The 115,070-nt window shown below is 40.8% G+C and overlaps 1 protein-coding gene across 1 annotated transcript; it reads left to right on the forward strand.

Moving 5' to 3' along the window:
* Positions 1-7,081: 7,081 nt before the first annotated feature.
* Positions 7,082-107,712, forward strand: dennd1b (DENN/MADD domain containing 1B). Its single transcript, XM_083887520.1, has 23 exons — positions 7,082-7,189; positions 8,065-8,129; positions 29,437-29,480; positions 50,163-50,212; positions 51,060-51,179; positions 56,378-56,447; positions 58,183-58,263; positions 59,637-59,696; positions 62,524-62,577; positions 63,111-63,221; positions 71,106-71,206; positions 73,110-73,155; positions 74,582-74,683; positions 83,910-84,035; positions 86,994-87,095; positions 92,708-92,798; positions 94,337-94,377; positions 95,900-95,935; positions 96,419-96,475; positions 97,635-97,724; positions 105,534-105,619; positions 105,975-106,197; positions 106,839-107,712. The coding sequence occupies exons 1-23, from the start codon at positions 7,173-7,175 to the stop codon at positions 107,694-107,696; spliced, it is 2,631 nt and encodes an 876-aa protein (XP_083743646.1). The 5' UTR covers positions 7,082-7,172; the 3' UTR covers positions 107,697-107,712.
* Positions 107,713-115,070: the final 7,358 nt, after the last annotated feature.

Raw genomic sequence — 115,070 nt, forward strand, 5'->3', positions numbered from 1 at the left:
TCTTAATAAAAAGGCGCTGATGAGTGACGTGTGCAGCGTGTTTACTGTCCTCCTCTGTGTGACCCGCTCATGGTTTACTTCCGTATCTGCCTCGTCATGGCTGGTGACACGTGACACTCGTCATCTGCTGACACAGCGCCTCTGCTGGTCTAAAGCAGCTACTGAGAGCCGCTGATAACATAATCTACTGTACCAACATTTTTTTTTTTTTTTAATTAAAAGCATTTTTATAACAGGTTAATTAGCGCTGCTTCACTGCATGTCATTTAGTTACTAAAATTATATAGAATTAATTAAACTGTGACCTGCTGAATAGTAACTTAAAGTCATTAATTAATGATCTCTTAATATTTAGAATAGTTTGATACCTCAGTGTATTAAAGGAGCAGTTCACCCAAATTTTGAAAAGAAACGCTGGCACCTATCTACAAGAACCAAATGTTGGTTTTGTTTGTCCAGTTTTAAAAAGTATGTGTTGGAGACAAGTTAATTCAGTTTTTACCATTTTATTGAAGAATTGTGACAATTGTCTTTACATTTGTCCATTCACGTTCAATATCTGATTCACTTAATTATAGTTTTTATGCGATTTGTATGTGTGATCTCACATGGGTCTCTGCAGGTTTCAACAAGTCAAATTTAAGACTTTTTAAGACTTTTTTAAGACCATAATGAACCCATTTCACATCCATATTTCCAAAAAAGTACAAAAGACATGAAGGTAAATTGGAGAATTGATTGCAAATCGGTGAACTTGCACTTAGCCATCTTATGCAAGCAATTCCTCTTAGCTGTGGGCTTTCGTTAAGTTTTCTCCGCTGCTATGCTAAGCGGTAACACACCGCGGCGCGCACACAGCACACTAGCTAGTGGTGCGACTTTAGTTCTGTGCGAGACTGAAGTTTATGCACGTTTTAAATAAAATTCTCGTTAATAGATTTTTAAGACCTTTCAAATTGTATTTAAGACATTTTAGGAGATTTTAGGAGAATTTTAGACATTTTAAGGCCTTAAATTAAAATAATTGGATTTAAGACTTTTAAAGACCCCACAAATACCCTGGAAAGAGCTGTTTTAAATTCCGTTGTATTGTTCTCAATGCAATAACAAAGACATTCTACTTCTATAAACTGTGATATTCATTTATTTCATTGTTGACTTAATACTCTTTTATAATTAATCTTTAATCTTTAATTATCTTCTTTTTTCATGATTTGGCACTATTCGTAAGCTTGTTATTATTATCAGCAGCAGCAGCAGCAGCAGCACAAAGTAGTAGCATTAGTAACAATAATATAAATATTTGGGCCCATAGCAATATTAAAAAAAAAATCCTCATCAAAAAGATCAATAACATATTTCTCTGAGTAATGAATAATTTGTAAGTCAATCTATAAACATAATGAAATTCATAGTACTTTCCTCAATGTGTATCATATTATTCTACAGGCGGTAAAGCAGGCATGCAGGTAAAGCACATCTATTTCACGCCTTTGCTTCACTGCAACGTTGAGTGCAAACAACGCCATCGTCTTATTGTACTTAAGTAACATGGAGACTTGGAAAGGTTGATTAGCGGACATTAACGAGTCCGTTCAAGGTCATCCGCCGCTGTAAGCCCCCTCTGATGATGTGTTGACACCAGAATTCTGGGTAATGAAACCTGACAAGTGTCTTTTGACTGACATTGTGGACGAAATTTAGCCTGAGACAAATTACACATCGCTGGTAAAAAAACATATGAATGCACGGCAGACATGAAAAACATAGCAGTGTATATTTTGGTGTCATTTATTGGCCTAGTTATGATAATAACATGTGTTTTCCTTATTTGATCAACAAAGTTGATGTTTTATGAAACTTATGTTACTCAAACTTTGTATGGGTGATATTTCTGCACTCCAACTACTTCTGCAAAACCTCCTGATAAATGGATAAACCATGACATGAACATTTTTACATGTTTTGTATTTCCACATAAATTCAACAAAAATAAAGCAGCTGGTCAAATGTCTGATAGGCACAGTGAGATACCCTGTTGTCCCTGTTCCTTCACATGTAAAACCCTAAAAAGTGGTTTGCAGGAGCCAGCACTCATAAGAGAGTTGTTTGCATGGGTATGTACTTTACGTGTCATGTCGTCCTTTTTTTTATGTTAAAGCAGCAGCCCTGCCATTATCATTTCATATGGAATCCTGAAACAGCATGCCCCGAGTCGGCTGCCACTTAATTACCTTCCAGTCAGCCTGGAGAAATCTGGCTGTGATCCAGACAGACTCTCTAGAGAGGAGAGTGAAGTACATCTGAGCTATTGGTTTCAATTTACCATGAGACAAATATTGCTTAAACATGAGACGGAATGCAAACAGTGAAAGGAAAGTCCACCCTAAAAGCAGAATTCACATTGCAGCAAATGGCGACGATTGTGGAAAGAAAAATCAACATTTACAAGAGACAAATATCTCCCTCAAGACGGAAATCAGAGCCCCTTAATATTAATTGATTATGTCATCAGGTGTCACTGCAGGGAGTTGGTCCGCTGACGAATTAGCAACTGACTCTGTGAGCTCACAATTGTGAATTGCACGGGACATTAAATGCAAATTGGATTATACTGAATGCTTCTACAGCGCACAACAGTGAATCACAACGTGCATCCACGAAGCAAGGACCTGTCCTGTTCAAATTGAAATATTGGGCAATTTCAAATCACACAATATAATAAAAGTATGAAAAGCACATTTATTTTTGAGTGAAATCCCCCCTTTAAAGGGCTAGCAACTCACTTGATTCATGAACAGTGTGTGTGTGTAGTATCCTGAAGCAGATTCTCACAGTCACATGCGTGTATGACTTTATACATCATAAACACCAAAGACAGTAAGGCCTTTATTTTAAAGCTTTCAAACATTTCAGTATAAAATAATTCAGACCTCTGTCAAAATGAGTTCACACAACAATGATTAAGCTGATCAGCTCCACATGACTCTCGCCATGTTTAGTCTGTATAATAGTGCTTTTGTTATAGTTGATGCATTTCACATCATGACTGATGGAGGGAAGGTGGGAGCAGGTGAGGTAAGTATTGGGGTTGCGTTACTAGCAGTCGTTTATATGCATGTTAAAAGTCCAATTTTAGTCAGACCAAGACAATAATTCAGTTTTCTTAAAGGTAGGGTAGGAGATCCTGGAAAAACATTTTGAAATCAAAAGTCCAAGCCCCTTTCTTCAGACTACCTTCCGAAGCTATGCTTCCAAACGGACATGGATTCATGAGCACTGCGCAGTGGATACTTGTTCAAATGACAACGTGATGCCAAAAAAACAACACATACTCTTAAAAGATCAAAAATACATAAAGTTAACCTACCTGTCCAGTAGAAACAGCGCCACCTTGGCATCTCTTTGAAGTTCCTTTTGGGGCTCACCCTGGTCTTGGATCGCTCCGCATCAGCATTTTTCTTGGACGTAGCTTTCTCAAAAACGTGCGACCAACACCTGTTGTTTTCTGCCACAAGGTTGCATAACGTAATTGTGTCTTGTGTCTTGTTGAATGCTTAGCAAGCTAGCATAGGCTCTGGCGTTGTCTCCTGAGCATGTGCAATCAATACACAAAGAGGGACAATGCATTAAATGGTTACAATCGGGGTGCAAAGAAAATTTTAAGCAATTCAGTAGAAATGTTCTAGAAAATGATCTCCCATCCTACCTTTAAAACATGTTAGTCCGACTAGAATCATGCTAGTCTTAGTCGGACTAACATACCTGGATAATACCATTCATTGTCTGATTACTCTGCATGTATACGCTTGGTCGACTGGAGTCAGACTTGGTGTTCTTGAAGTAGAAGGAGACTGCGTATAAACTGCAGTAGTTGCCGGAAAACAACAAACAACATGATCATGTCTGCGAGAGCGAAAGCTACAGAGAAGACCCACTTTTGGACTAATGAAGAGACAAGATGTATGCTCTAGAACCACAGCACGATCCAGCTCACTGTTTGTTTTTCTGTGACCTAAAGGTCAACAGGAAACAATAGGCACTAGCTTATAGAGAGATACAGCGCCACCTACAGAGACGGAATCAGACACACACCGCCCAATAAATCGATTTTCTCCACGCATGTATTCTTGGACTCTGCACGTTGTCTGATTGCCTGACTTAGTCGGACTAAGCTCGATTAAACTGTGCATGTAATCACACAGAGTGTTTTGGTGATAGATGTTACACACTGGAGCTTTAAATGTATAACTGAATTATGCATTGACTACTTTTTTCATGCTTAGAATACTGCATTCTAACGGGACCGTATCTATGTTCCCCGGGTCCTATGTTCCCCGCTTTGTATGTGACCGGGGAACATAGGACCCTTTCTCTAACCCTAATCCTAACCCTACCCTTTTTCAAAAAAAGGGTCCTATGTTCCCCTGTCACATACAAAGTGGACCTTTTTTGGGAAAAACGGGGAACATAGGACCCGGGGAACATAGGTACGACCCCCATTCTAACATGGTTCAGGTTAGCATATTTTCATAGCACACTGTAATTATATGGGGGAAGGTCAAGTAATAATGCCAACCTTCATACGCCACAGTTTAGAGTTTGATTTGTTGGCCACTGAGCAGTTTCTCTGTCAAGGGTTAAATGCCTTGCTAAAGAGCACTTCGCAAGTGGTAATGAGGGAGAGGCCATCCCCCCACTGAGATCATGCTGACAACAGACTACCGTCACAAATTCCTCTCAAAACTTTAATGCCACCACTAAACAGTCAGAGAAATTGTCCATAGGTCACTCCAGGTGATGCACTTGGCTCCACAAAATGTGAGAGCATTAATGAGTATTTAAAATCCCAACACATGATATGATATGAACCAAAGTTTTTACGTGACTCACACTTGATAAACTGTGTGAATAGCCAAAATAGAAAAAAAGAAAAAAACATTTGCTGAACCCCAGAGGCCGCCTACTGCCCCTGTGAACTGCATGAACCTTGTCATATTTGTTTTACTAAAGGCCAGCAACCACAGCAATAGCATTAATGGTTATAGTTCACCATTGTCCAGTGACATTACTCCTTCACTTCCCAGGGTCTCATTCAGTTTAGGACACATTTTATTTGTGGGTAGTGCGTAATGGCTTTTAAACTAATCTTGTTTGTTTTTGCAGCTTTAGGAAAAGCCTTTCATATGTACTTCAGGCAAGGGTTTAACCATCATTATTCTACAGAAGTCTGAATGGATGTGTGTTTTGTGTTGTTTTAAGTCTTGGTGATACATCAAGAAGCCTGTCTTGTCACCGTTCCCTTCCAAATGCACCATTTGGCATCAAAACTCAGAAGTTGTTTAGTTTTTATCTTTTGGTGGCTATTGTAAAAACATGGTGGTCCACAATGGCAGCATCTGTAGAGCTGATCTTCTCCTGATTCTAGGGAAATCCAAAAATAAGAATCCACATAATCAGGTAAAGTGTACTGTACAGTTAATGTCACCTAATTTTAACACACTGGAACCTTTAATGTGTTACATTCAGTGAGGCAGCAACTTCAGTCATCTCAGCAGCTCCCAGGTTTTGTTTGCTTCGTACAGCGTATGTGAACAACCCCTAAAACAACATTTAGTTGGTTAGATATCTACAATGTATATGACGAGCAGAGGCGCAGCTTGTGAACAGGCGAGGCAGGCAACTGCTTGGGGCCCCGAGCTAATAGGGGGCCCCCGACACTTGGAGCCTGAGGGCTGTTTTTACTGAAATGTGCAGTGACCAGCCACCTCCCCGTCCCCCTTAAACCACAATGGGCGATTTGCAATGACATCTCAACTCTGCAAGTTGGAAAATGAAGAGGATTATTTGCAGTGTAATGTATATCTTTTTTACTCAGTTTATATATATATATATTTTTTCAGTTATTTACAGTATTTTATTGTTCTATATATTTATGTTGTTTTATAATCTGGGCTCTTTACAGTGTAATGTATTTTTTACTAAGTTTATATACTTTTTAAAAAGCTATTTACAGTATTTTATTGTTCTTTACATTTATATTTTCACATACTTTTTAATTACAAGGTTTTTCCATGTTATTTCATTCATTTAGATTTTTTTTGATTATTTCAAACTCATACATTGTTGTTGGTGTCAGATTATTTGTAACATAATGGTGATGAACACTGGTTGGAAGGGCCCCCTGGGAATTTTTGCTTAGGGCCCCTACAGACTCTAGAATCGCCTCTGATGACGAGCCTATTTAACATTTAATTGCCAAGTCTGACTATCTGGAATTACCATTACAGTCATTTAGACTAGTCGTAATTTCATTGTGACTAGTATGAATTCTATCTGTGACGTCATTCTTACTAGTCAAAACTACAGTTTCATATATCTGGAATTCAGTTTTTACTCAGAAATACGTCACTTTTGCCATTTATGTGTATGGGGTTGGTCAGTATACAACATCAGTCACAGTCACAGCAACTGAATTGTAGATATCTATCATGACAAAACTGATACACATGAATGGTAAAAGTGACGTCAATTTGACGAGCAAAAGCTGAATTACGTATATGTGACGTCATTTCGACTAGCAACAACTGAAGTATGGATAATGCGACGCCATTTTGACAAGTAAACACTGAATTGCAGATATCTGTCACTGCAGTTTTGCCTAGTGATGTCTCATTTATCAGATTAAATGATTAAACCCGCTTACCCGCTGTGTCTGTGTTGAGTTCATTTCTTATACTTCAGACGTTGGAGGTGCAGACGCTCGCGCCGGTGCTCATATGACGCGCTGACGTCACAACATCTTTGACAGTACTTCCTGGAGTGATGTTTGTTGTGGGAAATAAGTGCTGTAGTGGTGGACCTGAGAGAGAGACGCGGGGCGGGCGTAAACACTGAGGCCACGGTCACACGGAGAAGGACGACCGGACACTCTCCACTAACACTGTCCCACCTGCAGGCATGCGGCCGCGGCAGCTCGTGACCGGTCTCAGATAAGGAGAAGTGACGAGTGAGACGGAGACAGGAGGAGACACGCACTCACACACACACACACACACACACACACACACGGTGGAGGATATCCACGGACACGCCGCAGAGCCGAGCCGAGCCGAGCCGAGCACAGCCGCCGACTGCCCGGTTGGAGCTGCCGCGATGTTGTAGCTAAAACCATGGAGAGCAGAATAAAGTAAGAACGTATGTTGTCTGTCTCATGCTGCTGGTGTCTCACTGTCGAGCTAACGGCTATAACGTGCAGCGAAGACACGTCAACTATGCGCCGAACTACGGCGGAATGTTAGTCGTAAATCATGACAGTGACGGGGATTTAACGGCCGAGGGAAGGCCAGCTGGCCCCGGCAGCATTTGGGTCAACCAGTATTCAGACTATAGCTGTATACATCAATTAGCAGCTGCGCTAGCCAACCAGACAGTATTTATAACACTGTGGACAAGACACACTAGCGACCAGGTCTAAACGCACACACACACTCACACATGTACTGTACTGTACTGTACTGTAGTTTGACATAACAGGAGAACCTGTCATCACACACAAACACACACATTATTTATGCAGCATCAGCTTTAGCTAACCTGCTCTTTATTGACACAGCTTAATATGACAGTGAAGTAGGTCCACTGAGCACAGGTCCTCGTGACTGACCACTATACTGCACATGTACACGTTCATCTCATTCTTTTTAACGTCTATATATTTTTTATATATATTTTTTTTTTCTTTTTATACATATGTTTCAGTTTATATTTAGACTGTACATATAATTGCATGCCTCTTATGTTTCTATCTTGTAACATATTCTGGAGCTGCTGAACTGTGAATTTCTCTGTGAGATGAATAAAGTATCTATCTATCTATCTATCTATCTATCTATCTATCTATCTATCTATCTATCTATCTATCTATCTATCTATCTATCTATCTATCTATCTTAAGGGACATTTCTCATATACACTTCCTGACATTTACATTTATTTCTGTGCGACTACAACGATCTCTCATTCCCCACAGTAACCACGTTTTGTTGTTTGTTTTCCTCACAGGGAGAATCCAGAGAGAACGTTTGATCTGGTTTTACAGGTGACATGTCCAGCATCTGAAAATGAGGGTAAGTCATGCCATTACCTCCTATTAATATATATTAAAAAAAGATGCATTCAATTTTTATTTCACTGGGAAGTCCTTTAAGATGAACATCTCTTTTTAGAGGTGAGAACTACACAACACATACACCGCACAGATTATTAAACAGTGAAACAAGATATTCGATTAGAAACAAAATTACCACCTTGCTTATGTGAAATCACTTCCCTCCAACTTCCTCATCGGTTTACCCCTGCCCTATTTGTCAATTCATTAGGAAAAATATAAATATACATAAACAGCATTGTATAGAGTTGACATGATGACTGCTAATAATGTGTTGTATGTGTTGCCTTCTCACTCGTATCCAAATGTAATTAAATCCACACATAAATATCACAAATCAGCAGCTTTTTAAAGACTTCTAATGTGTCACCATTAGCATTATTTTCAGATGCAGTTAGTAGCTTGAACAGTACATTGTGAAATGAAAATGATCCATTAATTGATTTAGTATGAGTGGATATCCATATAAAAGTTCATGAATTCAAAATGGCATGTGCAGTTAAGAGAGTTAGAGTTGAGTGGAGTGGTCACTTTTATCAATATTTTATCAACAAAACATTTACTTGAAGCAGTTTGATAAATGATTGATAATTTAAGTATTTTTTAATCTAAATATTGCCCAATAATTTGCCACGTTAGGCTTCCTGTACACTGTATTTCTCTGTATTTAATTTAATAAATAAGAAAGTAATTGTTAGATGATGTGATTGCAAAAAAAACAAGCACTTGATAAACATAATATCATGCGAGTTGCTGCTTTTAAATTCAAATGTCTTGTTGGTTCGGCAAAAATACGACACAGGACACTGTCACCTTGAGCTTTGTAAAACAAAACAAAAAAAAAGTTTATAGACATTTTTCACATGCAACTAACATTTTGAAAACAAACAGCTTGAGCGTTTTTAGATAAATACTTCTGTGTGTGCTGGCCACTTTTGTCTTACGGTTTGTAAAAATAGACTTGTTTGTAGTGTAATTACAGTAATTGTAAGCTGCAGCCAAGATGTCATGTAACGTCAGCAGCTGTGTTTACTAAAATGCACTTGCACAGTATTTTAGGGCAGACAGTGAGCATCTCAACACCACGCTGCACAACTGAGTGTACCCTTGGACAATGAGAGCAACCATTATGTCTGTGGTGTTTTTTGTGTGTGCCCCACAGTTTCCTCTGTCAAAAAGCCATTCTGTTATTAAGCCCTGACATACGTTCACCATTGTAGGCTTTTCTCTTGTAATTGTGTGACCCCACAGAGGTTGTTTCAGACAGATTGCACTTGGGTCAGCAAGCTGCATTAACTGTTTTCAGTGGTCAAGCATTCCTGGTGGTCAGACTAGCTGTGGAATTGACCGTGGCCACTGAAGGAAAAACAACATATTCTGTCTTAATGAATATGGGGAAATAAATGACCTATAATTCACATTGGTATCTCATGTCACTCATAAGTCAAATATCATGTAAAAACAAATTTTCACTGTATTTTACGACAGCTGTATTATTTTTTCCCACTGAGTTTTGACCTTAAAGAGGTGTTATGTGGACGGTTCACTTGTGCAGCTGTTGAGCTGACCAGAGAAGGCTGAACGTTGTCCTTGGATGTAGTTCTGATATTGGATTTTAAACCAAACTCATAAACCACCAGCCTGTGCTGTAATAACTGACTTCCCCCATGTATGATCCAGGGTCAGGCTCATATCCGGACTTCAGCTCCCTGGAGCACAGCTAGAGAGCAATGTTTGCACGCCCCTCCAGTCAAATGGAACATGAGCATTCTGCTCAGTCATTTGACTGAAGCTCTCTCTCTGCTCCGTGCTGAGTCCTGATTGGATAGAAGAACATCCAAGTTGAGGAAGTTTGTTATGTTCTAGATGTATATCTGCCAGCAGGGGCTTAAGGTTGTGGCAGATTTATTTTTTTGAAGCGGTTTCAGATAACCATTTGAGAAATGAATCACTTCTCTCTGAATCTCATCAATTTCCCCTTTCTTTGACTTGGCTTTAGCTTGAGCCTGTGTGAAGTGAAATTAAATGCTTTTTGAATGGTGAAACTGTGCTTCATGGACATTCAGGTTTCAGGTTCCTGAGTAGCTTGATCGTGTGCACATAATTTTTATGTATACATTAACCCTAAAATATGACCTTTCCCTTAGCTGTGTTTGCTTTTGCCTTAGTGCTGTGGTCTGTACTTTTATTAGCAGATGAAAGGGTTAATGCTGTGAGTCATAACAGGCAGGATTTGGCTAAGCTATGAAACCTCCATAGTCACTCACCACAAACTAGTGCTTTTTCCTTCTACAGCCAAACATTAGCACTTCACGTTCACACATTATCTTCCCACTACCTCACAAAGGCAAACAAATAATATTGCAGTCATGACAGACTATTGTCATAGCAACATGGTGTAGAACGTTTGAGCATTTGGAGAAGTGGTGGGAAGCTTTCGGCTTGCTCATATTTCTCATATCTCCATGCAGTTTAGGGTATACAGGTTTAAATTTAGATAGATTTTGGCTGCATTTCAGTTTTTGTGTAGTCACTCTCTGCCAGCATTTGGGTTTACTGTGCAGCATGCTCCAATAACTCAAAGGGTTCCCTCTTTGTTTGACTAGAAAGCTCAGTGTGTGCAGGGTTTTGCTGATGCTGCCACAGTGTTTTGCCACCCTAACCACATCCTGGTCTTGCAGGTCTGAAACTAGATCCATGTGCAGCAGCATGTTACGTTCTCACTTTAGTGTAACGGGTAGTTCCCTTTGTAAATAGTTGTCTAGATCACACTGGAAAGTTAAGAAAGAACAAAACACTGTACCATTGTCAAACAAGTATGTATTAGCCTTTTCATAAGTGGTCAATACATGGTACCCAAGTTTCCTGTGTTAAGTGGGTTTCACACCTTCAGTAGTCTGCAGTGTGTGTGTGCAGATGACACCCACATGTTTGCAGACAGGGCCGCAATAAGCTTGTTTTTATGAACTTGTTTCACAGTGACCTTTTCAAACCACTGGTCTAAAAAAAGACTGCTCACTCATTATAAAGTTAACACTTTGGCATAGAAACTTTCAAAGACTTTTAGCCCACAAGGTAATATTTCTGTTTGTGATGGCCTGGCTATTCGAAATAAAGTTATTGACACTAAAAAAATAATAATTAATCCATTAATAATACATGCAAAGTTTAGACCAAGAATACACCTACTGTCAAAGAGGCAAAGTCACATTTGCCCACATTGCTGTGTGAGTGAGACGGGGCAACAACAAAGTGGTAGTGAGCGTTTTAATTGTCAAATGTGCTCTATTTAGTATTTTAAATCCTCAAATGATTCTGATTCTTAATTATTGATCAGCATTGTTGTAGAGAATTGTTAACATTTTCAAATAATAATCAGTACAGGCAGCAAGTAGTAATTCAGTTACGATGGGTTCATCGCTCCATCCATCACATCAAATTTTATTTTTATAAAGCCAAATAACAACTTTATAATAATAATAATATTATAATAATAAGCCTAAGCATAATCTCAAGGCACTTTACATTGCATATCTTTTGACAGACTCATTTACACAGCTACGGTCAGTAATGAGTCTCTTGTTAATCTGCATGTCTGCGGATTGTGGGAACATGCAAACTTCACACAGAACGACCCTGGTTGTTTTGGAATTTAAACCGAGAACCTTCTTGCTGTAAGGCCCAAGTGCTAAACACCATTTTTCCACAGTGGACCCATCTAGGATTTGTTCCCCTAAAATAAACACAGTCTGTAGTCTTTGTAGTGAATAGTTTACACTGTCCAGAAGCACACTGGTTGTAGAGGGGTCTCACAAGATTCTTGTCAATTTGGGATGCAGCCATGCAGTCTCTCTGAATAACCTGGGTTTTGGTGCTGCCTGACTGAGGAGCATACACATTAAGATTGTGTCTTAATATGTGTAATGGAGCTTGTGATTTACAACCGTGGAACTAATAGCCTATAACATTGCCAATGGTCCAATTACAATCCTGTTGGACAAAGTACTAATCACCAGTGCCAAGGGTTTGATTTTTCCTGTGACCATCGTTGATAACATTACATTTGTACAGGAGGCAAGAACACTTATGGACACACAATGATACAATTATAAGCTGTCGTGAAGAGGTTTTCTTGGCAGTTGGAGTTGCCGTCTCCTCACTTCCCTGAGACTTGTCAGCGAGTGAGATTGTTACGATAGCATCAACATTCCATAACCGGAGCATTGCTGGGGAGAGAAATGGAGAAAAAAAAAACAAAACAAGAAAATAAAGCTCACAGTTACAATTGTGGCATTGTCAATATCTGGACGTGGCCCACCACTTCTAACCACGGATGTGTGCATAGATGACAGACATTGGCCCTTTTCCTCATGCAGTCCACGGGGACCTGGCCTCCCTGTTCAGCCTGAGCTCAGTTCCGCTTAGCTCTGTTGGCTCAGTGCTCTGTGGATGCTCAGTCTGTGAGCGAGCGTTGCCTGAGAGCGTGACTGGCATGCTAGCTACTAGCGGCCCTGGCTACATAAAGCCATATTGATGTGCTTCCAAGATGCTGCCACAGCTAGCAGATGACACTAATGCTGCCAAGGCAGTAGGAGGGGACAGATGCTACCTGTCCTCGCTCGCTCCCTCTAGCCAGATTGTTCCCAGTAACAAAGCAATAAACTTAATAGATCACCATATCAATTTTACAGCAACATTCATGCTGCAATTAGGGAACGATTTATTGTAAAAAAGAAAAAAAAAAAAATCAACCTTCAATGAGGGCAGCTGTGCTAGTCCTAATACCTCTCAGGACTGTAGGGGCTGGGGTTTGAAATAAAGCCCTGGCTCTTCTCTTTGTGGTTTACTTCGCATGCTGTTTTTTTTCTGAATTCCTCCCACAGTTCACACATGCAGGTCGGATGAATTGGGAGTTCTACTTTGTCCTTGAGTGAATGTGAATGTTTTACTGTGTCTTGCGATAGACTTGACATTCTGCCCAGGGGTGTGTCCATGTTTTTTAGATGCTTCAGCCCTTTCGTAACACTCGTCAGAAATCTAATCAATTTTCATTTATACGGCCCAAATCACAAATTCACCTTAAATGGCTTTTCAGATTCTATATACTTAATGCAGTGTGTGAATGCTGTGTCACTGAGCTGCTGCATCTCACACAGGGGTTGGCCTTTGGAAATGGTCATGAATAATATCCTTTTAAATATGCCTCCATACTCAACTCAAATGCCAGGACTCTATGCATCGGTTCATTGTCTATTGCCTAATTTAGAGTGTCAAATTAACCTGTGCATGTTTTGGACTGTGGGAGGAAACCCACAAGCACACAGAGAGATATTAGTCATATTTCACAATAAAGCTTTACTGAAAAAATTGATTCGAGGAACTGAGACACTACTTCTACTTTGTAGATATAAATCTTGAAACTATGGTGAAAGATCATTTTCAGGTTCTTTTTTGCTATGAAACATGTGCAGCTGGTGGTAAAAATTAGGGATGGGCTATTTGAATATTAAGCAGGATTATTTGTTGAATGTTGTGAAAGTAGTGCAGGGTTCACAGTGTTGCGCTAAGAGGAGTAGCTAATGAGATGCATTCAAAGACCCTGGTATAATGTATCACTTCTGTGCGATCTACATCATGTTGAGCTTGGAGGAGCTGCTTCGAGATGCATTCAAGAAACTTCTTAAATGTTATCACTTCTGCAAACGCACAAGGTATAACGAACAAATACTTGCTGTGGCTGCCACCATGTGATAATGGATGCACCACAAATTAGGTTGTCAGTGGAGTAGAAGTCACTGAATCACTGAAAATTAAATATTTTTTAGTTTTGTATCTTTTTTTAATATAATTATGAATATTCACATTAACTTATCAGCTATTTATAATCGCACTAACAATGGAATAGTGATTCTCATCCCTCGTAAAAACAGGTGAGGGGTCTTCTCTCTAAAAGAGCGACTCACTTGTGGGAGATGTGTCTGAGACACAGGTGTCATGTGGACCCTGATAACTGAGAACTGCTGTAATCAGAAAGAATGCACGCCTAAAACAAAAGCAAGTCATTTTGCGATGCAGACGCACTGCGCACTCATCCAGCGTGAACCCATTTTGTTGTCACCTTGCTCCCATATAGTATTTGTGCTTGGCATTCATACTGTATACTATTAAGCATGTGACTTTTTTCAGAGGAAAAGTGACAGGTTTATTGTCTACTTTGACATTCTTGTTAACTATGGAAATATAAATACCGTATGCACTTGCACACATTTTCAGATTGGAGAAAAGGAAAACGCAGAAAGCAGTAGTCGCATTTTATCGGCCTTTGATCGGCCTTTGATCGGCCTTATAGCTTCACTTTGTCCAATTACGAAAAGTTACTTGTGTTCTGAATTCTAAGAACATTTCCTCTGAGACCCTGAGGTTTCACAGTGTCACCTGCTGTTCGCTAGTTATTATCAAACTGCCTCCTTTCCTGCTGTAGTGCTCTCTAGTAGCACTGTGATGTTTCCTTTTTTCCCCCCTTTGGCTTTCAGCTCTTCCCATATCCACCCTTTGTATTTCGTAGAGCAAGACTCCTTTGTAAAACTTTTAGAAAAGGTTGAACGTTGACATTCTGCAAAATGTCAGAATTGCTCCTTGACCCGGGCGTTGTCGGTGCTGCGATCTGATTGGATTCTGGCTGTGTGTTGAGTTCATTGCTCACACTTAGATGGGAGGCCATTGGAGTACTAACAGATGCCATGGCAACAAGGAGGGTGTTGATTGGTCATTAGAGAGGCCACACTCCTCTACTCACACTCCTGAGAGGACCCCAGGGTCTCACACTTTGTTTATCTTGCAACCCTTCTGCTTTTCTTTTGTCTCACTCGTATGACTTTGCTAAATTGGCTTTTTTTTTTTTTTTTTTTTTACAAAGAATCAGATATCACCCAAGTCCCTGTTGTCTTTTATCTGTTTCTTCTGAAAAGAATTGAAGAAGTCTCTTCACTTTCCTTATAACAGTAGTGAACTCTAAGAAAAGGTTGTTCTGTGTCATCTGAGTAGCTATAGCATCACATTGGACCCACAGAGCAAGTGGTCTGACCCTAATTTGTGTCTGCATGTCAGGTCTTGGTTAGTTGGATATTTGTGGTTGTTTGTACAATGACTTCATGTACAATTACTAATTAATAACATTATACCGTAGACATTTGATGGACACATGTTTCTGCAAAACATGCGATTATGAAAGATGTTAATTTCCTGGAAACATGAGAGGAACACTGATAATCACTTAAAAATAATTATTCTACTGATCGTGGTTGAAATGTCAGAATATTTAGATGGTAGAGATTTTGTGACGTGAGCCTAACATACACTGGTTGGTGACATGTGTGGAGAACCTTCTTGAGACATTAATCATCTTGTTGTATAAATATTTACATGTTCAGAAAATCAGTTGTAGACTAATCAGTGTAAGTTCAGTCTCTAAGGTAGAATCACCTGTTAGCGCTGAGTTTATTTTTGTCACGCTTTCATCCCAGGTTTTCAAGTGTATTACACAAGTGTATTCTTTGTATTTTTTTTATTTTGGTCAACCAGACCGCAGAGTTGGCTGAGTCAGTGTGAATGTGTCTCTCATTGCTCTCCAGCCTTGCTCTTTTGTCCTTGTCTGGAGTTATTTGTAACTCCCTACTTGGAGGCACTCATCCATTCAGTATCCGTGTAGTGGCCTGCTGCTTACCGGGTTTGGTTCCAGCTCCTTTCTCATTCAAAAGAAATGGGAGACGAGTGCAGCCCTCACATTTCAGCCAAGTCCAGCTTTATTCCAATTAATATTTACTTGTGTTTTTATATTTTAAAACAAGTTGGCGCATTACCACGAGACTTTGCACTTTAACTGACTCCCTTGCAATTGCAATATTTGTGTGAAATGGAGAAATTGTTCACCCCAATATGAAAATGATTATATTAAGCATGCGTAACATAACCCATTATATTTAATTTTTTGTTAGTGTAGACATATGAGGTGTAAACTATTATTCAAGTTTTTATCTTTGTATTTTTATATAAGATACATTTTACAGACTTTGCCGTGCAGAGGATTTCATCATTGTCTGCCAGAGCTAATGTAGCTCATTTCTTATATTCAGTTTTTGCTGAAAGAAACTCATTCTGTCCAGGAGCAGCTGCCTTTTTCACACATACGCGTTTTTCACCCACGTGGCACATCTCCTGACACACTACCTGTGCTTCCTTTTGCATATCAACGGTTTCGTGGTTATCACTCAGTTTCACAGTCGCAATCAAGGTGCAAACCTTCTCACCCTCTTTTCTGACTATCACTTGTGATGACAGAGACAGGCGAGCGCTACAGGGGGAAAAAGGAGGAAACGGGTCACTGGGACATTTCAGGTGGCACCACGTGACCTTGTTACACTCTTGTTTTGACACAGACACATGCACACCGCCACCAACGCGTAGACTGCTGCGAGTGAACTTTTCTGTCTTCAGAGTACAAAGCATTATTAACCAATCCTTGAGGAACTGGGGCAAAATGAGGTGGAGTAGGGCAGGTATGGGGATGGTAAATGGAGGAGAGAAACGGAATGTAGATATGATGGTGGCAGTATAAACTGAGAGGTGAGATGGTGTGCGGGTTGCAGGCTTACCTTTCCTTTTCACTGCAACGGTACTGAGACTCCTAGGGAAAACAGTGTTCTCTGTGAATTAAGAGGTATATTTTTGAGTGTATTGTGTGTATTGTGGCTGTGTGTTACATGGCTGCATGGATGTGTGTGGCTGGGCATAAGAAGGAGACTCAGAAGCCGTGGGAGCTGCAGAAGGCTCATCTGAATTCACTAATGCTTCCAGACGGAGAGAACATGGAAAGACTTCTAGGCACTGACACTCGCAGGCTATTTTTAGATTTACCCTTTCCTCGGTGAATAAGTAGGCAAAAGCAGGGACCTGATCAATAATTTAAAGTGAGAAGATTTGGATGAATGCAGAAGACTTTTATCACATCACCCACACCTCACAGCATTGTTCTTATGTTGCTTATGTTTGTGTGCAGCCGCCATACAAATTAGTGCATTTCCTTGTGACTGTTATGATCTAGAGAGCTGTAGGAATTTAAAAAAGTGGAACAAATAAATGAAGAAAAGGCTAAGTTCATGTCCGCCCTTCCATATCTGTCAGCTAAGCTCTTCTTCGCAGCAGACAATTGATTGCCAGCAGTTTTATGGTATATGTTCACCACAGCAGATGGCATAAGCCTATGCAACCAACCAAACATACACAGTTGCACGCACGCAACCAATCATTCTGAGTCAAAAAACAATGATTGGCCGGTTCTTCTTCTGCATATAACACCAATGTGGCCTAGTTTAGCCCACAAATGAAAAGGATTAGTGCATTGATGGTAATCTCTTCTCGTCTTTCAAATTGGATTCCCCCCCCCCCCCAAAAAAAAATAAAGCTCAAAAATATGTTGACATCCATGACTGTCATGTTGAGCAGATTTAATGATGGCAAGATTTTAACAGGATTTTCAGCTGACTCACTTGTCGTGACGGTCGTGTGCAGTCAGTGGCAATGCAATTTAGGGATTAGGATTTTTCCATTGTCATTTGGATTATTGCAGAAAATAACCTCTGAATTTGTGTTTGTGACACATTCTTGTTTCGGCAAGATAATGTTCACATATAAGCATCTCTCATGATGAAACCAAATACACTAAAACGATAATGTAGATTAAATTATAAATGTACTACACCACAGTCGACTTCAAGCTTGTAATGCGTGAACATTGACATTTTTGAGTAGATATTCTCGGCATATAACCTCAAAGCCAGTCAAAAAGGATTGAGGACGAGGGACAGGACAGTGCAAAAGTGTTACCTTATTCCTGGGTATTGTCGAACATGCTACATCTTGTAGCATGTTCGATAATACGTTCGCTGACATCCTGAGGAACAAATTACCTGTAATGGGTTAGTAGAAAAATGCAAGTATTTAGTAGATTACAACCACGGGTATTTATTTTCATCATGAGGGTAATGTGAACTGATCTGACAGAGATGGCTACAGAGGGTGTGCTCTCTTGGAGTGTGTGGACTGCTGCCACATAGACTGACGTAAAACAGTCTCAAAGCTGAATAATCTGAAAGACAGAAATGTATTTTCACTGGCAATTAAGGAAATCACCCTACTTATTGACATGATGTGAGTACCGGTATCTTGACATCTAGGCTGTTTACCTTTAGACCGTAATTCTGTTGCCGAGGCCAAACCCATGTCAAGCAGAAGTAGTGGTGCAAGGCTATACTGTCTGTGCTGTCATTTCAGCTTCTGTCCTCACTATTTACATGTCAACAGCCTTGCCCTAAGGCTACATGTCTCCACTCAAGGCTGCTCCTGTGTTGCCTTACACCACACAATTACTGGGAAGATGATGGCGTTTACGTGCGGGTTACCCTTACTGGCCCTTAATTTGGTTTCTGGCCTATTTTTCAAGACTGAAAATATAGGTCGCTCTTGATGGCTTTGCGAGTGTCTGAGACCATTTATCACTGCAAATCATATTATTCACCGTCCAGTCTTTGTTTACTGAAAACACACGTGCATGCATGCACGCACGCACACACACACAGCTATTCCTATAAAGACACTGCATTGAATAAATTGAATTAATTTGGGCAACCTAAAAAAAGTGTTTTCTTTTACCTTAACCATATTCAAACAGCAATTAAACCCTAACCATAACCTAACCACAATTAAAATTTTAGCCGTTAACTTATTTAGGTCCTCAGAAATTGGGTTTTGCCTCATTAGGACCTGGATTTTGGTCTCCACTAGGGGTACTGGTCATAACAAAGCCAGTGTTTATGCAAGAGAAAATATTTTTCAAATCTTCCTGCACACTTCTGTTGTTAAGTGAAGTTTTGTTAAGTGGTGGACAACTCCTTAATAACAACTCCATAATTTGAGACAAACTGCAAATAATAATGCAGATTAAACTTGTTTGTGGTCAGTCATAGATTAACATATTAACACGTTTATCCAACTTGGTCTCAGGCCCTGCTCTGCTGCTGCAGCTTTGCTTTGTCAGTAAAGGATGCAAATGTGTTTTTGTAATGGTTATTGATTTGATCCTCTTATCTAAGCATCACTTTGTACATCAAATTTTAAATATTTGAGCATGGTTGTGGGGACTTGTTCACTAATAAGTGTTTACTTATGAGTGTAAAATGTTAATCAGTGAATGAAATCAGTTTTATTTGGATAGTTAAATTTAAAAATCACAGTTAGGTTAAAAATAATATTTTTAACATGGAGGAAAATTGAACATGTGAAATAGATTTCACATGTACACATAAACACTTACACTGAGTTGAACATTGAGTGTTAAATCCATTTAAACAGACATACTTTTTATAGGTCTCTTGCCGAAACACCCTAAAATTATAATTTAAAGTGCTTCCATCGCAGCATAACAGTTCATTACCACAGCAGATCTTGATTTTGCAATAATGGTTTTGCGTCATACCTTGTGTTTTTTATTTTTTTTATTTAACAAAGTGACTAATTCATTAATTAATCTGTAATAACTATGTGAAAATAATTGTTAGCTGTTACTCTAATTAGGTCTTAAGTCATTTAATGGTTCAGCAGTTATCTTTGTGGAACTCAGTTTCTAACTGCAGCTATAAATCAGGGTCCTGTGTGAATGTGGATGACGGGGAGCTGAAGCTGTGAGATCTGCCTGAAAGTAATCGGTCCACAGTGGGTATGACTTGTGTTTATTAATCCACATCAACCACCCCGGTTTGTGTGGGAAGTGAAGTGAAGTTGTGTGTAGTTATAATGTCATGTATTGACAAATAACTGAACTGTTGGCTATGCCCTTTGGTTCTGACACCTTTTGGAGAAGAATCTTTTAAATAAAATGATAATGCAGCTTGTGCCTGATAATTGATGCAAACTTAAATCATATTTATTGATTGTTGGTAGTGGTATTAATTAAGATACATGTGACAAAAAAAAACAAATCTCTGGAAAAATAAACTTTACATGTATGTTTATTTTTTTATTTGAGACAAACACAATGTAATTTCTTTGGAAAAGAGCATTTTAATTAAAAATTAACGACTATGGGTTTACTTTTTTTATTTTTTTTTATTCCAAGAGCTGTTTCAGTGACGGTTAGGGTTTCAAAAAAATCCACTTTTTCTAATGTTGCTAGTTAGATTATATGGAAGTATTTGTCAGTGTGAGTTTCTGTGGTTGTTTACTTATACTATTATAATATATAATCATAAAAGTTTGCCCAATATTTTTATCCCCTCAGCATTTTCCCCATCAGTCCTGCAGAGCGTTGAGACCCCGGCAAACGTGTTTGTATATACTTTTAACAGATAACACACGTATTTTCATCCCCGTGGAAAGATTGGCTGACTCACTGACTGTCTGACTGCCTGACTGAGAGCTGTCTGTCTGTCAGCCTTTACATGTGAACTTCAAATCACAGCTCTGCAGCACCGAGCATGTAGCCGCCAAAGGCAAGGCTTTACACTGTCATCAGCACCACACGGCTGCCTCTGGGTGCTGTGCCATATGACATTAACTGAGATCGATCCTCTCAACACCTCAAGGAGCTGCTGTGCTACACAGTGTTTTCTCTGATGCTGCAACCACCACCTCAAAGACGAGAAAAGGAACCTCGCTCCCGAGCACATGTAACTGTCTGACAATGACCTGATCTCCAGCTTTCTGAAACTTTTAAAGTTGTGCATCCAAAAACTGAACATTTTGTCATGCTCATCAGGCCAAGGTGCCAGTTCTGTCAAAAGAGACTTCACGAAAAGCCTGTCATTCCCTTTTTTTGAGAGCAGAGTTTCAACAGTTTGCAACCATAACAAACAATGTTTCGCACACAGGAATAAATATGATGTAAAAAAAACAAACGTGTTCCATATTATTTTACACTAGGGTTGTCATGATACTGTAATTTCAAACTTGATACAGATTCTCTAATATCATTACATTTAAAAAGTATACTTTTTAAAGATTAAGATTCAAACAATAACAAAAGAAATAAAGGTTTATTTAATTGTCATTTTCTGTGCTTCCCTGTCTTCATGCACATTAGCACAGTAAAAGAGATATAAGTGTAGTATGCCTTCATTGATGTTTGTCTGAAGCAGATGGTTGAACCATATGGAAACATTTGCATGAAGTAGTGTTGCTTTTTAAAAAAAAAAAAATCAGCCAATGACCTGTGTCATAAACATTTCCGATAATATCTGCGGTTTCAGATTTTCGGACACATCACTGCCTTAATGTCAGAGCCCGGTTTGCGGTGGCAGCTGTAGTTGTTTCAGTAAAAAAAAGAAAGCAGGAGAGCGGAGTCTGTCTTTGGACACAGTGGTTTGTTTTTGCTTATCTTAAGAATCTAACACTCCCCCCCACAACAAACAGGCTGTCTGTGTACTGCGTTGAAGATGCAGTCATGCGTAGCTGGTGTTTGACATAATGTTGGACCAGTATGGAATCTGACTGGGAATATCAATGCTGATTTGTGGTGATACACAGAGGCTGTCACAAAGGTTGCATCCATATGCTGTGCCACTCATTCGTGAAGCTGTGAAATTGGGTTGCATCCCAACTAGCCTGGAGACAGTATCACTTTCACTTCTCTCTTTCTGTGTTTGTCTCTGCACCTCTTCTCCCCCTCCATCTCTCATGTTCTCACTCTCTCAACTCGTCCAAGAGAAGCATTTTTCTCATAGAGCTGGGAAGACAGAACAACTAATGTGGCATTAAGAGGGTCACATCATCACCATGCAGCGCTTTCTTTCTTTCTTCTCCTTCCAGTGAGGGTGAGGCTGTTGTTTATCTTCTTCAGATGTAGCTGTAGAAATGGCTTAGAAATCCCCCAGGCCATCATCTCTCACATGTGATGTCTGCCAGTTGATTTTTTTTTTTTTTGGCTGATAAAGAAGGCTCTACCTTAGAGATTGTTTTTTCTTTATTCAGATTTTCATGGAAGTGCTGGAAATTAAAGTGTTTCCACTCCTTTTCAAACCCAGAGCCCAGAAGATCTACCTTTTGTGTGTTTTTCATAAGCACATTTACAACCAGACCTTTTCTAATTCAATCCATGTAATCAATGATTAACGCTGATCTGTTTCTGCCAATCCCAAATCCTCACGTATAACAACATAGTGTGACAAATCAGTATCAGTAAACTTAAGGACCATATCATCGTTTAAGAAGTTTCTCTTTTCTCAAAACCTCTGCTCACTAAATCAGCATGAAATGTAATGCCATTTTCAGTGTGCAGTCTGAGACTTGATAGTCAAATGGAAAAAAAAGAGAAGGTTTTAAACGTCTGTGAGTGTGGTTTTCTTTCTGCTGGCCTTCCTTTGAAAGACGCCAGTTAATCTGCTTACTCCTTTAGTTGTGAGTGGAGGGGTTGGGCCTCCTCCCGGCCAGAATAAGGCTACTGATCCAGAAGTAAAACGATGACCACCGCAGTTATTCCTTCCCTGAGGTTGAACAGCCCCCTCTAGTCTTCTTTAGGCACACCTCACCTCCTCCCCCCGCCTCCACCGTACCCTCCCTCAGAGGGAAGAAAGCTCCTTGTTCTGACAATAGACATTTTTTGCCATATGTTGGCTTGACATCTTCATCAGGTTCACAGCAGGTTACCTTAGTTAACTTTCACTCCACTGCCTGATGGGATTTTCTCCCTGTGTTTCTCCAGTCGGCCCAGGCTCAAAGTCTAGACGGCCTCTGAGGCAGGGTCCTTCCAGCCCCGTGTCCACAATGGCCGTATTGTGGATGGTTAGTAGCGGTAGCTTCCTCCCATTACGGCAAACAGGCCAGTGCTAAAACAATGCTTTTGTCTGGGGGCATATGAGAGGGCCTAATCCACTACATACTGTGAAATAAGTCTCTCTCCGAGATGAGAGAGTGAGTCAGTGAAACGGAGTGAATGAAATCATTGCCAAGGAGGTTAGAGTGCAGCAGTTTAACCCCTGGCCAAGAAAGAGGTAGGAGAGGAGGCAAAGGGAGCGAGAGAAAGAAGGAACAAGGAGAGGCAGGCACTACATCCCTTCATCTCCGGAGCATGGATGGAGAAGAGGGGCTGCCGGTGGCTTTCACAGCCTCTCTTCTCACCAGAGGAGCTGCTGTTCACCATATGGAATTTGGCCTCTCTTAACAAACAGGCCCCCCATTCACACAACAACACACATTCAGTTATCCGTGGAATAAGGTGAAAAAAGTGAATTTTTTATGCTTTTAGAACACTGGATGGCCATGAGGGTTCTACGTCTGTGTTTGAATCACATAGTATAGAGAATTATAAACTAGAAGCTTTCATCTAAATGTGTATTCACACTGGATTTAGGGTTAGGTCTTTGTTGTGTTTTGCTGCAGTCTCTCTTAGTTTTAAAGCCTGAATCCGGCATTCAGGCCACAGCATCTAAGGTGCTGCTATAGAAACACTGTGCCCCCTGTTCTGTGGGTGTATATCATATTTATCATATACTTTTCTTTCTCCAACACTTTCACAGGCTATTTTTTTTCTCTGCAAAGCTTTACATCATTCAAAGTAAGTCAGTAAGTAAGTTTGGGCTTATTTTTCTAGGTTAGTGACAACATGACTTTAAGTTTAGCTTGCAGTGCAGTGCTGGGCAGTGTGTGGTTTGTGACACACGAGTGTTACAGTATGTGCCAACTTTTCCTTCAAGCCAGCAGCATTAGGGCAGCATTAGAAATGACACTCTCTGCCAACAGCCTTCTTTTTTAGCCTACTCGGAAATCCCAAGAAGCATAGGTTTTTTGCCAAGATGAAGATGCCAGTGTTTTTTTTTCGTTTTTAGCCTACTTGTTAGTGCCAGCGAATACATTTATGCAGAGGAATAAGAGATGAAGGTGTAGGCTTATATATTTTTTTGTTGTTTCTCTCATGTTTTGATGCACACATACCTTGCTAATTTATTCTGTTTAATCCCATCACATATAACGATCCACCTGAGTAGGTAGGAAGGAATAGTGTCACTTGAGAGAGGAGAGATCTACCTCCCACTCATCCATTTCTTACCTTCGCATCATCCTTCCTCCTCCTCCCACTCCCTTCCCTGCTGCCCTGCTCTCAGCTCCCAGCACCCTTCACCTATTAACCCTCCTTTCTCCTCGCTCATTCTCTTCTCCGACATTTAAAGACAGGTGTCTTAGGAATACCCCAAACATTGATTTTTGTCCATCTCAACCACCTCAGCCACCCCCCTCCCTCCCCAGTATCTGTGTCACGGCTCAGGGCCGCTTTCATGTTGCCCCATCGTTACTGTTGGAGGTCACCCACGCTTGAAGCCCTCTGGGATCAATGAACATGCTACTGTACAGAAAAAATATTCACTCCCGAGCTTGCTATCTATCTGTAAACACGCATGCATTTGTCCAGCACACATTTGCACACAGACACATTTGCCCTTTGCACACAAAGACCAATGGTCCCTGCTTGAGCTTGTCGTCACATTCTTCCGCCTCCATTTTCTGGGGTGTGAATGGAGGAATCTAACTCTGGATAGGTGATTTCAATTCAATTTTCACCCATAGGATCTGTTTACACTTGGCGGGGGTGAAATGTGCCATAGGTTGTTTTCCCTCGTCACTCTAGCTGCCACACTGGTGTCGCATGAAATGGACTGTTTTTACACAGTGTAAATAACTCTTTGTCGATTTTGTCAACTGTAGGAAATGCTATAAACACGTTCTGAGAGTTGAGAGAGAAGCTGAAGTCTAACAAATGAATGTTTAATGAAAAAAGGTACTGTGTCAGAGCTAAGAACAGTTAATAAACACTGTCTGAAAAACAGAAAGTGAATGCTTGATTTAAAGAAAAATATGCTGTGATTTTCAGATATTGTGCTTACATAGTGTCCCTTAGTAAAGCGCTGTACATTTTTATGTAGCATTTCAGTCTGTTTGAGTTTGTATATTTGTTTGTGCATATGTGCACTCGCCAGTCTCGATGCCCAATGTGTTGTCTCCATTCAATCTTTTTGACAACCTGCTCTTATTGTCTTTCAATAGTGATAAGTATTGACTTGGGGTGACAACCTGCAGGGTGGGCTTGGCTACTGACCTGAAAATGGTCAGGCCAAAATGGAAAGGAAGTGAAAGTGGTGTTATTTTGAGATTCTCAAAATCCTCGCCCCCCAAAGGCATGAAGCCTTGACCTTGGCGCATTATACCGTTTGAAAGAGAGTCATGTGTTTACATCATTTGCTATACTGTTGCATTTTCGAAGGATGTATAGTGGCATTGACATTCAGATGGCAGACGCACATGCACATAGCCAATTCATATTGGATTTATTTCCACATACTAATGAGGCTTGAAACTAATCCGAGGACATCTGAAGTCATGTGCTTTTTTTTTTTGCCTGCTTACACGTTCATGGGTCATATCTGATTTGTGCCACATGGGAGGAAAAGATCAGAATTGGGTCACTTGCACTATGCGGTGTAAATGCGGCTTTGTAATTGTCTGCTGTGACGGGAAAGCAACCATTGTCTGCAACATGTAGAAAATGTTTTATGACCTTACAAACCAGCCAAAAACATTTATATAGTTGACTTGTAAAAATAAAAATCCTCAGCCTGTGTTTTCAAAGTTGACATCTTCAGAGGCTGCAGAAAGAAATATATTGACCAGAATCCCTGTCTTACACTGCAAGCATTCAACTTGTGGCAACACATTTCATCTGAGCAATTCTTGAGCAACTTGTTTGCACCTGAGTTTCTTTTTGTGTGCTTGTGCTCCAGTGGTTGCAAGTCATTTTTGCATTTTTTACCATCTGACACAAGAAGTACTTGCAGAATTCATTAATAAATTGCATAATGCTTTTGGTCAGTATCGCAGAGCTCTTTGTGTGTGTGTGTAAAGGGGGGCTGGATTAACCAGTGCAGGATCTGTCATGGTGACATTTGTGTCCCCTGGCAGAGCAGCAGGGTTCCTCTTCACCTCTGTAACCTTCAACTTACAGCCCCCGACTCCCTTCAGGCTCCCTCTCGCGTACACCACACGCCCAGCATGTCTGAAGGGAGGGGCATACGGGGCATACGGACACAAGAGAGCGAGGGGAAAAAAAAATAAGAGGAGGGGACAGAGGCTGAGATGAAGGGGAAGAAAGGTTGTGGAGGATATAGGAAAAAAGGAAATAATTAAATATTACGATGTAATTTTCTTCTATATCGATATATAAGAAAGGATCGCATGAAGTATATTGACAGTGCAAACACTTTGAGACACTTTGTTGTCTGTTTGTAAAGAAGCAAAAGTGGACATTTTCATATTTATTATAATTATGGATACTGATAATTTTTTTGGCTGTATTACACAGCTCAACCAGCAAATGTAGGGTTTGTAGAGTGGAGACTAGGACAGGAAATAAGTGAGAAACAAGGAAAGAAAATCACAGTGTGTAAACCCCATACAGTAAATACTGTACCTTGTTTGAGTGACTGTCCTAAAATATAGGGCATTAAATGATTCATCACTCTAATGGAATTATATAATTAAATAATAAGTTATTACTGCTTTTGCTGAAACGTGAACAAAATATTAATATATAGTCTTATACATTATACATAGTTTTGTGAGCTGTGGATATGGACACTGTATTTGGATTTGTGGAAGATGGAGAAGATTATATTATTTGTACGCCATTTATACATCACTGTGGAAAAAAGGCAAAAGTTACTAACACTGGGGCACAACAAGCCACCCACCTTTCCTCCTCTTTTCTCTCGTTCTTGTCCTTTTTCCCCTCAGTCTTGTATCATTGTCCAGCAGCACTTCCCATCCTCTCACCCAGTAAATCAGCATAAAATAGCCCTAACTGTGGCAGATCATAGGAATTGGATAAGGCAGCAGTTGGGGCTGGGGTGTAGAGCTGTAAGCTCTGCGGCTTTTTTTTCTTTGCCACTCTTTCAAGATGAGGCCCATGAAATTATCCAACAGGATTATGTAAGTCATCATGGAGTCTGCTGCGTCCTGTCATCCGTTCATACATTGTACTCCCTCCCACCCCCCTCTGTCTGTCAGACAGCCTGTTACTTTGTAAACAGTTCCACACATTATGTGCATGTCCTGCTCTGCTGGCTTTATTAAACCAACGTCCACCTGTCTGGCCACATGCGTTGGATAGTATACATCAATCTCGTAATTTAAAGGTGATTTTGTGTACATCAATCTCGTAATTTAAAGGTGATTTTGTGTAAAATATCTACAAAAAAGATCGTTAGCATTTAAAATAGTTACTTCAGTCCCACTTGAAAACATTGCAGGTGCGTTGTTGCCAGATTTTCGGAATATTTACGGAATAAAATGCTGCAGTTGTACCTGGCGTTTAACTGTGATCATGCACAAACACATACACAAACATAACTGTCCCACTAGCTAACAGGCAAAGATTGTAAATTGAAGTGTGCCTGACTGAGAGCAGCTGCAGAGAATAATTGCATGATGGGAGAAAAACACAAGGTGTCAATGAGGAACCATAAAAACTTTATAATCATAAAATATCCACCAATAAATAATATGAGAGTGTCTTGAGAATGTTGGCTTCCTGTTTTGCTTCACCATCCTGGAGAAATTATTCCATGTATATTTTTACACATCTCCACTGTAGAGATGTTTTTGAGATGGGGACTGAGGCTTTTTAGGGTCGGTGTAGTTCAGTACTTGTGATGCTATGCAGCCAGCTGCTCTCTGCTTGGGTTACTGGCATCCAGTGTGTTGAACTGCTACCAGCTGCGTTAGTGGGTGAGTGTGAACGCTGACGCAACAGAAACAAAAGCACAGTTTGCAGCCAGCAAATAAAAATGTATTTCATGAATACACCAGCTGACTGCACCTTTGTTATCAGTGAAGCCAGTAATTCAGCTTAAGTTCAGTTTCCTCAATCTTTTTATGTCATTTCCAGATGAGTATTTCATGCCGTGTTACTTCCAGGTTCAGTTCCATTCAGCTATCGATGTTAAAGCAGAAGTCTGATATGATCATGAGCCCGTGGGCCTTTGGAATGTCTATGGCGATGAACCTGGCATGTGAATGCATGCCTCTTCAAACTCTTGCTGTTCCTGCTGAGGTCACAGGGTGACCTTGGAGCTGTGGAGACCATGTTTACCAGAGACCCCTGTGTTCAGGCTGAGGCTGGGTGGCTGCTTCCTTTCAACCGCAATATTTAAGCCAAAGAAAAACATGGCTTGTTTTTTTAGTCTGTAAGTTAGATGTAAACATTCTGCTACAGGGGCACTGATGCAATCTTAGACAGCTGAGCTTACAAGACAAATTATGTGAGATATTGTGGAGTTTAGTGTATTTGTTACTTAAATGTTGAAAAACTGAAATACTCATCTTCAAAAAGAGATGATTATTTATTATTTTTTGAGGTATGCCTCGTCTTTTAATGACATCAAACATTCCCAATCTTATTAAATTGTGAACCTTTACTAATTGTGAAACAAGAAGAATGATAATTCTGTGTTTTTAAGAACTCTTCTAGTTTCCGTTAATTAGTTATTTATTCTGACAAAAACAAACTGAAAATAGAAATATCCTCAACGATTTACCAAAGCAAAATTGTATCTTTAGATTTCTGCTTGATCAGCACTCTTATCCTAAATCAAGTGTCCCTCTTGTAATGTCAATGATAAAACCTTTGAAACCTCTAAATGTTTTGAATATACATTAAATTACTGCCATAATGTTAGTCGATATCATGATTGGTTTATGTACTGTGCATTGAAAATGTAGGTGGCTAAACTCTTCCTGACAAAACACAAATCTCCTCTGTGTAAAGTAATAATAAACCTGTTAAGTCGGGGCATTTGCCTTCATTTTTACTTAACTTTAAATATCCTGGCTTGCATCAGTGTATCATTATACAAATAAACTAGTGTATTTGTAGGTATGGCTTTCTTAAACGTGCATGATTTGGTGTATAATTTGAGCTATCATATCTACACTGAGAATATGGATTTGCATATTTCCAGCACATACAGCCTAGACACACTCTCACTCTTGTCTTTCAGCATGCGTTGCTGTGTGTGTGCGTGCGCGCTCACTCGCACATGTGTGTGTGCACAGACTCGAAGCAGCCACCCTTGCCCCCACCCATCTCATTAATATGTATGTGTTCTGAGGCAGCTAGCGAAGACGATGTGTTTCTCACCAGCTGATTAATGCTGTCTGTCAATTACCTCTAGATCCAACCGTGCTGTGGAGCTTCCCCCAGGACCACACAGACCAGGTTGGAACACACTCTGCTTTTTCATATACTTCTCTCACTCTACCCCCCCCCCCCCCCCCCCCCCCCGCTCTCTCTCTCTCTCTCTCTCCCTCTCTCGCTCACTGCCATAGACAACCTCTACATTTTCCTCTTCCTCTCCCTTCTCCATTCTTTTTCTCAGTGCCCTTACTCACCCTGCCATCCTGTGGTAACCTTCCCAACACCTAACACCACCACCACCACCACCACTCTCCTCCTCATTCCTTCCTGCTCATCCTCCCTCTCTCTCTCTATCTCTCTCGCTCTCATTGAACGTCTGTTGCTAGTAATGAAAAGCAGTGAGCAGGTCTTCAATAACTGACGAATCAGTAATTATCATGCAGCCGTGACAGGAATGCACACCTCTGTTTTCCCCTTTCTCTCTCTCTGTCTCTCTTTGTATTTCTCGCTTTCTCTCTCATTGTCTAGCTCTGCTTGCCTCCTTTTGTTTCACATTTATAATATCATTGGCTTCATTTTCAACCCGAAAGCATATGTTTTGCAGTACTTCCAAAACACTATGTCCCGAACTAAGTATTGCAGAGTTCTATATATACACACATACAATACACACACACTCATTGGCACATAAGTTGGTATTACTTCCAACTCTCTAAACAGCAACAGTTTATTTAAAACTTTAGTATTTTTATCATTTCTATTTATTACAGTAATGCTGTACTAGCAAAAGAATGAAGTTTGATAAAATAAAAATATGGGAACAGTTAAGGGGGTAATAAACCCAAGCATTTTTATGATCACGCGTTCAAAAAAATCAGTTTAACCACTAAGTCACATGATGTAAACCACTTTGTCTGGAGGTTAAACTATAACTAAGCCTTCCCAAAATGCCAGTGTGCATGCACAACCGTGAGCAAGTACAGTAAGTGGAAGTCAGTCTGCGTGTAACCTCTAATGAATGAGCAGTTATCATTTGGAACGATCCTATACGGCATTTTGCCTCCAGGCAATTAATTAAGCGGACTTTAATTGATAACGTTGCTTCTGCTGTTGGTGACATTTACTCGTCCCTGTTGGGCTGCCAATGCAGTCCAGACCTCATGTTACTATACATAATAATCAGTCCAGTCTTTCGTATTTGTTGGATTTAAAATTTGCCCTAACCCCTGCTATTAGACTGGGATTTAGATGTATCAGAAATATATATATATATATACATACATACATATATATATATCTCACCAGAGAGTCTGCTTGTTTATTTCTCTGTCTGACTTGTTGTTAGTTATCTAAGTGTATTTTCTTAACATATACCAGGTAATCATTACTGGTCGAATTTATGGCATTAAAACATTTCATTGACCTGAATTGTCCTCTAAGCCGGTCATAGGTTTTTAGCTTACTTGATTGGACAATACTTCGGAATCATTTTAAAATGTAATATGCCTTTTATTTAAAAGGCTTACTCTTTACTCTCAGAAGAATTTACTCTCGGCAGGATGCCTTTGTTTTTATCTCTGGCTTCACCTTCAAACAGTCTACATCAAACTTGATCAAAACAATAACAGTAAGTGTTTTCCATGTTGTGCTCGTCACTCAATGCTCTAAGTAGATGAGACTGAATCATCACCTGCCACTGTTACTTCCCAGGCAGTGAGTGTGTGTGATTTTTTTTATTTTTGCACTGACAGTTAAATTTGACTGGGGAAAAGCAAAACAAACAGAAAAAACCTGAGTCTGTGCCAAGTGCATCCACAGGACAAAACAGGACCTGGAGCAAATCACTGGACAGATGCAGCAGCCCACCAGTGAAAGAAACAAAGATATGGACAAGTAGAAGAAAAAAAACGAGCGAGAAAGACAACAAGTTGTGCGTAGGCTAACTATTTCTTTACACGGCAGCCATGCCAGTGAGTTTAAACAGCTCTCCTGCCTCTCTGATCCACTTTGTGGAATAAACGGGCTTGTAAAAATATGCTTCAGGCGATGTCTGCCTGCCCCACAAGAACCAGCGCATGCTATCAGAGTAAGTGGTGGAGGGAGTGAGGGAATGAGAGTGTGAGCAAGAAATTACAGACTTGCAGAGGTAGGCACAGGAAATGGTGGTGAAGGAAGAGGAGTGAAAAGAGCAACTGAGTCCAAGAGAGAAGGGAGAGAAATGGTGTAAACACAGGGTATGTGCTGACATGGGCTCGTCTCATCCTTCTCCTCCAGCATGTTTCCTCTTTTTAGCCCCCCCACAACCTTACTTATCTTTAATTCTGTTGTCAGCCAGATCGTTTGTGTGGATAAGATGGCCCTTAAGATGGCTAGTTAGCGTGCTGTGTACAGAGGGATTGGCCCTTTCCCCCGTATACATAAAGGCTGTATTCACAGGCCTCATTACCAGGATTAGGGCTCCTTTCCTCCTTTGTGGGGCTGTAGGCTGAATCCTCTAGCCACAGTCTCCGTCTCTTTCTGCGGCCCGAGCTGGCCAGCATATGGCAGCAGCAGCCAACAGTCTCCGTTGAGGGGCTCAGGGCTCAGAGCAAGGCCTCCTTTTGTTTAGGCTGTTATTGTTGCTCAGCGTAATGACATTTGTAGGCCGTAGGATCGGGGTGGAGGGGTTATCCTACCCCAGGGGAGAAGCGGAGAGAGTGAAGTAGACAGAAAGAGAGAGAAAGCGAGGAAGAGGGATGGAAGGGGGGGGTGCAAAGACATGAAGACAGACAGGAGTGTGGATTATGGAAATATGAATTGATTTTTTTTTCTGTTCCGTGGTAGAATAGAAAGCTCAAAGGAGAACAGACTGCAGGCTGGCTGGCACGCCGGGGTGGTGCTAGGGAAATATGAAGTGAGAGGCGCTTGCTCCCTCTTTCTCTCTCTCTCTCTTTCTCTCTATTCCCCTATTCCTCCCTCAGCCCCAGAGACTCTTGATGCCCTGGTCATCTGCAGATGCCACTTGGATAGAGAGAGACTGAAGGGATGAGGGGGAAGAGAGAGAGAGAGGTGGCTAAAGCATATATTTGAATTACAAGAAGGTTTTTTTTTTTTTTTTTTTTTGCAAATGGAGGAGACAGATGGAAATCTGTCCATTTCCTCTCAGATCTCATCCCAAAATTGTGGAAAAACACAGTAGACGGAACACACACAATCACACACACAAGGAGAAAGAGAGAGAGAGAGAGAGAGAGGGAAAAATTATTCTGCCAGTTATAATCCCAGCTAACCACAGTGTGGTGTATAAAAGGCCCGCGTCTCTGTAGAGAACAGAAGATAATATGATAAACACTCAGCAAGTTCCACAAACAGACCATTTAAAAACTTGGAGACTGCCGGGAACTTCACAACATTTAAAAAAAACTAAGTTACTTCGCACACCCTGAGAAGCTGTTGTACCACAGCTATATAAGCTATAACTATAGATTGATGTATATTATATTGCATCCTCCTCCTTTTTTGTTAATTTTTTAATTTTATATTGTTTTGGACTTTAGGGATGTTTGCCATGTCATTGTCAGTATGTTATGTCATCATCACACCTTTCATCCCGCTTTGGAATTAAAGGGCTGAACAAACAAGGCAATTTAGTTAAATCAACAAGGACCACACACTCTCACTAGATCTCCTTCAATTTCAACATAATATGATGGCACTGCCTGTCACAATCTTATTTTATCTGGTTTACCTGAATTTGATATACAGGTCAGCTACACCTGGAGGCCCAAGCTAGATAAGTTATGAAAGTTATATGAAATAGATACTCATAGATATTGAGGTATGATTTATGAAACGTGCAGTATGTTAAAGACCAAAATCGAATCTGTCACAGAAAAATCGCAATATCGGATCAGGTGTGACTGCTGGTCTGGGAAACCTGGTGTACTCGTGTCACTTCTTACCCGGAGAGACACTACACGCATACTTTTGGTCCATGTGCAGTTTGATTTTCTCGTATTTTTTTTCAGAGTAATGTTTAAATTTTATTCCTGCAACTGTCCAATCAGCCAATCATGTAACATCAGGATAAGAAAGTGTTTGATCTGGCATTATTGTTAGTAACAGATGGGCTGTTTCGTGTATTTCTGAAACGGCTGCTCTTCTAGAAAGATCATCCACAACAGTCTCAAGAGTTTTACCTCAGAATAGTGTGGGAATAAAAACATCCACTGACCGGAAGCTCTGTAGGGATAGATGCTTTTCACAACAGTGGAGAACTGAGAAGTATCTCAGAATGCACATTTTCAAACCTTGAGGCAACTTGGCTGTAACATCAGAGGACCACATCGGGTTCTGTTCTTGTCAGCTGAGAACAAGAGATGTGAGGAGGCTACTGTAGACACAGACTCACCCAAACTGGACAGCTGAAGACTGGAAAAACATAATCTGGCCTGAGCGGTCTGGATTTCTGCTAAGGCTGCAGATGGTTGGAGCAGGATTTGGGATCAGCAGCATGAATCCATAGACCCAACCTGCCTGATGTCAACAGTCCTGAGCGGAGGTAGCAGTGTAAAGGGCTGAGACACATTTTGGACCTCTTAATACAGATCATTTAAATATAACAATCCACCAGAGAGTATTGTTACTGAGTCTCACTGTGCACCCCTGTGTGTTCACAATATACCATTAGTAATTGCTACATTCAATATTATAATGCACTATTACACAATATCTTACAATGTACAAACAGCTTTCCTCCATCAGTGCATATGCTGTCACATGCATATTTAGAAAGATAAGGTTGCATTTGCTGTCTTGGCATTATCATAGCTATGCACTATTCTGGTCGAACCTTTTTTTTTTTTGCATGTAAGTTATTCCCAGTTTTTTAACTTTAATTTAAATTTGTCAATTTTTACATCATCCCTCCATCTCCCCTCTGACCCCCATCTCTAACTCCCTGCTGGCTTATTATTTTGCTTACAAACCACTGTTGCAAGAAAATGGCAAGTTACACACTGCGTCTTTTGCAGTTGCAGCATAATATCCTCAAACATAAAGGAAACTTTAAATTATTGATTGATTTAGTGCAAGGTCTTCTCTCAGCTGACTTCGGTTGATGTTGACTCTCTCTGCCTATTCCACACATTTTATTAAGGAACCGTTCATATTCCTGCTGCACTCTGCATCAAATTGATCATATAACATGCTCTTATCAGTTATGCCAAGGCTACTGTAGCTATGGTTCGATTTAAAAAAAAAAAAAAAAATCTATGCCCTCATGTGCATGCATTTTTATGCCTAATTGTGTATGCAATGAATTTGATGTTCCCCTCTATGCTGTTGATGCAATTATCTTGTGACAAAGTATACTTTGAGTACTACTGTTTTCATGGACAGCTGTTGCGCAGTCGTCACTGTCTTAACTGCATGCCATGCCATTGACATGGGAACAAGGCAAATATTGTATAATTCCCGAATTATTGTGCATGTTTTGAGCTGTTTTAAATAATTCCAAGTAGATTTGGATCAGCCTAAAACATTTCACTGTGTCATCAGTTGGAGAGAAAGTGAGATGGAGAGAGAAAAAGAAGGAAAATAAGGGAGGCAGACAGTCTCATGAGGCTTCAACCTCAGCTCTGACACCATGCTCCATCAGGACAGGCTCTCTGACACACTGTGATTGGTGGAGGGCTCTGTGGAGGAGAGGTCAGGTGGGTGGCTGAAGGAGCAGTGGTCTGAGGGATTGAGGTATAGGAGAAGAGTCGGGGGACATGATTGGTGGTTCCTGCCCTCAGGGAGCTGAGCGTTGACCTTGAGGAGAGGAGATAGTGGGTGAGAGCGGTGGTGGAGAAGTCAGGGTGGGTGTGAGGAGGTTCAGGAGCAGGGTTCCAGAGATACGAACTTGAAGACAATGATACAGTATGTGGCTACATCTATACATGGAGAAAAAGAAAACTCTGTCGAAATGTGTTCTTCGTGTGTGTTTCTCAAAAACAAAGAGGCTTAAGAAACTATTTTAAGTTTTATCTGCTTTGACAAAATTACAAATGTAGATCTTTGAATTGAACTTGAATTGTGAAGTCCCCAATGACACATTGATGCACCACATAAAAAAAAAAAAAGACAGAGGAAGGCAGGCTGGGCAGGAAAACACAGCAACGTTGTCAGACTAGAGGCATTTTACAAGGACAAAGCCATCCCCCAAAAAGATTGGAGACAGAAAAGCGGTGATACGTTGTACGTTGAGTATTTTGTCAGCTCTGTAGGTGCTGCTGCAGCCAGTTATATGAAGCTGTAACAGCAGGCTGCACGGTGTAGGGAACTGAGACATGAAATAGATGGAAATTCATGCCTTTTTTGTTTGTGTGGGGAGAGACATAGGCCTAAATGTAGTGTGTGTGTGTGTGTTGTGTGTGTGATGTCTTGGTGTGACACAGGTTCTCATCTTTCTCCTTCACTGCACCCTGACAGCAGTGTCAAACAAGGCCTCATATGATCTGTGTATGTCTTTGAGAATATGTGTGTCTATGTGTCTGGGTTGATAGTGTTTTTATTCTTCTTTCTAACCCCTTTCACCTCGGATCCCTGGGGTGTTCAAGGGGTCTTGCCTAATGGACAGTCTCGCCCCGATAAGCTGGCCTTTTGCTCGGGCACTGAGCTGGGCGCCTAACTAGGGCCCTTTGTTGCTCATGGGTCCTGATTGTGCTGACCTCTGGGCTCGCTTCCTGGGAGAAGAAGGGTGGTGGAGACGGGAGAGAAGAGCAGCGTTTTTACGCCCCGTTGCTCACATCTCTCCAGTATCACCCAGTGACTGGTGAAAAGGAAGCAGTGGTGTGTTTTGGCAGTGGAGTAAAGGGCTGTTGGCTGCCTGTCTTTCACAAGCTGCAGGTGGACTATAGAGGATTCAGGCTACAGTTGTAACCATCCTACAAGCTTCTCTTCATATAAGATAATTGCACTTTTGGCTCATCTGCAAATATTCAAAGCAGTGGTCTTAACAGTATATTTATGCTAGTTCCTCCCAGGTTAGTGTGTAATCAGTAATGTAGTAAAACTACTGTGTAATCCTTACTTACCGTAACTCCTAGACTGTTTATGATATCTAGAAAATTCAAAAACTATGGACTGGCGATCTGTCCAGAGTGTGTCCCTGTCTTTTGACCTATGTTAGCTGAGGTTGGCACAACAGCCCCTGTAACCTTCATGTGGAGGATAAAGCGGTAGAAGATGGATGGATGGATGGATGATACCAGAAAGCAGAGAAATAGAGCTTTGTGCCCATATACTTGTCATTACGGTACCCCTCAGGACCTCCGCTGAACGACCGTCCAATCACAGACGAGATTCACCAGTGCGTCACACGTTTCTGACGTCAGCTTCTGAGTACTGCAATTCCTAAACGGTTTAATTACTGCAAGATATTGAAAGTGAAAGTTATTTTTTGGTAAAAGGAGCAGAAGCACTCACTCATTTAACTTCTTCTTCTTTTTTTTTTTACAATTCTTCAGCCATAACATCAAAATAAATCCAAGCGGCCTGAATATCATGATGGTCATGAGAGAATTAACTGTTGGCCATTCAGCAGGTTAAAGCTTTCAAATTGAAACCCCAAAAGGACTGACTAATATAGATTTCTATTTGAATGATCTGATATCAGGTCATGAGGTTTGACTGACTGTAATGTATACCTTTCTCATTAGTTGTCAAGCTCTCTCTGCATAGTGAATCTTAAAACATGACAGAACCACAACAAGCTCCTTCACTGAACGCACAAATATAATGACATGTGTCCCTAACTGAATTTCACATTTAATTTGAAATGTAATCGAATCAAGACCTTGTGAATCAGAGTTGAAGGGAATTGTATGGAAATCAATAGACATACCAAGCCCCATACTTTATTGTTATTCAGGCTTTATTCAAAGCTGTTGTGTCATGATTGAAACATTTCTTTTGAATCTGGCCGCTTAAGGGAAATGAGATGTTGTAAGAGGGAACAGGGACATGTGGTGAAACATGGTTCTTCTTGGGAGGGTTTAACATATGCATAGTAGACTAGTGTGATGCTCCAGCGTATGTATACATATGCTCCAAAATGTACATAAAGTATATATGCAATGTTTAGAATAATGGCAAATGCTTTCAGTATTATGACTGCAGTCATAGAGGAAGAAAGACTGCATCTGCACTTGGAAACAGGTTGTCCCTGTCAGCCAGGAAGCTCATATTTACGGTATCTGATGCCAGACTTGCAGCACACACTGCTTTTGCCAACAGAGCTATCACACATATAACGATGTGGCTTAATTGGCATTCATTTTTCCTTAACTACCGCATGCATGGCACAACCAGCAGCCACCCGCCGGAGACGGAGATGGAAGCAATGGCACAACAAATTGGTAGAGAAGGCTGGTGGTTAGGAGGGGCAGGAGAAGAAGGAAGAGAAGGGCACTGTGATGACCTGACCCTCTCTGCCAGATTCCATGTACATCTGTCAATGAGACGTCCACTGCCAAATGTTTAGGAGCCAGTGTTGCTCTCTCCTGCTGAGCTTCAATGTATACAGCATTTGCGTGCATGTGTATGTGTGTGGGTGAGAGTGCATGTGTGTGTGCATGTGTTTGTGTGTGATGCCATGTGTTGGAGGCAGGTTCATACAGTCCAGCTAAGCCCAGTGGGAGCTGAAAGCTTAAAGAAGGAATCCCCCCCCCCCACGGCTGCTTAGTAACGTCCACGTGCGTGCATGTCCACACACACACACACACACACACACACACACACACACACGCACACACGCACACACACACACATTCTCTCTTTTTCTGTCTTTCTCTCTTTGTCTCTCGCTCACTATCCCTCTCCTCCTGGCACTTCATTAATGAAGCCCATGCTTGTATGTTTGGGGCATATGCAGCTCTTTTGGCCCAGCACTACAAGTGTGTGTCTCTGTGTGTGTCTCTGTGTGTGTGTGTGTGTTAGGGAGTGAGACATATCCTCCTATCACATGGTAATATATTCAGTGGAAGATCTCGGCAGAAGCATAATACTGCCGCTCTCCCCTGTCTGAGCCCATCTGTGATATGTAGAGAGGACATCAGCAGGACAGGCACTGGAATAATGCACACTGTTATTGTTGACGCCACATACTTATTCTCCAAGCAATATGCCCCCTCACCCCATAACATAAATACATCCTTGTGGAAAAGCTGAAAATAAATGAGTGCAGCACAATGGACGACATGTGTACCACCCCAACGGAATGTTGTACTGGAGGTGACTCATTAGCAGCTGATAGATGGGGAATGGATTTGGCACTGGACATTGAATTATTGAATTCATTCTACATGTGTTAGCATTTTAGACTAAAGCGGTAGAAAAGAACTGTGATAACGCCCCCCCCCCCCCCCCACACACACACACCCTCCTTGCATCCCCCCAGCATGTAAAACTTCATTGGCAGCTAGTTTCCTTGTGACATTTTCATTGTGGAGGTGGGAATAAAGTGCTGAAGTGAAAATTCGTCCAGTTGAGTGTTTCACATGAGTCTGATATGGTCCTTCATTCATTTGTCCTTGCTTCTGGCATCTGTGATGTCCTCGAGGGTCCTGAAGTACAGATTTGACAATGACAACTATTACCAGCAAACATGTTTTGTTTCCTTCTTTCTAGATAAGTGACACATACACATATGAATATACCTGTCAGGTGTTGTCATGAGCCTGAAGAGGCCAGAAGATTAGTCTGCCACCTTCAGCCCCTGGTGAAGAAGGGCTCTGGTAACATGGGACTGTTGACAACCAAAATAACCTCCCCACTTGAGACACGCTGCATCAGAAGGGTCACTGGAAACAGAAACTTGTGCAGCAGGTTTAAAAAAAAAAAAAAAAATATCCAGAAAGACAAAACTCCTTGTTCTCCCATCTCCCTCTCCTATCAGCCTGGGCAGAGTGAGCAAGAATGTGAAAATGTAACGCCCCCGTGTCAATTTGAAAGTGCACCGCATCCGCTCATATGCCCCTCCACCTCTCCCCGTCACCCCCCACCACCCCCCACCCCATCTTCCCACTCTCAAGCAGCTCTGTTGCTTTGGTCCAGCTCTGAAGGCCGTTCTTATTACTGGCACAGAGCGCAGGTCAGAATGGCAAGCCGGCAGCATACTATTAAAGCCTAATGAAAGGAATCTCTGCAGGGTCTGAGGTCTGCAGTGGCCAGAGGAGGCTGTTCCTCTGCCCATTGTTCTTTTCCCTCTCTCAACATTATATTCTGTAGTTTTTTTTAAAACCCGTCTCTAAATCTGGCTTCTCTTTCCCCCCGTTTCTATCTGTCACTCTCTTTGTCTTTTCACTCATTTTCATGTCTTTTTCCTTTGTCTTAGTCTCGCTTATGCTGCATCTGCCTCCTTGCATCAGATGGTGTAGTCACTCCTTTACATTTGTTGAGCTGCCTGTAAAATGGAGCTTATGTGCTCATGAATACTGGAAGTTGTATATGATTTTTTCAGCAAGGCTTTTGTTACTAATGCATAGTGTGGGTTTTCAGATGTGTCAATCATGGTATTAATGTAGGTATCACTTTGATACTACTTGAAAAATTGGAACAGATCCCCACCACAGAGTTGCCTTTTTATATATCCTCAACAGGAAGGAGCTTTGGGTCAACTGCAAAAGTGGGATCTCAGACACTTTCCAAATCCTGGTTCACCCTCTCTAGATTGTGTGAGACTCATACCTTTTATATGGTCAAATCGTTTTTATAATTTCTGCATTTATTTTATAGGCTAGAAAATATTGATTTTGTTCAGGAAGATGTAGTGGGATGTGAACAGTATTGGGAGCAGAAGAACTTGATATAGACTGTTTGATACTTGTGAAGTGCTGGATTAATATGCCATAGTCCGTAACATGACAGGAGATTAATCTCTTGTGTCCTCTGTCGATATGAATTGATTAATTGAATGTATGATGGGGTATTAGAGAAAGCTCCAAAAAAAGAGAAGATACATTTGAGTTGGTGTCCTGTTTTGTTTGCCTCAGAGGAACAAACTTGCTCATTCAGCAATAGTACATTTATATTATGATTCATGCGGTTACAGATTTTTATAAAGGAACTGACGATTTAGTTTCATTTTTCACTTCAGGTTCAGGTCCAGGTTTATTGTATTTACCACACATGTTCAACATTTAGGGGAAACAAACTAGCAGCCTTATGTGTGGACCTTAATTCAACATACGTCAAACTTAATGTGAAAAGTGAGCATGTATTTAAAATCCATATTCAGAACTTGGATATAAACTTGGCCGTGTGTATTCTCTCCTCTTGATGTTTGAAAAACAGTCAGTGTGCTGTTTCTTGATCGCAGATTGCAATGTACAGCTGTTGTTGGTATTAGATTGTGACAGTGACGAGAACGGCAGTGCAGCCATATTTTAATGTATATAAAAACACCTTCTATCCCTCCTCTTTTCCCCATCTTTGTCTTTCTTTTTCCATCCCTCAGTTTTTCTCACTCGTGTTTGTGTGTGTGTGTGTGAGTCTTTCAGTCTCTTTCTGTGTCTTTCTCGTCAGCTCACTGCAAGTATCACTTCTATTGACCTTTCGGTATCTGGTGCAGTTTGGAGATGACGGAAGAAAGAGGAAGTTGTTGTTTACAGTATGTGAGATCACAGACTAACTCGGCTCCCTTTTTTCCCTGTAAGATAACGGTTCATAAGATGAGTTACATGGTCCTAAAAATTTAAATGTCCTATTTTATGTATTTATCAGTTTTGAGCTTGGTTTTTATTCCACCAGTCGATCCAATCAAGGATTCCTGCCATTATACATTTTTATTCTGCATTATTTATTTTTGTTCCCCTCTCTCGCTGTAAAACCCAGGCTCAGCTGTCCTTGTGCCTTTACACACTGCAAATGAATGCATATCCATGCAAATTCTTAAAAAAAAGAAAGACTGAGAATTTGAATATTTTGCTTAAAGCTGCACCCAGGTCGACCCTGCCATTCGGCATTTGAAAGCAGTGTGTCTGTTTGAATACTGAGGATCTCTCTTTGTCATGTTAGCCAGAGGGGCTGGGTGAGCGAACCAGCACCGGCAGGATGGGCAGAGATCGGCTGGGTAGCTGCACACAGACAGACTAATTGGGAAAAGGGGGGCGTAAGGGGGGACGAGGGGTGTCGGTAAGGGTGAGGAAAAGGTGGGGTATGCAGGAAGGGGGGGATCTAGGATGACGACAGGGGGGTTTAGGAGGGAGGTGAAAGAGGACAGAGACTGGGGGGATAGAGAGAACGAGAGAGAAGGAAAGGAAGAGGGGAGGTGATGAAGAGGGCACGGGTGCGTGTGGGAGAAAGAGGTGAAGAAAGGGTGAGTTGAGACACTGTGGTTTCCAGTGCTGATGTGTTGATAGCCCTGCTGAATATGTCATTATACTGTTGAAGCAATGGCTGGATACCCAGGGTCCCTGGACTGCTGCAAACCACTCCATCCATACTGTAGTTAACTCGTGTATATATACTATATAGTTCTGCACATACCAGAGAGTTCTCAAACAGGAAGTAGAACCTCAAAGGATTGAAGCGTACCTGTGAATCCGCTAGCGCAGGTGTCATTTGAAGAATCACCCTGTGCACAATTATAAAATTGTTACACCGTGGTGTTGCGATTATGTAGGATCACAAGTTCACAAGTTCTTTATTTATTTATTTATTTAGCAAATTCTTATTGAACAGTTTTAAGCAAGAACCAACCTGGCTGTTTCAAAAATTGTAATAAGGTTTATGGCTTTTTTGCAATATTATGGCAGTTCTTAAGTGTTAAGTAGTGTGCTGAAGTCAAAAGTGAAGATGCAGTGTGTATGAATTAGTGACATCTAATGATGAGACTACACTCTTAGAAATAAGGGTTCCAAAAGGGTTGTTCTACAAGGGCTTAGGTTCTACCTGGAACCTTTGCTTCTGAGGCTGGCTTTACAGGGCAACGCTCCCGGGTGAAACCGACAAAATATTTTATTTTGACGGCGACGGCGTTTTTGGGGCTTTAAAACGCAAAAAAATGAAGCCACCCTCCAGAGTGGAAATCATAAAAACGCTCCGCTGTCGCGTTCCCGTCTAAAGGGTTGAAAACGCAAAAGTGTTCTCTGAGCTGCTCACGCTGGCTATCCCTCCTGTACGTGTTGACGTCAGATCCATGTGCAGTACAGCCAAACAACAACAAACATGTCGGATTAGATCCATCAGTCGGACATGCAAGTTGCCTTAGCTGCTCTGATACCTGATCCAGGAGTCATTTCAGCAATTACTCCGAGTTAATGTTTTGGTTTTCAACTGCGGGCTACTCAGCGCTACTAGACAGAAGTAAAAGGACGTTTCAGCGCATGCGCACGCTCCTGGTGTTGTAGTATGACAGTGCTTCACGGTGCCACCTAGCCACCTGGAATGCATACTACATCAAATTTCCCACACTTTTGCGTCACCGTGTGCATGCAGATTTCCACCCAAAGACGCTCGTCTAAAGGCAAAATAAAAAGTGGGAACGCAACGCCACTTTTGCGGTTTGTGTTCAGATCGTTGCCGTGTAAAGCCAGCCTGAAAAACCCCTTTTCAAGGCTAACACTAATGGTTGTTAGCCCTACTAACCCTACTCGATGTGATTAATCGATAATCAAAATAGTTGCTGATTCATTTAGCAGTCGAGTAATAATCGAGTTGATTAATAATCCATGAATCATTGCAGCCCAAGATTCTGTAGGGATGATGAATTGTGGTATTCATGGAACTTATCATGGAAAATCACTTTGACCATGTGGTGTCCTTCTTGTTAACTTCTTGCAGCTGGTGACTCATGTGACAACATACTGGAACTGAATATTTGACCAAAGTTATGATGTTAAGAGCAGACTTACAGGGACCTGAGCTGATGGTTCTAATTATTATGAACGGTGTATCTCAAAGATGCACAAAGGTCATGTAATAGTCTGGCTCCACAGTATATTTGGTGCCATGATAATGCTGTCACTGTACAGACAGTAAGTTAAACTGTTTACATTTCTCTCTCGTGAGAACAAAATACCTCTTTTGATGCCTGTGTTCTTTGATGAGTTTTCTACATAAGCAGATCTTGTGCGATCTGCTGCTCCAGAGCTGAGTGAAGCCTCATCGCTAAATTGTCTTGTAGAAGCGACAGCGTGATTCAGTGCTCTTTTAGATATTAAAATGTGTTTTACTACATTGCTGGCTTTAATTGTTACCCATTAATTTCCATGTGGTATAAGAAATACTTGCATAGACTTCACTTGGGTTAGGTAATTCATCTCAGTGAACATCTTGTGTGCATTATTCTGAACTGTGTTATTCTGTGTGGTAATGCAGTGCAGGCCTTTCAAATCAGTCTGCACTTAGAATTGCATTACCAGGAAATAATAAATTAACTCTGGCAAAAAAATAAAAGCAGACACAACGTACACTGTGATGGATTAGACCGGGGAAAAACACATTCAGAAATCTAACAGCTGACCATGTGAATTGTAGTAATTGGCTAACGCATGCAAAAACACTGGTAACCATGCCTTTAAAATCTGCTTCTAATATTGGTGTACCAGTGGTACATTCACAGATTTGCCCAACACCAGCTCCATTCCTCCTAAAACTACATCCTGTGTAAAGGGCTCTGGGGGCCAAGCTGCACTGAACTAGGTTGAGTTACACTGGGGTAGCAAGCGAGATTGATCTGGCTGCAGTATCCAGGGGAATATAAAGCAGGGCAGGGGCTTAAAGTCTGAGTCCCCCCAGGGAAGAATCCTCACTGCATGGGGAGAGGGGCATGAACCGAGCTGCTTTTCTCCCTCCTCTTCCTTCCTCCCTTCCTCTGCTGTCCTGTCCATCTACAGAATATCTTCTCCATCTCTCCCTTCCTTGTGACATTCACTCTTGTCAGTCTTTCTGTCTGCCCCCATCTTTCTCCTCTCGCCTCATCTTTTTTCCCGCCTCGTATTTTATTACTTACTACCCTTTTACACCATCCTTTTTTTCTTCACATTTTCCTCTATAGCATTCATGTCTGTCTCCTCTACTTGTGCAAGCATATGGTAAAGTGAATATTGCTCATGAAGTTCACACCCAAAATGAAACACCATGGCTGCTAGTGTGTGTATAGTATTTAATCCGGTCTATTAGGGAGGCTTTTTAAAAAAAAATTTTTTAATAGCTTAACATCATTCTGCCCACTTGCTATGATCTTAGTAAGGGAGCTGGTTTTCCCCTTTACAGTGATGGTAAGTGGCCAAGAGGGGAGGTGCATGTGTATGTGTGTAAGTGACAGTCAAGCTGAGCCCACACAGTATGATCTGTCACGTGTCAAATCCCCCAGGTGCCTGCTGTATGCCTCAACCATATATAGTACCTTAACCTGCTACCATCACTTGGAAAAAAGAATCGAGGGAAAGCGGGAATAAAAGTGGAAGTTTAGGCTCTTTTTTTTTTTTCTTTTTTTTTTTCCAGTAGAAACTAAGGCAAGCGTGTGTGTGTGTCGCCCCATGCAGCAAAGTTATTTGCTCGTCCCTGCTGTATCGTGCTAATCTGCTGGGGTATGGTGCAAAGCTTGGCGGTGCTGCTGTGTGCTGTTGTAGTGTTGTGGTGCAGTGATAGCAGGATCGTCCGCTGGGGGAACCCAGAGCATTCTGTCTCACTGAGTGATACCCCTGTCTCCACTCACGATAAACAACACACACACACACAATCATAGTCACACATACACCAGTGTCTGCCAAGCCCTGCCGAGCAGCAGATTCCTCCCTCACCCCCTACTCCTCCACACAAAGCTGCAAATACATTAACTGCCTTTTTTTCTCCCTTTTGTCTTGAGCAAATGGCAAGTATGGTGGGTACGTGTGTGTGTGTGTGTTTGTGTATGCATGTGTGGGTCCTCCTTACTGTACTAAGCAACTGTGGAAAACTCCCCCTTTATGCCATTCTAGTTTAGACGTCCCTACGGTATGGCCCAGTCATGGAGAGCTAGGGAAGCAGAAACAGCTTCAGATGTGTAAGAATACCAGCAAAGGCTCATTTGTACTCGGTGTTGGATACAAATGGAGGCTTCTCCATGTACGCTGCATTTACTGTTTTCCCATACATTTTAATTAAGAAAGAACCATAGGATATAACACTGATAACCTCTTAGAGGTTATGTGATTTGGTCAGATATTTTAACCTCGACAAACATCTGCAGTTTCTGTACATAGTCATTTTAGCTTAAAGCTTAAATGAGCTTTAATGCATGCATTTTGTAGAAAACAGAAAATGGACAGGTGACAAAAAGAAAGAGTTTGAATTGCATATCAGTTACAGTGGTATGCAAAAGTGTGGGCACCCCTGTAAATGTTCATGATTTTCCTTTATAAATCATTGGTTGTTTGGATAAGAAATTTCAGTTAAATATATAGGAGACAAACACAGTGAAATTTGAGAAGTGAAATAAAGTTTATATGATTTACATTAAGTGTGCGACAATTATTTAAGTACAATTAGGCATTTAGCCTTGTCATTTTATTGATTTCAATACCTTTGGCACTAATTATTGGAACTCAAAATTGGTTTGGTCACCTCAGTGACAATGGACCTCCACACACAGGTGAATCCAATCATGAGAAAGGGTATTTAAGGAGGCCATTTGTAAGTATTTCTCCTCTTTGCATCTTCTCTGAAGAGTGGCAACATGGAAGCCTCAAAACAAATCTCAAATGACCTGAAAACAATGATTGTTCATGGTTTAGGGGAAGGTTACAGAAAGTTATCTTAGATATTTAAACTCTCAGTTTCAACTGTGAGGAATTGGAAGACATTTGGAAAAGCCAGCTTCATTTTGGAATAAGGTGCTGTGGACTGATGAAACTAAAATAGAGTTATTTGGGCAAAACAAGGGGCATTATGCATGGAGGAAAAAGAACACAGCATTCCAAGAAAAACACTTACTACCTACAGTAAAATTTGGTGGTGTTCCATCATGCTGTGGGGCTGTGTGACCAGTGCAGGGACTGGGAATCTTGTTAAAGTTGGGGTAACATGGATTCCATTCAATATCAGCAGATTCTGGAGAACAATGTCCAGGAATCAGTGACAAAGCTGAAGTTGTGCCGGGGATGGATATTTCAACAAGACAATGACCCTAAACACTGCTCAAAATCTACTAAGGCATTAATGCAGAGGAACAAATACAATGTTCTAGAATGACCATCTCAGTCCCCAGACCTGAATATTATTGAACATTTGTGGTGTGATTTAAATCAGGTTGTCCATGCTCGGAAACCATCAAACCTGACTGAACTGGAGATGTTTTGTAAAGAAGAATGGTCCAAAATACCTTCTGCCAGAATCCAGACTCTAATTGGAAGCTATAGGAAGTGTTTAGAGGTTGTTATTTCTGTAAAATTTCTGTACAAAATTATTATTTCATGGTGCCTAAACTTATGCTCATGCCTAACTTTGTTTAAATAATTCTTGCACACTTTCTGTAAATCATATAAACATTATTTCACTCCTCAAATATCACTGTGTTTGTCTCCTATATGATATATTTAACCAAAATTTCTTATTCAAACAACCAATGATTTATAAAGGAAAATCATGAAAATTTACAGGGGTGCCCAAACTTTTCTATACCACTGTACAAGTCTAATCTTTGATTTGAACAGAGGAGGAGGAACAGTTGAGGTGAGTTGATTCACCCAAATCATCAAAACACTGCCTATATCAACTGATTTAGTATTTTTTATGTTCTAGAAGGCTCATCTGTGGTCTCTTTAAATATAAAATCTCCTCCTGCCAGAGAGGTTGACCTATACAGTAGCTGTTGACTGACATGTTAGTTGAATGCTACTTTTCAATTATACACTAAATTAAAATGACTTTGGCTGCATGTTTTGTGGTTTGTGTGTGTGACCCTTTAAATGTCCAGTTTAAAGGGTCCAGGATAAAATAATTCTACTTCCTTTTCAATCACCTGATTGTATGAATTGCTTGTCATTTCCTCAGAATGAGCCTTTTATGAGCCAAACTAAATACCGTCCGAGTTTTTATGGTAACTGAAGACTACATTGGTTCTCCAACACAATTATAGAGAAGGTAAGGTGAGGGATATTCAGCTGCAACATGCAACTTCACCTTAAAAATGTTGCGAAATTAACACTTTTTTATGAGCTCTTTCAGCTCTTTCTCTTCAAGTTTGTATCGATTGACTACATTTAATGATTAAATAATCATCAAAGAGGAGTGGTCATCATATATTAATGTTGATAAATATTAGCTGCAGCTACGTTGACATTCATGCCACGTGCTCATAGCCTGGTTCTATAATTTCGCAAATGTGGGAGTCAGTTTTATATGATTATTGATGAATATTTTAAGGTTTAAAAAATATTGGTCTTTGCCTCCTCGGGCAAATTTTGATGGCCATTTTGTCCACATTTATTTCACATTGGACATGAAGCATGGAAATAATTGAATACTGGTCAAAAGCAGATTAGACAATGAATAAAACACATTGTAAGTAGATTAAAGATCTGTCTCACAAGTCATCCAGCTGTCCTCCCGCTCTAATGACTATAGACAGTAGAGTAGATTAAAAATACGTCTAGATTATATATATATAGATTGTATGTTGTCAGTATACTCAAGGCTCTGCATAATGTAAGGTGTTTGAATATATATATGTGTAATATATATATATCCCCACATAGGTATATGTATATGTCTGTCGTTTCTGTGACACTTCATACACACACAAACACATCATTTTCCGTCGGTCCTGTATGAGATCAGAGTCTCTAGAGCCCCGCGACTGTCACTCAAACATGGATACCTGATGTGGGCGGGGCTGTTACAGCTCTGAAATCTGGCAAGTCAAATGTTTTTATTTGTAGGGAAAGCGGGCGCCCGTGTATGTGTGCATGTGCGTGTCTGTTTGGGTTTGTGTGCCATATGCAGTGCGCCAGGGAGGGCTCTCTGGAACATATTGGTGTGCGCACATAGTGGTTAATAATAGTAGCAAACGCATACAGCGATGGCAGCTCTGATGTGTGTGACAGTTTTACAGGCGCACACACTGAGACGGCACACACAGAGAGACACACACACACACACAGTCCCACAGCAGAGACAGACCTCCTCTGCCACCGAGCCCTCCATCTTTGTTGAGGTATCAGTTTTATCACAGATCCTCATAAGTAAAAACATCCACTTCGCTCCCACCCACCCCCACCTCACCTCCACCACCCCTCGCATACACCCCATATGTGGGTACATGCACATCGCAAACGTATAGCCGAGTCAAACCCTGCCTCCAACCCACACACATGCACACACAAACACATGCAAATGTACATGTTTAACCACCGTCTCACATTGAACGCACAAAGTCCTTGAAGAAGGCAGGCACTCACATACTGTACATCACACTTTCAAATACATAAGACACACACACACGCACACATTGTCGTAGCTCATTGTTACAGTCGCTTGCTTGTCTGTTGAGATGATTGTTTTGCTGGGGGTGTCAGCTTTAAGTTTTGATATGGAGGGGCAGGGGAATCGGTGACTGCTCCCCATTGCGAGGTCTTAGCTGTAGTCGACAGCAGCAGACACCCAACCTGTCGTCCGCATCAGTCTCTTGGGGAGAGAGGGAGGGAGGGAGGGAGATAGACAGACAGACAGAGCGACAGTGGAGCATCAGCATCACTCTCAGCTCGGTCATCTCCAGTCAGAGTGAAGAGAGGAGACCTCAGGCTTAGTGGCCAGGCTTGGCAGGCAAATGAAAGAGAAAAGAGGTGGACATCGATAGAGGCCAGGCAGTCCTCTGGATTAGTCTGTGAGTTTGGCACAGTTTGGCAAGGACTGAGAGAGGAAGCAGAAAGACAGACGGGTGAAATGGACCAGGGTCTGGTGCCTGTTATGGGCCAGGTTAGCAGCAAGAGAGTAGTGGAGACAGAGCAACAGACAGACAGACAGACAGACAGGGAGACAGAGCGGAGACCTGGTGCTCAGTGTCTGTGTGGTTGGTCTGGAGTTGCTTACCCATATGGTGCTCCACTCTGTTCCTGCTCCCTGTCTTAATCCATATGCCGCTGGTGGAAATGCCCCCCCCACACACACCCACACCTTGCTTGAAGAGCATGCAGAACCTCACCCTCCCCACTCTCCCCCAACACACAAGGGAGGTGTTGGGAGGTGAAGCCCTGAAGGCTTGCTCCCCCATTCTTACCTCTTAACCCCTCCGAGCTGCTTAGCCCATTGTCACTACAATCTGCCACCGTAGCCTTGGTGTTGTGTGTCCCCTCTCTCTCTTTCTTCCTCTCTCTCTTTCTTCCTCTCTCTCTTTCTTCATCTCTCTCTTTCTTCCTCTCTCTCCCTTCATCTTTTCATCTCCATTTGGCACCCGATAATCGATGAACTTATTAACAGCTAATTATTCAAGCTGTGGATCGAGCATCCCTCCCCATCCTCTGAGAAAAAAAAGGGGAGCCTTCCCACTCTGTTCCACCAAATGAAGTGGTTTATATTGCCCATTCATTTGGATTAAGTGCGTTTAGGCTGCAGTGTTTAGGATGTGAAGCCTTTGTCAGATTCCTATCAGCAGCATTTAACACTAATCCTCATTTTGCTCAGCCAGTTGATAGCAACCACTTAGTGAAAGCTCAAGAGATTTTTTTTTTGTCTTGAAACGCACAGTTATTGTTTATTTTCCTTTTGATACATGTTTCTCTAAAACACTGTATGTGTGTCTCTGTTCTGGTTTCTCAGGAGGTCCTTCAGACGATACCAAAGTTCTGCTTTCCCTTTGACGTGGAAAGGTACGATTCCTCTCCTCCTGTGCTTCCGTGTTTTTTTTTTTTTTTTGAACTACGACTCACTTTTACCACGTTCACACACACGCACTTATGTTCACTCAGCTCTCCTTGCACTGATATTGACTCAAACGATTAAAAAAATAAATAAAAAAAATACACAGACATAATGAACTGTGAAATTATGTCACAGATTCTGCCACCTGACAATTAACTTTCCACCTTTAATGATGAGTTTATTAACCATTGCTAGTGGCTTAACCCCAGCAAAATATCAACAGAAACCTGCATACATTTAAAAAAAAGTTATTCCCATGAGTCTAATGTAAGGACACTGGAACAGGTAATAGTCTTCACTGACCCACTTCTCTTGATATCTTGATATGACATGCACAGTAGTGTGTTCTTCAGTGCATGTGTGTGTAGGGAAAAGTCCCCAGCTCTTATTTTCAGTGTGGAAAATGTCATGTTAAATTCCCACTGCAAAGGAAGGGTGGACTGTGGAGGAGGAGGACTGAACTGCTTTTTTTTTTTTTTTTTTTTTTTTTTTAAACCAAAGCTGAGCTGCTGCCATCTAGTGGTGTAGGGGGTGGTGTTCTTTTAGTTTCTCAGGAATTTACCCTGGGGTCAGAAAATCTCTTTACAGTTTCTCTGAAGCAGCCACACTGGAAATGTTTGACTGAGGATTGAGCACTGGACTGTTTATAAAGTTGCTCTCTGATCTAATGCAGTCAAATTTGTTTCAATTATTGTATTTTTCCAATTTTTTTATTTTGTATATTTTCTCCAGCTGATTGTAATCAGTGGATTATTGAGCCCTGATGTGACATTGTGTGTGTGTGGTTGGTTCCAGGGCTTACCAGAGTCAGGTGGGGCAGAATTTCACCTTTGTGCTGACGGATATCGACGGCAAGCAGAGGTTTGGTTTCTGTCGACTCACCCAAGGTTGCCGCGTCTGCATATGTCTGCTCAGGTAACACACACCCACACACGCACACACTCACACCCACACACATTTTTTTATTTATTTACTCTGTAAAGTGAACACTCTAAGGTACACATAGTCTACTTCTTTCATTATGCTTCATTCAAAATTGCAGTCTTCAACATGTCTTCAACATGTCACACTGTGGGATTTTTTCGTCTTCCATCAATTAAACGAATGCCATTATCGTCCCTTTTTGCACTTCTTACATCAAAACATTTGAAGACAATTTAGTGTATTTTATGTGAAATAAGTCTCACAGTGGCTTTTTATTTTTTAATTGATTTTAATTTATTAATTAATCTCAAACATTTAAACGAAGACAAACAGATAAGGATTTACACAGAGAAAACCGATATAAAACTTTGTTTTAGAGGAGGAGGATTGAGCAAGATGCCTATCACATCCTGCCCCTTCATTAGTGATGACTAATTAAATTATATATAGCTAAATGAAAATTATGTGAATAAAAACAAAACAAAGTAAGCCATTTTGTTGAATTCGTCTTTCAAATACTTAAAGTTTGGCCTGTTTTGCCCTTTTCAAATTATCGATGGCTCACTGTCACAACCTTGTCCTTCTTGTGCATTCATTTCTCATGATGAAAAAAAAATATATATTTTACTCGTTCTTAGAAATGAATACAAATTTTTAAGACAACATTTCCATTCATTCTCACACTGCGCACACTGAGCAGCACTATGCTAGAATAACAAATTTATATTCTCATCTGCCCACACAAATATGTTAGTGATGTGCCTATAATTATCCAAAAGTTTAGCAGTTTTTGATATTTCATAGGTGCATTTACCATATCACAGGGTACATAATTGAAGACACCACACCTAGGAAATGAAATTTCCTGCACATAATTTATCTCCAACGAGGGCTATACTTGTCATTTGATTACCATGTAAGTGCATGTTGACTCAATGTTTTCACACAGGTTATTACCTTGCCATTGCAGAGCAGGAGCACTCTCGTGTTAATCTTTGTGTACAGGCCTTTTCACTGTGGAATAAAGCAGAAAATACTAAATAAATCCACTTTTAATTACTGTATTAAGCAGTTCAACAAACACCTGGAAAAGGAGCACAAAGCCTTTTCTTTATCTCGGTGTAAAGCAGCAGCACTCTGGTAAATGCTGCTGTTTCTTGTGTGTGTGTGTGTATGTGTGTGTGTGTGGGGCTGTTGATGGACAGTCGTGGTTTTGTCGCTGCCCTGATGAGCTGCTGTGAAGAACGGTGTCCCTCCTCCCCACACCACCCACCCTTCCCGGCCAGCTTCCGTGGCCTTTGTGTTTCTTTTCTCTCTCTCTCCCTCTCTCCGTCTCTCTCTTTCTCCCTCTCTCTTTTCTCCTCGTTATTCGGCTACTGCCTCAGTGCGACAGCAAAGACGCTTGGCCCATAATTATGCATGAAGCTTCGCTGCCAATTAGCAGAGGCTCCCCTGTCCCTCTCGCTGAGTTAGACATGCTAATTCATTTGACATATGATGTATAAAATTCATTATGCATTCTGAGTAGTTTGCATGACTTGCTTCATTTATAATAAAATAATGTATAGAAAGTTTTTTTTTTTTTTTCATTTAAAATTGTTTGCCTGCTCCCTTGATGCATTCTCCTTTCTGTCTTTTTTTTTTTTTTCTTTTTTAACCCTGATCTTTTTCATTCTCCTATCTTAAAAAGCCCCACTGTGTCTTAAAAAGATACATAAAAATAGTCCAAAGCACAGAAACAGTTTACATATCTCACTGGAGATATGTGAGAAATGTGTAAATGAAGTCGTCATGTTCAAGGCCGTTGGTCAAAAGTTTATTATATTTTAAGCTCCCTCCATTCCAGCATATCAGTCAGAGAAGCCAGTATTAAAGAAATTATAAATAATTGCTTCCGTTAAAAAAATTAAACCGCAGAGGGATGAGAGAATACATATTATGTTAGTTGTTTATCTAATGAAATTATCAGTCAAATTTGTCTGGTGAAAATGTAAAGCACAAAGGCCCAGACTCAATATTCATTTTAATCTACCATTTCCCCTGTTTTTGAAACAAAAGTAATTACAACTGTCTGCATCTGTGTGATTGTTGAAGTGCTGGGACCATAAAATTGTCACCTCTCCTTACGGGAGGAAGTGCCTTAATGAGTAGGACAGTTTTATGTGTACAGCTCTTTATAGTCTCGTTGCTAAAGCCATAGCCAAAACATCCAAGGAAATAAAAACACACATATGGAGAAAAATAATAATGACAGCTTTCTTATTTTATGCTGTTTCTCCTCTGTCCGTCTCTCTTTCTTCATCTTTCACATTGTGAAGGATTTTCTGTTATGAGAGATTCAGAGATGAAAATAAACCGGTTTGGTTTAATGGCTGAGTTTTTAAAGAGTGTGTTGCTCTGGTTAGTTTGCACTTATTGGGCTGCCAGATGACTCTTTCTTCCCCCCGTACTTAACCTTTGACCGGAGAAGGTAAAATTTGTAATGAAATCTTCCACTGAGCCGTCTACAAAGTGGGAAATGACTTAAGATTACAGGTGACTGGGCATCAAGGGAAATTTAAGACGCCTCTGAGGAACATGAATGAGTGTCATACTTAACACTGAACAAGTAGTGAAATGACTGCTCGAGTGTGAGGGCTTCATCAAATAAAGGAGTATTAAGATGTATGGTGTCCACAGTATTTGGAGATTTAATGGATTGTTTTATTTCACTGTAGATTTTCAGAATTACTCCACAGTATATGCCTGAGCTTCATTTGTGTTGGTCTGTGCTCCTATACATCCCAGTGATTATGGATTAGTAATGTCCTCTGTTGGATATTTCTGTCCTGTTAGATGCTGTGTGTGGGCAGCAGATTAGCTGGTTCATTCCTTGAATACATGGCACTTTGAGGAGACGTGTTTAAAATGGCAGGAGAGATTGCGGGGCCCCCACGCACCGAGCACACCAGTGATGGATGCTCTCCTCTCTATCGGAGGATTTGCGAAGCACAAACAGATCTGAGCAATGAACTGTGACGAGTAGGAGTATCTCTCTAAGCTTTCCAAACTTTAACTTTGCATCAACAAAGCGAGCAGCATGGACGGGGGCACAGGGGGGCACGGGGGGGTGAATAATAAACATTTACACGTTTACATTTATGCCATCGCATTAAAATAATGCATCAAAAATATTCACTGTAGGTCAGTGTGAGGAAGAATATTGATAATTTGGCTCTGGCTGCCTTCACCAGTGATAATGCATTTCCCTGTAAAACAAAGGATTTACAGTACCTCAGTGTAGGAGCGTAATGACTGTGAGAACAGTGAGGCCTGACGGCTGCTTCACTGACAGCAAGAGGCCTATTTACATCCCCTTCAACTGTGATGAATGAAGGATTAATGTCTAGAAGCCTGGCTTCTTAAATATGAGAGAAAACACGGGGCAGATAATGCAGAGACTCTGTTTCCCCTGCCTGAGTCATTTTTATCAACCCAAACTTTGGGTAATGGTTTAAAAGTAAAATGAACGCACATGCAGATATTTGTGGTGCTTGTTGTTTGATGTGGCAGAAATAGGTCTCCAGGTTGATATCCGGTCAGCATGTGAATTAGCATACGCACGTTTGATTTTCTCCTGAGAGTGTGACCTGATTGCACTAAATCTTCATGCAAACGTCAAAATATTGGCATGTTAAGAGGATGATTGTTTCAGACTAATGGTCACTCGGCCTCTCTGATTGGTGCGCTTGGCTGCACTTCCCCAGGAACTCAGCCTGTCATTGGCCCCTCGTGGATTTCAGCGATATGAAAATTTGCATTAGGTTCACTTTATTGTATTCTTGTTGTCTGTTAATTCCAGTCTACAGAGCAGCCAGTGACCCATGCTCTGGATACTGCGGCTAACTGCCTGAGCACAACTTCTCTGGCTTATAAACTCACACTCTGAAAACTCTGACAAAATGTTTTATGAGATAATCGCAGGCACAAATGCACATTTCAGACGTTTGTCAGATATTTAATTTGAATGAAATGATAGTAATAATGATTTGTTTAAGCTCTGAGTTGACTTACTGACATTAAAGGATACTCAGTCCGCTTCTGATTGACCGGCTCATTTGGCATCTAATTTATTTCTCAACCCATGTATCCAGTTAAGTTAATGAAACCTTCATGGGAGTTTATGTTTATTCCTTCTCCCGAAATCATTATTCTTACAGCATTTGTAACTGCATGTTAAAACTAAATAGAAACTCAGCACCTTGATAGGACATTATTATAATTATTATCATGATTATATTTATGTTGCATTAAATGAACTGAGCCCTCACAGCTTTTATGTCAAAAGAAAAATGTTGGCCTTCGTCCACCAAGAACACCAAGTTGTCTTGGCCAAGAATATGTCAACTTTATAAAGAAAGCCATGCTGCAGAGGCTTTGAGCTTATGCCGGGTTTACTTGGTGATTAGCTTTATCACGGACACACTGCAGGATAAATTGTTGTGAGCTTGTTAATGAAATAATTTATTTTACATTAATTACATAAGGCAAGGTTGTTTTTAATGCATGAAGGGCATAAAAAGAAGCACAGGGTTGGGAGGTGAGGAGGGAGGTGGGGGTGAGTGGTTTTGGTGGTGGTGGCAGGAGGCGTCTTGGGCTGCATTTTTTTTTTAAGTCCGTGCATGTGGGAGCAGCATGCTTGTAAACCATAGCATCTCCCCACATCACATAAAAGCTATGGTGGGTTTTTCCTCTTTTTTTGTTAATGTTAAGAATCTAAAGTCTATTGTTTTTTCCCTCTCTACTCAGCCATCCCATTGGCTCCAAGAGCAGAGATGTCAGGAATTCATAGCATGTGTAGAGCCCAGGGTACGAAGAATGTCAAAATAAAGACGAGATAGCTTCTTTTTTTTTTCTCTCCTCGTGACTCTGTGCTTTGGAGCAGCTGTGGCTGCTAACACAATCCATTTTCAGCGTCTTGTGTTCATTTGAAGTATTGTGCAATAGGTTACCAGCGCATGCATCCATGTAATGTTACAAGACTATATTAACACACTTTCAACATTTTGCACTGTACAACAGAGTAGAGAGTCAGGAATGGAAACCCTGTGATGAATGTTAATCTGCTTTAATTTTGCACATCTTATTTATTAGTTGTAATATTTACATTTGTTTACTAATCTGCATATCTTTTTCTTCATCTCTTTCAGTTATCTACCATGGTTTGAAATCTACTACAAGCTGCTAAACACCTTGGCAGACTACCTATTGAAACAGCAGGTAATAATCCCGTTTGGACATTCTGCTATTTATAATTTTACGTACATGATGTGAAAATAAGACACCGCAGTGGGATTTTACTGGGAAACAAGTGTACAGCTTTGTGTTTTTGAAAGTGCACTGTGGTAAGATATTTCCCCTCCATTGTGTTCTCCCTCTGCATGCAGCGTGTTGTCTTTAGTGTGCAAGTTTTGTTCGCCGTCTCGGGCTCGACTTGGCTTCTGTTGTTAGCAGCAACAATGTTGACATTTCACAGACCAAAAGCTGATCTGACACTGGAAGTTATTCCTGATGATTTACTGGAAAACAAATCGTTAAGAAAACACACTCACTCACTCACTCACTCACACACACACACACACACACACACGCTCGCATTTTACAAAAGTCTTTTCCCCTGACTATTCACTGCATTGTACGAGCAAAGGGAGGGGAAATGTAAAATAAGCTACAAACTGGGGAGATGTGCAGTGTCTAGCACAGAGGGTGCAGGTGATGTTCCCATGTTTAGACGAGAGAGAAGAAGGAGAGGGAGAAGAAGAGGAAGGAGGGAGGGAGGGAGAGCAAGAGAGGAAAAGGGAGAGCCGTGGGACTGCTTTCACTTGTTATCTAGTCTCTTCTGCCTCCCTCAAAGATTTTAGCCCAAGAAGACAATTGCTCAAACATATACACATTTATATAAATATATACACACATATATTATGTGTATATATATGTACATATTTATATGTTTATAATGTGTCTGTATAAAACAAGAGGGGAGAGAGAGTTGAATAAATAGACTGAACGATTGCTGGAAATCCTGGGTGACTGCAGTGTTAGTGTGCATGATTTGGTTTCTATTTACCCCGCTGTCCGTTCCAGGCGAGAGGGAGATGTTGACAGACGAGGGAAGACAGAAGAGCGATGAGGGTTTAAGGCGAGGGGTAAATGAACTGTTTCCCCAGGCCGTGTTGCTGACCATGCGTGTGAGCATTGAGCCTCTCATGACAGGAGACCGTTCGATTGCACACACCCCCAACACCCCATCACCCCTCCCTCCCTCACTCACTCACTCCGTCCCTCCCTCCTTTCCTCTTCTCTTTACTGTACATCACCACCTATTCCTCTTTAGTTTCTGTTTCTCTCTGGCTCACACATGCACACGCATACATTTTCTCAAACCGTCATCAGCTTGTAGCCAAAACAAAGTTTTCAGAGTGGGCAAGAGCAAACAAAAGCTAAAACAAATGACGCCCCCACCTCCACGTTCAAAGTCGTTAGTGAAGTTCAAGTTGCAAAGTTTTGTCCCCCTCAGTTTTCCAGCGAGTGGTCCAAGAGCGTAAAAAGCAGACTTGTCATGGAACCAATAAATGCTGGAGGAATAATCTCGGTGCCTGGTCTGTGGTCAAGCTCGCTTTCTGACGGATTTTTAAAGCCCACGTCATAAGAGTGTAGACCCTCGCTTAATTACTGACAGCCTGCTCTCGGTCGTAAATCAGCGCTGCTGGATAATAAGCGGCTGCAGCCCTGCGCTCAGCTGTCTTTTAACCTCACCGCTGCTCCTTAAACATATGTCAGTAGGATGTTTTGGAGCCCTTCGGGACTCGCTGCAGGATTGCCCTCTGGTTGGCGTCAGTCCCAACACTGTTGTTAAGATTGACACATAACTCATGACATCAACAACACGAGTAAATAGAATTTCATGTGTCCTGTGTTTGTTTGTCTTCTTTTGTTGTTTGTTTCTCTCCCCCAGGAAAATGACTTGAATGACATGCTGAATTCTCTCTATGATCTGCCTGTACCAAAGCCCTTCACGCCAGTCAACCTGAGTGTGGTAGGTATAGATCTAATATTCCCCCTTATCAGAGGCAAGACAGCTGAAAGTAGACACAGGCAGAGGGAGAGAGGGCCAGCAAAGTTACTCTAGTCCTATGTTGCATCGAGGAGGAGACTGGAGGAAAGATATGGAGAAGTAGAGAAAAGTTGAGTGAAAGGCACTGAAGACAAAATTTGTACTTGAAAAAAAAGAAGCAGAAACAAAGAGGAAGGAATATTAAAAACTGACGGGAAATTGACAAAGATGGGAGGAGGAGACAAAGACATGGCATGAAAACAGATAAAAAAGAAAAATAGGGCAGACAAGCCGAAACGGGGAGAGATCAACAAAGTAAAGAGGTTGAGATAGAGGAGATAAATGATGGAACAGTGGAGCAGAAAGAAAACAGCTCGCAGGAAGAAGTTAAGATGCAGTAGGTAAGAACAGAGAGACACAGAGGGCCCATGGCTGACACTCTGTTTGGAGACGAGAAGTGGCGCTAACAGCCTTTTATGTGATAAGCCTGAGCTGGACATGTTTAAACTTGAAGGGTCCTTTCACAACTCGTCATGTCTCCTGCTTATCAAGCACTGAAATAGCTTAATGATCCCAGGTCCCTCAAAGTCAGCCGGTGTTTGTGTTAACTCTGACACAATCTCTGCTCGTATGTTTCCAGCTCATACATAAAACTCTTCAACAGCTTTCACTGGTGTAAGTGGAATGTAATGGCTTTTAATGGAGCTGCTAAACTCATGGCGTTTTGTGCACAAATCTTTCTTTCTTTTTTTTTGTTGTTGAGTTATTTAGTCTTCACACCGTAATAGATCAAAAGACTTCCGGTGTTAGTCTTTGTCCTTGAGGACAAACCCTCCTTTTTCTTCTTCTTTTTTTTAACCAATTAAACAAGCAACCCTGGGTCTTTTGTGCAGCGAATGTCTCAGAACAATACACATCTAATTACGCAGATGAATATACAACATTACCCGACTAATGTGGGGTAATCAATATATTTCAATGAAGGGTAATAAGGTCAATTGAGATTCCTTGTGATTTATTTTTATCTTTGTGTCAGGTTTCTTCTCCCTTAGCTGTGTGTGTGTGTGTGTGTGTGTGTCTGTCTGTCTGTGTGTGTGTGTGTGTGAACAAAACCTTTTCATCTGAATCTCAGCGCCTCATTGGAAAAGAAGCCCCAGAGTACAGAGGTGATAGCTTCATCTCTTTCATGAAGAAGCCACTAGTTTGATATTTAATTGATGAAGCAGAATTATTCCCTAAAAGAGCAGTTTTTTTGTTTTATCATGGCAGCCAAGGAGGAGGATCATTGTCCCTTTTCATGTGTGAACCCTGTTTTGCTCTCTCTCTCTCTCTCTCTCCCTCTCTCATTGTTCAAGAATGAGCAGTTGTATATTGCCACTGGGCAAGTACTGAGAGATCAGCGAAGCAAGGAGCCGGTGAGTGGAGGGGAATGAGTGAACAGCAGAAGTGGGAGGAGTGAAGGAGGCTGCTGTGAAATATGAAACTGCTGCTGTACTAATCGCATGGGAGCCGCGGCTTTCCAATTTGGCCAAATAAGCTCCACTATCTTTATAAATATAACAAAAACAAACTATCCTGGGCCTTGGTGTATGTTTCTTCTCTTCTGGAAAACAATCAAACTTTGTAAATGATTAATGCCATTCCACTCTGCAATATTCTCTCTCAGAATATCAAAAGTTTTTCGCCCCCTCCTCCTCTTTATGTTTAAAGCAAAGGCAATTGTGCTCCAAAGAATCTCCTTGATGCTTCTCCAGTTAACCCACTTTTTCAGTGTTTTTATATAAACATGTCATCGAAAGCACAAGTAAAAAGAAGAGATCAGCATGCAAACAGCCAATGAAAGCCTGTGTAGAGTTGAGGAGCATGGCTTGTTATTATCACAATGCCATGAGTTTATAGACCAGTAGGAAGGAAACGTTTTAACAGAGAAGAAGGAAAAGGGAGAGATTTATAGTGAATATTTTACTGTATGTGTGGCAGTTGCTGGAGGTTTGAGCTGCAGTTTACAGACTAGCTGATTCTGTTCACTGGTCTTCTTTTAAACAGATTTATAAACAAACAAACCAACGGTGACTAGCAAATATTTTTATTTTTCATTATTATAGTGTTACTTACTTACGATGATTAAAAACCTGTTGCCAGTACAGTTTTATTGGAAATAAATACGTGAGAAACAGTCCATACAAAACCTGACGTTATTACAGTATAATATTATGCAAGCATGATTATTCAATGTTTAGTTTTTATAATATTGTATAGAATCCATACGGCCAATCACTAATATGGATTATCTGTGTGGCCCATTCCCATCTGATGTTACATTTACAACACACATTGTGTGACAGCCTCACTAGTTTCAGTTTCAGTAAACCTAACTGTCATCAGAATAATAAATCAATCAAAAACATCAAATACTCTTCATATTTTCCAGCTGCAGGTAACTCCAGGGCAGGAAAACATAGTAGTTGTTTGTGTTATCTTCTAAAACAATTGATTTACTTTTACTTGGAAATCTTATTATTATTATTATTATTATTATCATTATTATCATCATCATATTTTTAAACTATAACATCATTGTGTAAATATAAAACTTACTTATGTAACCAACAGCTGGCTGAGTATATGTCTTGTCAAAAAAAAGTTAATTGATATTAATTTGTTTTATGACGATACATTTGTAAGTTGAAATATGATGATATTTGCATTATAAAGTGTCAAGTAAAAAAAAACCCACAAGGCAAAGCCCCAAGTTTCCAGTTTAGTGTTTGTTTTTGCACTGCTTGTTCATCTTCTTTAAGCTTCATTCAACTGGATATATGATTTATATGAACCCTCTCAGGGAATTACGCCAAATATTAACACATTGTTAATTGCTTTTTTACATTTTACATTTAACACACTAAATCCTCCAATCTCAACACATTCAATACATGCGCTTGTGTGTGTGTGCTTCCGTTTTAACTGTAACCAGTCACATAAGACTAATTAGCATCACTGTTTTTAGTATTTAGCAAAAAAAAAAAACTCCCACTGGTGCATTAATATACAAGCCAGTGAGATCTTAGTGTCAGGTAACAGAACAGTATTAATCAACAGTGTTTTATGAAGCAGCATCCTCATGTTTAACGTTGCAGTTGATGGAGAATGTTGAATTTGTTAATATCATGGTTTAAGGTTAACCCAGTATTATTCAAAATATAAGAATTTTTTCTCAGGACCTCTAGCTGATTTTCCCAAAAAAAGTCAGATAATTTTTTTTCTCCTGACTGTAACGGGCTTTCTCTCTTGTAGTATAATTTCTTAACAGTTATATGTGTTGTTCTTCTCTTGGTGGCGTTGCTGAAGTCGAAATAATCTCCGTGTTTGCATACTTTAAGTTATGTTTTTGTGAAATGATGTACAATTGTCAAGTTCTCTTTTCCCTTTACAGAATTTTTTTTGGGGCTTTTCTTAGTCATATCTTAAGAATATGTTTCCTAATCAGACCAATTCTTAGGTGGTAGATGCCATAAATTAAACAGCTTTGCTTATTTAATTAATTCATTTTAATTACAACACTGTTTGAAAGAATAAATACAGATATACAGACGAATACATTTCTATACTTCACTTTACTTAAAGCCGTTCAGTGTGAGAATAAATGCTGTACACACTATGGATTTAAGCATCAGATGGTCGACTTAAGGCCTTAAATCCAGGTGTACTAAGGATGCAGGACAGAGTGTGTGTGTGAGACACAATAGTGTGTTTCAGTTTGTGGTTTGTCTACCTGTTTCCAAACAGCACCTCTCTACGGCCCCTTTGATCTGAACACTGAACCTGCCCTGCTCTCCCAAAGTGAGACAGGCAGCTCTGTGATCCTCTAAACAACCTGTGTGTGCACGAGCGTGCGTGTCTGTGTGGATGCACACTTGTGCATGTGTGCCTGCATCTTGGTGCTCCACAAGCCCTTATAATGCTTAAATAAAGAACTGTTTTCCACAGGAGACATCACCCCAGTCTGTGTCTATCGGGAGCAGAGCTGCTGCCTTCTCTGTACTGTTGGCCTGATAAAAGCGTTGCCACAGTTCAGACACCAGCTCAGCAATTCATATAGACAGAGCTCAAGATGAGCCATAAATCATAGAACAAAGTGATGGGCCTTTTTCCCCCTGTCTTCCCCTCATTCTCTTCTGTGAGTGGTATGCTTCACTTGTGACCCACCCTCTTTCTCTCTCCTGCATGTTTGTGTTTTCACAGCACTCCTACTTCATTGCCCCGGATATCAATGGACTGCCAACCATCCCTGAGAGTGTAAGTATATATAGAATAGAAAAGAAAAGACAAGAAAGGAGACAAAGAGAGTCAAAGAGAGATCCCCATCTTCTGGAAACATTTCTGTCTCTAATCGTTTTTAATCAGATACACTTGTCACCTTTTGAAATTATTGCATCACCCTCTTGTTTCAGTTTTATCTCCTGTTGTGCTTGTGCTTTTAATGTCGAAGTTCAATGATTGCCATGGGTATTAGAGGATTCTTACTGAACACATGTTCTTTGTTGAGCTTGTATTCGAATTGTAGCTCAAGTCTTTGTAAGTCGTTGTGGCGAGGGACACCAGATGAAAACAGTCACGAATCTGATCATTTTAAGCAACATTTACTGCCATTTAAGTCTGTGTTTCTTAAAGACGATAGGTGCAAAAGGTAGAAGTTTAAGTCATTTTTCAGCCAGTCCTACATGTTTTATTTTATGGCACACTGTGGCACTCTCACTGTCTGAAGCATCAACACTTGAACGTAAGCTTAGATGCTTTGTTATGTTCCTTCTGTTCCTGTCCATCTCTAGAGAAACCTGACAGAGTATTTCGTGGCTGTGGACATCAACAACATGCTCCAGCTCTACGCCAGTATGCTGCACGAACGCCGCATCATCATTACCTCAAGCAAGCTTAGCACTGTGAGTCCATTTCCTGCAAGTACTTCCCTCAACTATAGTTGGTTATCAGTGTCATGCGCTGCCAGGCACAAGAAGAAAAGTGTTCAGATAGGATTCAGAAAACATCATAGCTTATTGAACAATTATGAGTAGAAAACAATGTTGTGTGGGGTATTGGCATAAGTTAGTCTCCCAAACATTAGTTCTAGTATAGATGAAGATTTTAGTTATGAAATGTTTCACTTTGTGTTTGCAAGTTGCAGGGAGTCTTGTCTGCCTTCCCTCTTGGTACCATGGAAATTATCATGGGAAAATGTTGATAGTTTTGTTGTTAATTTTCAATCATAGAGTCACGGTTATGATTTTTTGGCTTCATATCACATTCACATACTGAATTGCGCTGCCAAAGAAAAGTATATAACTCAATGCTGGGCCTATTCCCTTGATTGAACACGATTCTCTTCATCAATATTCAAACTGGATATCAAACCCTACAGTAAGTAGTATGATGAGAATATTTATCTGACATGGTTACACTGCTTGTGTGGAGAGAGTCAAAGTGATCTGCTGGCCAGACATCCTGCAGCCACGCTATCACAGAGCGCTGGCAAGCTTTTAAATCCACAGTTACAGTTTGTCTTATAAACGCAACACATTAATGAGGAAAAAGCCTTAAATTATCAGTTATTATGTGTCTTAACTCTTTCACATAATTCAAAGTCTATTCTTTCTGTATGAGGGAGGAAATCTCTCTTTTTCCCCTCTTCCTCCCTTGGTTCCTCATTCCATCCTCCCCCCCCCCCCCTGTTATCGTTGAGATGGACAAGGCAGAACCAAATGTTTATGACAGATGAGGTGGAAGAGGGAAGTGATGTCATCCGAGTCCTATCTGTATCTGCAGTGTAGCTGGTCCTGCCTCAGTATCTGCTATTGCTGCAGAACACTGAACAGCCGGAGGGGCCTGTGGTGGTGATGGGTCCTGGAGGAAATGGTACGAGGGTCTCCCACAGGAGCCTTAATCAGCATGAGCTGTAAAAATCCACCTAGCCCTCGGAGAATTTCACCTGTCTCCCCTCAACTCTTTAGCCCAGCAGCACCTCCTCTCAGGGTCGAGGCAGCACACTGTGCTGTGACACAAGGGTTACACGATGTAAATTACCAGACCCAAGGGTGAAGGTGTTTTTCTTTTTAGAGGGAGTAGAGAGGGGTGGAGGTAATATTTGCCTGTGATTTACAGTTTTCTGCACAGACAGATCTTGGCTTTTTTTTTTTTTTTTTTTTTCAACAAATATATGGCGACAGGATATTTTAAGAGCTTCCACGTCAGACCTTTACCTCTGTAAGCCTTTTATCCTCTGCAATCCTTCATCCACTCATCTGTCTATCCATCCATCTTCCTCTGGGAGAAGTGTTTTGGTTTGGTAGCGATATATGTCAGGCACTGTAGTACAAAGGTATTTTCACATCTCCTCTGGGATTACTAGCAGGCCTAGGTGTTATTACTGCTCCCGTGATGCGTTATTTTTGCTGCTGGGTAGACTGACCTCCTAGTTCAAGTGGAAATGGCTGCCTTGGTTCTTGATGGCAGCGATGTAAGTGTATACATACTTAGCCGAGGACAGTGCAGCTCATTATCCACACCAATGCCTCTTGATATCTTAAAGGGTGAGAAATATACAATTAAGCCAGAGTTTGTCAAAAATGTCAGTTAACGTGAGTGTAAGCAGTCACTGGATAGTCAGGTAATGTTTCTATAGCGCTTGCTCGCCACAGTTAGAGAATGTATGAGAGAAGGTATTGTTAGTAACATCGTTAGTACCATCCAGCTGCTTTTCACCACCTCCGCCTGTCCAGCCTCTCAGCCAAGCAGAGAGAAGCTAGGAATTCAAAGAATAGAGAGAGTGAAAGACACACACACACACGAATATGCTGCATTTATTCTGCCTGCTCGAGGTGCTGCCTGTGTTAAAGCCTCTGGTGAACCCACCGTGTCAGTCTGTCGGTACATGGCCGGTGTGTCTCACAAGCATCCAACAGCAAAGGAATAAATCATGATCTTACAGCAACGCGTCAGTTGACTTATTGCTGTTTTGTGACCAGAGGTGAATGGTACCAGTGTTTTTAAAAGGCCGTGCGGCGGTGGCACAGGGGAGGGAGCCAGCCGAGCGTGCAGCCTTGTCATAGGGCCGTATAATAGGACTGCATTGGCCCTTCCTCTAACTAGTCAGTTGGGAAGACCCCCGCCCACCACCACCACCACCATCACCATCACCCCACCACCCTCCACGTCTTTCATGTGCCGAGGCCCCCCAAGCCTCTGCCCTGCCTATCGCCCAAACTCACACAGCTCAGCCCCGGCACCAGCTGACAGCAGCCCTCTCATCAGCCTGTCAGGCCTATGCTAACAAGGAGCTATCCATCCACCATGCCCTAGAGTGCCAGCTGTCTCTCTGTTTCCTGCCTTTCCCTCTGTTGTTCCTCTCCCCTCTTTCCCTTACTTCTGTCTATCTCCAAATATCTCTCTATTTTAGGTATTCCTGCTCACTGATATTTTCTGTCCGTCTGTCTCTCACTCTGGATGGTCCTCTTTCTCTCTGACTTTACCTCCCTCTTCCTTGGTATCTTAATGTGTCTCTGTGTTGTTGTGCATTTGCAGAACACAGAGCCATTCTCCCCCTTCCCGCTCTCCCTCCCTGCAGTAAACACATTTTTTGTCCCATGCTAAGTGTCTAACTTAATTGCTGTGCTGTGCATGTGCGTTTTGTGGGTGTTTTTTTTTTTGTTGTTTTTTTTGCATACATCTGTTTGTATGCCACTTTTGCACTCACAGGTGTTTGTACATTGTACCATTGTGTGTTCCCGTGAGAATGTTTGTGGATGTGTGGGAGGTCTGGTGTTAGCTGTTACCTACATTGACCCGTGTGCCCGCTCTCTCTGTGCCAGCTATTTGTTTGTGGCACACCTGTGTAATGCTGGGCCCTGACATTGGTGTTTGTCAACAGAGCGTGGGTAATTGGTAACTTAGCTGCGCGTAGAGGGAAAGGCGAAGACGGCAATAAACAGACGGCGAGGGAGATGTGGTAATGTACAGAAGGACAACAGGAGGAGAGAAGGAAACAAAAACGAGAGATGAATTGGGTTGAAAATGAGAACTGGGAAAGGAGAAGAGAGAATTAAATTTTGGGAGTGAGTCGGGACAATGTGGGGGAAAGCCAAGTGTAGGAGAAATGAGTGTTTAAGGCCAATGTGAGAAGGTCAAGAACATCTCTGTTGATATCATTCCTCCTGTCAAACTGAATTACGTTACCTGCAGCAGCAGCTATTTACGTACTGCTCTTGATGTGCAATAGATTCCTTCTTATGCACATACACTACCATTCAAAAGTTTGGGGTCACTTAGAAATATCATTATTTTTGAAGGAAACGCACTTTTTTTCAATGAATATAACATTAAATGAGTCAGAAATACACTCTTTACATTGTTAATGTGGTAAACGACTATTCTAGCTGCAAACGTCTACTTTTTAATGGAATATGTACATAGGTGTATAGAGGCCCATTTCCAGTGTTCTAATGGTACATTGTGTTTGCTAATGGTGTTAGAAGGCTTTTGGATGATTATAAAACCCTTGAAAACCCTTGTGCAATGATGTTAACACAGCTGAAAACAGTTTTGCTGGTTCTTTGACCAAAGCAAAGTTTGAAGGGCAAAATTATTATTTTGAATAAAAGTCATTATTTCTAATCTTGACCATACTTTCTATCCATTTTGCAACTCTTTTGATGAATAAAAGTGTGAGTTTTAATCGAAAACACAAGAAAAATTGTGTAGGTGACCCCAAGCTTTTGAACGGTAGTGTAGTTGGGACTGACTGTCCATGTAGTGTACAAAAATAGTATGTGAGAATGGTGAATGTACAGAGGTCCCACCATGTTGCATTTTCTTCAACACGTCCATTTGCTGAGGTAAAGAGGAATAGTGTGGGTGGACGTTACAGTGCTAAGAAGATCTAAGGTCTCAGGTCAGTCTAGTTCTCTAAGGAAACGTTGTTGTTGAAGAGTTGTGTGGCTGTTTCAGGCCTGTAGAACGACAATCCTATCTGAAAATGAATATGTAAATCAGTGGGATGACCTTTGAGTTGTCAGAAGAGCTTTGGTAGCTGCCCACGTGGAATTACCACTTTTTTTTTTGTGATTTGTGCAAGTTTGTTTTTCATATTTTCTTGCGGGAAGGAGCAGATTAGCTGCACTGATAAAGCACAGAGTGCTATGTCTATGAATGTTGAAACTGCGGTGTGTTCACAGTGCAAAAGTGACTCGTAACTAAAAGGCTTGATTTTTTAAAGTGAGCTGTTGATGGACATGATTGTCCCACAGTGCAGTGTACACAGTAAATGAGGGAGCCGCTCACAGCTGGGAAATATAAACCCAATATGAACTGTAGTGAGCTTTGTGAACACATCCAAAAACAAAAAAGTCATCAAATCAATCAGATCTTTGGAGGAAACTTTTATGGTCTCTTTATGAAATTTAATTGTCACAGACATCACAGAGCTGAAGTTTATTTTAACTAATTATTTTAGACATTCAAATGACAATATGTTAAGACATTTATTATGTTGTTTACACTGTTAGCTTTAAGTGTAGAGTCTGGAATTTATTAACAATTAATTCTCACCCTGATAACATTATTGTCAAAAGTGGTGTGTGACCTCTCTGCTTCGGTTTATTGCTACCCCTTTAAAAGTTGTTTCTATTGGCTTCATTCTTCCTCAGCCTTCTGTCACCTCCTTCTCTTCATGTCCCTGTCTGTCTGTCTGTCTGTCTGTCTCTCTTTTCCTTTCTGTCCCTTCTTTCTTCAGTGTCGTTGAATGGATCTGGGTAAACCAGTGTGAGTATGGACAAGTTCTGTCTTAGCTCAAGCACAGCTAGGGCAGAACCAAAGACCTTGACTGTTTTTTTGAAGCAGGCTGTCACTGTATAATCGCTTAGCTTCTCTCAGAGGAAGGGGCAACACACACACACACACATACACACACTCCCACACCTACACACATACACACATAGTGAGAGAGGCAAGCAGCCCCTCATTACCAGGCAGAGCCCTGGTCCCTGAGGACTGGACCCAGCACCTAATCCTGTATTTGTTCTTGGGGACTGTATCTGTGATTCTCCATTGAATGGAATATTAAGCACCCAGGTCTTTTGTGGAGCGTGTAAGCCATTTGGCTCCACTCATCTATTATTTATCAGCCTGGCAAATATTTTATCAGCCTTAGCCTCTTATGACCCACTCTCATGTGAAGCCCCCCCCCCCCTAAATGAAGAAAAAAAGGGGAGTACAATTTCTCTCTTATTTTTTTTCCACATTTATCTTCCCTTTACTTTTTTTTTTTTTGCCTCATTCGTTCTCAAACCTGAACAAGGACAAAGTGTTTTGTATAGAGCTGCATTAGAGGAGCAAGTATGTGATTCCTCTGCCTCCAAGTTACCTTATCTCAGGCACACTACAACCTTCATCTTTTTGGAGATAGCAAATAAAGGAAAACAGAAATCCAGATTTTTCTTTATAAATCATTATCTAAGTTTCTAGTATCTCCCCTTGCCTCTCAGCCAGCTCCCACAAACCAGCCACCCAGCTTTAGAAGAGGCAGCGAGAGAGAGAGAGACTCCTTTTTCTTTCCCTTTCAACGTGAGAGTAAATCATGTCAATTGGGGGACTCACCTTGAGGTCTGGTGGAGATAATTGGAGTTGGTTAGCGAGGTGTTCTGTGCTATTACCTCCTGGTACCAGTGAATGGCTAGGGCTTGTCTCACACTCCCAGAGGAGGAATACACTTGCCTGTTGGCGCTCCACTAAATGTGTGTGCATGTATGTGTGTGTGTGTGTGTGTGTGCACGTGACCCGTATACATATGTTTACCTATAGCCGCATCGCTGACCTCTCTTCATCACAATTTAATGGCCTGTTAATGTCATTGCTTTTTGGAAGAGGCAGAAGTGTGTGCTGGTTTGGATAGTAGCTCTTCTACCAAGTGCTTCACTTTCACACATTAATATTCATAGCATTGATTTATTTTCAGAATTAACCAAAAAAAAAAAAAGAGGAAAAAACAAACAGTTTGCCAGGGAATTGATCCTGACAGGAGCGTGGCATTGTTGTGTTTTATTTGAAGACGGCAGGCAGTGTAAATATGCATATGCAGATACACAGAGCAAGACACCAATTAAATGTTGATTAAGTCCTAACTATTGTGGGACTGGGTATATGAGTAGACAATAAAAAAAAAATCATTGCCTTTTTTTCCTGTCACAGATGAAAAATGAATGCAGTTAAACATGCAGAGGGGGAGGCACATGGACCACGACAAACACACACTTTTTTTGTTGTGCTTGTTTCAGATGTCCAGGCTTGATGTTTGGGTGGATTGTTTGGGGTGGGGGACCCACTTTCTTTTTCTTTGGCAGCAGTGTTTTTTCAGCGACCAAGCTCGCCCAGTTTTGGCCGGTCAATTGTGACAATGTGTGTGTCAGTGAGCAGGGGGTCTCCTGGTAGTTGTGCCTGTGTGTGTGATAGCGTGTGTCCGCTTCACACATTGACTGTGAAGCTGCAGCAGTATAACAGCGGCTGCTGCTCCGGGGTCCCGGCGGTATTGGCCTCGCCCGCAGTCTCTCTTGGCTAACTCATGTTTCATTCTTTGGCAATTTGCCCTAATGAAGTCCCGCAGGAGCCCCTCAGACCTCTGTTCTCTTTCCATATTTAATCATGTTATTTTAATCTGGGGGATGAGCTAAAGCCTCTTTCTCCTGCCTTGGTGTGTGTGAGTGTGTGTGTGTGTGTGTGTGTGTAAGTGAGTGTGGTGTGTAGTGTCATTACTGTTGCTGGATTTTTATGAGATGGGGATGTCAAGATGGGGGTGCTGGTTTTAAAACAATCACTGTACTTTTATGTGAAATGTTGACTTGACAGTACAGAAAGCTTCTTTAAAAATGAATGTCGTCTTCATGCCATTGTTTCTCATTATTTCTGGGAAAAAAAGAGGTTAATTATTCCATATTTTCTGTTTAATTTCTTAGTCGTTGCAGTGGGCATCATTTGTGTTGTAAATGCTGTTACGTTTCCTCTTGTTGCCTTTGTGCAGGTTGTAGTACAATTGTTGCTTTGATGCTGAATATTAAAGCAGGTAATTGTTTATTTTTGTGTCTGAAACGGGCAAGAATCTGCACTTTTAATTCTGATTCATTATTTTTATGCAACACAAATGAATGAATACACAAAAAAACATTGCTTTCTTGTTCCTTGAGTCTGTGTGCGTGTGTGTGTGCGAGGCATCTGTCAATCTTTCCTATACTGCTCTTTTTTACCTCCATCGATCTTCCCTCTGCTGTATTTCTGTCATGAGTTTGAAGATGGGCTCCTGTCAGCTGGTTGATCTCAGGCTTTGACTTCATTTTCTTCTTCCTCCAACAATAGCTTGCAGGTCGTGTGTTCATCAGTATCACAGAAGCGCTCGGCATGTCAGTGCACCTTGTGCTTGGAAGGGCTTTTGTGAGCAGGAATAAAGGCTAAATACGCGTTTGTCTGTGATCATTCAAAGCACATCAACAGCATCGCACCGTCAGCAAGTTTGATCATATGTTTTTAAAAAACAGAATATCACCAGGATACTGGTTGGATGGAAATGGAGCGTCTGTTCTCAATAGACCTTGGCAGTTAAATAAGTTGTTAAAATGTAATGGAAACAAGAATATATTTTATGACTGTATATTCTTTCTTAGGGGCAACATTTCAGAGGGAAGTCAGTCAAACTTTGAGCAAAGAATATTATTATTATTGTGACATTTGGAGTTGGTGTGGAAAGTTTTGTTGAGTTTATGCTGTGTTTTTGTGTTTGTTTTCTGTAGTTAACGGCATGTGTCCATGGCGCGGCTGCTCTGCTCTTTCCCATGTACTGGCAACACATCTTCATCCCTGTACTGCCACCACATCTACTAGACTACTGCTGGTAAGGCTGAACACCTCAGATACACACACACACAAACACGCACTCCGGCCAATCACTAAGAGCTGGAACTTAAATCTTACTGTAAAGCTGCAGATGCACATGTTCTCACATTCTCTCGCCTGTTCTCTGAGTTGTTCTCACGGTGTTTTCCTCGTTGTGTGCCTTCTCCTGTGCGGGCTCTCCACCTAATGAACATCCCCACGATCACTGTGCTCCATATTTCATGCCAGTTCTAGCTCTACACTCTCATCATCTCAGACCTCTCAGGGGTTTATTACCATCCATCCAAGGCAAATCCTTCAAATCTGAATGGACTTGAATGGAAACTCCTTTGCATATCTACAAGTATCCAGGTCAACTTCAGATCTGTGTTTTTTTTTTTTTGGAAACAAAACACAATGGGGGAAGTGCGCTTATATAAAAGGAGGAGGTGTTTTTTTTTCTTCTTACAGTTAGAGAGCTTTACCATGCAGGACACACACCAGCGAAAAGCTCTTCATCACTGACAGGGAAATGGGATTTCAAGACTTTTCGTTATCTTATTTAATCACAGGGGTGATTTCCAAGCACTGTTTAGACTAAATAATATCACATATGATATGCAGACTTGCTGCTGCTGCTGTTGCTGCTTTAAGTTAATTATGAGCCGCATGTAGCTTCTGAATCATTCTGGCAGACTCACACTGACCCAAAGTTATTTGATTGCTGCTGCCTCTGTAACCCTCATCGTAAAAAAAAAAAAATATATATATATTTTTTTGTGTGTTTTGTAGATTTTATTCATGAAGAGATTCTTTATTGGTGTTTCACTCTCCAAACTTTTAATATTAAAGCAAATATGGCTTTATATAAGTTTTGGAGTTAAACTGGAACTGGATCTTTTTTTTTTTTTTTTTAATGACTGAACTTTCCTCTTGGTATGCGGTGTGTGGTGCTCACATGGGACAGATTGTGTAATGTAAAGAGAGAATGAGGGTGTGCATATTCTGTTTGACATTTAAGTGACTGTATATGAAATATATAATCATCTCCAGAAGCCTTCTTTTTTTTAATGTGGCACAATTTTAAAATAGAGAGAAATTGTAATCATCGATTTCAGTCTGTTGTTACACAATAACCAAGTATATATATTTATTTAGCATAAAATAAGAAATGGTTTGACATTTCTACCCTCTGGCTTCTCACACACTTATCTACTTTATTTTTAGAGGAAAAAACTCTCATTTAATGACTTGCCAAAGATATTCCTGTCAGTAATATTAGGAATATTTTTAACATTATAAATAATAAGGGCAGTAGCAGTGATGACAGTTCATAACATTATTTTCTGAAATACATTTCTTAAGGTAAGTAAATGCTCACCGATCAGTGATTTGTGTTTAAGTACAATGTACAAAAAACACTTTGAGCCACTTGAATCCACAAGTTGGATGTGGAACAAAATCAAAACATATAAAAACACATAAAATGTTGCTCTTTGTGCATTTGTTGGATTTTAACACATTCATAACCAGTTCAAGAGTTGGTTGAATGTCATGGGCTTGAGAAAGTAGTTTTACATAGTGTTTGTAGCCTCCATGTAAAACGACTTGGTTTTAACAACATATGGACAATAATCAGTTTAGTTGACTGTGTTGTGATTTTGCCAAAATAAAATATATTGATTATTTTCAATGTTGTAGTTTGGTTAATGACAAAAATCAGCCTTAAATCAATCATTTTTTTAGAGTTTCAAATTATTCACAGATTGCTTTTTTTGAACTTCTTCAACTTGAATGCTTGAAATGTTTCTTTTCCAGCTGAGTGAGTGACATGTGGTGTGTTTGTGTAGCTTTGTATATGTTTTTAACTAAAGCTGATGTCGACACTGCTCACAGCTTTGCTTTCCTTTCTCCATCCACAGTGCCCCCATGCCATACTTTGTGGGAGTTCACCTTAGTCTGCTGGAGGTACGTTAGTTCATTCTGCCAGGATCTGTTCCTGCATATTATATATGTGTGTATGTATATGAATGTACATAATTATACCCTGCGGGCATAATTATGCAAGCTCTGTATTTCAGAAGTAAAATGTTGATGATTGCTAATTTGATGATATACATTGTGTACATTTTATTTCAGTGGATTTAATTAAAAAAAGAAAAAAACATTTAGGCAAGGTTATTTATATTGTAGTGCTGCACCTCTATGTGCTTTTAATTTTCTGGAAAGTAAAATTAATTAATTACTGAAATGTCATTATGGCAGTTTTTTGACCCTTCGATACATCGGAAAAATATTTTTTCCTGTCCATCTTCTGTTTTTTTTTAAATCAGTGGCACAGAGAAGAGAGAAGGAGATAAAGAGAGCTTTTTTTACTCCATTGTTAAACCCTGTGTGTTGGCTGGGGGGTCACCAACACTGCTGTTGTGTGTGAATGCATGTTGGAAGCGCATGCACACTTTTTTGTGTCTGTGCGTAAGTGTGAGTGTGTGTGTGTGTGTGTGTGCAAATGCATATGTTATAATGCATGTATATATATGTATGTGTGTGTGTGAGATATTTGTCTGACAGTTGCAGCAGTGGCAGTATTTATCACACTCTGCATCCGTGACAGACCCCCTTTTCCACCACTACATAATTAGTCCAGATCAGCATGTGAGCCTCGACTGCACAGGCTGTCACAAAAGTGACAAACTAGAAATTCACACACTATGCTGTCTCCCCCCCCCCCTCCACCCACCACCGCCACTACCACCACCACCACCACCACACCACACCTGCCTGCATCCTGTACCACACTGAAATAATTGTTGAATTTGTCGCCATCAGGATGCGCACACAGCACAGCATCACGGTGCCGCTGTTGATGCATGAGCTTTTTGCTGCAGTGGAAAGTGTTTGTACAGTCCAAACGTTTCCCCTTCACTAGTGTTCTTAATTTTGTGCGTGTGGGTGTGTTACACTCGAGATGCTCTGATATTCTTTTGCCTTCGCATCATTTCCCCGTTGTATCGCAGGGGAGTGTGACGAAAGTCTGGTGGTTTTATGTGACCACAGCGCTTTCCCCCCACCTCGTGTTTTGTGACATCAGAACATTCTCGATTCATATTTCATACTTGATTTTAAAATTAATTTAAAAATTAACAAAAAAAAAAAAAAAGTTTAACTCCATGAACTGAAATACACAGTGTAATAATTGATATAAAAATATAAAATAGATTAATTGCTGTAGAAAATGAATCACATTTTGATCAAAAGTAAGGATTACATGTAAAAAAAAATTACAATAAAATAAAAACACATGTTGAATATTATGTATATGTATATATGAATATAATTGTGTTGTGTGTTGTGACTGTGCTACTGCTGATCACACTGCTCATTTCCTATTTAGAGAGTGCGCAGTCGATCACTGGAGGATGTGGTCATTCTCAACGTGGACACCAACACCCTGGAGAGTCCCTTTGATGACTTGCACAACCTGCCCAGTGACGTGGTAAGACACACACACACACACACACACACACACACACACACACACACACACACACACACACACACACACACACACACACACACACACACACACACACACACACAGTCACAGTCACAGTTACTTGTACTTTGGTCTTTGTGTGGACATATATTCACATAATGCATTCACAAGCCCCTAACCATCAGAGCTGAATTTCTATCTCTCTCTATACACATACACACACATTCCATTTTCCATTGCTTCTCAACAGTTTATTGTCTTATTATAAATGACATACAGAAATTAATTTCTCCTCTAAAATTTGCACATGCATACACACAGATTTTCTTGTCCCCCAGTGTACTCTTCCACACACACACACACACACACACACACACACACACACACACACACACACACACACACACACACACACACACACACACACACACACACACACACACACACACACACACACACACAGAAAAGAAGACTTGCACACACCCACAGACAAACACATACACATTCAGAAACTTGTCAAAGTACAGCTCTGTCCCCTCCCCACATCATTAATGACTGCAGTACTGGCTCCTCATATTGTGGCTGTCTAAAGTAAACTCCCGTCGCGTCGTATGACGCTTGAAGGCGAACAGCGTTCCCCGACCATCAGAGGCTTGTGCGAAAATGTGCAACTCCTTTCCCTTCATCTCCATCCATTCTAATCATTATTTCACAAAGTCTTGCATTTCTTGCCTGCCCACTGGCACGTTTCTGAGGACGAGAGATAGGAGGAGGGAAGAAGGCAGAGGAAAGAAAAGAAAAGGCAGAGATGGGTGATTTTCTAGGGGGAGAGAGTGGGAAGAAGGGGGCCAATTACCAGTGTGGGCAGTGAAGCCACCTGCCAGCGCGTCGTCTCTTTAATTAATGGAGCACTGACGCCGGTCAGTGCTACGGGAAGCATCACCACCGCGTCAGGGTCACTCGCACATTTACACACATTCATACGTGCACCGAAACACACACACACACACGGTAAGCGCAACACACTTTCTTGTCTTCCCTGTCTTTGTCAAAGCAGGAATCTGTTTGTTTAGCTGTTTTCTTGGGTGTGTGTATTACAGCTTCTCTGTGAGGCACTGAGGCCCCACTGAGGCTGTGGACGCACTATTACCCACGCTACTAACAGCATATACTCAGGTTCCACCGCCTACTGGACTCCTGCCCCAACGGCAGTATATAATTCAATCCGTTGCCCAGCAGACTCCAGACCTTCTCACACTCCCACACTTCTCTGCTTCTCCTGATTTAGCACCGCTCAGCCTACTGCAGCCGCTAGTGCGTATGAATGCCTCCTTACTACCTGCAAAATTATGATCTTTCCTACATTTTATACCATCTCCTGCCTACTACTTTTAGATTGTTTGCCTGCCTACCTTATCACCTGCCTGGCTGCTTGAGTTTCATGACACCTGTCTCCGTTCCCGTCTCCCTCTCTCTCTCTCGCTCTCTCCCTCTCTCTCTCCGTCTACTACGTACCGCCAGCCTGGACGTTTCTTCCACCCGCTGTTTGCTGCCTTGCCTGTGTGCTTGTCTGGCTACAGTACCTTCGTCTCACTTCCTGCCTGCTTGCTTTTCTGTACCCGGGGACTCAAGTCCTAAATTAAACTGCAAACTGAGTTTGTCATAAAAAGGAGTCGGGGCTTTTGAAAAGCGACAGAAGCAGATAGAAAAAAGCCTTTGTCTTTGCCGTGTGATAAATTAAGTGGCAGGCTCAGAGCCTTTTTTTTTTTCCTTTGATCCCAGACTCACCATTTTTCCTGACTAATGACAGAACATAGCCCGCATATCATGTCAAATTATACAACCTGAAACAGGAGCTTTGCTGGCGTTAATGTATTTATCATAACAAATTGTTATTGTTGTTGTTTTCTATTCCCTTTCACTTTTTCTGCCCGTCTCCTCTTATCTTTTCACCAGGGCGAGTAGATTAATAACGAAGTGTGCAGGTACTAATTGAGTGGAATTCCAGGTCCCTTGTTAGTTTGCTTGTTAGTGATAGGGACATGCCACATAGCATTTGATGTTGGTGTTTACACACACACAGCAATGTTTGAGGCATTGTGCAGTTTGTCAGAACGAGGCCTGAAATTTTGATTAATGCTTAGCAATTCTCTGGCTGAGCTCGACAGCAATACGCTGCTTCAGAGCTCATACAAAAGCCCTTTTCATTCCCCTCTAATTCACACTGTAACACTGGCTACTTCACAGGTTTTTTTCAGTGTGAAACTGAATCCCTAAGATTTAAATAGTAATGATTATTATCTCTTTAAAAAGTCCAGCATCCCTTTGTTTGAATATATGAAGCTTGTAACGGATTAAAAGGTAAAGGCCACAGGCTTTTCTTTTTGTATTTCAAGTCTAACTTAGAGGAGAGACAAAGCACTCTGCTGGTGATTTAAGCAAACCTCACCAAACGCGTCTAATTATGGCGATGCAGACTGTGAGCACATGTGGACTCCATTACAGCGCTCGGCTGACCAGTGGCCAGGCTTTTAGCAGGTTCAGAGTTCACAGTTGTCCCGAATTAGCCGCCCTCTTCCAGACAGGACCCCTACACCGGCTCCGCTTGTGCCCGCCCCTTAATGGTCTTCTCCCACATTTTCACACATAATATTTTAGATTTATTGACTATTACAAATGCTACCATGCCTGTAGTGGTTCCGTTTAGCAGGAAAAGAGGAAGGATGTGAGAAAGGGTGTAATTGGTAATGGATCAAAAAAGGATGCATCAGTCCTGTGAGAATAACACACGTTTTATTGTTTTGTTCATTTGCATTGTTTTATATTGGAAGAGTCATATCAATCAGGGGTCCAGCATTAGCTTTTGGTTTAGATTTAACAATAATAAAATGAATGACTTCTATATCTTTCATTTTCTTATTTATTTCCCCTCTTTTATCTTTTTAGCCACAACACGCACAGTGTCTAAACATTTTCTTCAGTAGTTTCAATTTTTTTTCCGCATTTTTAATATGGAGATCAAGGAAGTTTTTTCTGTTCCTTTATTTGTGTTTATGAACATTGTGATATTATTAGAGAAATATTGAGAACATGCTCAATACTTTTTTCCCCCCATTAATAAATCATATTAATCTCATAGAGACTGTGCTTGTGTCAGTAAAATCAATGTGTTGACAAGCATGCTGAAATGAAATAGTCAATAAAAAACAGCTGTAGTTTTTCCCTGGAAGATCAAGGTATTTTTGTCTCTCTTTTTTTTTTTAGATGCACAGTTCCTCTTCCGCATTGATATTGTGCTGATAAAGTTATAATTGGCTTTTCGTTGGTGGAGCTGTTTACTCCACTAGTCATTAAAAGTAACCAAGAATAGCAAATTAGGAGTCTTAATTCCGAAAACAAACAGTGTGTGACTGAATCAGATTTGTATTTGATCCCAGCAATTGATCTCAAACCATTGACGGAAGAGCGGAGGAATTTTTTTTCATGTATTATTCTTTCTGTGCCACATATTCAAGTTGAGGTGCTACAATGCAGCTTACATCTTTATTTTCAGATGCTCTTTTCACATCACAGCCTAATTCCTTCTATTCTCCTCCTCTCTGCCGCTCGCTACTTTGCTGACACCATGTACCCATACATTCCAAGCCTTCATACATTTGATCATTTGTATTCCCAATCAAGGGGGAAATTTACAGCATACACTCCTACTTCCTGTATTTCAAGCCTGCATTTGGAGGTTTACAAATGAATGAGGGGGTTGAGGTTGTGTCTGCGAGACTCTCCTGAGATCACCTGGCACACTTAATCAAACATCGCGGCTTTAATTTGGTGTTCACTTTCCGACGCTCCAGGAAAACAACATCTACATCACCATCTACAACGGAGTGCAGCCGTCAGCAACAACACACACACACACACACACACACACACGTGCACACATGCACGCACATCGCCTCTTTATCAGGCATGTTCATCAATGACACTCAGATGTAGTTCAGGAGTAAACTTTTGCTACTCACAGATTTTCGGTTTGTCCACCAGATTCCCCCCATTTTTTTTTTTTTTTAAGTTTACACTCACACACAGCGTCTTCCTTGAGTAGCAGAGCCTTCCACAGTAAAGCCCCTCACATGCTGCACTAAACTAGATGGTAGCTCACTGCTGGGAATGCTGTTGCTCCACCTCAGTTACATACTGTTCTTTACCACAAACAGTCTCGCTGCTACAACATATATCAACACGCTCCAAGCAAAGGAGTCTGACTTTGTTGCTGTGTCGAGTCTGAACTTAACCAACTGCAAATGTGTAGACCTGCTCATTTGAATCATGATTTGACAGGTCACAGTTGTTTGAAAAACGGTGCTGAACTGTTCATATACCGACGCCGCAGTGTTAGCAGCCGTTCATTTGTGCATGTGGAGTTAAAAAGCTGCACTTCATTTTCACGTCGCCGTTCTGCCGGCAGTTCAGTCTGGATTAAAAGTCAAAAAGGGAGAGCGGCATCACCCACTGCGTTAGTTATTGAAGTGAGAGATGACATTTAGCTGTAGTTAATTATGTATGCAAAACTCAGCCACTATAAGAGGTCAGCTTGACAAAGTAACCTCACACCGGGGAGAATCTCATGGCAGTGGGGTAGCCCTATTAAAATACACACACATAGACTCTCTCTCTCCTTTGCTTTCTCACTCTCCTTTTTTTTTTCTTTTCGCCCGACTAATGCATTGTATGTGCTTAACAGCAGATCAGCGTACTGTATGTTTAAGAATTATATTATGTCGCATTATGTGCTCTCGCACTATTATCTCTCTGTGTTTTTCCGAGTCCTTCCCTCCATTTTTACACAGTTATTTTGTCCCACCACTTTAATAAATAAATATTCCCTGAAGTTATTTTTTTTACTCTCCTACCTCGGGCTTTTAGCTGCTAATATTGTGTGGTTAATATTTGAAGATTGGTGGTAAACTCCACACCGTTGACTTTTAGTAATATTCCCTTAGTTGTGCAATTATAGTGTAAGATGGAAAAATTAATTATTTCTTTTTTTATTATTATTTAAATTGAATGAATTAATATTTTTTTTTTCAATTCTAAATTACATGCTCCTTGCTTATATATAAATATGTGCAAGGGTGAGAATATATGCCGGTTTTCTGTGTGTCTTTGTTCCAATTTGTGTGTGCGTTTGTGTGTACGTTTTCGTGTGTGTGTGTGTGTGTGTGTGTGTACAGTTCAGACTGCAGCACATCAAAAGAAAGTGGGAGATTTTCATAACTGTTTTTTTTTCTTTGTAGTTCTTTAATTGCGTCCCTATGGCTTTCTTTCCCTGGACAGATTCTTAAACAAAACATTCTTTTTTGTGAGAAGAAAACCCAACTTTTTATTTATTTATCTATTTAACAACAGACAAGTGTCAGGGTCATTATTTGGAAGGGTATTTTTTGGTGAAGGTTTTTGTAGGAAATTCTAAATATATACTTGTGTATAACTTTTCTTTCACTTACAGATTTTTTCAGTTAATTGATAGTAAATATAGTATTGTCAGCCCAGCTCCTTTTTTCCCTGTTTCTTATTGTGTTTGTATGATTTGACCCAGAGTTAATTGTCAGTAGTGACCAAGCATCGTGTGTTGTTTAGTTTTAATAGTATCATTATTTTTTTCATGCGCCACATGATGTGTTATTATATTGTCAGTTTGAGTTTTATAGTTGTGTAGAAGCAGCTGTAAGCTACACTTCCTCTTACAAAGACAATGAGACTTGTTTGTGGTTTGCCAGCCTTACTTTTTTGTCCCTACTTACTATGCATTCAGCTATTAACTAGGGGTGAACAATCAATAATTTTCAAGAAAGCAATAAACAAATCACACAAGTATAGCAGTTGATATTTTGATGCTGTCTTATGTGGTAATTTCCCGCATTGTTTTCACAATGCAATATACGATATAGCAGTTCAGTCCTAGTAAAAGACTTTATGTGGTATAAATTGTACTATATACCTGCTCATTCTGCACATGAGAATGACATGACGTGTGAGATAGACGGTACCAACACATGAAAGCAGCATGTGTGCTGCACACATGCACACATGCACGGACCCAGACACATTCACACAGATGCCTGGTGTCACCTACAGTGGTGTCATCCCTTACAGTCAGGCAGGGATCATCATCGCACCTGCTAATTACCATCTCCAGCTGGAGAGTTAAATGGAGATCTGTTCTATGTCTGACCTTTGAACCCGTGCTCTTTATGTGACGCACTTCAAACCCTGTTTTGGGCTGACTGGGCTGGGCCTTAATGAGGCCCCATGTCTGCCCTCTGTGGGTTGTGCGCTTTGGATGCCCCGCTTTCATCGTCGACCATCTTCCCTTGATGTAAATTGAAAAGATCACAGCTATGGGGAGAAGACCTGTACTGGAAAGGCCTCTCTGCATAGATTATGAATATCATAACTCAACAGTTTTTTTTTCTCCATCTCCCACAACCACGCACTCCTCTCTCTCTCTCTCTCTCTCTCTCCTCCTGCCACCCCTTCCCTGTACAATGCTATAGTTCTAATTGGACCCAGTGGGGGACTTTCTGCCTTTGATCTCATCACCGCCACTGTGACTTTACACTAAAAAATGTCACTGCCAAATAGGGTTATCACCTGTAGAGCTTGGCCTTCCTCTGATGCCTGCACGCATCTCGTTAGCTTCACTCAAACTGTAGAAGTTAATTAGTTTGACGGCGCTATTACCGCAGAGGCATACCTGATGATTGTGGCGTAGGCGCCATATTCAAACTCCAGTTGCAAGAAGCACACGTTTATTTTTTTTTTGAGTCAGAAATGTGAGAGTGGAGTGTGTGATCTGCTTTTCCATTAGCACAATGCTATCCTGCTATTTTGTCATGCACTGGTGCGTTTTATTTGCTCTACGTGACAAATGAACTAATCACCAACTGTCTATTGTCTGGAGAAGTACATTTTTCATCGTGTTTAATTTCACTTGTGAATCCGACTTCAGACTTATCACTTTATCACCCATTTTTCTCACACACTCGGAAGCAAAACACAAGTGATTGTGTACCCACCTCATTAAAAAGCGTCTGCCACTGCAGTGCTCTCGCCCGTTCAAAGCCGCTGCTGTACAGAACTGTGTGTGCAGAGTAAACTCCACTATCCCGTCTTGTGTGACAGTCTTTGGGGTATGCCTCCTCCTCGCAGACTGACATTGTGTTCGCTTTGATTTTCCCCCCGAAAAAGACAAGTTAATGATTTGCAAGGATGAAAAAAAAAAAAATGTGAAAATGCACATAAACATGAAATATTAATTCCAGAAAGGGCCTTACATCAACATAAAAGCATTTAGCACAATGACTGAATATGGATATGACACTTGTTAATTTAACCGTGATAAACTTTCTATTTGATGCCTGGGAGCATTTGCAATGGCACCACAGGGACGTTGTGGAGAGTGAGAAAGCCCAGGGGAGAGGAATAGATGCTGTTCATTTTGTCTTTGTCCCAGTTAAAGACTGCCACTCTCTCAGTCACTCCTCCTCTCCCCTCTGTTTATTTCTGCCTGTCCTTTATATGAGCTGTGCTAATGCTTCTCCTCCCTGAAGTTTACCAGACAGGCCAACTGCAGTCGCTGACTGGGATATCCTTCCAGCGTTGCATCTTAATGCAGTGATCCATTTGGCCTCTGTTTGAAAGTGACCAGCATTTTATCACACTGAAGAGTAACTGCAGACTGTTAATGACGTACTTAACATCTCCCCACAAATATCCCAACACCACAGACGGCATTGGAAATAAATAAATATATTTTCTGTGTCGCTTTTTCGGAGTGAACAAGTCAGTCAGGAATAACAGGAATTAATATATGACACATACACTAATTATAGAACCACCAGCACATACACACACCAGTAAAGTTGCATGGTATTAGGAGGCAAATGAATGAGCTGGTGAAATATGCAGTGTAGTGTTAAATCACATATACAGACTTTTCATCAGAAATGTTAATTTACTTTGTTCCTGGTTGTTTTCATGTGAACTCCGTCTGCTCTGGTTGTGGCAGATTAAAGTAGGAAGGCAGAACATCATCATCTGTTAAAAAAAAAAAAAAAAGCTGGTTAATTTGCACTGTTGTTGTGCTCATGAACAAGTCAACGAAACACTGTGGGCACCATTCTTTTCAGTTCTATGTAGATTCAACTTGATTTTTTGTATTTTGTATCACAATTTTTAGCCTTTAGTTAGTCTGTGTTAAAGAGTACACAACACAACAATGTAAAGTTAGGAGGAGGAATTACATTTAATGTGTTTTTCTGTAATTGACTCTGTAAGCTGTACAAACCCACAGGTGTTCTTTTTTTTTTTTTTTTAAAGTCATGATTCAAACCCATGCAACTGCTAACAGCCCACACCTAACTACATTACAATAATATAGACCTCCTATGCAACCCAATCATGCTTTTGTGTGAAGCTGGCACAGCCCACACAGAGAGTGGCAGTCCCTCGCTATCTCTGCCTCCTCCTCACTCTGCCACAACACAGTCACACTACTGCTGAGCAGGTGAGGAGAGCCTCTTGACAACTTCCTTCCCAGACTCCCCAGGGCCCGGTGGACAGGGTGAATCTTTTGTCATCCTGAAACAAGCTCGGGCCTGCTGCTTCTCCACTCTCGCCTGGAGTCCTGGAGACAGAGCCAGGAGAGAGGAAAATAATTAAAGACATTTTATGTCAAGAGTCCCTTTCTAGAGGGAGTCCAAGAGAACCAACAGGGGAGGGGAAAACAAGAGCACTGGAAAGAAAGAGGAGGGGAGTCAGGAATGGAGGCAGAAGCGAAAATGCAAGAGGGTGATGGGTGGCAAAGCGGGGGTGGCAGCTTGGAGAGAGAGGGTGATCGTGGAAGAGTGAGGATGTGAGTTTCCATTTCCTCTCCGCCGTCCCCTCCCTCTTGCCACCCCCCGTCCTCTGCTCAATTAGCAAAGCAGCAGGTGCTCCCAGCAGCACAACAGATAAGCTCGGAGGAAAGGCTGGAGCTTTTCCTTTCCTTTTCTTTCCTTTTTTAAGATGACCTGCAAATGTGATACTTCACACCCAGAATGGGCTAGCTGTTTTCTCCACCAATTTCAGAGGTGATAATTTAACTTTTACCTCTCTACCCCACCACCCACCACTCCCCCAACCCCAATCCCGCTGTCTCTCTTTTCCCTCTTTATGTTTTCACCAGATGTCCTCACTGAAGAGCAAGCTGAAGAAGCAGTCGACAGCGACAGGAAGTGGTGTGGCGAGGGCCTTCCTGAGAGCGCAGGCCGCTCTGTTCGGATCCTACCGCGACGCCCTCCGATATAAACCTGTAAGGATCCAGTGTTATTAATTGCTACAGTGATCTTAAGTGCTCATATACACTTTTACCATCAGAACCACCAGAGCTGTTCACCAACATCACATTTACCCATCACTCTAATTATATAACAACAGTTATGGATTCTCTCTCCAATCTGCATTTTGAGTCTACACAGCAGTGCACTGTTATCAGTCATGGATATTTGCTCCTGAGAATATGAAGCCTATAGTTGTGATATCAGTTTGGGTAAACTAATTCAGTTATCAGCGGCATCTGGTGGGACTGGGCCAGTTTTGACTGAAGGTAAAAGGTGTATTTTCAGTCAGAGCACAGAGCAAAGGTGGGCCTGTCTGAGGCAGTAAAATGTCAGAGGAACTGAAAAGAGTCAGGACGTTCCCTTTGAAGATCCCTTTTAGCCACCTTTGGTGTTTTACTCTCCTTTACTAAGCCCTCCTAACATTTCTTTTCTATATCTTTTCTGCTTATCAAGTCTGAGTCAGAACAAAGCAAACTACAGCATGTCCTGTTTGTCGAATAGCGAGCTCTTTGTTCCTTTGGCTTTGAGATTAATTGGACTTTGTGGACTACTGGAGTCAAGATGCTACATTATTGATGCTGTCTCTTTTTTGCTCTATACAGACAGTATACGAACAAGCTGCCTCCCCTTTGACACAAGCACCAAGAGTTGGTGTGTGTGTATGTTTTTGTGTGTGAGAGCAACATGCAATAAATTCTGAGTTCACTCACGCTCACTCCGTGTTTTATTTGAGATGGTACCAGGATAAAAGCCTTGGAGTTTACATACATGCGCGCCGCACATCAACACGCATGAACTGCGTTGATGAAGATACTGATGATGCTGCCTGTGCGCTGATATTTGTGGAATATCACTTCACACATCGCTCCGAGCTGAGGATAAGATCTTCCTAGGCAGAGCGCTGCGGTTCACAGGCCCATATGCCTCGACAGAAGGAGGGGTGTGGATGCTTGGTGGGAGTCTTGCTGAGCTGTAAATGAAACAATACTAGAAAAATGATAATGACTTGAAAAGCAATCAGCTGATTAGAACAGCATTTCTGAGGTCATCAATCTCATCTCATGTCAAAGCTCCCCCTGATACTTCTCACCAGCTCAGAGCAGCACATGCATCTGGCTGATGAACCTGAAATAGCGTTTCAAATTAAATTTCACCACCATTGATGAAGCTAAGTTGGGAAGTTGGGTGGGCAAATCCCACGCCTGTGTGCTCAGTATGTATTGAGGACAGAATTAGCCAAAGTTTTACTCAAGTAGACACATAGCCGTTCATATCATCCAACCAGCTGTGCAAACTTTGCATGGGGGCGGTCCACGTGGGTTCCAAAAGTAGTGAAGACGATTTTTGGCACATTTTCATGTACATTTGTGCCAGTTAATGTGATGATTCAGCATTATCTGCAGTTATTCAGTGTGTATCGAGCATAAATTATGTTGTGATTTGAAGTTTGTTTTTAAACAAAGTTTGTTACGATACAACTTTTTTGTGTCCAATACGATATCGCAAACTTGTTTATCTACCGATATCAGTCCGATACAGTCATTTTGGATCATTTATGAGCCCAAACATGACTCAGCTAAAATGCTTTTGGTCATTTTTATTTACATTTTCACAGTCTGTCCATATTGAAGCATGCGATACATATGACTTTTTGGATGGGATTTTACATTTGTATCTGTCCAACACATTGACTAGTGTCAGACCAATACAGATCCCATCCCTACTAACTCACACCCATGCAATAGTCTAAACCGTTACATGTTTCAGTAAATTTTAAATTAAGAGTTAAGACAGTAGATTTTCTCATATTATTCTTCAGTAGGTTGTTGATGATGTGCACAGTGAGGCTTTAATCAAAGGTTGTATTCATGATCAGTCATTAGTTGTAAAAAAAATGGCAGAAAACGTGTTCCCAAATATTAAAATTACCTCCTCAAACATGTGGTCAACAAATTAACGATGCTAGGTTTACTTAAAGAATTACATTTAAGGAGCTGAAATTTTTGAAAAAATATGTTGGTCTCATTGTGTTTACTGCAGTTTGGACAGAGGCTGCAGTAGCCTGATTAAAGGAATAACATGGCTACTTTCTACTGGGCTTTTGCGTGTGAATATGCTTCAAAAACTTTTAGTGGAACAGTGCTCCTGTGATGTAATTTGGGCCACTGGTATCATCCCCTTTAAAATGGGGTTAGTCTCCAGAGTTGTTGCATTGTTTTTATGTGCCACACTGAGCTCATAGCCTGGAACAGACAAAGCACATTGTTTTACAGCTGAAGAATTTAGAGCGCAGTTGAAATATGTGAGAATTATGTTAATTAGGAGAAAACATGAATTGGAAATGACCGTGGGGCTGTGTGTGTTTGGCCCGCAGTGCTTCTGTTGTCATCCTGCGTGTCTGTAGCTCACAGGCCAAGAGACATGATGTAAGAAATAGTAATAATGTGATCATGTGTTAGTGTGCAGTCCTGGGGAGTTTACTGGGACACCATCTTCTGGTCCGCGGGAGAAATTGTTTCTTCTTGGGGAACTAGTTCATAAGTGACTGTTTTCTTTTCTTTTTTTTTCGTCCTCTTCCATATTCCTTTCATTTTCCTTCCTGTCTCTGTTTTACTCATCTTCTCTTTCAGGCTCAGTTAGGCTCACTAATGAAGAAATCAGTTGAAATTCTTTGTAGGAGGAGCGTTTTTAAAATGCATGATGAAAACAGACATGATTTAAGTGTCTTGGTGCTACTGTATGAATTATATTATACGCCACACTGTTTCCTTCCGACCCCCTCCCTTTCAAGGCGGCACACGTATCTGCCTTCCTTCCTGTGGCTCATGTAAACATGGTGGAACAACAGATTGATACAAAGAACAGTGAGTAATAATGAATTAGAAATATTGATGTATTTTAATTTTGATGTCTCCCTGGACTCTTCTCAGGGGGAGCCAATCACATTCTGTGAAGAGAGCTTTGTGAGCCATCGCTCAAGCACCATGAGAAGCTTCCTGTCCATGGCTGTCAACCTGCAGCTCTTTAAACAGGTATAAACACCCCCACCCCTCCTCTTGGTGTTTGTGGATGTTTGTGCATGTATTAATATTTCTTACCACGTTGGGAACTTTTCTGGCATAAACACTGACCTGACGCCCTCATGGAGAACAAAACCTGGTTGTTAAGGGCTAAGATTTGAATTGTGGTTAGGTATAGCCAGCATTAACTTCTTGCTGTAACCTATAAAATCTTATCTGATGAAAAGTGGAACATCCAGGGTATATATTTGACTTTATGTCCAAAACAGGCCTATCACTCATTTACTCATCATAATTATATACTATAAGCATATGCTGTCACTTATGTGGGTACAGTATGTTGGCATTGGTGCACTGCTCTGTCATTTCAGCTTCAGACGAGCACAAAGAGAGAAAGGTGAATGATAGAAAAACAGTGCTTATATGACAGGCTACTCTGTCCTCTCCCATCAATGTCACCTTATTTTCAAGCTGTTTATTTATTTTTAAGGGTAAAAGCCTTCATTTTTATCGGTAAAAATGTCTCTCAGCGCTATGGTGCTCAGCAAACTGTCAACAGGGTAAAGTTAGCATTTAGTATCTTGACAGCACAGTTGTTGAGAGTGAGGGGAAAAATGGAGAGGAGAGAGAGGGCGAGAGAGAGGCCTGGGATTAGAAATGGTTATTGACCCCGCAAATGTTTACTGTGGTTATCTCTCAGCGCTCGTTTTAATGTCTCTCTGTTTGTACAATTGGCTCTAATGTACAAACAAAACCATAGGTCAGGCCTTTTAGAAATGCTTTTATCATGCTTGTTTTCTGTCTTCTGTATGTACACATCTGTACAAGCAAGCTCTCACAGGTGTGTGTGTGTGTGTGTGTGTGCATGCATTCATACATGTTTACATGTCATGTTTATTTCTAAATACATTTTGGCTGCTGCTTTGTTTTTCTGAATGCAGGTACTGTAGATTTTTGTTTGAGGCTTAAATTGATGACGTGACTCATTGTCCTCACAGGGGTTGTTTAGATATTATTTATGTTGCTCACATAAATCCTCCATTTACAGCACACAGTGACAGTATGAGGCCCTGTCTTCCGTATGAGGACCAGTGTGAAATCCCTATAGCATGAACATTAATCAATTATAAGGTGAAGTTAGGGTAAGGTTAGATTGTATACGTGCAGCTGTGAGTGTGAGTGTGCTAGTGTACTTAAAACAGGTCGAGTAGTCCTCATGGAGTCTAAATAAATCCTGATTTAAGATTAAAGTTAAGATTTTGGTTAAGGTCCGGCATTAACTAGCTATTATTAAGAATAGGGGTAACACGTTGGTTAGGCTGTCAAAATGAATAGATGTCAATGCAGTGTCCTAAGATCAATAGCTGTGCAAAGTGTGTGTGTGTGTGTGTGTGCGTGTGTGCGCGTGTGTGTGCGCGTGCGAGTGTGTGTGTGCGTGTGTGTGTGTGAGAGAGAGAGAGAAAGACAAAGATGAAGTGAGCAGGTATCCTTTATTTATGTGTGGTTACACGAGTTTCCCTTAAAATCACTCATGTATACTTAATATGTTTTTCCTCCAAAACCCTTCAGCAATACTAAACTTAGCTGAGGCAGAGCTGAGTGCGAGAGACACCTCTGGCTCCGGAGAAAATTTCCTCTCACCCCTTGAATTTTTCTTTGTGCTCTCTGACCTGTGATAGTAGTGTGATTTACCCCTGAGAGTTACGGCACAGCGGCCCTCAATCAGCCTTTTGTTTTTCTGGACACTCTGCCCCATCTATAATTTTCCCAGGCAGAGCTGATAGCGAGCATCAGTTCAAAGTGTCCTCCCCGGTTGGCTCCTGCCTCAGCGGTAGCATTGGGAAACAGGCCCTTATCTTCTTCTCCTCCTCTCCAGCACGGGGGATGGGGTGAGCTTATCTCCTCCATTCCTCTTTTGACTTAAGTGAGGGAGGCCAGCAGTCCGCCGCCCGAGCTCTGCTCTGACCATGACCCATACTCATTCACAAACACACAAACAATACTCAACTTTCCCTGCCACACACATACACACACACTCTCATACACAGATATTTTTATATACATAAGTACATCCTTAGGGACTGAAGGTTTTGTCTTGTTATTGATTGTTTTTATACCCTTTGTCTTAATTTGCACCCATAATGCAATATAATCCCTTCAATGTCAGTAAATTGCACATAATTTGTAATTTGGCAGCATAAAAAAAATTATAAATTTACAATTTTATTCCAAAAACTATTATAAAAAGTTTAAAGTATCCATTTTGACGCCATTCAGCTGTTTTGTTTGTTTGTCTACTGTTTGTCTTATTTTCCTGCTGAAGTGAACAATCATTTTCCCCAATGGGATTGTTAACACGGGGGAACCTAAATGTGTCATGCTGTGAAAAATCAGGTTGTGTTACTCAATTAGCACTGAGACAAACAATGTATCTAATGTATATGTATATGTATATGTATATGTATATATACATATATCGTTTATTAAGTTTTACAAAGGACAAGATTGTTTTCACTGCCGGGCTAAATGTCAGAAATAGCAGATCATATCCAAACTGAAATCAAACTTGTATACCATGACGTGCTGTACATCACGCACACATGCGGAAGCACACACACGTCTAATTCAGAGGTGTTACCTGGGTTTAAGGTGTTATCATCACAGGAGGAAGTTTTATCTAGTTATCTTGTAGGTTTTTTTCTTTCTTCCCCCTATAAAGCGGCACGTAATGCTTCATGATCAGCCAAGTAAAAGACAGAGAGACTATTGTGCTGTCACATGACACCCCATAATAACTTTTTATTCTCCAATTAAAAGTTATTATTATAATAACACAACATTATTTACTGTAAGTTGAACTGGATCACAGCTGCTAAATTACAAAAATGGAATTGTGTTTGAAGAAAAACATAGAATATAGAACATTTAATTAAGCAGATGAGTAGGAGTTATTTACCACTTATGTACCGAAAGCAAAAACTAGATTTTCTCTTGAGTTTGAAGGAAATATACTGTATATAATATACTGAACTATACATACATGTTACCTGTAATGTCACATTTTCCTCACAAACAGCCCATCACTGTCTTAAACAGATCATCCTCAAGAATGTTGAGGGAAAACCTGTCATTAACCTTCTCCCTGTCAACCATCCTCGGCTCCTATAGCACACATACACTGCATACTGTGCTGCCAGTGACTGAGTCAATGAACTCTGTTCCTTATACTGAGCCGTGCAGTGTTTTATCGAGTGTGCAGGGGGTTGGAAAATGTCCTGCCAGGAGCCTGCATTGACAATCAATCAATAATTACCCATTGTTGATTCAAATTACCCCTTTTTTTCAGAAACAAATAGGAATAATTTGATTTAAAAAATACTAATAATTTGATTGTGTAGTGGCTCTATCCGCCCAGCGTATATAAGAATCTATATATGTACTCGTTCCAACAGTAGGAGATCACCAGAAATAACGCTTACAAGTGTGGTTGCTCAGAGTTCTGCATCTGCATTTTAAAGAGGTTTTTTGTTTAGGATTAACTCTGTTAGTTTTTGCAAAAATGTGGATATTCATCCTCTACTAACTAGCAAAAAAGCAGGCAAACTGTAAACCCAAACCGAGCCTTCAAAACTTCCTGACTTGTGCTTCATCCCTCAGTATATGGGATACATTTTCACAAATATTTCATAAAGGTTCCCCCCTATAGTGTGTATCTCCACATTAACCCCTGTCACTTCTTTACCCCAACCTCTGGCTGCAAAGTTCCACAGTTTAAATAATGCTTGAATACTGTAAGCACGGTGTGAATGTGTAATTATGCTGGTAGCCTGATGGGATAACTCTCCCTTTCTGCTGTTTGCAACTGCAGCAGCAGGAAACAAGGTGTCATGTCGACAGTTCACATGAACTGTATGCTCAATTTTTACACAAGTAGTTTGACTTGAGTTTCTTTGGTAAGATAAAATATAATTAAAGCAAAACGTCATGTTTTTTTCTACACATCACAATGAGTCTTTTGTGGACGGAGACGCAACAGAATTTCCTTGTTTCTCTCAGATTTTTTTTTATTTTCTGTTTTTGTGTGTTACCCTCAGAGAAAAGAAAAGATGCCCTTGTTTTTCGACATGCGTTTGTGTTCATGCATGCGCTCATGTGTTGGTGTTCGTTTGCTTGTGTGTGTGTGTGGTGATCACAGTCTGCCATTGTTGAGTACTGTCTAATTAAAGCCCACGGTGAGACAGGTAATGTGGCTGTGGCGTGCGGAGGGAGACGAGGTGGGGGTTGGTGTGGCGAGGTGATGATTTGGGTTGATTATCTTCACTAATTGGGCCAGACGAGCAGCAGAGCAGTGGTCGGATCCTGCAGTCTCACCTCTCATTAAAATGATCTAATGATGAGTTTTTCCGGCTCTTCTGACCAGAGGAGCCACACGGCTGTGTCGGTCACTAGTTAGCAGGTCGTCCCTGCGGACATGCGCCCTACAACAGTCTCCACTGTTGTTACATGTGGAACACACTTGCAGGGGGGTGAGTGTATGATTGCTAGTGTTAAAACATAATCTAACAATATGCCTCTTTTTTTTATTATTATTCTTAAGAAGACAAAAGAGTGCATGAAAGGTAGGAGGTAGTCATTTGTAATTAATGCACTCTTCAGTCAGAATAAATGTCACCTTTAATGACACTACTGGTGTTTTTTGTTGCTTTTCCCTCCCTCCTGTAAACAAGAAAAGCCCCATTAGTGTATATGTAGGTTCAAGGCAAAAAAAGAAAAAAAGATTTAGGCAAAAAACACTCACACATAGACATGAGCTCATAGAAAGTTTTTTTCTTTTTTTTGTGAAACCTTTACTTTGCAGATAAAGAAAATACTGATGGTGTTTGTTTTTTAACACCACAAACTTTAAAATATCAGTCCAAGAATAACAGTGGTGTGTTATCTCCATAATATAACACATTGTACGGGTCACTACATCAGTGTGCTTGGATTTATAGATAATCAAAAACTGAGTGATTCTACAGTCACAGAATTGTTTTGAAGAAATCCAAACATTTATTTCATTATCAGAAGAAAACAGTATAGATATATATTTCATCTTTGTGGCATTTTGGTGAAAAGACACTAGAGGAAAAGTGTTTTTTTTCACGTTTGTATAATTGATATAATTTAGTTTTTCCCCTGCATTTATTCGGTGATGGCCCGTAAACTTAATTTTTGTCATGTTTGATGTTATTCTACTGTGTTTGTGCAATGTTTGCTCATACTCGTGCATTTGTTTCTGTGGTCATGAAATCTGTCTTGACTGTCGGGTCCATATTTATGAGATGGCGTTTTATGCACTCCATGCTACAGAGGGAGGAAATGAAACTTCCTCATGTCTCAGACAGTGTGCAGCATGTAGTCTGCCGCCCTAATCCCTCATCTGCTCCACATTACCAAATCCCTATTACCTGCAACCCCACCTAATCTTGAGATGTAGTTTCCGTCAGGTAGGATTAATAACACCCCACAGAGGCTGGAGTGTTTGAATCAGTGTGTACGTGTGTATGTGTTTGCTTAAGTGTACCCACCCCCAACCCCCCACCCCACTCCTTTAATAAGCACGTTGTAATTTATGGTTGTAGTTCATCGACGGACGACTGGCCAAATTGAATGCAGGCCGCGGCTTCACCGACATGTTTGAAGAGGAAATCACCGAGGGGGGCTTCTGTGGAAGTGAGTAGTGCCGGGCCTGACCATCAATTAGTCACATTATAGTTGTTTGCCATATTTCATGCATTAGGCAAAAGGTATTACGCTACAGTAAGATATAAAAACTGTGAACAAAATAGGGATTAACGTTTAAAGCCATGGAGATTAAAAGAAAAGCCCTCTGCTCACCCAAATCATATCTAAATCTCAAAATTGTAAATCACGTAACTGTATAGAAAAGGCAAGTCGAGCAATGCTAAACTTTGGTTCCAAAGTTTTAGTGTTGTTTTTCTTTTGCTAATTTTCTTACAACAATGCCTGAGACCACATAAAATGCTTTAAATAAAAATGCACTAATGAACTTGAATTCCCTTCAAAGAATAAATGTGAAATAAAAATATATACATTTTTATACTTAAATCCCCCAGTTGTCATTATTTTTCATGCATGTCATGTTGAAGCAACCCTAACTGATACAAAGGTGACACAAACATCTTACTGAGGGTGGTAAAAGATTGACAGGACTAATAATATTTTGGCAGGAATGAGCTTTATTAAATGTGACGACTGTGCATGAGATAAAGGCAGTCTGAGTGCAAAACAAATCCCACAGGAGTGCTCAGACAAATTAGACTGTTTTGATCGCAACACTTCAGCTTTGAGTCGTATTTACTTAACAAGAACAAAGAAATGCCATCCAGATGTTGTAGCAAAGTACCCGTTGTATTATTAGGCTCATCTATTCTGATCTTAACCCAAACCCACGATGTCATCCGTAATTATGTTCTGCAAACATATGAGAAAACAGTCGTCCATTCTGCCCTCACAGGTCTATTATTCCAAGGTTAAATTCAGGATAATTTTTACGAGTAAATGTTTTAGTTTGTAATTATGATCGGTGAAAGGGCAAAAGACAACTTTTTAAGTTTAGTGGAAAGAGTTTTGATCGCACTAATGCCAAGGACACATGGAGCTGAGTTTTATTGACATTATTCTCATCACATAACCTGACACAGTCACTGTGTACCATGTGTCTGTAGCTATTGTGACTATGTCTCAGTGTAATGTACACAGCAGGGTTCGGAAATTAGAGGGAGCTTGGGGTGAGAAGCCTTTGAAATATCTAAAACTGACCTTGAAATTCAGATCATGTCCCGATAGAATAGTTAGCTTTTGTAACGCCCTGAGTCGAACAGTCTGCCTGATCTCCACAGCATACACAATGCTGAACCCTGTTATTCTACAAAGGTTTTTGTCGTACTGTAGATAAGATGATTGGCAAATAATAATGTACTTGAACTTCAAATATAAGTGGTGTCTATTAAAAAGTCTGACAGTTGATTTGAGATCCATGGCTGTAACCTGTACAATGTATTTCCCAACATTTGATAAATTTGCCCTGGAAATAATCTAACATGCCCGTGGAACATATTTCACAGGGATTAAAAAAAACCTATCTACCCTGATCCATAGTTTCCTTTGCTTTTCAATGTTCATACTGTGCCGTTGAGTGCAGAATACTTTTAATCATTCTTATGTCCTGTGTTTTATTTCTCCCTCAGGTAATTCAAAGTCCTATCAGCAGTGGATGCACACTGTAAAGGTATACACAGATTGTTGTGCATATCGTGCCTAAACGCTTTTATCTTTGGCTTTTGTTGTGTTCTCACTCATTTTATTCTCGAGTTCCATTTTAATTGAAAGCGTGATTGACACAATGCAGTTTGAAGTCTTAGTGTTGCCTTTGGAATGAAGGGGCTGCCTGAAATGTACGGATCCAGCTTGAGTGCACTTTGGTGTGTGAAGCGGCGCGTGCAGCAGGACAGTGGAAGCAGACAGGGAAGGAGACAAAAGTGATTTGACGTGACAAGACGTCCACCAACATGACATGTTGATCTGGCAGCAAACACAGGCGTTACTCTGCTGAACCGACCCAAGAACATAGATCTCTTCCTCCTTCTGTCGCTTCCCTCCTCTCCTTTCTCTCTTTATTTCTCTCCTTCTTTTCATCTCTGTCACAGCCCCCCTCTGTCTCTCACTCACTGAGTAGCTCTCCCTCGCCCTCCCTTTCTCCCCACGCCTTCAGCTAGGGCTGAATTAGTTCTCTAGAGTGCTCTTCAAAGGTTTGTTAAAGTTCACATTTCCTGACTGACAGGGATCTATAAGAGGGGCCTTCACCTCGTCCCCTCTCCTTCTCTCCCTCTGCCGACTTCTGAAACCCTGTCTGCCATTTCCTCTGTTTAGCCGTTTAGCTGCCGCTTTGTGCTTACACTAAAGACCAAACACAGAGAGAAGATTGAGACGCCAAAGGAGAGATGCCACAACTCGGATACAGGGAAGGAAACAGCCACACAGAGATATTGGGTACTATAATGTCAGTCTGCAGAGCTTGGTGGAGAAAATCAATCATGCATAGTCCCTTTCATGGCTGTAGTAGGCTGCTGCTACTAAATAAAAACCTCCTGGATGCTATGAATCACAACACTTTATCATGCCTCAGCAATATGATACTTTGCCTGATGTCACCACTTTTTTTTACTGAGGTAATACCACAATGGTATTTAGCAGAGGGGGTGTTGGTTGTTCTTCTCTGGGGTTTGGTGATATGGCAGGGATATTGAAACATACAGGGTTACTGTACAGTACAGTATGGCAAAAGGAATGCAGATTATATGCAGATGATACTTTAGTGTATTTGTATATTCACAAAATATTGAAATGTGAAAATTTAACATTTAAGAAGCTGATAAGTCAGCGTAACTTGTTTTAAATAATTGAAAAATAACACCCCAATTGATTATCAAAATAGCAGGCTCTATTATTAATGGTAATCGATGAATCGTAGTTCTAGTCTCAACAGAGTAGAGGTGTGAAACCGTCCTTTCTCCGATCAGGAAGTAATTTATAACATGTTTATTAATTTAAACTGATGTTGAAGCTTCAAAATCACTAATTCTCTTAGAAGTCATACGAGAAAACTTGACGTTCCACCAAAAAACTTTCTTCATTATTTCAGTAGCAGATATCTGTCTCTTTAAGTTTCTGTCGACTATTTTCTTGAATAATCCATTACTTGTTTGGTCCAAAAAGTGCACGACAAATAACTTTAGTCTTTCCTCTTACAGAGAGGAGGAGCGCTCATCAACACAGCTGTGACAAAGGTAAGTTTTCCTGCACACCACTTAGTGCTTTGTGAAATATTATATAATTCAATCCTCACGTGTTGAAAAATCCATTGAAATAGACCTCGGCTGACATGTTGCAGGGTTATTTGGGAGGGAGAAAATGATTCACTTTGCTTCAATGTATGAAAATTAACATGCGTCTTTAAAGTGTGTCTCTTGCAATTGGCCATGGAGCGTCGTGTGAGCATTGTTCCTGACAAGTGTGCATTTGATGAGCAGCACTGTGTCATTATGTGTTGTAGAATAGGTGGTCAGGCTCCTCTTTCATGTTATCACCTCCTGTTAGTGTGCAAGGCTTTTTTCTTATCCAGCCTTTTGTCTCTGTGTTTTTGCCACAAGGATCAAAGCATTTCTTGATGTTACATGAAACCAGAACAGAATGTTAATGCAACATGTTTTGATTAGTAATCTGCTTGTGTTTCTCTGTGTTTGTGTGTGTGTGTTGTTTTTTCCACCTAGGCCAAGAGTCATGCCAAGAGGGGCATCCGGGACATTAAGGGCAGACTTAAAGCCAGGGTGAGCAGTGCTGACCTTCACACCTCCTTGACACGCATGTGCACACACACTCATGCAAACGTACATACACACACGTACACATGATTTTGTAGACACATTCACACCCCGTCATAGAGGCAAACGGAGAGGCTGGTTTTTCTATGAAGCGTGAGATTCTGACGCAGCGGCTCTTAATGACTGCTGAAGCCTAGTTAGCGCTTTGTTCAGGCTGTACATTTTTAACCAGCGCCCCTCTGGCTATGGCCTGTCATGTCATCCGCGCCCGAGCCCCTCTTTCTCTTTTATTGTCTGCATATTTCATCAGATTGCCTGTGATTTCCTCAAAGCTAATGTAATGAGGTGTATGTTTCCATAAGCCTGATGGATTTGATAAGGCAATAGAAGTTTGATCTGTCAGTGGGAAAGTGAGAAGCGAGGGCACTGATGATGAACAAGAGGAGCATGCGGCGTTAACGTATGTGCGCACACAAACACACACACACACACACACACACACACACGGCAGAAGCAAAAATGAGGGGCTGAAATCTATTTGATTTTGAAGTCAGACTCTATTAGCCAGTGCAGTGAGAAGACAAATTAATTCAAGTTTCTAAAGATCACACAAACGTATGGAAATTGCTGAGAGGAAATTACCATCAGTGTTTTTGTTACCTGCTGTTTAAGAGGTGATATAGTGTGTATCTTATTGTCAAAAATAAATCCCAAGATAATAAATATTGCTGTAATCCTCACTGTACACTTTACTATGTCTGTGACAGTCAGACCCAAGCCACATACTCCCTTTATGATTTAGATTTTACCTGCGAGTATTCACAGAAACAGAACAGTCTTCTGTGTTGGATTGACTAATATAAGCCACAGTGAACGTGTTCATTAGAGTGAAGGATTACCGTCTGCCACGGAATGCAACATTGTGTTTCATTTATGTTTCAGACAGAGCTTTGGGTCAGTGACACAGAGGGAGAGCAAGTTGTAGTACATTTGCCGAGAGTAGGAAAAAATCAACTCGAATCATAATCTCCTTAAATTCTTCCATTTGAACGGATCCGCTTCATACGCCACAGATTATCCTCACAGAGCTAACTGATGTTTTAGTTTCAAATTCATGTATGACACGAATCATGTGAGATTTACGTGCTTCATTTTCCCCTCTCAGGAAGAAGAAGAAGAGGGAGTGATGGTCTGCGCGGGGTCTCCCACTAGCACCAAGAGCCTGTCTCCAAGGAGACTGCAGAAGATGAGACGGGTAAAACACGCACACACACACACGCACACACACACAGAGGAGAAAATGAGTTAACTACATTTACACCGACTTATCCTACCATCCTCCTGACAAAGATGCAGTCTTCCACTTCTGTACTCTTTCTGTCATTGCTCTTTTTCTCTCCATCCTCACATTTTTCTCTCTCCTTCTTCTTATCTCTCTCCTCTCTCTCCCTGCTCACTCTCTTCTTCCCTTCTAACGACTCTTGGAAGTACAGTAGTTTGTCAGGGTGCCAAATGTAATATAAGCACTTTTTTTTTTCTGTCAACACACTCATGTTGTACATTCAGTGTTTCGCTGTGAACAGCACGGACAGTAGAGGCAACTCATCTGCTGGTCAGCATTTCCTCTGAAGAATTTGCTTGTGCACCATAAGTGGATAGCACTTCTTTTTTCTCTTTGTTGTGTGCAGAGCTGACAGATGATGAGCGAGTACATGCACACTCACAAAATACACAATCATCAATAAATGTATCAGAAGAGTTAAGAGCATTAGGAAATTATGAGACCCTGAAGTGTAGTGTAAATTAATATGTTCTCTTATATTTCTTGGTGTTGGAAGTTTAGGTTTGTGTAATTAAAATTGCACACTGTACAGTACAAACACATGCAAATAGCCCCGGGCATACTTGTTATATCTCACACTGCATATTGCATCCATACCTCTGTAATCCCAGCTGGGGCTTTTCCACATCTTACTGCTCAGTTTAAATAGAAAATGACAAATGGACTTTCAAATCTGTCTAAAAACAAAAAGGAAAAACCTGCATGCACACACTGACATTTTGGTCACAGTCATGTAAAAGTGTGATTGGGAGAGTTTGTGCTGTCTCTAATTAGCATTGTGCTTCCTGTGTGTGTGTGTGTGTGCGTGCTTGCGTGTGTGTGTGTGTGATCAAGCTGGAAAGTCTTTGCACAGAGGAAGGTGTGACGGCCAGGGAGAGGAGAAGAACGGCAATTAGGGTTTTTCTAAAAGCCTCCTCGGACACGCTCCCCCCAGCTAGGGCACACACAAAGATGGGCTCACACACACACACACACACACACACACACACACGCGCACACACGCGCACACACGCGCACACACGCACGCACACACACACGCACACACAGATTAAAAGTTAACATGCAATTGATTTGCACACAACCCCAAACACACATATGCTGTATTCAGGCTGTACACGCCTCTGTCGCTGCCACTGAGGCCTGTTCATTGCCACAGTAACGGGTCCCTGGGGACAACTGGAGGAGGGGGACACAGGACAGAGGATTGCATGTCCCCTAGCACTGATTCTGTGTGTGTGTGTGTGTGTGTGTGTGTGTGTGTGTGTGTGTGTGTGTGTGTGTGTGTGTGTGTGTGTGTGTGTGTGTCTGTGTGTGTGTGTGTGTGTGTGTGTGTATCTCACCATTAGATTTGTTGTTTTAGCAATGCTACGTTGACCATACAGTATCATTTATTTTATCAATCACTTTATTGGAACACATCCAAAAAATACTTGGATGCAGTTTTCAGCATGACCATTGTTTGTCCTAATATTTCATGTCAACAAATGTCTGTTTCATCAGGTTTATTCAAGACATGTTTGATCATTGCATACACGTGTTGTATATGAGTTAAACTCATTGACAGTTTGCCTATATATATACATATATATATATATATACATCAATCCAAATGAATTTGACAGACGTAAAAACCACAAAGCAGGGTTAGAGTTAGTTTGCACATGACTGTATCTATACTGTATAGAGTCCATCAGTTCCTCTTTAACTGCACATGACAGTCTTCCCCATCTTACCTTTTCACTGCAGTTGTAATGATTTAATCCAGTATATTACCTCAATCCACGTGCATTCAAAACGTTCTAAAAAAAACAACTTGTTTTTTTGTGTTTGGTAAAGTCCTGCACTCCAAGATTCCTTTTCTGTCAAATAAAACGAAAGCTAAAAATGGAGAAGCGGAGAAAGCCTCGATAATTTATGGCCTGTCAGTGTGCACTAACCCCTGAAAGAGTGAAACTCTTCAAAAACATTTGTTTTAAAGAGTTTTTGGAAGTGTGTTTTTTTTGTTTGTTTGTTTATGAAATACCATTGGAAAATTATTTGGCAAGAGCATAATGAAATGAGACCTTTTTTTCTTTTATTTTGAAGGTTTTTTTCTGGCTTTCCCTTTTTTCTTTTTTCTTTTTTACCTGAATGTTTACAGCACACCGTATTTATATTTCAGGTACAGCGCAGAAATGATGGAGAGTAACACCACTACTGTTGTTATTCTCTCTTATCTCTCCGTCTCTTTCCTCTCTGTTTTTGTCTGAGATTGCATCCTATGAAATCTTTATACTGTTGATCTGCGCACAACTGTCTTGACCAGGTGTTCCCTGCTCAGGAAATTGATCTCAGTGGGACTAACCTGGTTAAATAAAGGTTAAGTAACATGAAGATGTGCACCTTTATTCTCATTGCTCCTCTTCCCTTAATATCCACAAATTCACTTTATCACCATTATGTCCGATGCTTAGTCCTCGTCAGTCGATGTCAACAAAAGTCTTTATTTCTCAATCTTAAAAATATGAATTCCTTAAATAAAAACAGTTCCCTGGACTTCCCTGCCCATTGCTGCACCACCTCCCTCTGTCATCATTGCATCCTCAAATCTCTCCATCATCTGTGATGTAGATATATTCAGGAACATGTCATCAGACGCTCTAAAAATAATAATAATAAAAGCGATTAAAGAGATTCCAAAACTCCTGCATGAAAGAAGAGTCTTGTTACACTTTTATCATTCATCGTTTTTTAAGCAAACACCTCTAAGTCTGTCCTTGAAATGAAGTGAATGATCCTGGAGAAGCTCCTTTTAATTAATCACAGCAAAAAATAAATCAAGAGTTATGAAATTCATATTCTATTTGATCAGCCAACACATGTACCAAAGTGGAAGTGCTGCCGCTGTCATATGCGTATATATTTGAGCCGTATTCCGACAGTGTGGGTGATTTGTAGTGTTTGGTGAGCTTGTAGATTAAGAATGTAGGAGTAATCTTTTTTGTTTGACAAAAACAAGACAGAATTGGACTGTGGACTTATTGTCTGATACAACAAACAACAGCCATTGTTCTGGCACCTGTATGCTTTTGTTTGTGTGTGTGTGTGTGTTTGCCACATCTGTTTTTGAGATTCTGTATGTAATACCTTTTCTTTATTTGGTGTGTGTTTAATGTGGTTTTGTGCTGTAAGCATCTGCACCTCAGCTCTTTTATACATCACTGTGTGTGTGTGTGTGTGTGTGTACTCCATGGACACACTCACATTTAGCAGTGTGCCTCAGGTTGCAGGCAACAGAATGACAGCTGTTTAGAGAGCAGAGGAGAGTGGAGGTGGGGACAGTGTTATGGGCAATGACAGCCAGCAGGCTTGTGCCCGGTGCTCAGCCTCGGGCTCTGAACTCTTCACCTGTTGAGGCTTTTAGCAGAAAACACCACACAGGTCCATGTTGGAGGAGCCACACATGTAAAAACAGAGCAACAAAGTTACATCAATGGACACACACTGTATGTCCACACATGCTTGATTAACAAGTGCTCTGATTTTTCAACCTCTAAAATTGAATAATGTAATATCTATTTGATATCTGAGGCCAATTGTAGGTTTCTGAAACAACAATGATGACCAAACAAAGTCATTATATGAAAAAATAATTGACAAATCTCTCATTTATGAAAGTGATAGTTAGTTTTAGCCCCAGTGTGTGTGTCACTGTGTCTGCCTGGGTGAATATCAGTGTGATGTCCATCAGTGAGAGACACGTACTGTATGTACACACTGTACCCGTGTCATGTCAAGTGTTGTGTTCAAAGAAGTGCCTGTTACTTTGTGTTACTGTGTTGACCAGTTCAACATGAAGAACTATTGTTGAGTAACGCTGGCGTGTATTTTAATACAGTCACTCTTAACTGGAAATACTGATCACAATGAGAGCCAGAGACATTATGTACTTTATAGTCAGTGTGTGATCAACACGCTGTACTTGGACAGCATACAGAAGCAGTGTGATGACTTTCATTTTAACATTTATTTAATAATTAATGTACAAAATGAGGTTTTCTAAGCGATTCTTTGATGTAAAATTGTGCTCGTAATAATTTAGAGTTTAAAAAGAATAGCTAACATTCAGTGTGTGTGTGTGTGTGTGTGTGTGTGTGTGTGTGTGTGTGTGTGTGTGTGTGTGTGTGTGTGTGTGTGTGTGTGTGCGCGCGCATGGGGGTGCGTGCGTGCATGTGTGTGTTTACATGGTTATTTGTTCATGTTTGTAGTCTTAGGTCCTCCCCACTTCAGAGAATTGGGCAGCTTTCTCCTCCTCACTGAAACCAAAGTGCCACCTCCTGGCTCCATCGCGGTACTGCACCGCATCCATTCACAGAAAGACACCTGGTGATTTCACTCGATGAGTTTACTTGTAACAGAATGAGCATAATTCACATTCTCCTTCTTTTATGGCTGCTGTTTTAAGTCAAGGGAATGTGGGCTTTCAGCAGCAGCCAGTTGGACAGAAAACGAGCAGCAGATCTTGCCTCAAACGTTATTTTTTTCTCCCCCTCCTCCCTATCAAGTGAGCAGCTCTTAAACAGGCAGACTTATACTTGGCCATATTTCTGCAGAGGCTCTGCCTCTCTCCAAGGTTTGTTTGCATTTTATCGGAATCTCTATACAAAACACTGCCAAGCTGTGAGATCAGTGCCCACTCAGAAATACCATATGAAATATATAATGTAAGACTATTAAAGTCCACTAGCGTCTGGACCCGTCACAGTGAGCCATAGTTGTTCCGCTTAACCGGCCATGCAGGGAAAGAAGGGGATAGGAGGGGGGGAAAGTTTGTTTCTTTAAATGTAGACTTAAATGGATGATGAGTATTTTCCCCTCATAATCACAATGATAAAATGTAATTTCTCAGTTCAAGTCTGACATTTTTAAAGCCCTTCTACATTAAATACCTTTGTTTATTGCATTAGGAGGCCCACAGTATAAAAAGGTTAAAGAAAAGGATAATAAACGTTCGCATTTTTAAAAATGTAATAACTGGTAGAGAATGTTCCTTTTTTTTAAATGTTTGTATGGATAAGTACAAAATGGCACAATAAAAGAGTCTTTCTTTCTCAGATAATGTTAGTTTTACTGAAATACCCTGACCTTTTTCTTTCTTTTTAAAACAAAAGAAAGTATTTGTTATTGTTTTCATGTCTTGAGCTGCTGTACTGTATCTTCTCCTGACTCTTTGGCTTTCTCTCTGCGTTCTGTGCAGTCTCTCAGTTGTGGTGGTGAGGTTGGCAGCGAGAGTCAGGCAGACAGAAACAATGACATCTGTCACCGACAGTCGAGTGATGGAGGGAGGAAATAGGAGACAGGGAGGCATGGAGGGAGAAATCGCCTTTTCATTTTTGTCTTTCAGCTTTCCATTAGCCGACAGTGAGGAGCTAACGAAGGAGCAGTATGATAATCTGTTGTTCTGCTATTTCATGCTTTTCACTGTCCTGTCAGGCCTGGGGTTGGTAGCAGAGCTGTCACAGTTTCAACATGGGAGGCGTTTGCACTGATTTAGAATATCTCACCATGGATATTGAGATTTGAAAGCATTTATCAAGTTTTTTCTTTTCTTTTTTGGTTGCTGTTTTTTTCTTTTCTACAATGACTTATTATAGAGCTCAGATTTATCACTGATATTTCTGAAGGAGCAGTAACCTGATCCCCGACTAAAACACACTCATCTCACACCACGGCCGCTAAAATGAATGCAGCATGTTGAAAAAGGCGGAAAATAAAGAGGATGTAAACCAACTCCTGTGCTAAATTTGGCGCTGCTATCGTAAAACGCTTAGTTGTTGTAAATAGTTTAATCTTAACTGCTGTGCTCAAGGGTCACAGTGAAGAGAGGGAATGACAAATTGATAAAGCCGTGAAGAGAGCTACCATCCATTTACTGCTCCCTATGGAACTTCCTCTCAGGCAGACGGCACCAAAGCTGTAACCAAGATCAGAGGAGCAGGCTTCATGACCTGTGTCTGGTTGTGTTTGGGTTCACCTTGCTTTAATAAACACCTAAATGCAGAGAGAGGCCCCGCGTCCCCGTACACATATATGTCACACAAATGAAGTGACTGCATGCAACATAAACATAACCGTGCATGTGTTTGTAGTTTTTGTCAGTATTTCTGTCCAGAGCTCACCCTCCCAAGTGTCTCACAGGTGCATCTCCGCTCTGCCGGCCTGCTCTAGTTGGCTGGCATGTGGGCCTGGCCCCAGATTTACGGCCCTGACACAGGAATCCATTAAAGGCTGTTTAGGGATCCCAGGCCCGAGCCCCTCTGAAATCTCTTTCATTATAGCTCCAAGCTACCATGGAAGAGGAGAGGCTGCGCCAATCAGCAGTGCCACCACATGTGTTCGTGTTTAGCTCAATGGCTGAGAGGCTTATATGGCTACTGCACACATCTCCTCTTCTGACTTTTATGGAGAAAATGGCACTTTAACTCTTTTTTTTTTTCTGCATGTGTGTGTGCTTGCGTGTGTGTGTGTGTGTGACTTCACTGGCCGAACACAGGCCCTAAATGAGGCCAGGCCAGTCACACGTTACATTCCGCCTGTCTGGCTGGCACTGCGTCGGCTAATCAACACCGGCTTGGTCCACGGTTCCACCGCTGACCCCCCACCCCCGTCCCCACCATTCCCATCATTCTTAAGGTCTTCAAGGAATCTTTCCTCACCTCTCTACATTTTATTCCTTCCTTTTTTTTTTATCCCCCCCTCCATCTCCTTATCCTTGTTTCTTACAGTGCTTCACCGTCTCAGATTTCCAGCTACCAGAACCACAAACCATAATGTCCTCAGTTCTCTTTGCTCTGCTCAACCTTTCTGTTAGTTTTTGGCTTCATTAATGTATCTAACAAAAGTTTACTAAAAGAGAGGAGAAGCTAAGTAGATGTTCATCACAATCACACAAATGCACACATTGCCTGTATAAAAGAAAAACCCTGGACATGGAAGGATTATTTGAGAAGAAGTGTGCAAAAAGCAAGAGCAAAAAAAGAGAGCGAGCATTCAAAAGTGAAAGATTGTATGAGCGTAAGCGAACATGCACGCACAGTGAGGGAGGAACATGTGCGTCGTAGTGGAAGGCATGTTAATAAGTGGCCTGGGGGCAGATTTGGGTTCCCATGGGGAGAGTCCTGCCCCGCTCTGTAAAGCCTCTGACTCTTCTTAAATCGGCCATTAAACACGGTACACAGGTGGCTTATTAAAGTGTGTCAGACAACTACAGGACACACTGATCATTCCCCACACAGAAGTGACAAATATAATCACGTGCATTGGCGTCGTAATACAAATGACTCGTTCAGTTACCCCGCACCTCAACTCATAGTGCCTAAGTAGTTTTTGGCTCACTTATAATGCTGAGTTTGGCTAAGAACTGCAGAGGATTTTTAAAGATTTTTATCCCTAGACTCAAATTTGACAAATTTAGTCCCAAACCTTAGGGTCCAGGCTCATTAAGACGAGCCATAGCTCCTGTCCTGTTATGTACCTACCAAACACAGACCTGTATCGAGTACCAAGTCTTATTTTTCATGAAAAGCTGTTCTGGGAAGAAACTAAATATTCTGTCTGGACTCAATGCTTCTCAGGAGCCTTGTATCTTTAAGCAGAGACCACAGCTTCGTTTTTTGTTATTGTTTTATCATTTTATTCCTTTCATTTACCGGCATCCACTTGCTACATTATTGTCATTAACAGCAGAACCTCCGCAAGTCCCCCATGAGCATGGACCCCCGAGATCTGGGCTATGGTCTTGATGATGATGAGCTGGACAGTGCAAGCAAGTAAGATCTCCTCTTTTTATGAACTGTTAGCACTATATGTATTTGTCTTTGAAGCCATATTTATATTAGGTATGTATGTCATGTATGTGCAGACAGAGTAACCTTAACTGACTGATGCATTTTATTGAGAGGAATCTGGCAGCCTGTTGAAAAGCAGACTCTTTTGCTTTTACTAAGGATAACACTGCCCCCAAGTGGACAGTATTGGTAAAAGCACAATTTGACAGAAATGGCATGTCATGCATTGAAACAGTTATAGTTCAACACATCATGAGTTAAAATTTAAAAACAGAATCATCGTGCAAAACGTGGCAAATGGACGGATTTGTCACTGTCGTCTCTCCTCAAAACACAGAATCTCCTCAGAGGACAGTGGGGACGTTCCCTCGTACACCGAGGACAGCGATGATTCGTACTCGCTGGAGCTCGACATCGACTCCACGAGCTCGGGTCAGATGAACCTGCTGGCAGAAATCCTGGACTCTCTGAACACCACCACACTGGAACAGGGAAAACTCAGCGCAGCCAAGAGCCTGGACTTCTTCAGGTCCATGGAAGACTTGGACTACAAGACCCCGGTACGCAAGAAACTGTAGAAGAAGCTATATATATTAGATTATGAGGCAATATAATCTCAAAACAGACACGTCCTAATTAAGTTACATAAAGTGACTTGTGTTCTTCATCTCCTGCAGGTGAATCAGACTTTATTATGAGGTGTTTACATGTGTCAGTTCATTGAGATTAGAAAGTTTACCCTGAGGCTGAAGTTTACATGTCAGACTCTGAGGAGAGGGAACATCTCCACACAAGGCACAGAGCTACGTCTTCAACCAAAATTGAGCAGTCAATACCAAATACCACAAAATTGTTTAAAGTTGCTTTTTGCTTAAGTTATTAAGAGCAAGGTCAAAGATCTTGAAATTGTTTCAATAAAAGTTTAAATGTGCATATTTTGTGACTGGTTTGTTTGGGTTAGGGGGCGTGACATTTTTTCAACGACTTAGAGCAGTCTATATGACCTTCAACGACCAAAAGGTTACAACTATTAAATGAACTACATTAGGTTAAATAGGTCAGAGCTTCATAATGCCAGACAGATTATAATCACTGTTAGGGTTTACGTCACTTACACCAATCGTGTGCATGTTTCACACTGGTGTTTTCATAAAGGTGTTTATTATATTGTTGTGTTCTTGTGTTTTTTTTTCTTGAACAGACTAAACCCACTCCCTCCAGCGAGTGTAAACCTGCAGATGAGAGTGATTGTGGTGATGATCAGGGCAGCTGGAACATGGGCCAGGATGATAGCGCAGTCCATGGGAAACACCTGCCACCGTCTCCACGGAGACAGCCCAACAAGAGCAGCCTGAAGAAACCCATCGTAGCTCCTCCAGTGACTGTCGTTGTCGCCGCTACACCCCAGACCAAGACGGATGATGTCTCCAAACCTTCTCCTCAGCCCAACTCTGACCCCGTCCTTCGCACTTTACTTCCAGCGCGACAACCAGAATACCGCTTCACCTATTCGCCCTTACTTCCCCTTAGACTTACACCCACCACACCGTCTCAGATGCTCTCTGTCAGTAATAGTTCTCCACAAACCGTTTCTCACCTGGACTATTCTTCTGCTCCAGTGGGCCGGTCCCGGACCATTTCAGAACCCCATGCCGGCACTGAACTTCTTCAGAGCCAGAACCAGACTTCCTCTACCAGCATCCTGAGGCGGAAGGTAGTGTCGAAGGAGGTGGTGAAGCAGTACCAGGAAAAAGCCCTCCAGAGGCAGGGCAGCAAGAGCCAAAGGGAAGAAGAGGGAAGCCTATCCAAACACAGACAGACCGCTATGCCGGTTCCCTGGGAGAAAGAGGATTCAAAGGATAGGCTACCTGAGCTCAAACTGTCTCTGGGTCAGGATAAAAGCTCCAGCGAAGCTGTGGTGCAGGATCAAGGCGTCCTCCAGGATGGTGATTCCACGTGTTGCCTCAGTTCTGTTGTCCACAGTGGCCTGCAGCTCTCCAAGGTTCACTGTAACAACAGTCACCACCAGGTCCAGGACAAAGCCACAGACCAATCCTGAGCGAGGTCAAACACTCAGTCTGTGAAAAACGCCATAGGGTCTGATCAAATATATTCACCGTCATGCTTCTATAACATTTAGCTGCAGTCAAAAAGTTAGGAACACGCAGATGTCATACAGATATATATGTGTAACTGTGAGGTATGAGCTCTTGTTACAGGAAAAGGAAAGAGATTCATTGGTAATCGATAATTACATCATTGCAACAAAAGACAAAAACAATCTGAGCACATTTCTAAAAGAAGTTGATGAATTTTTCTTTTGTAACTTCAAAGGAAAAATAACATTATTTCCTCTCAAAATTTAGGCAAAGTTAAAATTAGTTTTTGAAACAAACGTGAGGCTAATCTCACAGTCGTGAGATGCCAAAGTAACACTGAGTTTAAATTTCTTAACACAAGTGACGATGTGGTGGGAGAGCAGCTCCACAGAAAGTGCACAACATAGGCATTATGTGCTGTTATTTCACTTTAAGGGATGTGTACGAACAAAAAAACAAGTCTAGAATCATTTACATTTCTGAACAATACATTTAATGTGTTCCTTTTTTCTTCATTCCAAAACATAATATTGACATCATCCAACACAGACCAGTCAATTATATGTTATAGAAAGTATATGTAGCCAAATGTTGACAGAGGGATGTTTGACAATGTAGATAAGTCCTCAACAAACCTCCTGTTTCTCAGTGTTCCAAACATTTCATGTGATCAAATTGAACTTGCACTCATATATATATATATATGTATATATATAAACAAATAATACTCAGTTATTACTCCCTGGTACTAAAATATTTCAAGAAAAAAAAAACTAAGTGAAGAGAGTTTATCCACAAACTGTGTTTGATAATTGTTTGCTTTCATCACGATGCCTTAAGTGGACATGTGATTTGTTGATGATACTCTGGTGTTTAATCATCAGAATGGTCTCACAGCGCTGTAGTGTAGTCATAGGACAGTGAGGGACTGGGGGCAGGTCAATTATTATTATTTTTTGCAAAAAAGGGCTCACAGTAGGTCGACCGTGTTCATATTTCATGTGAGTGTCTTGAAAATGTAGCTCACCAACATACAGTCCTAGCAATTTATTTCAACGTGCCACAAGGGGGAGCCTGCACTTTTCCATTTCCATGGCCTGCTCATGCTCCGCCCCCCAAACACTGTCATTCATTACAGTTACTGATGTGTTTTTTTTTTGTTTTTTTTTAAGTCATGGTTTTTGTTACGCCAAATGTTTATATGAGTACAGAGGAAACCAAATACTCTTTTGTGGCCGTGAAATAAGTATAATGTATGCATTAATTTGTATAATAGTTAAACTTATAATGATTCCTTGCAATGCTAAGCTTTGTCACTCATTCCCAAACTAAATTTAAACTCTGTCGATCGTTTTTTGCTTATGCAGCTCTTAATTATAATCCAATTATATTATTAGTTAGTATTTCATTAGCATGTTAAACCTATTTTCATGGCCACAATCTGAGTCCCCCCCCCCCCCTCCCATATTACCTGGGGCTCTGTAGGAAACAAAAGCACGTTGCTAACGACAACAAAAACATTGCTTATAAACCAAAGTAAAGTAGAGTACGAACAGAAAGCTCCTCGTGAACTATTGCAAAAATATTGTGAATCGCAATGATTTGCCTGGAATAATCGCGATATGAAATATTCATGTCATAGTTCATTTATTCTGCTGTTACTTGTGCACGTCAGTGTCCTCGTCTTCATCCTTCTCCACCATCAGCTCTCCCATCAGTCTCATTCTCAGTCCTAACAACGGTGGCCAGTCTTTGCAGAGCTCGTGAGGTCTGGAGTTCATGTGGAACAGGATGAATTGTTCTGTTATTTCTGTTGTAAAGAGCAAAAGTTAACAGTGCATTATTCTGTTCTTCTGTCATTGCTTCCAGGCTCCCCCTCACCCTGTTTGTGGCACGCAGCCCCGAGCCCCATTTATTACATATGATGATGTAAAACTTTTAAAGTAGGTCACAAATACTGAGCATAGTTTCCATTTCAGTCTTAAAGAAGCTGCAGCTTCGGTAGAAAACAAGAGTAAAGGCTGGTTAGTATGAGTTTATATTTGTTGGCTTTTAAGGAAAAGCATATGGAGTTGTCTGTAACTCAGATGAGGACATGCAGTCTCCGTCCGTGTCACCCTGCAGTGATTGATGATTGTACTGTAACCCGAGCAATACAGTTCTCCTCCTCACACAGTAACATGGATGTAATGTGTCTGTCACAGACTCTCCTGTGGAGAGGAACGTCATGTTCACAGATCCTGGGTTCACATCATTCTGTGAGTCGCCACAAAAACTGGAGGGAGAGAGAAAAAGACGAGAGGGGGAGGAGGGGAAAAGAAACCTTTTTCATGTTCCTGTGTTGGGATTTTTTTTTTTTTTTTTTTTTAACATTTATGGTTCGTTGTTCTTATGATTTATGCCAGACGCCAGTCGCCGTGGCAGTTTAATAGCAGCTATTTCTCCACTCTCAGAGTGCTGCTCTGCGTTAACGATTGGCTCATAAAGTCTTTTAAAAGCTCACCAATCAGTCCCAGTAATTCCATAACAAAACAAAACAAGAATCCAGAACCATCTCTGCGTCGGCCTCGGTCATTGCAAACAACACTTGGTTACTATGCAAATATTTAAAAGAAAATGACATTTATATTATATTATATTATATTATATATGCTAAGATTGTAGTCAAATTAGTTTCTAGATACAATGAGCCGCCTGTGTCCCCCAAATAGTTTTGTAACTGTGTGAGCTAAGGTGTGTCTGTGTCTGTATGTTGTGCCTTATACAGTACAAGTGTCATCCAATACAGCATCGCAATCAAAATGACGCCATTTTGGCAGGAAGCTCAGCTGTGCCGCTGAAATCCACAGACTGTCCAAACTTGTCTCTACACTGGCTCTACATGGTGACATCACAGAAGATTATGAGAGATTAGAAGAGTTGGATCACTGCCATAAAAAAAAACACACTCTTAAAAAAACTTAAAAGACCGAGCAGTGGGTTCCACTTTTGTAACGATCACAGTACAGAATCCAGCTTTAATATATTTTACACACCTTTGTTGTGTTCTCCAGAGTAGAATGAGGGAAAGTTGAAGATGTCAGAATAATACTTTTGGAAGTTTCCCTTTACAGGACACTCATTGAACTACTTTGACATTAAAAATGTCAACCTTCAAATGTTATTGGAGGATATAACAAGACTTTTTCCTTTTGTTACACAATTTTTTTTTTTTTTTTCATGAAGAAAATCAAGGTCCATGAAGGTACCATGTATGATTCCTTGCCCAAAGAAAAAGTCTATATGAAAGAGCATACAAGCAAAACATGAATAACGTTAGGGGAACATTACTTTAGAACAGTGTTTCCCAGTCCTGGTCCTCGTGGACCTCTGTCCTCCATGTTATAGATATTTCCCTAGTTTTTTCCAGATTTTACCGTAGATGCAGGAAAAGCTTGAGCCATTCGATCGCACTTTTTGCCTTCCGGAACTACACTGAAATTTTGAGCGTCGCAGGCCTTCGCTGATCGGTCAAATTTAGCTGGATCTCTGACGATCGGCTGAGTGAAATCAAAGTGTTTCTAAGGCGGTTTCAGACAGCTGTCTTGTGACACTTACCAAATATATTTGTTTGCCCCCGTGAAGGGTTAAGGGTCAGACGTATTGAGTGAGTGGATTTTAAAGTGCACAGTGAACTGTCACTGTTCATTTCTGCAGTAGAGGTTTTTCCTGCCAACATGGTGGTGTGGAAACACAGTCACAACAAGGTACAGCGTTATAGGAAGTAGTTTGACCACCTTAAATCACACAGAGAATCCTTTTGTTTTTGATAAACAAACCCTTTCTTTGGACCTCACACTTTGACCTGAATTGAACTTGCAAAGTAGCATCGTTTTACTTTTTGTTATTGTTATATTTTTGAGTTTCAGCTGGAGGAACTCAGTGTTTTTTTTTTGCTGCGATGGTCTTGACATTTCTCTCGGTTATTTTTTTTCTTATGTAAATGAGGTACTTACTTTTGTATTATTATTATTATTATGTGATTACTTCCCCTCTCTTTTCTGTATTCTCTCTTTCTTTAAAGACCTTGAACATTCATTCTGAGCTAACTGTATTTAAAAAGAAGAAAAAAAGAAAAACGATCTCAGAGGAGTTTCTTTAGTTCATTTTAATATTAATGAAAGATTATTTTCAATTGAATAGATGTGTATTTTTTCTGGCTTGAGTATATTTTACATGAATAATATATTATAATTGATGTTGTATGTTGTGTAAAAACAAAACAAAAGTTATAATATTTGAATGTTTTAGATTTTTATTTTTGGAGAAGAAGAAAAACTAATATGAACAAAAACGTCTTATGAAGCCATGTTGACACCTTTTACTGAGCAGAGACTGATGTTTTCTTGGTCCAGTGCTATGTTGTATCTGCATGTATGAACCCGTACGTGTTTGATTTTTGGTATTAATCTTTATTTCTCCGTCACCTCAAACCATGATGGAAATCTAGATCTTAAATATCATCTGTCGTGTTGAGGAACAGCAGATGTTCATGTGTTGGGTGTGACATTAAACGCTTCAGTGACGATGGTCAGTCCTGTTTACACTAATGTACAACAGCTAAGATAAAAGACTGCATTTCGAGGTCCACAAACATGTGAGATATTCAACACTTATATATAAACAGTCAATAAGAATAATAAACGTCCTGAACTAAGTGACAATACCAGTTTAACTTTACAAAGACGGTAACATCACTTCCCCCCCAAACCAAACAAAGTTTTCACTCAACGCTACTTCTTTTTAGCTTCATTTCCAGTCGTTTGTGATGAGGATCATTTTACAGATTTTTTTCCCCCCAATTTGTTCATTTAACATTTGCATGTTTTTCCATCAGAACTGACTCAAACAGACCAGGTCGTGAGTTGAATGTGCTTCTGTGGACGAACGTGGTCCGACTGCACGTCGTGTATATGCACTGTGAACTGAAAATAAATGACACTGTTTCAGTCTCTTGCATTATTCCTGCAATCTGCTTCCTTTAATGTATTAATGTATTTGAAAAAGAGCCACTAAACAGAAAAAGAATCTTATTGACAACATTCCTCTAGTTGTTTAATTTATAATCTTGGTCATGATTACTTGCAAATTAGTCTGGAAAATGACAATAATTAGTTCAGTACAATATAAACACAGTTTAATGTATATTTACAAATCATGTTGCTTCACATTGCCTTAAATTAATGGACAGAAGACGTGAGGACAGACGGGAGAAATGAGAGTGATTTTTAAGTCTCTACGAAATAATATATATATGTATGTACAAAGAAAACCTGGGAACTTCATAGATATTCAATAAATTAGAATAATTGAAGTCTTTATCATAAACCAACATATTTCAGTTGAAAAAAAAAGAAACAAACAGAACAATCAGTACAGGACATGTACATTATTATATATACAAGATAATCTAATCTAATCCTGAAATCTGGCTAATGTTCTCTATGTTGAGCTACAGAAGGAACAGACGAGTCACTTGTGACGGCGACACACACAAAGATTTAGAAGGACACTTTTTCCTGAATTTATAAATGAGGAACGTTTTCACTCGAGGAGGATTTGGTGCATGTGTGTGACATCAAACTGTGTGATGAAATGTTCCAGAATATGGACACACACACACACACAGATGTGACAGAGTCTGAACTCAAATCTTTGCGTTAGATGGATGGTAAGTGTCCACAGACTCTGTCTCTGTGGAAGACAGATGGAGCAGGAGCAGTTCTTTATGAGGCGCTGAACAGAAAAGGATCCACAGACCTGACCACCTCTGTGCTGCCAATACTATTGACCGTTGTCGGCACTTGACCGTTCACACAGCGACTGTAAGTCTCACTTTATAACTTACAGCTGTGTGAATCTCACAGAGGTGGAAGGAAACGAGTGGTGTTAGTTTGTCTGCCTGTTAAAGGTCCAATATGGAAAAAACTTGAGCTCATGCATGTCCAAAGCAATCTGATTCCTATAAAGCCGCGTTTCCATCATGGTACAGTTCAGTTGTGCTCGATGGCCACGTCAGAGAGATACATGACCTTTAACGGCGCAACAACGACCAACGCGACACACCGGACAACAATGTTAGGACATCCAGCAGCTGGTTTGTGGCTCAACAAGACGTCCAACTTTTATATGAGAATAGACTGCGGACGTGGAAGAAACACCGGTCGCAAAGAGAGTGACGCTTTTCTGTCGTGGGTCGAGTTATCCTGGAACCCCCAAGGGAAGTGTTCTGACAAATGGAACAGTTGGGACCTGTTATTTGTGTCCAATTCCAATGGAAACGTACTGTACAGAACTTCCACTGGGTGGAAACACTCAAACCTCTTCATTGTTCCCAGGGAAAAAACACATGTAACTTCTAATTTAACGGATGCTGAAAACTCTGATCTTGTCTCTCTTGAAGTCTTTTGAGCCAAAGAACAAACTTTCTTTGGAAGTACAGTAAATCCACAGCGTGACCTTCAGCTGGACACTGGTACTCTTGTACTCAAAGTCAAAAGGTTGTGAATATGATGAGAGATTGTTCAAATGTGCTTGTCTTAGGTTTGGCATTTCCTCTGAAACTCAAGTGCAACAGCTGTAGAGAAGGAGTGTGTCTGTTTGACTGAAACTGATCAAATATACACATCAAGCTTTCGTGTGGGGAAATTTCTGAAGGTCTAATGGCAACGAGAGCTCCACACAGGCACTTTTATCACTGTTCTCCTCAAAACACTGGACCAATAATGCAGGTACAGAGAGGAGAAGACCAGGTTTACATGCAGGAGGAAAATGATTCATCTGATTTTCAGTATGTTTCTGGTATCATTCCTGCTCCAATATTGGTCAAAATCACTGGATTAGACATCGGAAGTAGAAAAATATGACATTTTGTACAAATCAAAACCAACTATGTTTCACATAAAAGCTTCAGATTATGCGAATGTGGGCTGTTTCTATTTCTTCTTTATAGGAGCAGAATCTTTGTTATACAGTTGGAATGTTATCTTTTTGAATTGGCGGCTTATGAATAGGTGGTAAAAGCATCAGCACAAATGTGTTGTTAACACCTTCGTGGTGCAAAATATGTAAAAATGTCAGACGGATACTCAAGGATGTGATACTGGAATTTGCCATCGGTGAAGAAAAAACGTTATTGAAAAAAATATAATAAACTATATAATAATGATACGTCTCCACTGTGCGAAATACAGGGGTTTCTGGGGGGTTAGACCACCCTGATTAACATTCAAGATCCCCTGAAAGTCTTAAATGCTAAATTTGAGGGGGTCTTAACATGTTACAGTGTAATTGGA

This window comes from Microchirus variegatus, assembly GCF_963457635.1.
Source record: "Microchirus variegatus genome assembly, chromosome: 4".
In the NCBI taxonomy this organism is placed as follows: Eukaryota; Metazoa; Chordata; class Actinopteri; order Pleuronectiformes; family Soleidae; genus Microchirus; species Microchirus variegatus.

Bases quoted from the DNA above. Each gene is read 5' to 3' on its own strand.
- dennd1b (XM_083887520.1), top strand. The intron at 50,213-51,059 runs GTACGATTCCTC...GGTTGGTTCCAG, and splicing joins TTTCCCTTTGACGTGGAAAG to GGCTTACCAGAGTCAGGTGG. The intron at 105,620-105,974 runs GTAAGATCTCCT...CTCAAAACACAG, and splicing joins GAGCTGGACAGTGCAAGCAA to AATCTCCTCAGAGGACAGTG.